A 144,179-nucleotide genomic window follows, 5' to 3' on the forward strand; every position below is an offset into this window, starting at 1 on the left:
GATTTCCCGCTTGGATGCGCCGCTGGATCTCCTTACTAGTGTTGTTGCCCGCGGTCACCAGCGATCCCAAATACACGAACTCCTCTACCACTTCCAGTTCGTCGCCGTCAACGGTTACCGTCCGTGGGAGGCACGCATTTGTTTCCTTTGAGCCTCTTCCTTTCATGTATTTGGTCTTCGACGCATTTATTTTTAGCCCAATTCTCCTAGACTCCGCTTTCAGTCTGGCGTAGATTGCCTCCGCCGTCGCAAAGTTCCTGGCAATGATATCGAAGTCATCTGCAAAGCCTAGAAGTTGGCTACCCTTGGTAAAAATCGTGCCTCTCGTTTCGATGCCCGCTCGTCGGATCACCCCCTCAAGAGCGATGTTGAACAGCATGCAGGATAGACCGTCACCTTGTCTCAACCCTCGTCGCGTCTCGAAGGGACTCGAGAGTGTCCCAGAGATGCGTACGAAACACATCACTCGATCCAATGTAGCTCTGATCAGTCGCGTCAGTTTGTCCGGAAAACCGTATTCGTGCATTATCTGCCATAGCTTGTCTCGATCGACTGTATCGTATGCTGCTTTGAAATCAATAAAGATGTGATGCGTGGGCACGTTGTATTCCCGACATTTCTGCAAAATCTGTCGGATAGTAAAAATTTGGTCCGTAGTTGCGCGAGCCCCCATGAAACCCGCCTGATAATTCCCTACGAAACCTTGTGCTATCGGTGACAGCCGGCGTAACAGGATCTGGAAGAGTACCTTGTAGGCGGCGTTTACCAGCGTTATACCACGATAGTTGCAGCAGTCTAGCCGATCACCCTTTTTGTAGATGGGACAAACCACTCCTTCCATCCATTCCTCCGGTAGCTTTTCCTCCTCCCAAATCCTAGAAATAACCCAGTGTAAAGCCTTTGCTAGCGTTTCTCCGCCATGTTTATAAAGCTCTGCCGGTAGGCGGTCCTTCCCAGCGGCTTTATTGGTCTTCAGCAGCCTGATTTCTCGTTTGACTTCTTGGAGATCAGGTGCTAGGACATCACTATCTTCCATGGGCGCTCCTAGGTTAATTTCCGTTCCGCCTCCTTCTGCGACTTCGCCATTGAGGTGTTCATCGAAGAACTGCTTCCACCTGTCGACCACCTCGCGCTCGTTTGTAATTAGATTCCCTCCCTCGTCCCTACACATGTCAGGTTTCGGTGTGTAGCACTTTCGAGTTTGGTTCACCTTCTCATAAAACTTGCGCGTGTCATTAGCTCGGAATAGTTGCTCTAATTCTTCACGATCTCTGTCCTCCTTTTGGCGCTTTTTTCTCCTCAGGATCGTGGTCAACTGGTTCCTAGCTCGTCGGTACTTGGCCAGGTTCTCTCTAGTGGCAATACTTAGATAATTTCTCCAAGCATTTTTTTTCTCTTCCACCGCTTGTTGGCATTCCCCATCAAACCAATCATTTTGTGTACTCCGAGGCTCAATACCTAGTGCCGCGGTAGCGGCCTCTCCGATGGCCGAGCGTATTCTGCCCCAACCGTCTTCGAGGTTTGAAGCACCTAACTCCTCGGAAGAGGGCAGTGCCTCATTCAGTACTCGCGCGTAGTTCTCGGCAGCTTGTGGGTTGTCTAGCTGCCTGGTGTTCAGCCGAGGAGGGCGGCTTTGACGTGTCCGGTATACGGTGGACAGCTTTGAGCGCACATGTACTGCTACTAGGTAATGGTCAGAATCTATATCCGCACCCCGACGGGAGCGTACGTTCGTGATGTTAGAGAAGAACCGGCCCTCTATGAGAACGTGGTCAATTTGGTTCATTGTACGTTGGTCAGGTGATCTCCAGGTGGCTTTGTGGATATCCTTGCGCGGGAAAAAGGTGCTTCGGATCACCAGGCCTCGGGAAGCTGCGAAGTTTATACATCGTTGGCCGTTATCGTTTGTGTCGGTGTGCAGGCTATGGGGTCCAACCACCGGTCTATACATTTCTTCCCTACCGACCTGGGCGTTCATATCCCCGATGACGATCTTGATGTCCCGTGACGAGCAGCTTTTGTACGTTGCCTCCAGCCTCGCGTAGAACGCTTCTTTCTCATCGTCGGGTCTACCTTCGTGCGGGCAGTGCACGTTAATGATGCTATAATTGAAGAAACGGCCCTTTATCCTCAATACACACATTCTCTCGTTGATCGCCTTCCAATCAATCACGCGATCCTGCATTCCACCCAGCACTACAAAGCCCGTCCCCAGTTCGTTGGTAGCGCCACCGCTCTGGTAAAACTGGGCCTTTCCGCCACGGGTCTTCCATACCTTCTCTCCTTTGCGACAGATTTCCTGCAGAGCTACGATGCCGAGTTTGCGGGGTTCCAGCTGTTCAATCAGCACCCGCTCGCAACCTGCGAAATTTAGCGATCTGCAGTTCCAAGTCCCGAGTCTCCATTCGTCGTCCTTATTCCGTCGCCTAGGTCGATGCCGAATATTCCGCTCCGTAAATGCTTGAATGTTGTTAGTTTGTGTTGTTTAGGTGTGTAGCCGTACTGGGGCAACACTACCGAGTCTCGTGATGGGGCTGCCATCTTATAGTGCCGAGACTCACTACCTCCTTCCCGGTTAGTATACGACCTTAGTTTCCACCGGGGTTGGTTACCCGATCTCCGCTAAGGTTGCTCGTATTCCGGCTGGTACCACGAGGAGGTCGGGATCGGAGTGGCTGGATAAGAGGCTAACGACCACTATGGGGTCTATATTCCGCATTATCCAGCCGTTTACCAAGTTCCATTCCATCGCCAATAAAAACGACCATTTCAAATTTTCACTTAAGCCAAGACTCAAACAACAGTCGCTGCGCGAGAACGCCACTGCCCTGCGCTGGCGCTGTTGTCAGGTAATATACAAGTAAATTTATAGCATTGCTAAATTTATAGCGATCTGCTCTGCGTAGCGCGAAGACTACACCAGGTGATGCTAGTGTTTTGTCCAAGTTTTAGGGATGTCAATGAAACGATGTTTTGTTTGAAAATTTGTTCAAAGTGTTACGTCTGTTAGTCTGTGGTAATAATTTCAATCACAAAGACAATTAGAGTGATTTATATATTTTGGACAAGCGTTACGCCCACTCAATTTTGGACATTTTCCATTTGATTTTGCCGTAAAAGTCCAAAATAGAGTACGCGTAACGCCTGTCCAAAATATATTAATCACCCTACTCCCAGTCAAACCGAAGAAGGCCGAGTCGAGAATTTACGTTCCTCCTTCATTTGCGTTGCAATGCCTTGGCCGTTTTGGTAATTTGTTTTAGTAATTTTCAATAGGAAGGAAGTTCAAAACGCCAATTCATTTTTGATATTTTCAGCTCGTTTAGAGTCGTTGTGAACCGTGTCACCTGATTTAGTTACTTTTATTGTACTATTTTGGTTTGAAATTGCAGTATGGACCAAATCAAGGTGACGTCATCTGGCAGATACTGGCGCCCTTGTTTACAAACAGACCGCAGAGTCCAAAAAAGTGTCAGCTGTTTAAACGGCAAGTTTGTTGTTTAAACCGAGTTTAAACAGCATTAGGACTAAATTTGAAAGCCATTGTGCCTGTAAAATGTTAAAACACGCTACATCCGCTATAAACTGAAAGGAAAGTTTTCCAAAATGTAAACAAGGGCGCGAGTATCTGTCAATTGACGGTATGATGATTTGGTCTATATGTAGAATGTAGAAACATAAATGTTCAAAAGCGAAAGAACCAATCGGCGGAACGTCATTTACCCTGACAACCTCTAGATCGGTTGGGCCAAAGCAAGCGAAAAAATTCGCGATCTAAGACCACGGGCATTGTCAACGGGCAGATCCTGGTAGCCGGCAACAGTGTGAAGAGGTGTTGATCGTCTTCGCCGCGCCGCCGTGGTGACGCTCGCTGGGTGGTATAATCACACATCACACACACGTTCGATCGGTTTCCTTTCGGCATCATCGGCATCGACGGGATTCGCTTCGCTGCACCGGTGACGAACGAAGCCGATGATCGATTACCGCGGCGTCGAGTTTATTATTATTGCCACAATCGAACTCACCGGGCCGTTGAAAAAGCAATAGGGAATGGGATGGAAAGGTGGCGATTATGCAGTGCAATTTGAGGGAAAATTATGCAACTAAGTTGTGTGTGTGTGTTTGTTCTGAAATATTAAATTTCGGAAAAGTGCGAAAGAGTTTTGACGGCGAGACTCAGAGAATAGGTTAGGGAAAATTCAATGACAAGGCAGGATATAAATTTTGTTGCTGAGCACTGGCAATTGCTTGAATCTTGTCGTAATAGAGTTAACTAATCAAAAGAATGTAAGTTTTGCGGCCAACACTGGCTTATGATGAAAACTCAGTTAATATTTAGAATTGAATGGATAAGATTTCAAAGGAAAAATTTGAATAGAACTGAAAAAATAGTCAAATCTCTAAAATTCGTAAGATTTTTAACATTTGTCAAATTTTAAAAATCGCAAAACTGCTAGTACCTTTTCCAAAATTTTTGATAAACTATTTTTAAATAACACTTAAAAAGGTTTTATTAATTTCGTCGAAATTAAATTTCGTTTTTTTCTCGGTGTTAAATATTGCGTTAGATTATTTATGCAACCGACTTTTATCATCTCACTTCTTAAGGGGGCAGTTTTAACAACTCGTTTTTTGCCTCATTACAAATATTTTTGCTTCACGATAACATAAAAGACGAATCGTTTCGGGTTTTTTGCGTTCTAAACATTGCACTTAAGACTTATTTTAACATTTTTGTTTCCATATGGGAATCTCTTCCTCCTTCCCCTACTTATGAAATGAAAAATTTCAGAATGACATGGCGCTGTTACTTTGTCAGTTTTTGTTATTCATCCAAACAACTTCAAACAGATATGGTCAAATAATGCATATGTTATTTTTTCGAAATAATCAATTAAAATAATAATACGATTTTTTAGAACTGGAAAATTACTCTGCCCCCTTAACACAAATTGCTCGAAAGCAATTTGGCAGTACAGAAGAGGTACGCGCATTTCCTGAGTGGCGCCATGACAGCAATCTGTTAGGTCTTTTTTTTTGCTTCGTTTACTGCGCTTTCTTCTGGGCAAATCCATCGACGGCTTCACGACAAGCAGCCCGGCGTTGGACCAATCCCACTTTTCCGATCATCCCACCACCTGGTGCTGCGGTGATCATCGTTGCGCCCTCCCTTTTGCTGGCCGTCCGTTTCGTTTCCCGATTAACTCACTGCACCCATACAGCCAGCCACAGACACACATACGTGCGGAGCCTCAGGCCTAAGCGTTGAATCGCTCTCTGGCGGCTGCACACCTCCGCTGCCACCAGCTGACCAAACTGACAATTAACCCTACCCTCGTTGAGAGAGCAATTTATTTTTTTTCTACTCAGTTTTTTTCCATCCTCTCTTTCTATCATTTTTCGATCCTAACAGACCGAGCAAAGTACTTTTCCAGCGTTCCTCAAATTGGCTTTTAGTTCTTCGTTTTGAAAGTGTGTGATAAGCAGACCCCTCGGTCGCCCTACCCCTCGGACAATCACTCTCAACACTCACAGCGTGCTCGGAGAAACCACCCAAGTGTCGGCATTTTCCCTTTGATGTTATTGTTATAAGCAAAAATAAATACATCATCATATTAATATTATAATTTTCATTCTTCCCGAAGGAGTGTTCTACTGCAGATCCACTGCCTGCCTGTTCGTGGTTTCGTTTCTCGCCTCGTCAGTCGTCGCGGCCCCTCGATGAATCGACTGAGGGACTACGCGCCGTTTTGTTCAATCGAACCGGATCATTGTGGGAAAGTCGGTCAAAATGAGTGATAAATCAAACTTAATTTTTGAATTCCACGTCGGATCCAATAATAGATCAGGTCGATTATTAGTGAAATGTGTCTTTTTACTTACTTTACTTACGTATCAAAATAATTTAAGCTGCTTACATCCATCACATATCCACTGTGCAGTTCTCTCTCAATCTGCCTGGTGCTGGGCTGTGTGCGGCCTTTCGCAAGAAAAACTGCCGACAAACTTGAAAACAAAAAAAAACGTTCTGCGTGCAGATTTGATGTACGAGATAATGGATGAGATCTTGTAAAACAGGGTGGAGATCTTTGTATTTCCTTCCCGATGGATCCTTCCGCGCCTCACGAATTAACGCACACAGCCACACGTAGCGTGCTTGATCATTATTATCGTTGACATTAGCGTGTTCAGGGTTGTGGTACGTCGAGGTGTGTTTCCTACTTGGCTTTATAAATCGGTCTTGTAACATGAAATCTTGTGAAATTTTTAAATTCCACATCATTTTCCGTTTGAAGTACGCTAATGAGGTTTGGCCCCGTATTCATGGCATGCTGTGCATCATATTGCGAAAGAATGTCACATTCGTCAATGAGGCAAAATTTGGCTGGCGCCAAATCATCCTGCCCTGAATGATCGTTCGATCATGTCGTGGAGTAATCCGACCCGGATCAGCGTGTTCTTTCCCGTGAATGATTTATCGATCTCGCCAACGAAATGGTTCTTACTCAGGGAAACAATCAAAGTCACATAAGGCGGTCATAAATTATCGATCAGCGATTGTTTTTCGATTTGGAATAATGCCAGATGAGTGGCAGGTGATGGATGTTCAACGTGCGACCTGTTATAAGCATGGAGAAAGTATATTTATATTTTTAATAACTTTAAAAACTTATAGATCTCTTGATCTAGATCTGGATCTCTTTTTACGTTCATCCATTTTACGTGATTTTTTTACGTCCTAAATTTAAATTAACGTCCTCTTTTTTATTACCGATTTCTTACGCCGCCTCGATAATAGCTGAAAAACGAGACTTGAGTGTACCTTAAAAAATAAGAATTACACATTCCTGAATTTTTTTTATCTTTTTGTTCTCTATAGAAGATTTTCGGATTTCCAGAAAAAGATATATAAAGTAAGGTCTTTCTGTTCTAGAGACAAAACAAGAAATTATTGTTGGGGTTTGTCACCGTAAAATTCTATATGTTACTCTTGTTGACTTTTTCGGTGAGAAATAAGAACTAAAATGTTTTCAGCGGACGTTTCGACTTACTATGCTTCAGTCATTTACTACGCGTTGAACATCTATTCTCACTGCCTCGTCCTTTATAACTATAGTTATAAAGGAGTCAACAAGAGTAACATATAAAACAAGAAATTATTCAATTGTAGTATTATTTATATTACGTTAGGTACGTTACGTTTCGTTTGGCGAATATGCACCCTATTCCGTTCTGCACATATCCCGTCAATCTGGACACACTGACAACTTGCAGAACGCTATACACTGAGAAAACTTTTCGTATAGTTTCTATGTGTTTCACACATAGATTTTTTCCATGTGCCCAGTAAATGAACTTTATGTGCCAAACAGTTGCCATTTATATGTTTTTAAAATTTACCTTTAAAATTTGCACATACTATTCATATGCATATAATTTTCATGTGTACTTCTGGGCGGATTGTGTTTATATGTGGCACATAATAATCACAAGGATTTTCATATGGAAATTTTCCATTAGTTATGTGCGGATTATTTTGAGTGTAGTAAAAAAGCAATTTGACAGTTTTTTTCACTTTTTCATAGTTCGTACCAGAGCTGCCATAAATACAGATATTTGTGCATGCATAAATTTGGGACCCTACCGTTTTCTCCGGAGTATTTTATTTTCTCGATCTAATCTTTTAAATAACATAAATAGTTTATGGAGTACTTTAAAATTTAGGAACATTAGTAGAGCCAGAAATCACAGCAACTGAAATAATTGATGGGTCCCAAATTTATGCATGCACAAATATCTGTATTTGTGGCAGCTCTGGTCCGTACGTATAACGAGTATAATTTTGTAAATCGTCAGAATAGTAAATAGTAAATCCACCGGAATAGTGCAGCGGCAGCAATAGACCGAATGCATAAAGATTTTCTGGTGGAATGGCTTTAGAGGAACCAAATCAAGCTTCCAACGTCAACTACAGTACGACACTTGCGATCATTGATATGAGAGCCGTTGCGAAGTGCTACAGGAGGCAACACAGGACGACGCCTCGGGGCAGAACACCCTTATCGACGGTTCGACGGTTCAGCAAATAGCAAATAGGATTATGGTACAGCAAATAGGACCGAAAACGAAGCAGGTTGCCACGAAGGTAGATTTGACGCTGTGCTACAACTACTGTTCCAGTATCGGCCATCTGTCTGCGAACTGCAAGAAGCTTCGCAGAGCGAAGGGCTCGTGTTTTTGCGCTGCGAATCGACCCAAACAATTAAAGGACTGTTCTCAAGTAGCACCACGCAACAACAGGCAAATTGTTTTGACGGTCGAATTTCGGCGGGACGGAAAATCCGGTGATGAATTAGAAGCAGCGATCTCAAAGCTTAATGTTGTAAGTATTGCTCTTTGAATTGTTAGTGGGACACATTTACGTAGTACTGTACTTTCCATGTTCGATACGGGCAGTCCAATTAGTTTCGTACGACGATCAATTGTACCTTGGATATCTACAGTCCAGTTGACTCGGAATATAAGAGCATAGGCAGCCACTTCCTATGTACCTAGGGAATAGTAAAAGCACTAAAAGAAGCCAAACTTTGGGCTTTAGCGTCTTTATAAGATTTGTTGGATGGATTTAATGCATACTCCAAAAGTGTTAGTGCTGATTTGACTAAAACACACTTACCTTCCAATCCGTGAACTTTGAAATCCCTAAAAAGTGATTATTAAAGCATATTATTGAAATAACGCAACTGACTTTATTTTTTAAACACGTCGTACCGTTTTAAGACCAACCTAACAAAATTTTTCATCGTCCGAACTACAAATCACAACAATGTTTACTAAGCTAACGCGCATGTATTTGTGCAGGACGGCATGACAAATGTTATTCTGTAAAATTTCTACAGGTCAGGTAAATTTTCCTGGCTGTAGAATAACGACATTGCCTTGCGTGAGTTATTTTCATTTATGAATGACTGAAATTAAAACAATTAGTCGACATTTTCTTCTTCGTCGCATGAAAAAACATAGGAAATTTGGCTGGTTGGACTTCTTTAATGATAAAAAGCATTTAAATAGATCTCAGCTCACTTTGATTGATCGCGTATGATAGACAACTAACTAAAATATTAGGGAATAACTAGTTTTGCATTGTGTGTCATAAAAATGCTAATATTTTTAATAATTTGTATTGGATAGGACGGGAATAAGCAATTACGGCGAAGCAGCAACATACCCTAAATTCGATATTTAATGTCAGTGATCGAAACAAAGTGTTGAACATAATTGAAGAGAGTTATTTGGATACTCTGAATATTCCTCCTGGGGAGCATAGTTACGAAATGAGATTGAAGCTTACGTCCGATACGCCCATTAATTATGCTCCACGAAGACTATCGTATTCCGACAACTTGACGTAGTTTGTATTGTTGAGGATTTGTTAGAGGCCGGGACCCGGGATAATACGGCACAGGGATTCTTCTAACGCGTTTCCCCGTGGAATATCGTTCATTAAATAAAATGACTGTCCGGGATAACACGTTGTCGGATTTATCCATTTTTTTTATAAGCACTACCAACTCAACTGTACTTTAACTCGTCTGTCTCCAAACTAACCAAAGTTGATGCACTTCTGATCCTTCTCCGTCATTTTCAGTGTTCTTGACAGTTCTCTCTTTTCTTTCGCTTTACTCTCATACATTTTTTTCATATACAGTCAAATAGTCCATCTCTTTCTATCTTGAATTCAAATGGAAGTATATGTACGCTAAATCGATATTATCAAATTTGGTTATTTATTAAATTAGAATTGTTATTCATTTTTTTTCCTTTTTTTTCTAAAACATAGCAGTGTTAATGCCTTTTTAAATTATTAACATATATTACCTACACACGTTAGAACACGTCGAAGGGAAAAGTGTTTTATGGTGTTAGATCTTTCGAATGGGTTTCATCAGATGAAGGTAGTCGAAGACACCATTCCGTGCACTGGTTTATGGACACCCAGCGGACAGTACGAGAAGTTAAAGATGCCATTTTGATTACGCAACGCTCCGACAGTGGTTCAGAGGTTTATCAATTTTGTGTTAGTACCGTTTATAAGGAAAGGCAGGGTTACTGTGTACTTGAATGACATTTAGAATTCTCCGGAGTCACGTTACCACAGCTTTGATCTCGAGATATTAGTGATCATCTACCCGTAAAGGAAATTCCGCATCTAGCTGGAAGGTATTCTGTTCCGTATCATAACGGACTGTAATTCGCATGCTATGACATTAAGTAAATAGAACGTCAATGCTAGAATTGCTCGATGGACTTTCAAGTTGGAAACATTACACAATTCAGCATCGCAACTGGTAAACTTATGAACCATATAGACGCATTGATCCCCGTATTAGCATCGCAACTCGAGTTCGAGTCGATGTTAGCTAAGCTTACGGAACCTATTGAGCTGTCAGGCTGGAGAAAGATGTTGGGGAAAGCGGAACACGCTATGAATAATTCCGTTCATTTCGTTCTGTTCTGTCGTCAGACACCTAGCATGCTATTGTACGAAATTCACTAGTGTGGTCGTGAAGTAGATGTCTGAGTTTCTTGACAACAAATTGAATTCCTATGATTCCGAAGCATTGTGAGATTTAGATCAACTACGACGGTCTTCCGCCGATTGCATAGTGCACTCACAGAACCGTGATTCTGAATTGTATGAACGACGAACGTAAGCCGTAAGCGTAAGCCTCCCGTTGTGTATTCCGAAGGTGATTACGTAGTGGTACGGAACATTGATACTACTGTCGGAACGAACAATAAATCCGTTTCTAGGTTTAGAGGACCTTATCGTATCCATAAAGTGCTTTCGAATGATAAGTACGTTGTTAGAGACACGAAAAACGGACAAATCTCTCAGTTGGCAACTTGCGGAACTCCCAACCAAGGCTAATAAAGACAACACGTTTCTTCATTATGTCGACCACTCCGAGTCAGACGCTGTCATGTGTCACTCCTACCGCATGTGCTTACTAGATTGAAGAAACATTGTTCTGCCCCTGACGTGGCTGGCAAGAATATTCCTCGTGGCAACACTCAGCATTAGCATGCGAGTGCCCCTTATCCTATCAGCATACGTCCATGGTTTCCACCGGGGCTGGTCACCAGATCTTCACTAACTTTACTTGTATGCTGGCCCTCGGGTTATACAATTACAGCTAAAAACTTAGTAGACCGTACTCGAAAAAATACAACAAACAAAAATGATCACAAATAATTTATTTTAGGTCGGATATTTATGAAACTCTCAGGGAATAAATAAACACATATTAGCTATGTTTTCGTAAAGCTGATTTATTCAACCTCTTCTCGTACGCAAAATGCCCGCACCGTGGATTTAATGCTACACATCAAATCCTGTGAACACATGCGCCATCTTTCTTACACACTTTCAACCACTCTTTCAAATCCTCGTCGTTTTTGAAGACCTTTCCTGTTTTTCGGAGCCTGTCCTTCATAATCGCCCAGAATTCTATTGGACAAAGTTCTGGCGGATTTGCTTCCTTCGGCACAAAAACAGTATCGTTCGCTTCGTACTACTCCATCACCGGTTTTGCGTAATGGCACGATACCAGATCCAGTCAAAACAGAGTATCACCTTCGTGGGACCGAAGGAAAGACCGCACGCGCTTCTAAAGGCATTCTTCTTTATACAGCCGTTGATGGAGCCGGTCGTTATGTACGACTTGACGAATTTGCCACACCAAGTACTTCTTGGTAAATTTGTCGACCTTCTTCTACCAGAATTTCTCCGGAAGATACAGGCGGCGCGGGACTTGGAAACGAAAAACTCCAGGCTTTCTGACGCGGGATTTGGCCACCGTACTCTGTTTGTCGGTTCAGTTAGGAGCCTTCCTTACCTTGAAGTCATGAAGTCCGGTCCGCTTCTTTGTCTGCTGGACGAACCAGACAGAAAAATTGACCGTCCCGGCCACGTCCCGAATCGTAAGGTTCGGATTGTGCTAGAAGTAATCTCTCACCTTCCTTGCCTTCACGGGGTTGCTCATCTTCGTATTTCTTCCCCGCTAGCACACGCCGCTGCGCTGAGTCTCTTTGAACGATTTTACCACACGGGATACAGTCGAGTGGTCGATTCTCAACTGTTCCACGATCCAGGTGTGGGATTGGCCTGGATTTTCCACGATCGCACCCATATTTTTTTGTCGAAGCACTTCTTGCTCGGAAGCCAATACAAAGTTTTGCACATGTAAACATTACACTCTAAACTTGTTTTACCCAAAATTTCATAATTTTTTACCCATGCAGTAAAAAGTTATACACATGCATTTTTGCGTGTACAATCTTTATTTAAAAACTTATCGAAAAATTAATTTGCAAAGCTTGTTTGGAACCAAATTATAGCGAAATTAATGATCAACTAATAAAAATGACTGTGTATTAGACGCCTAGACACCATTCTTGATGATCACATTTTATTATTTAGTTTCCCGCACCGTTGTTTTCAAAATCGAAAGAGAATAGATTAAATCAACAAATCCGTCGCTTCGTGAGAACCAGCTTCCGATTAGGTGGTCTCTTTTCCAATTTACGTAGCACAACAATCAATTCCTCAAATTACCGAGCCCGACCGTGCTACCGAATCTCTGGGCATCCAGTGGCAGCGTCGAGTTCGTCTAATTACCCATCCATCGTAACGTCTTATGTTTATCGTTGGAAAATAGGTCAAAATTAACACCTCAGTTCGAAATAAATTAACTCATTAGATATGCCGAAAAAACGGGAGGTAAAACAGCGCACACCAGAGCGTCTCAAAAGTCGGCTAGTAGCAGTAGTATTGCGCACTTCACGACCAAGAGAGAGAGAGACGCAAATCGATGGCCGCACAGGAGCTCGCATTATTATGGCTCCCAGAAAAAGCACCGAAACTTCAAACAAATCAAACCGATTGCTTTGCTCCTTTCTGCTGTTCCATTCGTTGGACAGCCCGGCGAATGGTCTAATTCGAAATCAAAACAGGTACGCAATGCGGCTTTGTTTGAACTTCCGACGGCTGAAGGATGTAACAATTTGATACAAACTCGGTAAAAGCTCTATAAAAGGGGCCGCACATAAAGGGTCCGATTTGTGGAAACAATTCGAGCCTCATTGCTACCGCATTTACCGGACTCATTCTCTTTTCTGGGCTGCTGTTTTCGTTCAATTAAATTTTAGAAACACGGCAATGGAACAATTTTTATGGTCTTTGTTGGGATTTGTTTGTTCCTGCCTCCGTGGTTCGACGGCGAAATATTGAGCTCTGCTGCTGTTGATTGATCTCAGTCAGTCAAACGAGTTTCGATAAACCGCCAAATCGGTGACAAGCCATCATTTGAAAACCGTGACAAAAAACGAAAGGAACAACTTCATTATAGGCGCACAGTTTGGCAGCATTGCCTGCAGCTTCGCACGACAAAGCTCGCATTAGACATGCATGCAGTTGGCAAAACGCACTCACATCACATATCATAGGGGAACCGACAACTGAGCGTGACCAATCGGGTGGTCGGAAGCGGCCTTAATTAAGGCCACATTCAATTCTCATTTTGGGCACTGCTTTGAAACGACATGGGTGACAAAATTGGATTGGAGATTCACGCACAGTCATCATTCATTATCAAGATGATGCTGGCAGCCTGGGACGCAGCAACCACAGAACCGACGACGGAACCACACTCAGTAATGACGGATGATAAGCCTACTACTAGATGACACAATAAATACAAAATCATTACCCAACCGTTGGTTGTTGTCGTCATCCCGCCATTCCGCCATCCTCGTCGTCCGCACGCTCTGCGCACTGCAGAGTGGCAATTAATTTACAATCACCCCACGACAGTTGCGCTTCCTTCGGTTTGTCGCCTTTCACGCGACGCTGCGCTGCTGCGGCCCAGCTTTCGGTGTACCAATCTATGTAAGTATGTATGTAGTACACACCTAATAATTGTTAGTTTTTGGAAGCGAAACCGAGCACCGCTAGAGCGGAGTGATTTATGACTTGACAGTTTTGCGGTCGTGCAGCCATCTTGGCTGGCGTAGTCGTTCCGGTGTGAGCTGTGTTTTCCCCTTGTTGCTTTCGTCGAAGGTTTTTATGATTGAGCACACTGACGGATTGACTTACGACGTTGGCCGGGGAAAAGAAAAACGGCACAACTATGTATAGTGTGGTAGCTGATTGACGAGTCGGATTGGTTTGCAGGACTTGAAGGTTGATCGATGAGTGCGACTGCAGTAAACTGCTGGGTTTGTCACGTACTTTGCTCGCTGGACGTGTGGAGGGATAACCATCGGCGTGGAGTAATGAGAACGTTTATCACAACAACCGATTTTAGACCGACGATGTATTTTCAAGCTCGTTGGAAGAAAGTCCGCTTAAAATCAACGTTGCTGCACTCAGTTACACTCACTAAGGGCTAAACCAGGTCACTGACATTCCTATATTTATGCGCATGACTTGTTTGTAACATAAATTTTGAGACCCTTCTAGTTTCAAGCCCAGAACAAACCCTACCTCGGATATGAAAGTATTCGAGAAACTGTGCCATGCAATCCGAAACCGACAGTATTATTCGAAAAAAAATCAACTCATGAGCAAACGAATGTACGTACAGGAGATGACATAGATGCATCCAGGTTGTTTATGAAAATATTGGTCCGAGTACGCTTCCTTGGGATACGCCGTAAGGAATAAGAAACTTTTGACAGCGAGCGGAATTCAGATCCGTAAGATATGAACTGGTCCATTCTGTAATGCAATCCGGAAGGCTCATGTGCTCCAACTTGACGATAAGCAGAATGTGTGGTACAGTATCGATAGCTTTTACAAAATCAATGTATTTGTTGTAACCTAACCCAGGTCTTTGTTGTCAGTGTCCAGGTCTTTAAGAGCGCCCATGATATCATTTTTGGATATTTGGATAGCGGAGAGATGGAACACGTTTGCTTGTATATGGGCAAAACAGTTTGAGTTCATTTTAGCTCTCAGTACTTTGCTACCTGATGGTGAATCCACCTATGCATTGCCAATCGTTGCCACCCTGTTGTTTACAGAAAAAAATGACAGTGGTATCAGTTGATTTGCAATTACAATGGCAAAAATTATAAAGCGTCTAAGCTCGATACTTTGTTCGTACTGCTAGCTCCACCCCGGAGCTAAGAAGTGGGATATCGTAAGGCACTTCATGTCCGCCAAATATAATTGATCCAACATTTACAACATCCCCTCCTTTTTGGAGCAACGCGAGAGCGTTCCACGGAAGTCTGATTCCGGCCACCCAACGGTGAAGTGCAGCCATAAAGTGCAACCGAAGCTTAAGAGGAAGATCGAGAGCAAAGTGGCCTTCCGCGTCTTAAACCGGGAAGTCTGAGCTAGTCGCCAAATGGTGAAGTAATGCCTGACCATAACGCATTTTTATGCGGAAACGTCAGTCAAGACCGGCCGTTTCTGAGCAGCAAGCAATCACCCAAGAGATGCGACATAAGTGGCAAATATCTCCGGCAACGCGTCATAATGGGCCACGGGTAGTTTACGCCCACCAATAAGGTAGGCGATGTCGTCAAATATTCAATTTATTTATTGTAATTTAATTCATCCGACTAAACTAATAGTCGAATTAAAAGAATATAAAAATGAATGGCGAAAATGGCGAATGGCGATCAGCGAAAAATTCGAAAACGATTTGAAGTCATTCTCGAAAAGACACAAAACCCGTTATCTTTTAAACTAGCGTTCAACAATATAGAAAACTTACAATGGTGGTCAATAATAATTAACAAAATAACACAATTACAAATTTACAAAATGAAAGTAAATCGACGATGAGTAAAATTGAACATATAATAATAACACTAGCTGACAGTTGTGTTAAATAGTTGAACCAGTTTTCGTTAGAATATCGATGACGACTCGTTGAACTCGAACAGGTGGAAGAACTCGTAGGAGATTGCGCAAACCGATTGAATAGGAGAATTCTTCGTGAGATCAAAACGGCTGAACGGCATCCGCTAAAATCAGCTACGTTGACAACAGCTACGTCCCTGGGCATCACACTTGCTTGCAAGTGTTCTAGTAAGATTGGACTATCCACTTCAGAGTTGAGAAGTTTTGCTGCCATGACTGCCTTGGACACTTTTCTTCTGTTTTCAAGAGTTGTCAGTGCCAGCAACTGACAGCGAGCTTCATATGGTGGGAGATTCTGCGGATTGATCCACCATAAATGCCTAAAGGCATACCACACAAACTTGCGTTGGATAGAGGGTACCCGATCCGATTGATCCAGTTTCCACGATAAGCGCCAGATAACTGAAGCACTGACGAACTGACATGACACATAGAAGGAAATCTTTTTAAAACCATCGTCCTACGCATTTTGCTTGCACACCAGCACCCTCTGTTATGCAAGTTGCGGAGTAGCTTGCATTTGCTTGGTTGTATGCTGTAGGTTTTTTACATTTGTATGGTTTTATACTGAAAACTCAAAGCAACATCCGCGCGCCGCGGTGTGGCCATGTTGCGAAACATGGTTTTTTGAAAAATGAGTGGTCTCGTCTGTTTGTCTGTGACTGACGAGTTTTCCAGATGAGACAAGTGCGCAGTACAATGAATGAAAGCAGTGTGCGTCGTCGAGCTCTATAACCAAGGATATAGTAGAAAGAGACGCAACGGAAGTTAACCTTGGAGTGCCTACAAACGACAACAGCGTGCCGGTTCCCGATCTCGAAGAGATCCGGCGAGAAATCGGTCTGCTGAAAAATAATAGAGCCGCCGGAAAGGACGGACTCCCGGCAGAACTCTACAAAAATGGCCAAGAACCGCTAGCAACGGCACTTCACTGGCTGATTTCATGGATTTTGGATGAAGAGAAACTACCGAAGGAGTGGATAGAAGGTGTAGTCGACTGGGCGACCGGTAAGACTGCTATAACTACCGCGGCATTACGCTGGTCAACGCCGCCTACAAGGTGCTCTTCCATATTTTGTTGCGTCGTCTATCCCCAATAGCAAGAGAATTCGTAGGGCAGTATCAGGCGGGCTTTATAGGGGCTCGTGCTACTACGGATCAAATTTTTACTTTCCGACAAATCCTCCAGAAATGTCGAGAGTACAACATGCCCACGCATCATATTTTCGTGGATTTCAGAGCAGCATACGATACCGTTGAACGCGAACAGCTATGGCAGATAATGCACGAAGATAATGCAGATAATGCACGGCAGATAATGTCGAGGCTGATCAAAGCTACTCTGGAACGAGTGATGTGCTACGTTCGCGTTTCGGGGACACTCTCAAGTCCTTTCGAATTGCGCAGAGGGCTGCAGCAAGGGGATGGAGTGTCCTGTATGGTATTCAATATCGCTATTGAAGGTGTGATCTGGCGAGCGGACATCGAAATGAGAGGAACGATCTTCAGTAAGAGTAGCCAACTCCTAGCCTTTGCAGACGACCTCGACAACATCACTAGAAACCGTGGGACGGCGGAGGAAATCTACGCCAGTCTAAAAACGGAGGCTAGAAGGATAAGTTTACAAATCAATGCGTTGAAAACCAAATATATGGCAGGAAGAGGTTCCCGAGAAAGTAACGTTTGCCTCCCACGGACAGTGACTATTAACGGCGATGAACTGGAAGTGGTTGATGAGTTCGTATATTTGGGATCTCTGGTCACCGCCGACAATAATACGAGTCAGGAGATCCAACGACGCATTCAAGCTGGAAATCGAGCTTACTTTTCCCTTCGCAAGACGTTTCAATCAAGGAGTATACGCCGCCGCACAAAGCTGACGATGTACAAAACGCTAATCAGACCGGTAGTCCTCTATGGACTTGAGACCAGAGATGCCAGGTGATTTTTTGAAAAGTCTTCACGAATCAAGGAAAAATATCTTCAATTGTCTGCTTTCGGCTTTCCGCCCATTTAAATTGAATGGTGAATGGTGAATTGAAGACATGTCACTTCTGGCATCTCTGCTTGAGACAGTAACTTTACTTACGGAAGACATACGTGCACTTGCCGTTTTTGAACGAAAGGTGTTGCGGACTATTTTTGGCGGAGTACAAACGGAAAGCGGAGAGTGGCGGAGACGTATGAATCACGAGCTACAGGCACTGCTTGGAGAGATTCCCATCGTACACCTGGCGAAAGTTGGGAGACTGTGGTGGGCCAGCCACGTCGCAAGGATGCCGGACGACTGTGTAGTGAAATCCGTTCTCTTCAAGAACCCCACCGGCACCAGGAATAGAGGGGCTCAACGTGCTAGGTGGCTCGAGGTTGAAGGCGACTTGCGAAAAAAAAGTGCACCCTGTACAAGACGCTTATTAGACTGGTTGTTCTCTACCAGCATGAAGCATAGACAACGCTCGAGTAGGACCTACGAGTGCTCGGATTTTTCGCACGATGAGTGCTAAGAATGATATTTGGTGGTGTACAGGAGAACGGAGTATGGAGGCGGAGGATGAATTATTGAATTGACATTCAAGGCATGCATTTCGTTTATTTTGGTTATTTTAAATTCCAATTTGTTCTTTATTTATTGATTTTTTTTTTGTTCCAATTTTGGTAACTCATTCTACTTGCATTAATTTTAAGTAAGTTAAGTACTCACCCTAAATTCACCACCTAGCTAATTAGTCACCCAGCCCAAAATAAGTTATGTAAGACTACGCACGGAGTCGACCTTAACAAATTCAAATTGTACAGACCAGAAAACACCCAGATAACACAAAATCGTAATAGAAAGTTCACATTAAATCGTTTTCATGTCAATTTCACATTGGAATTGCATAATGATTAGAGTATGTCGAATCGAAGTGAACAATAAGTTGTTTTGCAGTCGTGCGTGCCTTCATATACAATTCATGACTGTGAATTATAAAGCAGTATAGACGATTGCAATATTTGATTATATCTTAATCATATATTCAGCAGTATTTAGTTGCGTGTTATAAAAACTACGCAAAATAGAATTACAAATAATTGTCAAAGCTTTCGCACGTATATCGCCTCCACTTTGGTACATATATGTTCTTATATGGTGTGAAATATAACTTTTTCGTTTTGATATGATTTCGTATATCTCAGTTGCAATCGAGATATACAAACCAAATGGTTTACTGGGCAGACGGTAAAGAATCGCATTAAAGTATTCAACCATGAAATCACGACTAACATCTCTTCGGCGAGTTTCAGATCAGGGTGAATTCGACGCAACACCACTGTGTCCGGTGTTCGAGAGAGAAAGAGAGTGTGACTCGGGGGATTGAGTGTGATGACAGTAATGTTGTTGCCTGTTCTCAAGTAAAACCCAACAAATTATTCTTTAATTCGAGTCTACCAGTGAAAAGTTCTATCGCCGCGTGCAAAAGTCGATTCCGCGGTAGTGGAGCCGTTACGAAAGGAAAAACGGCCTACCTAGAAGGTTTCGACGGAGGATTTGGTATTGTAGTTGATCGGTTCACGTGTGATATTTCGTCCGGAAGAACAGCTTGCTTCTGACCGGGCTAGTGCTAACGAACGCATGCGGAAGCAAGAGGAAAACCGAATTCATCTTGTAACACGTCTTTAGTCGCCGTCGTGAATTCATCATTTGGGTTCGCTCGCAAAGTGTGGATTGAAGCATCTCGGAAAACATCTTCGGGTGAAGCCCGATTCCTGAAAGGTTTTGTCATCAACGCGGCCGACACCGGTCGGTTTCTTTATACCTGCAACCAACACGGAAATCTCGTTTCGGCCGAGTAAGAAGCTGTTTTAACCACGTGTCACCGGTGGCAGAGGAGGTGCTGGTGACCGACGAGCTACGCCATCGTCGAGTCACACGTGTTCGTCGGAAGGGACGAACGTTTCGGAGGGGAAGGCCCGAGGAGGTCTGGTTGAGGTCCCTGCTCTTCGACGCCAGAACCGATGAGTCTCTACATCGTTCACGAGCGCCGTGGATAGAGCGACCGTCAGCACCCTAGAAACTCGATCCACATTATCGTTCCAGCCCCAGGTACGTCACACTCTCTCCCCCTCTACGTCTGCATGTTCCTGTCATCAGGGCCCCAACAGTTCCAGTCGGCCGCACCTGAACGGTGATGCATGATTACATATAAATATAAGTATTAAAATGATTTGCTCTGTATAACTTTTTCCTATACTGAGCCCTATGTCTGTCTTGCATGTGTATTTGGTGTTTTGTTCGCTTAATATTCCGAGGTAAGTTTCTGGGAAGTGAGTCTCCTCCAGTATAATGATGGGTAGCCGACCCAGTAACCAAGAGTCCGACCGAGCTAGTCGTAAGTTACAATTATGAACTCGCGCAACTCTATGGCGAACCTAGTATCTGAAAGGTGGCTAGAGCTGGACGAATACGAAGGGCAGGGCATATTGCAAGAATGCTGGACAACTACCCTGCAAAGATGGTGTTTGCCTCGAATCTGGTAGGGACAAGACGATCAGGAGCGCAACGAGCAAGATGCTTAGACCAGGTGGATCGTGGTCTGGTGGAGAGTACTCGGTGTCCAAGGAATGGGAGAGCGGTTACCCAGAAATCTTGTTTAACAGGCTTTGTCTTAGGACGGCAAGCCAGATAGTATCAAAAGATAGTATAAGAAAACTACAGAGTGGGTAGTAATAACTGTCCGTAAGGTAAATGGTCGCAAAAATAAGTTGCTTGCATAAATTTCAATTTTGAGTGTATTTCATGCAAAGTACATCCATAACATTTGTCTTAAATTGGTCCAATTCAAATCATTCTCCCTCTGGTTTGATTACTATTCGCAGTCGTTGTTGAAAAGCTTTACAGCTGGGGCACGCACAATATCCTGAGGTATTTCATCCCAAATCTTCTACAAGCGTTGCTTGAAAGTGTCCACAAACAATCCTTTAGTGCTCCCTAGTTTTCGTTAGGTACATGTAACTCCATGCATAGAAGTCGAAAAGTTTTAAATTCAGGTGAACAGGCAGGCAACTCTTTCAAAGAAATAAATTCCGGAAAGTGGACCTAACATCATGCCTGTGTTGCTTTCGCCTGGTGAGATGGTGCAGAATCTTGTAACCTTCTGCTTTTCAGTTGTTTTTTATCTTCAACCGAGGAACATCTCTCAAAATATTCTACATGGTTGACTGCGAAAATCCAAGCTCCTTGGCAATCTTACGTCCAGACTGATCTGGTTTCCGTCGAATTCGCTCTCTTAATCTGTCCTTACAACAGTGAGTTTACGGCAAGGTTTGGGGACTGTTCTCTAAGAACCGGTTTCCTTGTATCGGTTAACGGTACGAAATATGAATCTTTGGTTTGGTTCCGAGTAGCTTCTGAGCAGAAACACTTCTTTTAAATATCGCGCGGTCGAAAATTTTCCAAAAACAGACTTTTCACAAGTTCTCTGATTTTGCGTCCATGAGTACAACGACTCTTAGGCGAATGAAAATTCAAAACAAACTTGCAAACTTTGTTGACATTTGAATACACTCTAAATGAAAAATGTGCAGATGCATTTGTGATTAACCCATTTTTAATTAAACAGGTCCAAAAAATACTGACAGTTATTAATGTATCACGTAAATGTAGTGTACAGGCGAGAAGAGTAGAATTAAGTACTAGTTTCAGATATAATTCCTTTAAAAACTCGAAGTTAGGTACGAATCGTATTGAGCTATGACGAAGAGGGTCAACTACCATCATATATGTGAAAGTAAAGTGTAATATTACAAAGTGTTTTCATTACTCATGTGCAACCATGAGCTAAATTAATTGAGAGTCGATTTGTTTCACGAACAAATTACACTAATATCCTGTGGTACATGGGATAGAAAGATAAATGCTAGCTTTCAGAGCAGGGATGGCACCTCCTCAGAAGAAAAAAAGAGAAGAGAACAATTCAAACTGTGCTCAGTCTTCAACGCGATTTATTCTGCTCCGTTTCATTTTAACTGTGCTCTTTCTTGCTGAACGCAGTTGTATGAGCAGCCGCACACTGTGCTACTCATTGAGGAGAATGTTAATACACTTTGAATACGTTGATGCGATGCGCTGACGTATGACAACTACGGGTAGTTTTAACATGGGTAGTGCGTTGAGAAAAAACGACGATTGTCAGTAGCGATCATTGCCATCAGAAAAATATTAATCCATTAATGCAGTTGAATCATGATTCTTACATTTAGTATATTCAGTTGAGTTTGGCTGCCGTGAACGCAACTGCATCATATGGTTAGGCATGTCACAACGGCAACAGTGCGAAAAATGTTATTTAGATATGGCAACATTTGAATTCCCATACATTTGCTTCTTGACGCGTACCAACAGGAAAGTCCCATTATAAACAAAGGCAATTCTCCGCTAAGATTCAAAATATAACGACTTTTGATTGTCTTGACGCCTCTGAGTCTATAGTTGCTGTACGCGCACCGGTTGTTTTGTTTCCACGTTTACTGCTGTAGCTACCGAGAGGGCCGGGAGCAAAACCGAAAGTTGCTCATCTAAAGAGCGCATTAAGAAATTTTTCTGCACGTCAGTTTTTCTCATTGTGTTTAGTCTGTTTCTCATTGTGTGGATTTACTTCTCATTTCTGAAAGCAGTTCTGCTCATTGTGTTGAACAAAAAAAGTTGCACTTTTTGCACAATGAGTGAGGAAATAACAAGCCTGTTTCAGAGGCACAAAGTGCTTTCCGAGGCGGGGTAGGTTACTCGTATCGATAATTTTGATCTTGATGCATGCGTAGGCACCGCACCAGTCAGTCAGTGAGTGCAGTGCAGTGTAGGTAATCAGTCATTCGCCGATGCCTAACGCATGATAACGCAAACTGACAGCTGTCAAAAATGGCGCTGCTTTGGGCGACTCCAAATTTAACCACCTACCAGCATCGTATCCACTCATTTGACTAAATGAGACGAATTAATTCGAATATAATTGCCTGCCGGTCAGAACGAGTAATTTTTGTTTTATTCTGGAACCTCCGGAAAGTCATACTCTACACAAACGCGACAACAGCAAACGAAATGTTTACCGAAACAGTGTGCAGCATCTGTCAAAACACCGCGCGTGAAATGATTGGGCCGTAAACCCGAAACACCTTTCAACCGACCCGACCCGACTGGCTGGCGGAGGAAAGTGTTTTTCCGAGTATCACCGGATAATTTTTACGACAGCCATTAAACCTATTCGATATGTGCGCGCATTCGGTGATGCCGGAATCGGCCCCCGGTTCCCACTGTGCGACCTTTTTCGGGCAACGGCAGCCGCGCCGCGGTCGGAGTAGCATTTGAAAACAAATATAGGTAGTGACTTGTGTACATATTCGAACCATTCGCTTAGCGTTTAGCCATTCATGCCATCACCGAATGTCGGTAATCAAAATAAATATGTTTATAAAGTTATTATAAAGTAATTTCCTTTCCGTTTCTCCTTTCCAATCACATGCCTGTAATTCTCGGTAGTGCCTAGTGAGTGGTATGGTTTCCAAGCCCATTCCAAATTGCTGCTAAAGGTTGGGCAGCTGAGCTGAGTGGGGAAGCATAATGTCCATTAAATAGATGGATTTCGGCGTGGAAATCGAAAACTGAAAGTCATCACAGCGAATCGATCGCGAGGGCAAAATGGTTCTCACCAACTTTTGATCCGCTGCTAAATTGGCTTCCTTAATTTGCCAGAAAACGTTTTAATCGATTCCGTCAGTATTTTCTGATGATTTTCTTATTTCTCTATTCAACTCTATTTAATTTTATTTGTGTGCAATTTTCATTGCATTGCGAGACAATCGAGTAATGGCCGTTTGCGTCATTATTTTGTTATGAAAATTACCCGTTGACACATGCCGTAATGACATTTTGAAATGATGCACAATAACGAATGGAAATGGTCTGCGGATGGTTGCCTTGGTGGCTATTTATTTTGCATTTGAAGATTATTTTGATTGCATGCGATTTGCTGTGACCCATCAGCTTTTCAGGTCTGGTTGACGAACATTCGAACGAAAATTACATCACCACCCGCTCGGTTCTTGAACGGTCCGGTCAGTATGTGCTGCACTGAAAATGCCGGAAAATTTCTATGTAGTTGATGAAGTCAACGACAGTGGCTGGCAGCAGTGTGATTCAGTTACTACATTGAATGAATGCATTTGCTAGATGAGTCCATGATGCGGCGATTAAAATCGCAAAACGGTGAAATGAATTATTTTAAATGGCGCTTCAGTGTTACAATTTAATATACGTAAGCGTTTTGTCATAGTAATTTATAAAATGTCTTATAACTGACATGGCTTCAATGCATGACGTGATAGTTTCAATTTTCCATTATTCAGGTAGTTGATATTTTGCCATTATCGTAGAAATAATTCAGCATGTGGAATGTTTTGTGCTTCAACAGCTTTTTCTCAAATGGAAAATTGTGAATTGTGACGTTTTCCTATAAATTTTCAATGTCACTTAAGAAAATTTGGTACAAAATCATTATTCTGACGTTTTAAAATTATCCTCGAAAATGCATGACTATTTCTCGAGCAACATGCGAAAAAGTCTTATGTAGAAATGAGAGCTTCTGTTCATGTCTTTTCTCTTTCGTGTAGTACGGCCAAGCAAAATGCACCTTATAGGATTAATTTTGCATTAAGCGATTGCTGGCGATATTAGTTAGCTCTATTGATTAAGAAAAATTGCATTGGTTGGGGTCAATGCCGGCGTAGTGGTTAGCATTCACTCCTCTCACGCCGAGGACCCGGAATTAAATCGCAACCCCGCAGAAGTCACGAATGACCTAAGCTGTTAAAGTGACTATGATCAAAAAAATTGTATATTTTTTAGCTGTGATAATCTAGATACACTATAACGGAGATAACCGGAATATATGACCAAAATGCCTAAATGTAGACTACTCGAAAAAAATGCAGCAGACAAAAATGACCACCAAAAATTCAGTTTAGGTCGAATATATGTGAAACTTGCAGTGAATAAATAAACACATATTAGCTATGTTTTTGTAGTTTGTTTATTCAACCTCCTCTCTCGGGCTAAATGCCCGTACCTTGGCCTTAACGCTTAACGACTTAATGATCCCGCTGGTGCGGGATTCGGCCACCATATTCTGTTAATCAGTTCGGTTAGGAGCCTTTCTTACCTTGAAGATATCAAGTCTGGCCCGCTTGATTGTCTGTTGGATGAACCAGACGGAAAAATTGACCTTCTTGGCCAGGTCTCGAATTGAAACCTTTCTTATTGTGCTTGAAGTTATCTCCTACCTTCCTTGCCTTGCCACCGGGTCGGTCATTTTTACTTTTCTTCCGCTGCCAGCTCGCATCTGGGTCGTCTGAGTCTCGTTGAACGATTTTACCACACGAGATACGGTCGAATGGTCGATTCCCAACTGTTTCGCGATCCAACCGTGGGACTGGCCTGGATTTTCCACGACAGTATCCAGAGTTTTTTATCGAAGCACTTCTTGCTTGAAAGTCATCACGATAACCACTTGACCAGGGCTTCGACTGATCCTTTTTTCTACCGCAGTCACACCAACGCGCATTCAAGTTCACACCGTACGTTTAGAGGTGGAATACGAACGCTATGCATAACACAACTGGCAGTTTGCTCAGTCAAACGCCGATCGCACGCAGCAGAACGACCGCGCTCTAAAATTTGTTGACATTTTTGCTTCGATCAAGTTGCCTTTACCGTTTGGAGCAGCGAATGACTGCAAAACAGTCAAATGATTGGCAATCACCACGCTAACGAAAAGCAACCGCACAATCGTATGATTCAATACTACAAAAAAACAACCACTACATGTGCATGGAAGAAGTCGGTCGGACTCCGTCCAATACAAACGAATATTTTGCTTGCGTCGGACCGACGTCCGGGTGACAAACTATTACTGTGAGCAGCCGATTTGGAGACAAAAAGAGAAACGAAAAAATACGTCACCGTATGCTTCCAGTCAGTTTGCAGTTTATATTCTCAAAGCGCAAAGCAAAACGGGAGATCGACTGGTTGCTTTTGCTGAGATGCCGCATGAATTGTAAGACGGCAGCAGCGCAAGCGGGAGATTGACTGGATTCAAAAAACAGTCAAATGATCGTTCAAAAAGCGGAGTTTGAATGCGGAAAGTTCGCATTCACGGCAGTCACATTCAACTTGCGATCCCTTTTCAAGCCCTGCACTTGACAGATTGTGACGAAATTTTGAACATATAAGCATTACACTCTAAACTAGTTTTACCCAAAATTTCAGCAATTTTTACTTATGCAATAAAATATTATATACAAAGAAAGTTTTGCTTTTGACGAAGGACCACGTCTTTCAGGAAGGTAGCTGGTAGAGGAGGTTGGTCAATCCAAAATATCAAAAAATACGGGCGTCACGAAAAAACAACAGGGTATACAGCCCTAAAGGTTGTACGAAAGGGTGACGTAGGACTATATCAGTTCATTAGATCAAAGACTAATGTAACCTGCATTTCTAGCATATGTATGTTTATAAAAATCTGTGAGTGCCATTGTTTAAGTGGATGTTTAACAGAGAAGAGCGAAATATTCAGATTCAATTCTTCATTGAATTCAATGGTGGCTATGGAACGCCAACAACCTTTGAGACATAGAGATTTCTTTTAAAATCAACTGTGTGCATCATAAAGGTTGAAATAGTAATGAATGACCAGTCCACAGATTATTGTATTAAATATGATTATGCGTGCGTAGACATCCCAAGTAAGAATTTCGGTTTTATAACATTCTCATGATGGCATTTAAGACCAAAATTGGTCATGAAAACCGCCAGAAGAGTACAATAAAACTCACATTGTTGCTTGGGATGTTCCAACAATCTTACTTTAACTCGCTTGAGGCCTTTAAAAGCGCCATTGGTTACAAATAACCAATTAGAGCCAAAGCACGTTCATCGCAAATATGACGTGCCATTCGAAAGTCCTTCTCTTTTGACATGAATGGCAACAGGAACGTAAGTTAGCGGTGTCGATTCACTGTCTTTTTCTCCGAGTAGGTTTTACTACCCAGGTAACCAATAAGCATTAAAATAAGCAGTAAATCAGTCGTTTATTAGCATCCCTGGCGTTTTATACTGCAGGTTGTTGTTTATCAGCTTTTTGACTGCATAACTGTTGTAAATTGGCATCCACAATTCTATTTAAATTCTTCTTGTTGGTAACTAGCTGCAAATAAGCATTGTCAGCACTATAAGAGGGCTAGCAGTAAAGTAGCCGTATATTTTGCCAAAATAGCATTTAAGTAGCATTTAAGGCAACTTAAATGCTTATTGGCTTGCTTTTAAATTGCATTGGAAATGCTTATTGGTTACCTGGGTAGTTTACTTTCACAGCTTACCGCTAGTTTCATAGCAGAAAATATGGCATATACGCAAAAATTTCTGTTTTATTTGTATGAGAGTCCTTATCCTCCTACCACAGGTGTGAGGAATCTCAAACCATCATAAAATAAATTCATGCTTCCAAAAACGCCTACATGTTAAATTTGGTCCCATTTGCTTGATTATTTCTAAAGTTATGAGAAAATTTGCATTCCATTTGCATGGGAGCCCCCCCCCCCCCTCTCCTCCTAAAAGGGGAAGGGATCTCAGAACACAATAGAAAAAAATCCTGCGTTCTGAAACCCAAAAATGACAAATTTAGTTCCATTTGCTTGAATAGTTCTCGAGTTTTGATAAAATTTGTGTTTCATTTCTATGGGACCCCCCCTGTTACGCCCTCCTTCAAATTACTCTGTTACCCCTCCATAAAATTGCTGGTCATTTTATCTATCCAACGACCTATAAATTGTTCAGTTTCGTTCAGTAGTTTACTAGTTATTAGCATTTGAAATCTTTCATTCAAACGTTACACTTCTGTTTTCTTTTTCACAAGGTGCTACCCAGTCCCAGTATAGTAAACAAAGACATAGCCCTACGTCAAAATGAAAGATTTTGAGCGCTAATTGCTTAGCGGTTTTCAGATCAATTTTCAATATTTTTGCGTCGATCGATCGGAAACTCTACTGCGCATCAACCCCAATAAAGAAACCTATTGATTTTAAAGTACGCACTATTGGAAAATTGAAGATAATGCAGCGTTGTCCAACTGGAAATCCTCGCTTCGAGATTGGTTGGAAAACGCGCCATTATAGTTTTAACGCGTTTTTAGAAAAAAAATTGACAAAATCTCCCCGTCCCAACAGGTCGAAGATTTCTTGCGACGATTGAGTCACACTAAATTAAACAGTAAATAAATTTTCATAATCTGTTTCTACGTTGAACAGTGCTTTTCTTCTGGTAATCAGTAAACGGTACGCGCGAGTTTTTTAAAAACTTAAAATTTTGCGCAAAACTTTTCTGCGGCTGCGGCAAAAGAACACTGATAATAAAGCATTTACAAGCTGCAGACGTTTTAGAAGTGGCAGAAAATGCCACTCGTGACCAGACAACTTCTTCCCGCCATTTGTTGGTCGTCCGCAATGGCCAAAAATTCAATTTTTCCCTCGTTACCTGTGATATTATGGTATTAACTGGACAAGAAAATATGTTAAACACTTCAATCGTTGTGTGGCCCTTAAAAGGACCGATTGTTTGATTATCATAACTCCAGCTTGCAATAAACTTGCATTAACGCACTTAGCGCAATTTTTTTTCGCTAAATTGGAGTACCGATAACCGCAAACCAGGCACGGTTTGTTACAACGAACGAAGCGCAAAGCCTCAGCAACTATGCGATCTATAATATCATCAACGAAGTCGTTCGTAACGACTCGAGGATGACTTTGACTTGCCCTTGGTTTTTCCTCCATTGCCGCGTCCAGATATGGCGATGAGATGTATACAGTAACTCAGCTAGCGTTTGAATAATGTTATTCGCCGGCTTACCTCTTGTGATATATCAGAGCAAGTGACAAGAATCGACTGTGCTAGGTAGATAATAGATTTGCACAATTTGAAAAATAAATGTCCGTCCTATTTTTAATGGTCCGTCATTCCATCACCTACGTTGTACAAACTGGAGGATCTCAATTCCAGTTCGGGCAAAGGAGGCAAACTTATCTATTTTAATTTGTTTGTTCCCAGTGATTCGTTCACCTTTTGCTGCCAAAGAAAAACAACCCTACGCATTACTGTAGCTGTTACTCGTTAATTTAGCATTGGTGATGCTGAGAAAACTGAGAGGAATGGAAGAGTCTCGCTGGTCTGCATTTCCTGGTAGGCATTGTTTGCTTAGTAAGCAAAATTACGTACGCCCATAAACCAGCAGCAGTGATTTCGCAGCTGAAATTTTGGATTTATCCGCAGGCAACATAGATTGTGTGACGATCTTCCGCAGCTGGTTGTCCGTATCGATGGAGAAATGAACAAACTATTCTTCGGAGTTACTAGAGGTGTTCTATCAAACATTCAAGCTGTTGTATTGCTCAAGAAAAGTGAGAAGAATACCGATATTTCTAACAGTTGTATCAATTTTCGTCCTTTTAAGGATGAAAACATGTTTATATAAAGATATACAAGATTGTTGTTTTCCGCTGATCACAATACAGTTTATTGGACCAGCAGTATTTATTAAACAAAAGATTGGGTTCAGCTTTAATGCGCATTTGTTGCGGTGAATTAGTGTTTAATTTGATGTTAACTTAATTTAAATCGCTATCACTTGTTCACGGCAGACAATAAGTCGTATGAATAAAAAAGTTGCAAATGCTCCCATACGATTTAAACGGGAAAACCAAAGAAAACTGTTTTATTCATACGACCTAATGTTTCAGTGTCATGATCATTGAAATTAAAATATCTGCGGCACCGTTCGTGTGGCCGTTGCAGCTACATCACAATAAGGAATTATCAAAGCAATTAGCAATCAACGAGAAAGGATAGGATTCCAACTAATTATCTTGTAACTTTGTTATAGCAGAAATAAATGGAACTTTCCTTCAACTTTCTCGTTGATTCCGAAATTGTACCAAGACTTGTTCGAAAATAATTGGAAATTGTTCCAACCAATCACAATGCGACAATTTCCGACAATGTTCCGATTTTGTCAGCTCCCGATTTTGTCTACCCCCGATTTTATAAGCTTTACATTCCGATTTTGTCAGCCTATAAATTTTGTTTACTTTTGTGTTTTTAAACATGATTTATAAAACTTTTCAGCCTGCTTGAAACTATTCTGATTCTCTGGGAAGAGTTTATCAATAAAATGATGCCTTCTTGCGAGTAATTCGGGGTCAAAATTAGGGTACTTTTATAGTAAAAGTTCTATTCTTCCCAAACAAGCAAAGTTTGAGGTATACTATATTCAGCAATGTTGTGTATTTTTACTATTTGTACAACTTTGTAGAACTAAAAAGTCTTACAACAACTACAAAAACAGCTAAAATAGAAACACTGATTTTAACGGTTTTTCATTTATGAGAAATAGGATTTTTCCATCTTTGCAGAAGAGATAGAAGGTTACTGTCTTCAGCAAAATTTTTTGTAATAATATGTTGTAAAACTTTGCAGAACACATCAATCAAACACATCGTGATATATTGAAACTGAAGAAAAATAAATTTTTTATTGCACTTTCAGTAGGATTAATCAAAATTTGAATTAAGCTGGACGATAGACCTTTTAATTTTGAGAAACTTTTCCAAAGATTCCATAAACCTAAAACCAAGTTTTCCCGCTCAAAGCTAATGCGCACCAAAAAAGGTTCTGGACCAGTTTGCTGTACCCAGTTCATTGAGCTTTCGGTTGAACAATTGAGGGTTAAAATTAAATTTTTAGTAGTAGTCTTCGATATTGCAAGGACGCAAGTCTTTAATTTTGAAAGAATCTTCGAAAAAAAAAAAAAATTTCCCGATTTTGTCAGTTTCCCCATTTTGACAGCCCAAAATTCAACATGGGGCTGACAAAATCGGAACATTACTGTATCATGGAAATCTATTGAAAATTGCCTGCATAATAAGCCGAAGCGTGAATTACTACTTTGATGACTTCATTTCCAACAACCAATCACGAAGCGAGGGTTTCTAGGCGGACAATGCTCTATTATATCTAATTTTTCAATAGTGCGCACTTAAAAATCAATAGTTTTCTTTATTAATGTGGTTGCGTAGAATATTTTCCGATCTATTGGTGCAAAAATATTGAAAATCGATCGGAAAACCGCTAAGCTATTAGCGCTCAAAACCTATCATTTTTTCGTGACGCTCGCATTTTTCGATTTTTTGGAATGACACCCTATCATTACCTTACAAACGTAAGACGTAGTCCTGCGTCAAAACACGAAAAATGATGCTATAACCTGAAGTAATAGGCATGAGCTAATTTTTTGAGTTCTATTTGTGTGCTTTTGAAAATCGAAATGTACGTTATATCGAAGTTCCTCTGTAATCGTATTCGGAGTAGGGCAAATACCGTCGGCATGATATAATCTTTATACTGTTTTATGCGTACATATTCCACTACAATTTCAATGCATTGTCAATTCTTCCAGTTATGCAACATTCAGTGATGGAACACATAAATCGCAGCCTGCTTGATGAGTTGATGCTGCCTCACGAAGATAATTCGAATAGATGAAAGACTGGCGTATGTAAATGTCGCCGCTTGCGGCGGCACAATTGATCTAAATTACACGATAATTAATTAATACCTTTCTTGAATCCTACACACACTCACGCACTAGCGTAGGTCATAATCGGTTAGAAGCGTCAAACTAATTTCAATTCCGCTGAACTGACTGTCGTCGTGGTTTGTCAGGGAGCGACGGAGGGCGGCGTGGACGAAAGAACAAAACGGAACCATCGAATGATCAGCAGAAAAAAAAAATTAAAAATAAGAACTCGACGGCTCGTTCAACCATTGCTAATTCATGTTCGTGCTTTTTAAAGTGAGTGACACCCACCTTGATTTATGGTAATGGCAAACCGACGGAACCGTCGGGTGGGTGCCGAAAGCTGAAGGTGTAGGAGGCGAAATATCGGCGACCGACGCACACTATTGCACCAGCCAGCAGCAGCGGCGGCGGCGGCGGCGAAAAGATTACACGGCCGTCGCGAGCAGGACGGCGGCAACCGCGGTCGGAGCCGCGACAGCGAAATGTGTTAATGGAGAAACAAGAAACGACGGCTCCACCGGCAATAAATAATACATTTAACTCTAAATACTTTTACACTTAGCCTAACTATATGCGCTCAAAAGTCAATTAACTAACCTAACAAATTAGCCTTCTCCTGGCGAAGTGCGAGAAGCGCGCTCGCATGCATAGCAAACCCGCTCCGGAGATGTGTTAGTGCGCCGACATTTTTAGTGTGGTCTTTGATGTTGCCGCTGCTGCCGCCGGCAGCACCGTTACTAAGCATCCGATTGGTCGGAAACCTGCTCAAGCTCCGCCCCATTCTATCGCACTGCTTTTGCGTCCATCTTCCACGCTCTGGCCAAGCGAACGCGCACACTCACACAAACGGGGCCCCGTGGCTTGCGTATCAAGTCGGCAGGGTTGGAGAGTAGGAGAGCTTTCGAGCTGCTGTCAGTTTGTCAGTGCCCGCCGTCTTCGTGTGCCGCGTGTGCGTGATTTTTCCCGAAGCACAGTGAAAAAGCGATTGGAACCCGGTTTTTCGAAACCTGCCCTCAACTGCACGGCGAACCAGAACGCGGAGCCCAGTGTAGGTCCATCCATGCCAGTGAGTGAACACAGAGGCGAATACGTGCGGGTGAACAGCAAGAAGAAAAAGAAATAGTAGACGTAGAGGTGGCTGACTTGCCATTAGCGGCTTGATTGATTGATTGATTTGAACACAGTGAACCGCCGCGGACGGACGCCGTCTGAGTGCATTCAAGGGAGAAGGTGTTGGAACGGTTCAGTCACGAACGGTGCGTTTTGTTCGGTGCGTTTCCGCGCACGGTTTTTGATAAGTGCAGACACCTGGATTTTCTAGTTTCGAAATGATGGAACAAACTCGTTTCCGACAAAGGATTATTAGCAGTGCCGTAGTATGAACGAGTGATGAAACGTGAAGAAGCTCCGTTTCTGCTTTGACAACAAGCGATTAGCGCGTGGTACTGGTGTGTACTTAACAGTGAGATAAGAAAAGAAAACGTTTTGTCTGTGATTAGGTAGTAAATATTCAGTTAAGAGCGAACATGTTATGCAGAAGCCCGCCGCCAGCGAGTCCGGCAGTGTCGGAAATCTCGGTTGGTTCTCCAAGTCCACCACCGGTGGTGGACCATCATCTCCACCGTCTGCAGGCTCATCACAACAGCAGTCGAGGCGATGACTATTTTAGCCCACTGAAGCGACTACGAGGAGTTGAACATAGTAGTATAAGTCCACCCAAGGATGAACCGGTGAGCCCACCCCGGGAGCGGCCAAGTCCTCCAACTTCGGCTGCCTCCTCTGCCGCCACTGTGAAGTCCTTCTCTATAGCGGACATCCTTGGCCGGGACACGGACACCAGCAATCGTGATAGTGCGTTAGCCTTGCACCACCACCATACGCTTCATAGTACGCACCACAGTACGCTTCAGGCGGCTGCCACCAAAATAGTGCGACCGTGGGATCACCTCCGGGGACCGATTCCGGTGCGACCATTTCTGCCTCCTGCCCTGCTACACTACGAACACCGATTAGCACTAGACTATCACCAGCAGCTTCAGGAGCACTTCCGAGCACAAGCACAGCTTCTGCGGCACATGAGCATGGACATTATTCCTTCGGAGAGCGGCTCGGAACGGTCCAGCTCGGCAGCTAGCGGCGACTGCTGCTCGCCGGAGATCGGCCGAACCTCCGATCACCATCAATCCTCGCAGTCGTCGTCCTCCGGATCGCACAACAACAATAATAACAACAACAACGGAAGTGGTGCCGGCATCGGCAGTGGGAAAGCCGGTGTGAAGACGGGTCCAAACGGCACCCCGCTGGATGCGTTATTTCAGATGACCAACAAAAACTTCGACGAAGCAAACGAGGATGGGGGTAAGTGTTGTGAAGGGGGTTTCTTTGGTTTATTTCTGCTCGGTTGTGATAACTGTTCGGGAATGAGGTTCAAACGAGGACCAAAGAAGGAATCGGTTCGGTTGTTGTGAACATTTTCTGTTGTATTTTTTTGAAGCAAAACCGAATACTGATGTTAAGCACCTCCTCTTAAAGTATCGAAAAAGCGATTTAGTATGGACCCATTCAATGATTCATAAAGTTTTGATAAATTCATGTTGAAATTGAGAATTTCGAAATTTTCAAAGTTTCAACAAAAATAAAAATTTGTTGTTATTATTACAATTTTTTCAATAATAGATATTACTATTCAAGGTTATCCGTCTATGTTGGACAGTGCGTTCGGCGTAGTTTATTTTGAATACTTCAATTTGATTGCCAGGTAAATGTCCAAAATGGAGTACGCGTAAGATACTGTCCTGTCCGAAATAGATGAATTATTTTTTTTGCTGCATAAAGATTTTTGTGATTTGATTAAGTAAATTTCATATTCTGAAAATGGAATTGACAGCATTGCGAAAATAGTTTGTCAAAATATAATACTAAGATAAAATGTGAAAATCGTGCATTAAGCGCACAGACAAACAGACACAACTCTTTAAAGAAAATGTCACAAAAATATCATCACGCATATATTGCCTGAACACTAGCACTATCTATGATCGACATTCCCAAATATTAACACACAGCAGGAATATCTCTCAGACAAGCATGTCTTGGTTAATTTGCTTTTCCGTCCTTTCGTGACACGTTTTTGCACTGTCAAAACTATGATAGCAAAAAGCACAGACAAACAGACGAGACACACACATTAACTTCATTGTCCTTGTAAAAACCACTCAGTTTTCAAAAAAGCATGTTTCGCCGCGTGTTACTGTTACCGCAGCACTCGTGTGTTACTTCGAGTTTTCAGCATAAAACCTTATAAATGTAAAAACTCTGCAGTATAAAACCCTACAAATGTTAGTAACTTCGCAACATGCGTAACAGAGAGTGCTAGTGTGCAAGCAAATGTGCAGGACGATGGTTTTTAAAGGATTTTCTTCTATGTGTCATGTCAGTTCGTTAGTGCAAAAAATGTTACTAAAAATATTTGCATTCCAGTTACAGTTTATAATATGAAACCACTTGTCCTGTCCTGTATTGGTCCAATCACGCTGAATTTTACCATCTTCAGAAAATTGACGCTTTATACATGATTTTAGCTGGCTCTATATCAACACGCTATAAATAAACCTATAGCAAAGCAAAGCCTAGGTGTTACATTCCGTTATCGAAACTTGACCTTCTGTTTATATACGACAGACTTCGCAGCCAGCTGTTAGAGTACAGGACAATTGCAGGGCTAGTTGCTACTGTCCTATTGACTTTAACAGCCTCTCCCAGCCGAGACATCGGTGTAACACCGGAAGTAAGGTATAGTGATTTTCACTAGAACAACATTTAAGCTATCACAACCAACACAATCACAATCACAATAAGTGACATAGGGTAAAGTGGTGCAGCACGCACCCTTTAAGCAAAACATCTTTTTGCAGAGCTATGGTGTTTTTTCTGCGTTTTTGAGCATCTACAAGACTTGCAGACAAATGTGTTTTACACATATTCGAACGAAAATTTCAATAATAAAAGTAACTATTTTTGGTCGATTTTGACGATTTTTAGCAAGAGTCAGAGAAAATCAAAATGCCAAAACCCGTGGACAAAACGCACCAAATTTTGACAGGTATGCGTTAAACACAACATACAGATTTACATATAATTTCATGCTGGAAGTATGCGATTCGCACATCAAAAGCTGCTTAAACATGGCTAGAAAATGGCTGGAGTGTTTGCTAAATTGTTGGGATTTAATGGGTTCATATGGCAAAATAATTGGTAATAAAATTTGTTTATTTATTTTTGTCTAACTGTTGTGTATTGAATGATTGTAATTTAAACAGTCAAAATCGGAGCACTTCTGCATTTGCTCCTTTTACTGTCAATACATTCAATTAATAAATTTCAGATTTCAGTACAGCTTGTAGGGTAAAACAAGGAAAAACATTTCCTTACACGACATTTCAGTGAAAAACTTGATCGTCGTTCGATCTTCTGAGTTTTCAACTTGCACAACAGGCATGCCTTCTTGAAAATCTCCAGTAGAAGTATCGAATTGGCATTTTGCCTGTAGTACAAAATCTTTGTGTACAATGGGGCAAATCAGATTTCTAGATTATGTTGTATGATAATAAAATTGTTCATATACTTACCATATGAATATGAATATCATTACAATAATTACATCAGATACCCCTGTAAATATCTTTAACCTATCTCCCTACCAGGGATTTCCGCTGGCTAGCCCGAGGTTACAAGGGGGTCCTAACAGAGTTAAAGTGACTATAATCTAAACAAAAAAAAATATTTTTATATCTTTTTCATAAACTTCTACTTTCCTTACCGTAGAATCTCAAATAAGAGAGAGTTTGTACATGATTCTTTCAAAACTATTAGAAAATAGGGCTGAATGGGGTAAAATTGGCTACTTCTTTTTATTTCCACGAGTTGAGACTATCACCAATCGATTTATCGTGATTTTTACATAAGAAAAGTAACTCTTTACCCTTTAAAAACAGCGGCAACAAAAAATACCGTTTTTTTCGGTCGATTCTGTACGCTGGTGCGTTCTGTACAGTGCTCCCCTATACGCATGCTGTTTTTTCTTTTATTCGTAAACCTTCCAAAAGAAAGACTAAATCGAAAGAGACCATTTTTGATTGTCGCATTGTTCGAACTTCTGTTCTGTTCTGTTTTGTTCTGTGTTCACAAAAAAGATGTCTACACAATTGTCACACAAGGGGAAAGCCGCACGCCTGTACGCCGCACATAAGAAAATCGCCATAGAAATTAGCGGCCAAAATTGCCAGATAAAAATTTCACACATTGACATACGCTTAGATGGGTGCTTAGACCATAGATGTTTTGTAATTTATCAAAATTTTCAAGTAACTCTTGAAAGTTACGCAATTCAGAAATTTGAATATCAATCTGTTAATGGAATCTGTGTCGTTCTGTTCTAACATCTTCGTCCAACAGCGCTCATCCAACGCTTACGGGGTCTACCTCTGCCAGGGTTTCTGCTGAATATTCTTTTCTCTGGTCTCTTATTTGGCATCTTTGCTGCGTGGCCAGCCCACTGACTGTGTTTTATTCGCTTCACAATAGCCGCATTTTTGTCTACTTGGTAAATTTCGAGGTTCATGCGCCTGCATCACACTCCTTCTTCTAATAAGTCGCTAAGAATTAATCGTGAGATCTCACGCTTAAAAACACCAAGAGCTTGTCGCTCGCTCTCTTTCAACGTCCACGGCTCGTGGTCAGAGAGTACCACCGGGAGAGTTAGCGTCTTATAGAGCGAGAGTTTCGTACGGAGTTGCAGACTACGGGGACTCAGCTGGCTACGGAATCCGTGAAAGGGGCTGTTGAACAGAATAATTCTTGCTAGAATGATGTTACACATTAAAGAAAATTCAACAATTTGGTGTTCGACATGGGTATTCCACTACTAATATGATACGCGCTAATGAAGTCGACGGCTATTCTACTGGATTTCGAGTTCTAGACACAGAAAAATCAGTGTTTGACAAAAAGGTTCAATCACGATATTGATAAATTTTAATTTACCAATTTACATTGTAAACATTCTACAAAATTATTTTACTAATCTATATTTACAGGATGTTTATCAGAATTTTAAATTTGATAAATATCTCATCAAAGCAAGTGTGCCTTAAGGCTCGATCCTAGGACCTAGGCCTAATCCTGTACAACATATAGAGTAGGGCGGGGCATAAGTGCGATGTTTGAAGTTGTCATCCATTTTCGTGAGAAATAAAGAAGGACAACAACATAATATATTTTATAGTGATGAAGTAACTCAATGTCTTCACATTCAACTATAAATCATCTGCGGTAATAGTGCGGTAATTTTGCAAAATAAATTCTTCTTTCTTCTGATCCAGTGCCGATTCGCACTTTTACCCCACTAGCGGGGCAAAAGTGCGAATACCGCGGGGCAAAAATGCGAAGCTCGAATCCATGAGTTTAGCACAACAGTAGCTAACAAAACCATATTATCTTTAATCTGCGTTGTGTTTCGGTAAGGAATATTCTCAATTTGCACCTTTTCTATTTTGCGCTGGTGTATTGCAGCCTCCGTTAGATCAAAACTTTCCAAACGTTTGTTTTTTGTTTCATCAGCGGAAAAACATTGTTTTCCTCCGGTCAACATCTGTAGAGCACACAGTTTTCTGCAGATCTTCCATTTCTAGTATCTGTAATATGGTACCGAAAGCTGTCTATAATTAGCTATACATTTTTGCTTCGTCCATGAATCGCACTTTTGCCCCGTCCGTGAATCGCACTTTTACCCCGCTAGGCGCTTGACGGGGTTAGATTAAATTGCGGAAAAGCGAAATATATTTTATAAATTCTTTTCACCGTATTTTCAAAACAGATAAGTGAGTAATGTAAAACGCTGCTACAAATGTTCAACAAGTAATATCCTCCTGTTGATATTGTATTTGCCGTATAATGAAAAATTACATCAAAACCGCCCTAAAATAACATTTGCACATAACTCAGCAACTATGCTTCGTAAGCAACCAAAGTTTATGTTAGATTCAAGCTGTCAAAGTAGTCACCCATCCATGCCAATGTCGTCAACTTACTCGGAATATGCACCGATAAATCATTGAATCGCACTTTTACCCCTCCTTACTCTACACATCTGATCTTCCTGAGCTGGAGCTGCCTCCATTAGATCACTATTCTGCGACGATACAAGCATTTCCGCAAGAGGAAAAAGTCTTCGTGTTATATGTAGTCGACTGCAGAATAGTTTGGATATCTTCTCCTATTACGTGCAAAAGTGGAAAATTTCTCCCAATGTTTCTGAAACTCAATTCATTTATTTCCGTTATAAGCCAAGAGCTTCGTCCCTCAAGTCAAATAATAATCGTATTATCAAGATAAATGGAGTTGATGAGTTGGAGTGTCCATACAAGCAAAATATAATAAATATATGAGATGTTATAAGATATCTTCTCATAACCAGAAATTCTAGATTTTGTTTGAAAAATAAACTATTGATTTACAAACCAATTTCTAGATCGGCAATCTGTATGCCGTTTCGATTTGGTCAACTAGTTGTAGGGTACGGGAGGGTATTCCCATCACGCTACTAATTTCGGCATACATTACCTTTTTTGGCTACACTTTCCCAAATAAAAACTTTGCCGCTATATAACAATACTGAAACGAATGTAGCACTCATAGGCTTTAATGTGTTATAACTATTTTCATAAAAATGTAAGTAATTCGCTAAATTTTATTCAATAAACATCAAAACCATTGTTTTTCCACTAGCACGTAACCAGGCTGAAAGAACCAGCAGCAATCGCTTACGCGTATCCGCTCTTGATGATGGTTTGGAAAACACACAATTATCATCACGTTTACTTATTCTAGAAACTAAACATCTGTGAATATGCTATCACAGAACAACTCTACTTCTTTTTATCACGGAACAACACAAAAATTCCCCTCTGATATGAAAATATAAATCAATTTTCATTCACTAGCCATTAGCAGCATTTTGTTTTTAATTCCAGCATATGGTGCGTTATTTACACTACTGCCAATATATGAGGCCTGACACGCCTGAAATGCTTCTATCGTGTTGACATAGCTGGTATTTGAGTGACAACTGGCGCTAATATATATGAACGATTCAATGATACACTAGCGCCAGCAGCAAGCTGTTGTCACTGTAAAACTAATTATCTTCAATGAGCTCGGAATGTAGGTAATAGCGACAAGTTATCCAACGGTCTCTCTTTTCTTGTCTCTTTTGATCTGTTTTTGAAAAGCATTTAATCGCTGTGCTGGCTATTTCGGCCTGTCGGGTTTAAAAAACACAAACAGCACTATAGAAATTGGGCTCAATTTAGCCGCAGCGACTTCATCATTTCTCGCGACTATAACTCAAATTCAGTAGCGTTTTATTAAGACCAAAATACACGCCGATATTCAGTCAATATTATTCTATCAACTGGTATAAGAATCTTGTCTCGAATAAATATAGTTTCAACGTAATTCCTGAATATTGTTCAGGCTACCGCTTAATGGGCTGGAAATACCCTCCCGTATCCTATTACAAAATAGAAGAGGATTCAGAATAAAATTTTAGAAATGATTTTAAAACGTCCTCATTAGAAACATTAGCATCACATAGACTGGACTACTAGCAACTCCATTTATCACCACCGCAGGTCCAACACCCGAAGGGCTACCACGCTCTTGGCAGAGTTTATGATAAGCCCTATCCTGATAGTTTCATCCTTAAGATCCGTGTACGTCTCTTCCACACCGGTCAACAGCGATGATATCGAAGTCATCCACGAACCCTAGCAGCATGTGAGTTTTCGTTATGATGGTACCGCTTCTCTGCACGTCTGCCCTTCAGGTAGCACCTCCCAATGCAATGTTGAGCAGCAAATTCGATAGCCCGACATCTTGCTTAAAACGGTTTAACGTCGCAATAACTCACCCGTTAAACTGTTTAAACAAGCATAATCCGCCACAGGTCCTTTCGTTTGACTGAATCGTACGCGGCCTTGAAGTCTACAAACAAATGGTGAGTCTGCAAGCTGAATCCCCGGAATGTATCAAGAATTTGTCAAGAATGCACTGGTTCGCCTATAAAGGTTTCCTGCAGCGGTTATGCCTTGATAGTTGCCGCATTAAAGTCGATAGCCCTTTTTGTAAATAGGGCATATGAGACCTACCAACCAGTTTGTAGCTAGTTCCTCCTTAGTCCATACCTTTAGTATAGTTTAGTACAGTTATTCCATAAACAGCCAGAATATTGTACGCATAATGGTCGTCAAGAAACTTGGTGTTTTATTGGATACCGAACTCACATTCCAGGTCCACCACAGGAGTGTCATTTTCAAAGCAAACAAGAACCTAGGATTCAGAATGAGAATTGCAAAAGACTTTCGTGATCCATACTGCCTGAGAGTTTTGTGTTATGGATACATTGAAAAAAAAAAAGTGCGAACGGCATGCTTGCCGTATATGTTGAAAAGATTATCCCTTGAATTCTAGCAAAGATCAATGTCAACGCGCCCTGGAGAGTTCTTCGATCAACTGACTTTCCCTGAATTCCGTTTTATCGGACAGTATAAGGTCAAAACAGACCTGTTACTTATGGTTTTTAATTCTGTGTTCTACTTGTTTGATTTTAATATCAACTGTGAAACGTTCAAGGGCAGATTGCACAATGCAGTCATTTGCTCTCGACTTTCAAAACTTCGGCGGGATGCGGTCCTATCATGCCTTTGCTGTTTTTCAGCTCTAAATGTTTTTTTTTAACCTCATCCAAAATTGATTCCTGATTTCGTTGATCATTTTAAAGAAGAATCTATACACCCAAACTATTTTAATTGTTGATGCACTAGGTTATGCATTTTATGACTCAGAGCTTATCGCAAAGTGTAATTTCATTACACATCATTCGTTCGAAATTCAAAGCCAATTTTTCGGCAAAATTTGTCTCGAAATTCATCAAATACAGTGGACAATCAAAAAATTGATTCTCAGAAAAGTTCATTGTTCGGAAAAGTTAAGCGAATGTTAGCACTCATGCGACGCCTTAAAACGTTGCCTTAAATTTTTCTAAATTCTGAGTTTGAATTGAATTCATTGGTTGTGAGGGCATTTGTTCATACACGTGTGTTTTCTTTCTATGTTTATTTTTCAATGTTTTGGTTCATCGTCGCCTTTTCAACCACTTTCATACAGAACTGCAACATAGGCAGGGCTATAAGCAGGGATTAAATTTTATCCTTTCAGCAGCTGGTTCCAAGTACAGTTTAATACAGTTTGAGACAGATAGTTATTTCAGGATTTTTGATAACATGATGAAAACGCACAACTTAAACTCACTGAAAAAAACTAAAGTTATGGTATAAAAAAGATTATTTCTTTTCATTGAAATTTTCACATACATTAACGGGAAATTAGCAATCATTGACTTTTCGTCGGAGAGCCCAATTTCGGAAGCAGTTTTTAGACCCAAAAGCGGGGTTTTGTTTGTAAAAATGTAAAAACTGAATTCTTCTTGCCAATCTGAACACAGCGAAAATATTTTTATAAGCAGAATTTTTGTTTCAAACAAAAAAACTGCTTTTAAAATTGGCAGAATCGATGACTGCTAATTTCACCTTAAAATGTGTACCTTATACAGTATGATTCCAATTATATCAGCTCCCGATTATATCTACTGCCGATTATATCAGCTTTTTTCCGATTATATCAGTCCCCAATTTGTTTTTTTGTTTGTTCTTTTTAAGTTATTTAATCATTTCTTTGAGGTCATATGAACAGCCAAATGAGTGTTTCAGGAGCTATAACCCTTTATAGACCAGGCTGCAAAGTGTTCTTAACAGCGAAATACGTTATCGCGTCATATCGCGCCTTTGTTAATATTTCTTGGTATGAAAAACGCCTAAGCTTGACAGGAACCATTATGTGATTAATCCCATCAAAAGTGAAATACGAAATTTATTTTCTCACATATTTGAAACAAAGATTTGGTGACACCCCAATTTAAGACATTATAGATGTATCTCTTGATAGAAATTAGCTATGAAGCGTTATTTGTGGACAAACCCTTAAAAACAGTTTTATGTTTCGAAATCAGTCAAGTCAATTTGTATGTGTTCATAGTGTTATAGAACGTTATTTATCTTACTAAAATCCACGTTTTGGTGAAACATTGTTATTCGTTATTTTCTAAATTTTCCGAGATATTGAGCTTTTTCGGTGAAAATAAATATTTCTTTGAACTCAAATATTGCGGAAGGTGGAAAATGCTGGCAGATCAAACAACTCACATATAAACAAAAACCTGTAAAAGCAAGTGTCACTTGTCTGTATCTGATTCTGTCCTTAACAGTTATTGATTATTGACACAAATAGATTTTTAAGTACTTTTTACAAACAAATCATTATATTTCGACAACCATTAGAGATAGATAGTTACTATATTCGATAAAGTTACTTATTTTAGTATGTTCTATAACTTTCACAAAGACATTGTATTTTTGGTAAGCATTTCAGACTTTTGTTTTTTGAATCACCCTAGTCTGTGGAAACATGACCACCCCAATAATTCAGAAACAGAAAATAATTCGAATTTTTTTTTTGCAATTTTATCAGTTTTCCTATATTAGCCCAATATTCATGAAGGGCCTGAAAATAATCGGAACAATACTGTACTCAGAAAAGTTGATATCTCGAAAAATTTAATCGACCCAATCTCGATTGCCAATCCCGAATCGATTAACTTTTTCTAGATTCCGCTGTATTACTGAACTACATAGTTTCGAAGCTTGCTCGACTCGAGCACAGACCGGTCTTTCAACGCTCGAGCAGCTAGTAGTTTGGCAGCCCTGCCACACCGTGCATGTCTGTTGTTGTTGTTGTTGTTGTTGTTGTTGGCTCAGCCGGCCCATCGAATGTGTCTGCCCTGTCAGTCGGAAGAAATGAACGAATACCCGCCCCCTCCCGGTCCGAAATTTACGGCTGGCGTTCATGCAAGTTTCACCACGCGATAAGGCAAAACCGAAGGCTTCAAACGCTTGCATTTAAATTGGATTAGTGATTTACAAATGAGATATGATTATCGCGCCTTTTTCTTTCCTTATTGCGAATGAACAATGGAGTCTACTATGGAGTGGTGAGCCGGGTCGGGTGGTTGGTTGGTGAAGCTAAAAACAGTTAGTAATTACAAATGTTAACTCGACTGCACGAGCAAGTCAAATCGACCACCTACTATTGCCTCTGTTATTACCATTCGACCCTGTCTGATATTAAAATCTCATTAGCAAATCTGCATTGCTTTGCTGGTAGTGGTTAATGATTTCCATCTTAGCGCTAAGATTGTTAGTGGCAAGCCTTAACAAGATTCTAGTTAAACTACTTTTGCATTTTGCAGATAAATAATCAGCAGTTACGTACGCAAGTATACGGACTGGAGTACAGAAAAACGTCAACATAGCTGAACAGGTTGTGGCAAAAGTGTTGTTGGGTGGCTGATTTCCTTGGAACGCAGACAACAACTGCAGTGCAGACTGGGAAAGTCCCAGCTGCCGACCGCCAGTTGTCTTTATTAGTACGCGCCGGGCGTAGATGTAAACAAAGAATGTCATTTCGGCTTGTTTGCAGATTCGTCGAATCAACAACGACGACAGTGACTAGTCAAGCAGGGCGATAAAATCTCTTTCACTTCATTTGCCTCCCTTTTTGCATACGAACAAGAGTCATAATTGCGACTTCCCGTGTGTTCACGTTCCATGTCGCACTGTTTGTCGCTGTCCCGTCCCAATCCCAACCCAACGCGAAGAACAGAAACAGCACCAAACCGAGGGGTTGCACACTGGTCAGATTAAGATAAAAGAAGCGTGTTTGATCTTACGCGCCATTCTGACTAGTCGACGCGGCCTTTCCTTTCTGCGTTTGCGTTTTGTAGTTTTCTGCGTCTCTTTTGGCTGGCGTGCATAAATATGACTGCTTTAATAAGGTAATTACCGGGCGATCGCTTTCCATGCCCCCCTTGTGCGGAGCCCACCACTCGCAAGCTTACATGAATATTAACACCAGGTCTGTGTGTTCCCTTTGTATTATTTCTCATTTCGGCAGGCCGAATCCTTTTGATCTTTTGCGCTGTTTTTAGCCAACCGCCGCGGTGCGGCAGCGGCGGCGGCTTCGAACAAAAATGAAATGCGCACACACTTACGTATCGAAATTGGACGATAAACATGACAGGCGTGAAACGGTTGGTTTTTCAGTTCTGGCTCCGCCGCTCGGTGGGCCCTCGGCGAACTTTTTGACAGTCACACTTAAGCCTTGTGACAGCGAAGGCCGAAATGATTATCACCTGTCATAAACGGTCGGGTACAAATACTTCAGTACGGGCGGGCGCATCCTGTCACCCACCACACTGTGCCACTGCTGGCGTGGCCATAAAAGATGCCGCAATAATTTTCTGCTGCTTTGTACTGGGTGCTAAAAGTTCATCCAAGCAGCAATCCGTGTGAGCCAGGCTAAGCAACAGCGGCAGCGGCAACCAGTGGCCCTAATTGGCTTGCCACGGTGAGGTGCAATAAATCATCGTAATTTCTGACTAATAATCTTCTCTGGTCCTCCACCTCTCGCGGCGCGGTGCGTTGCTGCAGACTCCGATTATGAGTCAGACGGTTGCGAAGCCCCTTACGTTAGAGAGGTCACCTCGTAGAGTGGAGACAAATTTCCCCCCTACAGATGTTAGCAAATCAATCCGCTAAACCCAAATAATTCCAATGGGAATCGCTGGTCTTGTTTTCTCCACACTTCACCAGCCCAATTACGGCGATGAGATAGAACCGAAAGCGAAAACAGGCGGTCCAATTTGAGGAAACGGACTGGACGGCCTTCAATCTTGTTCACCGATAATGAGAATCTCTTTTTCGGTCGGTGAAATACAATCCTTTTCCTTCGATCGTTACCATGACTACGACCCAGGAAAACCAGGAGCAAAATCACGTACAAACCGCACGGATCATTATCGAAGTTGGCGGTGGCTGCAGTTCTCACTGCAACCGTCACGTCTTTTAATCGAGATTAAATTTCCACTTCCAGAAGCCAAAGGAAAATTTACATTTCGCACCCTTGACTGGGAAAAATTGCTACCTGCAATGGGGGAACGGCGAACCGCTGCCGGTCAGCGGGAGGTAATAAATCAAAATCCAATTACCGAAAATATGATGCTATACGGTCTCCGTTCGATCATAAGCCGCGGCAGCGGCAAGGTCGAACGGTTGTTGCCAAATTTATTTTAGCTTTTTTGATCAGAGAGCTGACCGCATGATTGCAAATTGGGCGGCGGTGGCGTCTGGTTCTGGTCTTGGAAGCGATGGATGCGGTTATTCAGTCGTGTGAGAAATACAACAATCGTCGAACACATAAATTTGCGATTTCCCATGCAAACGGTTGACAGCCGCCGTGGCGGCTAAGCCGGTTAGTTATTGATCGGGTGCATGGATCTAACGCCGAATTCCGAAGCGGCTTCCTTGCGGTGCGCTGGCCTGGCATGGGCATCGCATTGAAGTCGGCGAAGAAAGACGATGTGTGTGAACAGAGAACAGGAAAATAACACCTTATAGCCGATTTGATACAGCCGATTTAGATTGATCCAACAATTATGTTATTGTCGGTTTCGGTCGGTCGGTGAGCTCTCGCTCACCTTCGACTGACACTTGCAATCGTGTTTGGGCTTTGCATTGATCCGTTTCAGACCGGAGGTTCTGCAACTGGCTGTGACGAATGCGCGGACTGCATTCGTTACACCTTCGCAGGTTAGAAGCAATAGTGAGTGGAGGAAACCGAGCTTGAGCTAGCAGCTTTCCGCAGCGAATCGCAAACCGATGCATAGTTTGCAGCACTGCTGTCAGAGCAAGTCACTCACGCGGGAAGGTACCTTCAAATTAGCACGTTACGCACGTCACTGCCAAAGCCCGAGCGAGCATCTTTCAGACTGTTCGCTTAATGAGCGCATCACTGACACTAATGTCGGTCGAGTTTTTATTTTCGCCGTTTCGCGCAGAGATTGTTACAATTGTTTTCTGACGGCAGAAAAGAGGAACAAAAAAAAAACGCTGATCGCAAACTCGTCGAGTTGCAAATTTGCAACGCTCGCCCCAGCACACACAGAGCCTGTTATAATCGACAGCTGCCGGTGGAACATGGTTTTAAACATGGTGACGTGCCGCTTTACAGACGACCAATTAGCCACAGTTAGTCGCAACTAAGTGGGGCCGGTTTTAATGCAATTAAGGCCTCAAAATGGAAATTAAAAAGGTGCGAAAAAGAGAAAGAGAGATCAATAGGCTTTAACCGATTGTTAGGTTTTTCAGCGGTTTTTGCTCTAACGCACTTTACTGTTTGCAGCATCGATCAATCCGCGAAGCGTGGCTTACTGCGAGTGACACTTACCTGCCAGCTGTCAAAATAAAACACCAACATTTCACTGTTCCAACATCAGGCCGAAACCGCGTCAACGCAACGGCGGAAACTTTGCAGCAAAATTCATAACCTCAATGCGTGAACGAGAACGTTTAGTTCTGTTCTCGCCTTTGCACGATTTTCTTCCTGGCGGGCAGCCGGGTAAAACCGGCCTGCAGTATAATCAACCGGTACTAAAGTGATTAAGTCAATCAATGAAAAATTGATGATCTGTCGGTGAGGCTCTTTGAAGTCTCCACATCTTCGCCGCTTCCTTCCCGATCTTTGGCTGTGGTTCGAACGAATTTTTTTTTTCGTTTATCGAGGGGCCTGCTAATAAGCCTTGATAGGGTTGTAAAGCCTTTTCCTGGTTTCTCACCGTATCAAATCGAGATCGGGTTAATTATGATGATATATTTTAATATTTCTCTTTTCGTCTAGCAGCCTCCCAACCGGGCCCATATTATCACTTTCAATCTTGTTCGATATCCGCACGGTTTCGGTGAATGCAAACTAGAGCTTTCGGCTTCCTTTGCTCGTTTTCGGGTAATCCACAAGTTTATTGCTCCCCGATTGAAGTGGCCTGACCGGCAGAAAGCCGGTGTAATTTTCCTGAATAGAGGCTGATCCTAATCGGGCTTCGGATTGGGTTCTAAATTGCCAATTCGGCAAAAGCTCACCGATGATAACCAACTTTCTTCTAGTTTCGCACTCATAAATTACGATGGCTTCCGGACTCCGGACCGCCATCCACGACTAGAAGCATCTAATTCGCATGAATCATCGTTCGCAGCAACGGCGTCGGTTCTACAGAAAACTAATTAGCGGCAGCAACAAATTAGATTTGAAAGCGAAGGTTTCCTCCTTCTCTCGGCTTATGGCGGGCAGCCAAATGGGTTTATAATTTGCCCGCACAGTGGGACCACCCCGAAGAGCGGGTTCGTGCAGTCGTCATCATCGTTGCACGAAACCCCCGGAAGCCGTCCAGAGAGTACTTGCGCTCGCTTTAAATAGAAAATTAATTGATATCGGGCCGCGAGGTGACCGAAAATATGCCAGGTCACCTCACCGACCGTCCACTAACTTCGCCGACCGACACCCGGCGAGTAGGCTCGACTGTGTGCAGGCCTCCCAAGCGGCCAGAAGAAATCGGCACGATAGAGTTATTACTCCTGCATTGATCTTCAACCCGCGCCGCCGTAACGACCACGATGATGATGGTAGTGATGACGACGACGACGATGATGATGATGATGAAAAAGCAAAAAAAAAAAACAGCGTCTCACACATACTGACTGGCTCGGAAACCTGCTTCGGAAAACGGACGGAGGCGAATCGACCTGCAACGGCAAACCGGGAGGAAGCCCAAGTGGAAGAAGCCTCGAATGAGGCTCGTTTTGCGTTATATGGTGTGGCGGTCTTCTTTGATCTCCTTCCAATTAGCTCAGCCGACACCTTAGGCTCGGGCGGCACCGGCCTTTGATCACCTCTCGCAGTAGACATACACTCACACGTACACACACACGTATGCGCGTTGGAATACAAGTACGCTGGACCACACTCGGAGGCTGCTCATTTCTGGAGCCCATTCGAAACGCTTTTGCGCCTCCGCTTTGTGCCTTCAATCATAATACTCATTCTTTTATGCTGGGGCTGGCTGTGCGCGTCTTCGTCGGCGAGCGAGCATGAAGCCGATTGAACGAGGTATCCAGCAGCCGCCGCCGCCGCGCACAGCCGATAATCATCAAACCGAGCCGAAATCCTTTTTCTGCGCTCGCGCTTCGCCTGGGCGAACCTCAACGGCAACAACAACAAGACACACTACTACTGCGGCCACCAACACCACCACTCCGGCAACGATGACGACGGCTGGTGGTTGTAAGAACTGGAACCAGCGGCTCTTTGTACTGCTATTATGACGTTTATTGTTTGGTGTCTAATAGATGAATGAGTTATTGAGGGGGAGGAACGGACGCGGAGGAATGCTGTGGTCACGCGGGACTTTGTCCACCGAAAAAAAAACGAAGTGATTCTCATGGTTGGAACCCGCCGACACCGACGACTGGGCTTGCGCTAGAAAACAGGCGATGATTTAGATTTCAATGGAATTATCAATGGGCTAATAGCTATTAACAGGTTTTCATCTTCTGGCATTCGTCGCCGTCGTCGTCGTCGCGGTCGAAAATAGCGAAGAAGTTTGGAAGTCTTTTGTGCTTCGATTTTCCTTGCCAGACCAAGCCTAGCCTGGGGAGCCTAATGTGAATGTAAATTCGTTAATTGTGGTGCTAAAAGAGCGTTGAATTGGCGGCAACCTCAAAGAGGTTCGAAGCGTCCATGGACAGATGACCGATGAGAAGTTTTGTTTTTGATCTGAAGACTGAAGGGATGAACCGTTTCCGTTTTCAGGCAGTTTTCAATTAGCTAGGCTGTTTCCCGGTAGACGGGAGATGCTACGAGCTGCATGACTAAAGTGACACATTCTCTGAAAACCTTGTTTGTCAATTGACTCCACTCCAGCGGACAGATAGCCATCACAACAGTGCAGATCTGTCGGTGAGCTGTGATTATCCGACAGGCAAGACTCTTCATACTTTAATAAGATTACGAAGATACACCACTCACCTGTCACCATGATCATCGCCGTTGTCTGTTCAACCGGTTTCAAAGCCTCTAGTCGGCAGTTCCTTCCCGCTAGTGATTCCGCCGCCGGCGGAAGAGTATGTTTTCTTTCCTACCGCCTCCGCACTTCTGGCTCTTATTATAGGAAAGAGGCGGCTGAGGCACTGTAATCCCCTTATTCCGTTCAGACTCCTCAGGTAGGCTTTGTTTTTCACACCCGCGTCGGACTTGACCGAAATGACCGTTGCGCTTATGAATGAACATCAATTATTGATCTGTTAATTGATTTCTTTCTTAGCACACACACACACACACACTCGCATCGTTGGCAGCCCTGAGCGGGCGGCTTCGAAAGCCTCTGTTCCCGTTTATGGCGCAGGATTAATTTCAAACAACGGCAAGAATCACGGCAAGCTTGACCTGAAGTATTGTTATTATCACTCTCGGAAGAAGACGGCCTGTTCCTTTGATCTGCTCAGTGAGAGCTGCGCGAACCAAACCGGGAGCTGCTCCGCAGAACCTTAACCGGGCCCGGTCCTGGCTGTAATGATATGCGTTTATCATTCCTCTTTCGAGTTACAAAAAAAAAGGAAAAAAGATGTTCGAAGTTGCTCGCTTAGCACACATGAAAAATATGAGCGGCGCTTTCCGTAGCAACTTTTTCTCGGCGGTTCGCTCTTTTTTCGGGTGTCGGAAAGATTGTTATAAATCCATTTAATACGATAGCGGCTCAGACGGGGCCTATAATTACCGGGCCGGCCGCGGATTGTATTCTAACACCAAGGCCCTGGGGTCGCTTCTCTTTTTTTTCGCGCTGGACAAATCGGCCGCTCGGTTTTCTTTCAAATTAAATAACACGCTAATTACCTGACCGTTGGCGGTCAGGTAAGAGGGTGGTGAATAGTGGCTTCCCCGTGGTGAGTAGCGGCTCCGTTGGCGAGGATTCTGCTCGCGCGGCTCGTAGCAAGATTGAAAGGCACACTAAAACCTACTCGTGTTGACGTTTATGACGATAATTGAAGCCCATGTCGAGCCGCTTCAAGTGGTTTTTGTTGTTGTTGCCTCACTATCTCCCTGCGCGTCAAATTAGAGCAATTTGCGCTGCCCGAAAAAATCGCATTCCGTTCGTTCGAAGCCGGCTCGGAAACCAACAATTGAACGCTTTTGCGCCTTCTTCCGCTTGTTTCCATTCGGTTGTTTCCCTTCGCTGCCAGTCCACCGTCCGGCGTACGGTTGTGAATGAGTTGTAGAGAAGAAAGAAACCGAAGCGTAATTATGTTTATTTATGAGCACTTACCATTAACATTGTTATGTAAATAAGCTTCGTAAACACAGCGCACAGTAAGCGGGCGGACAATACACTTTTATTGACGTTTCGCGCGCATAAGCCACCACCACGAACGGTAGCCGCGTAGCGGCTTTGCAAGTAAACATAGCCGCGAAAGATGCTCGGCCTCCAGAGGACGCACGGCCTACTACGACGGCTTCCGTACGCGATTCTTCGCAATCGCTGGCTTAAATGGTGACAGTACTTTGTTGTGTTCACTCGGTGCGTGTGTGTGTGTGTCCCCGTGAATATGTGTGCACGCGGTTTGATGTTTGCTTTACGTTCCATGGTGTTTGACAGTTCGAGCGTGTAAACAGTAATATTACTCTCTTGGGAAATTACACGGAATAATCGACGACGGTTGGAGAGTGCGAGAGACACCGAGATGTCAGTCGCTCGGGTAAAATGAGTATCCGATGACAGATTAAGTGGGTGTTAAACGATTACTCAACCGACGGAACGGGCGAGTCCGATGAGCCGCACGGTGGGAATTGGTTTGCTTCGATGGACCTGTTGATAGATGTGGGTTATGAGCAAGTGGTGCAGCATTAATATACGCCGGTCGAGGACGATGTTCCAATTTCGGTGATAGCTTTTTGGGTGTGATTTTCTCATGTTTGGGTCGAATTAAAAAGTCTTACATCATCATTTAGCGCTGCACGAATCAGTAGGTCAGTCAGTAGAAAAACCAATAAAATTGGCACCCAAAACAACCATAAACGGTAAATTTATGATCGAGCCAGCGGCAATAGAGGGGTGGTCGCCTTCGAACAGTCGTCGTTTGCCACGTCGTGGCAAAACCTGTTTACCGACTGGCTAGCCTGCAAGTAGCGTCCATCACTGGTTGAAGGAAAATTATGCTTCTATTAATATACATACCAACAACATTCGACGGGTCGAGCTCATTCATCAATTGCGAACCGCACGGCAGATATTTATTGTTTTTCATTGGCTGTGTACATCCGAAGTTCCGCTCGGGCTGGCGTACCGGACTTCAAAAAGTGCCGAATGTTCTCCTTCACCCTCGGTCGGTATGCGTAAGAGCAACTGGAGGTCGCTGGCTTTCATTAGCTGCTAGCATTATTGCATCATTATTGCCGGTACGAATGTTACTGGAGGACGCAGAAACTGCATCTCCTCCGGTCGTAATTAGAATCGACCCGGGTGAGGTTGCTGCACGTTACTTCTCTCGGCGATCAAACGGTTGCAGCACTAAGCAACAGACTGGTGGCTGTATTTTTCCGTATTCGAACTTACCTCGCGTAATCCTCCGACTCGTCCCGATAAAACACGGCTCCAACGGCACATTTCACAGTTCGTAAAACAAACAGCAAGCAATTATTGCCGCTCAGCTACAAACTTTATTGTCCCCACAGCAGCGGCAGCCATACACACAAAGTGTCAACAAGCTGCGAGGCAATGAAGAATAATCACCACGGACATAAATCACCACTCCATCTAGTGCTCCTCGGGCTGACTGAGACTGACTAGTGAGGTTTGCTCGTGCTGGCTCGCTACCGCGAATGTGTCACCAATACAGCCGTAAGCTCTGCTCGCCGAGGCTTGAAATTGATTGCTTTCTAACGCTGTGTCATGTTTACATTGGGGATTTATTAAATGGAAACAAATACGCACTCGCACAGGATGATGAGAGGATGCAAGAACGGCGGCGGATGGTAAAGGGACTGTGGTGTGGTGGAGACCAGCAGCAGCTTTTCCGCCTGACTAGCGGACAACCGAACGATCGCCACAGCTAGGGTAAGAAAGTGGGAAGATTGATTTATGGTTGTTGGCGCAACCGTAGGGGGTTTTCGGGATCGATTACCGAGGCCGGCTTGAGGTGGCAGACAAGAAATTAATTGGCCAATAATCGAACGGCATTAAATCATTGACTTTTCGCAACGGACGGATGAACGCTAGGCGGGTGATAAATGAAAATATATAGCACCGGTATTACGTGGCAACGGTAGCGCAGTGGATCGCCGCCGCCCCAGGTCCCGAAAGACGACAGAGGCAGGAAATTAAATTCCTTCAACCGAAACCGGTTAACAATGGGTCACGGCAATGGCGATGACATTTCGGTCGTATCACGCAGAAGAAGACAAATTTTCAGTTTACTTTTCCTCCACCTGCGTAAGAGAGAGAGAGCCACACAGAGGACCGACAGCGAAAACACCATGACAGCTCGTCCGGTAGGTAGCCATCATTTCGGAGTGTCCGCTAAAGCGACAAAGAAAGGGAACGGGAATGAGAAAAACAAACAAATGCCATTAATAAAATTAATGAAAAGCAAGATACCGCGGGTGCGATAAGAGCGAATGCCTGCTTGGATGGGAAGTACGAAAAGAACAAATCAAGATGGCGGCTCGATATGCGGTGCAGAAGCAGAAGCGTTCGCGAAGCGTGACGGTTCGGCAATAAATCAGTCAATGGATTGGAAGATGTATTTCAGATCTCAAATCAACCGCCGCGGCCGGACCACACATATACACATACGAACACTCCCACATCCGTGCCGCCGCCACCGGCCGGCCGGCCGTCGGGGTTGCGGACCGGGAAAGCGAAAAATTAGCACTCAACGGCGAAGCACCGTTACTGGTCCGTTTAGTGGATTGATTGGTATTTTCAGCCATTAATAGCCATGTGGTTCATGCGCGATCCGCCGGTACTGTAATTGAGTTAATACGGGAAGGATTACTGTAGCCGCTGCGGTAGGTCGGTCCAACCGGCATCGAAGCGCCCCGAGCAGCTTGCGCAAGCTTTTCGGTAAATTTTCCGGGCGGAAATACCGTTGCTCCGACTTGTGACATTTGGTGTTTGACAGGCTCGTTCCGTGTTTTTCCCCTACGGAAAAAATGCCTCCGTCCATATTCGAACCATGATTCAAAACTGTACCGATTTCGAACCATCAATTGACTGTCGTTTAAAACTCGTAAAATTAATAAAAGACATCAAACATCTTTGCCTCGAAGCTACGCTTCGAGCGGTAATTGCTCCTACTTAAGTGGTCTGCTTGTTGTTGCTGTTCATCTCGGCCTAACCCCGGGCCGGAATCTCCTTGATCTACATGGCCGACAAAAGCGCTGCTTTATCGACCGAATTGGCATGTGAAATATGTTTATTTTCCTCCACAACAGAACAGAACGCAGAGCCGCTTCCGAATTGGATGGATTGGAGCACATTCCGTTTCGTTTCCGACAAAGGCAAAACACACACGGCGGCGGGAGTAATTCCCCCAGCAGGTCGGTTGAGAAACTCCCTTCTCCCTTCTAGTGTTACCGTCTAACACACTCAAAGTAATGCCCGCGCGCGCGGTTTCAGATACTGCCGCTCCGATAAGCAGCTGTAATTATGATATTTTCAAAGCATAAACAGTGGCTTAGTTCTATACCACGGCTCTGCACCGGAATGGACGCAAGGACGGCGGTTTCAGCCCTGGAGGCTCAAGTGGTTCAGCTATTGACTGCCAAGACTGACTGCCGTCAGCAGCGTTGAGTCTTTCCAGGTGGCACAAGTGCGTGTCCGAGCACGCAGGCAACGAGCGAGCGGTGGCCAGGCTCTGGCCAGGAAAAATGTGATTAATTTTCTCCTTCTCGCGCAATGTGCAGGCACTTTTCGACGACTAACAATCATTTTTGTCGGTCATTATTGCACGATTGTGCCGCTGCTGCTGCGGCTGCTCTAAAACGGGGGAAAAACAGGGTTTATTAATTTAAAAATCATTTGCTTTGGACAAAAGTGTTGCGGCTCCTCTCCGTCGGTCCTGTCTTTCTATCGGTATTCGCAGGCTCTATCTATCTCTCGCTCGGACGAGGAAAGATGGTGATGATGATGATCAAGCTTTTATAGATGAGCTGCTCGTTCATTATTGTTATTATGATGATTATACGATGATAATGACGAAACACCGCACACTCTGCCGGTGGGATATATTAGCTTTCAATTTCAAGGATGAGCAGGCTCCTTTGATGTTTGCCGATTGTTTCCATGGAGAGTGCATCGGAGGCAGCGCAGCAAACGGTCCGTGAGAATGTGCAAAACGAGCCCAAATTTGCCTGCTTTTATTAGGCCTCGACAACAAGTCCAACTTCAGATGCCTCTGATCTGACGCGCTTGTCAGTCAGCTCGGATTAGTGTAGTTGTTGATTCCGCGTACCGGGATGGACAGGTGACTGACGGCCGCCGCCGTCTGCTGCAGCCATCTGCCGGTGGGTACTTGCGGCGGCAGATAAACCATTTCAGTAATATCAATTAGGGTAAATGGCGGCACTTTACAGCCGTTGATAAGCCTCCTATTTTTTGAAAATAAACAGTTAAAAGCGCCGCTCTTTACGACAATCTAGACTCACAACAAACGTTCGCAAGTACATTTCTTTTTATTTTCTTTCGGTTCGGTTCAAGACCGGTCGTAATTTATTACTCTCATTTTTTCCCAAATTATGGTAATTGCTTTCCGCATGGAATCTCAAGTGTCTCCTGCGTCTTTAGCCTAAGAAGTAGACAAACTGCTGCCATATGTGACTCAAGTTCGGTTCTACTTGGGCGTTTTGTTTGTACAGATAAATGTTCTTAGATCAGCAGGGAGTTTGGTTACAGTTTTCTCCGTTGTGTTTGACACAATATTATGACCGGGGAAATGTGAAAGATCCTGAGGCTGCCTCCTGGTAGGTCGCCCACCCACTCGTCCGGCCGACCGTGCACCGCTAGTGACCGCTCTAAATCACTCCCAGACACGGAAAGCAGCCATAAAGTCACGCTGCAAATCCGAACGAAAAAGGAGCTATTTATTTACACTTCGTAATTACGGCTAACGAGATTTCGCCTTGCTGAGTGGAGTGGAGTGCCTGGTGTGGGTCGGACTGTCGTCATCTGTCCGCGCGCATTCCTTTCACTGCGTGTGAAACGGTTTCTCGCCATCGCCATCGCCATCGGTTCACCCCGGTGGTCCTTCGTCGGGCGAACGGGCTTACGACCAGGCTTGCGTGCAAATTTAATGAACTTTGCTGCTGCGGAAGCAGCGAAATTGCCATGGAAGCTTGTACATGCAGTAACCGATCTAGTCACAACGGCCCATGACACTTTCTATAGACATGTATTCAAGCGAGATAGTTTGAAGTTTTATTCAAACGAATTTTACTGATTGGATGAGTAATTATTTTACTAATTTATTATAAAAGTACTATACTAGTATAGATGCGCTTAATTGCCTTGCCATCCTAAGACATAGCCTGATGAACAAAATTGCTCCAATTTCTCAGTTGTGGACAACCGATCTCCAGTTCCTTGGACATCGTGCACTCTCTGCCAGATCTTGCTCCACCTGATCTAACCATCTTACTCACCGCGCCTCTAGCCGTATTGTTCCTACCGAATTTGAAACAAACAATATTTTTGCCGGGTAGTTGTTCGGCATTCTTGCAGCATACCTTGCCCATCGTATCCCTCCAGCTTTAGCAACCTTTCGAACGCTGAGTTCGCCATAGATCTGTATGAATTGATGGTCTATCATCCGTATCCATACCCCGTTCTCCTAACGCTGCCAAAGATTGTTCTTAGCACTAGCCTTTCGAATACTCCGCAGATCTTTCTCGGACATTGCCCACGTTTCATGCCTGTAGAGAGCAACCGGTCTATAGTGTCTTGTACATGGTGCACTTTGTACGGGGGTTTAGCCTGTTCGACTGCAATTACTTGTAAAGCCCGTAGTAAGCACGACTTTCACTGATAATACGCCTCCGAATCTTTACATGCACTGTTTGGAGAGATTTCCATCGTCATCTGGTGAAAGTCGGTAGGCTACGGTGGGTTCGGACTCGTTGTAAGGATGCCGGACAACAGCGCGACTTAAACACTTCTGTTCAACAACTCCACCGGCACCAGGAACAGGAGGGCTCAACGTGCAAGATGATTTGACCAGGCTGGGAGTATTGTACGACTTCTGAGCCGACTGGGAAATTGGTGACGAGTGGCCCAAGATCGAGTTTATCGGAGGCGACTGCCTGAAACAGCATGAGCCAACCCTGCTCTAGGCTGCTGACGACGACGACGAAGTTGTGCAGTATTTGAAACGTTTGATTGATGAGATGGCCGCAGACCGCGACTGTTACCAGAGACCCTTCGTCGGAAGCATCGGCCACTGCAAAGCGCACATCAGAAAGTATAACGGAAATCCTCAGTCCGCCCGGCACAGTCGCGCGTCGCTGTTTCGTCGATCGTACAATTAGTTCCTATGATCAGAGCCTACGAAAAAGATATTTTTTTATTTTCATTGTAGTAAGCGATGACTAACTTTTGAGAGTTTTAGATTAAGGGGGATATTCATACGAACAAAATTGCTGAAGACCTTAAATGATAAAATGAAAAAAGTTCCACTATTCGCCGTTTTGGACTACTGTGCGTTGTGATAACTCATCTTCGCTTCCCGAATTGTTTTTTTCTGTCCGTGGGAATGGCCTATATAGCGATATCCTTTGGCGTCGAGCCTTTGATCCTACCGCTCTCACATGCTGCTATCTACCGGGTACTTGAACTTAAGAGTTGAACAGTGAAGTTGTTGCAACCAACAATGTAGAAGATAATCATCCATTCTTTTTGGTTGCTAGCGAGTGCGACAACGTTGTTATTGTGTTGTCTAGTCTTCAAAATCTTGTGAAAACAGCAAAAAGTTTTATCTGTCGTATTTTCTTATTGGATCCGTATTTTGAAATTGCTTGGATAAAAAATTATTGGTAATATGTATTTCTAATTGATGTAATTAAAATTTTACGGGAAATAACTCTTACGACTTACGTATGCACACTGTTTCTCATACCTACACAATTGTGTAGGTTCGGCCTTATTGTATACCTACTTTAACCTTTACGTTCATGCCGGGGCTTCATAAATTAGTGTACTTGCCGTTACACTTTTGGCTCTATCTTTACTATTTTTTGACCGATTTTTATACAATTTGCCTTCCAAGAACCGCCTTAGATTGACCTTCAATGAAAAAATATATTAGCAAATTTTGGATCCATTTTGCCGGAGATATTCCAGATCGCAGTGAGAAATCTGCTGCTGCCATTTAATTTTGTGTCAGTAGGAAGGAATACATTATACTGTAGAGCACTCGTTCATGCTCCACACTAAGGAACTTCCGTTTAGAGGACTACCAAAAGTTAAAACTGGTCATTTTAAATTATAAAATAATGTAGAAGTGTGGCAAATGGTGTATTCAACTATGGGATTTTCTTAGACAAATTCTTCGATCAACATTTGGATGTTTTTAAGTCAATCTGGACATTCCGGTATATCTGATGTATTAAGGTTAACTTAACTTGCAAAAAGTTACGTCTTGCGTGTATTTCCATAGCTACGTAACGACCATCCCGCTGCTTCAGGAGCTGAAATCTATGAGCCTCGAAGCGATGATCTCACTCTGAACTAAACGGGGTCAACCCTATTCAATTCTGTGGACTTCTTTACACAAAATAGCTTGGTTTTTAAGTTTTCTTTTCTTGAAGTCTGGCTTGGTATAGTCCAAAAAGGGTAAAAAATGTTTAAAATAGGGGAAAATGAGCAAAATGGGGCACTTCTCGATGACAAACAGGATTCTCCGGAAAATTTTACATACAGCAGCCTGCAGGCCATACCTTAATTGCGTCCGTTTTTTCGACTCGTTTTTGCCCATAGTGCAATGGTATAAGATAAGGCCGAACCTACGCAATTGTGTAGGTTGCTAAATTTAGCAAATATTTATTACAATGTGTAGAATACACTGGTTTTGGTATCTCGAGAGATAAAAAAAATGTCTGTTGATCCGAAAACTAAAAATATTGTAACTAAACCCTCCGTGCTTAAAGGGATAACTGAGGAGATCCCAACAAACATTCTTGTTTAAGAGTAGCTTATTCAACTATTGTATTCAGCTTTTTACAAGCCATACTATTTGACGTTTCTGCAATACATCACACGTTTTATTTATGCACGTACACGGCAAAATTAACCTTCCTAATGCATTAGAAAAAAGTTACATATTATGCATTAAGGGTCGAAAACGACCCAAGTTTTGAAATTGCTCTCATTCATCCATTTTCAATCCGAATTTCGTTTTCTTTACCTCGTTTGAAAGCTATGGCCAAAAACTAGCACCCAAGGTATGTTGGGGAATATTTGTTGACTGATGGCCACTTCTGCGTCGGTTCCGGAACACCCACTACCAGGTCCCGGGGAACATTTTTATATTTTGAGATAATTCATTTTGCGGCACATCAAATCACATTGGCTTGATAAAATAAGACTAGTGGAAGTACAATGGGGACATTTTGGACCCGAATGGCCACTTCCCCATCGGTTACGGAACATCCGGTACCTGGTTTTTGAGTCCATTTTTGAATTTTAGGATGATTTATCTTGCGACACGTCAAATTACATCAGCTTGATAACGTAAGACTATTGAAAGTATAATAAAGACATTTTGAAGGCAAATGGCTACATCAGCATTGGTCCCGGAACATCCGGTACCCAGGTTTTGGGGCCATTTTTGTATTTTAGGATAACCCATCTTGCGACACATCAAATAACATCGGCTTGATTAAATAAGACTGATGAAAATAAAATAAGGTCATTTAGAAGCCAAATGGCCATTTTACCATCGGTTCCGCAACATCCGGTACCTGGTTCCGCGGGATATTTTTGGATTATGAAATAATTCATCTTGCGGCACATCAAATCACAACGCCTTGATCAAATAAAACAGTTACAAGAGTTATGGGGACCATTTGAAGACAAATGGCCATTTCATCATCGGTTCCGGAACATCGGGTGCACGGTTTGAGAACATTTTTGGATAGGATAATTCATCATGCGCCACATCAAATCACATTGGCTTGATGAAATAACACTAATGGAAGTACAATGGAAAAATTTTGGAGCCAAAATTACCATTTCACCATCGGTTATGGACTATCCGGTATCCGGGTTTCGGGGACATTTTTGAATTACAGGGTAATTCATCTGCCCCGAGTTACCCCGTTTTACTGTTCATTACAAATACCGGGTACCGGATTATATGCGACTGACGCCCCATTATACTTCCATTGTTGTTATTTTATCAACGCGATGTGATTTGAGGTGCCGCATGGTGAATTATCTCAAAAGCCAAAAATGTCCCCCGAAACTGGTACCGGATGACCCAATACCGATGGTAAAGTGGCCATTTGGCTTCTAAATGACATTGTTTTACTTCCATCAGTCTTATTTTATCAAGCCGATGTGATTTGATATGTCGCATTATGAGTTATCCTAAAATACAAAAATGTCCCCAAAAACCGGGTATCGGATGTTCCAGGACCGATGCTGATGTGGCCATTTGCCTTCAACATGTGTTTATTATACTTTCAATAGTCTTATGTTATCAATGAGATGAAATTTGACGTGCCGCAATAGAAATCATCCTAAAATTCAAAAATGGACTCAAAAACCAGGTACCGGATGTTCCGTAACCGATGAGGAAGTGGCCATTCGGGTCCAAAATGTCCCCATTGTACTTCCACTAGTCTTATTTTATCAAGCCAATGTGATTTGATGTGCCGCAAAATGAATTATCTCAAAATATAAAAATGTTCCCCGGGACCTGGTAGTGGGTGATCCGGAACCGACGCAGAAGTGGCCATCAGTCAACAAATATTCCCCAACATACCTTGGGTGCTAGTTTTTGGCCATATCTTTCAAACGAGGTAAAGAAAACGAAATTCGGATTGAAAATGGATGAATGAGAGCAATTTCAAAACTTGGGTCGTTTTCGACCCTTAATGCATAATATGTAACTTTTTTTGCTGTGGCTCTCCTAGATGTCGCTGAAAGCTGAAACTCCCCCACAATGCTAATTTTTCAAAGTTAGGAAAAGTTAGAAAATTTCAAGTCTCTAGCTCGTACCGTTACTGAGTATCAAGCTTTGTAAGTATGCCGATGGGTCGAAAACGACCCCAATGCACTAGGAAGGTTAAAGAAATGTACGGAAAGAAAACGTGCGATGTATTGCAGAAACGTCAAATATTATGTTACGAGCCATAGCTAAAATCTGGAGCTGGATAGCTAAAATCAGTGGAACAAGCGCTTGATAAGCTGCTATACAACACAAATGTTCCTTGGGATTGTCGAGACTGCCATCGGAAAACTGAAATATTCATTAGAGGTCTGACCTGACGGTATTCCATTTTGCTTCATGAACAAATTTTCTACCACTGACGAATAGAAGAAAATCCTTTAAAAATCATCGTCCTACACGTAAAATATTCTGCACATAACTAATAGTAAATTTCCATATGAAATTCCATATGATTATCATGTGCCGCATATAAACACAATCCTCCCAGAAATACACATAAAAATTATACGCATAGGAATAGTATGTGCAATTATACACATAAAAATTACATACATATGAATAGTATGTGAACATTTTTCGCGTGCACATAAATGATAACTGTTTGGCACATAAAGATCATTTAGTGGGCACATTGCAAAAATCTATATGTGGGACACATAGAAACTATACGAAAAGTTTTCTCAGTGTACACATTTTGCTTGCATAGGGTGTTATACTGAAGGGTTTTTACATTTGTATGGTTTTATACTGAAAACTTGAGCGCCGCGGCGTGGCTATGTTGCGGAACATGATTTTTTGAAAAGTGAGTGCTTTTTCAATGGACGATGAAATTCACGCGAGTGTCTCGTCTGTTTGTCTGTGGTTCTTCGCTAGACCTCTTTCACTTTTGTTCAATGCTTCAACCCAGCAGTGCAAGTTCCCTATCCTATGGAAAGATGCAGTTATGTTCCCTGTACACAAGAAGGGTGACATAACGTCAAAAACTATGGAGGGATTACATCGTTGTACTCCAGCTCTAAAGTGCTCGAAATCATTGCGAACGACGCTTTGTTTGCTAGCTGTCAACGCTACATTTCTTCAAACCATCAAAGGTTTTTCCCAGTCTTTACGAATCTCGTTGACTTCGTCTCGTTCTGCCAACGCAATATGCATGAAGGAGTGCAAATTAACGCAGTGTACAAGGACCTGAAGGCAGCGTATGATCGGGCGGATTACGGTAACCTCCTTGGAAGGCTTGAGAAATTGAGAGTTTCCGCGCTGTTCTGCAAGTGGCTTTATCGCCGTACCCAACACACCGTAGGCTGAGTGCGAAGATCGGATCCGAGTTTTTCGATTCGTTCAGCAACAGCTATGGCGTACCACAGAGGAGTAACCTTGGACCCCTACTCTTTTCTCTTTTTATAAATGAACTATCAGCTCTCCTGCCTGCCGGTCTTTCATGCCAACGATGTAAAAATCTTTAAGACAATCAATACAGATTCCGACTGCATTGGATTGCAATGCCTAGTGGACATGCTTACCGTCAGCATCACAAAGTGCTTCACCATTCTCTTTTCACCGTAAAAATAAACCTATAGCGTTTAGCTACAACATGGTAGAACATTTGTTACAACACGTCTATCATATTCGTGAGCTTGGTGTCGTCCTAGATAGCGCACTAACTTTCCGTATACACTATAACGGCACTCTATCTCTATCTCTAGAGCCAATAAACAACTTAGATTTATTTTTAAAATCGCTGAGAAGCTCCGTGAGTCGTATTGTTTTTGATCATTGTACTATTCACTTGTAAGGCCAGTTTTGGATTTCGAATCCGTGTTCTGGTGTCCTTTACAATAAATTTGGAAAGTCCACCCAAGTTACAATGTAAGATCGATGCAGAAAAAAATTTAGGATATGCTTTGCGCAGTCTTCCATGGCGTGAATTTATCGAATACAACTCATCAAAAAAATTCGCATTATGCAGACCCATTATGTTCTATAACAGATGAAAATAATATTCAAGCCTAATAATTTTGAAGTGAAAAAATTTTGAGCATAGTATCAATTATGCCACAAAATGTTGGAACAGTAGTTAGTACTAACATTATATAAAATAAAATATTACATGGGTGTATATTGCCACTCCATTTCATTGTTAAAGGTTATTATATTTAGGAGCTCTGCTCGGATGGCAAGCGAACTTTATTTTAAGAGCAGCCTTCTATTTTGCAGCTTAAAACAACGATAAATTGTTTATATAATTTCTCATATTGAATCGCAATCTTTCTAACATGAGTAGTTTTTTCACAATAAATCTTCTACCGAACACGACGCGTAATTTTGTTTCACCTGCTAATGTTAAACCTTCTGGTACACGCTTAGGCCATTACAAACATTTAAAAAAATTTTTGTCCCCCCGGCACCTCCTCGACATCGCTATCTTGGTCTACAGAGTTTGACTGTACCCCCATTAAGTTGGACCCCTCACTATTGTACCCCAAACAACAATGGCCGTCGCATTGATTTTCTACACTCTTAAATGATTCTACCTGTAATTAGGTCGGATTTAGTGAAAGCTAGGTTGAAACTACTCAAAATGCCCTTAAAGTGTACAAACTCAAACTTTGGGTAAAAATTTCAACCAATTTTGGCTACTTGCTACCGATAATTGAATTATTCTCTATGACAAATAACGCAATTTTAAGTTCCTTCTACCAATTTTTTGGTTGAAAAACTACTCAAAATCTGAGTTTGTACACTTTAAGAGCATTTTGAGTAGTTTCAACCTAACTTTAACTAAATCCGACCAATTTACAGGTAGAATCATTTAAGAGTGTATGAAGTGATTTCCCGCCCAGTGTTTTCGACGTTTCAGTTTCAGTCACAGAAAAATGGCGACGTGCCGGGGAGTCGCCCTCCGGTGTTGGGCCCAGGGGGCTGATATGACGTCACATTTTCGTTGCTCACATGAAAAAGGCGGCAAACGCAAAACGAATTTAACTAACCATTTTCACAGTTTCATATATTTCGCATTAATTGCCTGCCTGGTATTGGCTACACACTTAAAAAACTCAGCAAAATTTGCCGAGATTTGGACAGCCGAGCGTTTGGTAAAAATTTCAGTTTTGCAAATCGACGTTTACGGATCTTTACTAACGTTTGGCATCATAAAAAATTTTACCGAACGCTCGGCTGTCCAAATCTCGGCAAAATTTTGCTGTCTTCGGTACTTCTTTTTAAGTGTGTATGTGATGCTAAAACCTAGGCTAAAATCAAACTAAATTTAACAAAATTTAACAATTTACACATCCGACTCGGTTGTCAGCTAGAGCCCATTTATGAAGCTGTCAGCTTGGGCCCGCTCTATGTTGGCTACGTTTTTTTGTACAGATGGTATTGGAAGTTTCATTCCCGTGGTTGGACCACTGGAGGGGGGGGGGGGGGGAGGGGGGTGGTCGAAAAAAAAACAAAGAGAATTTTTTATTCGAGCAAAAAAATATGGATTTTAGGCATTTTTACTTAAAGTTTAAACGTGAAAACTAAATCTATTCTTGCTTTTAATAAATACGTTGTTATTTTTCATGCTAAAATCTACGAACAAAGAGACAAAAACGAGAGAAAATTTTTTTGCCCGAGTTTCGGAAATTCCACTGTTTGAACTTCCATTTCTATTTCGTGCTAGAAGCATTAACTCAACTCCTACACTCATTTTTCGAGTTTTCAGGCTGTAGAGCCCGCAGACAATTGATTTTATAAAAAAAAAATTTAATCAAATTATTTTTCTGCCCCCCGCCTTATTTGTTATAATCAATCAATTAGCTGTCTTTGAGTCCTACTACAACGTCAAGAACGGTTGACTCCAAGTTGTCTCCTTATTAGCTTAGAAACTTGTGTCTCTTTTGTCGGTTACGGTGGCTGAATTTTCTGTATAAATTTAATTAGTTTACCATTGATTCGTAATACACATCATTTGTGTTACTCACTCTAGTTCTGTAACGTACAATAATCGGCTTTCTTAGCACTTTCCAACCTAGGCAGAGCTAATGCACAGCTATTCAATATTTATTTCATCAAACGATTATAATTTTCAATTTATCACCTGTACGAACTAAGTTTGTTTTGATTTCATGTGCGAACCAAGGTTTGTGATATCCAGGTTGCGGTTATTCTATCCTATGATTGTGGTGACGTTTGTTCAACAATGAGCTATACGGCAGGTGCACTGCACTGAGTTTAGTGCCTGAATAAGCTTTGAACGTGTTCTAAAGACAGTTTTTTAAGCAAAATTAGAATTGATAATGTTATAAATATACAGTCAGTTTTCGATTTAGGCATGCCTCGATTTTAGCAACAAAAGTATCCGTTTTTGCCAACACAAAATATTTTACTTCCAAAAATATGCTTATCAGTTAGTTTCCTCATACATGCTTTAAATGAAGAAAAAAATGATGCCCTGAGTGTGTTCACGAAAAAAGTTTGCGGTTATAGAATGTTTCGAACAATATTTTGATTGCCGTAGGACTACGTCTTACCGCGTCTTACCAATAACTTACTTGCGCCGGGCGGACAGCTCATGGCAGACTTTTTAAACATAGAATGGTTACAATCGTTGATTAATAATATTTAGTCACTTTCTAACGCATTTACATTCAATTTTTTCATATCAAAAAAGGGTCTCAATTTTGTCACGTTTTCGATATTAGCAACATAGGCGACACGCGTTTGTTGCCAAATTAGAAATCCTACTGTACAGTATTTTTACGACAAATAATACGCATCTCACGAGCGGTAACATTTAGTTTCAAAATTCGACTTTTCACTTTAGAATTACTTACGGGAGCAGCAATTTATTTACACAACAGTTGAAACCCAATTCCGTTCATAGTTTTTTTTTCAAAGCTGCTTGCTGTAATTGCAAGCGTGACAGCATTTTATCCGCGTGTCCGTATGTCATGCATGCGCCCCATCGCCATTCATCACATCAAAAATTGTCGTTCAAAAGCTCCGTTTGACGGCAACCCCAAATTAATTCCAGTAGGCTACGAAAAAAAATCCGTTTTTTATTTTCTAACACCATCAAGTCGCTTTTTCGATTATTATTATTATTGGAAATTTGTCTCCGACCGCCTTGTTGCTCTCTAAACCGTCGGGTGATGTTCGAATCGAGCCTGTTAAAAACACGCTACGGTACAATATTTCAACGCTCAACCGCGCGTCACCCCGCCGGTAACGGGATCAACTAATTACACGGAAAACTGAAAGTACCCAGTATTAAGTTCCTTCTACCCAATCCGTAACATGCGTGCAGGAAGCCAATTTTGAGTATTTTCAATAAACCTAAGATTAGGTAAAAGGTATTAAACACAATTTTCGGTTAAAATTACTTAATGTTGAGTTTGTTCATCTGAACTATCTATTGAGTAAAATTTACTTTATGTTAGGTTAAAAATACTTACCATTGAGTTAATGCTTATAAACCATTTATTAGGTTAAATTTACTTACTGTCCGGTTAAAGTTACCCAAAATAATGTAATGCTTTTGATCCCGCCATTGCGTAAAATCTACTTAATGCTCGATTAAAAGTACCCAACATTGAGTTTATGCTTAAAACTATATAATGAGTAAAAAATTACTCAAAAATACGTAAAATGGGCCCGATTTCGTCTATTTAAGGTCTTATTGATTTCTGCGATTTTAAAAGCAGTTTTTATACTTAAAACAAAAGATAAGTTCACGAAAATTTATCATTGTGTTCTTTACGTCTGTCAGAGCACAATGATAAATTTTCATGAAGGGGTCAGTCTCGGCGGAGTGGTCAGCATTCACGCCTCTCACGCCGAAGACCCGGGTTCAAATCCCAACCCCGCAGAAGTCACGAATGACATAAGCTGTTAAAGTGACTATAATCTAACAAAAAAATTTTTTTTTCGTGGATGTCTTTTGTTTTAAGCATAATAACTGCATTAAAAATCTCAGAAATCAATTACTCGTGTTTAAACTTTAAGCCGTATTTAAACGTTTTTTTGTTCATTTTCTTCTATTAGATAAAATAGGATGAATTCTGGTTATTCGCTATTACATTATTTTTAATTATACTGATACGCAAGAACTCATGTTTGAGTAGATGGAATGAACCAATGTTGAAGAACTGATGATAAAGATAACAAAAAGGTCGAACTTATCCGAAAAGCAACAATCGTAAGATAGTTAAATTTATTTTGTAAATGTGACTATATATAGTTTTGAGTAACGAGTGATCTTTTGAACGATAAATTTCGACAGTGAAATTTGATGCTGATCAACGCTGTACAAGCGAATCGTTTATGTTCGAGTTAATCCAAGGTAATCTGATCTAAGATGCTATTAAACATTGTTCACCATCACCTGCACTACATTGGAGTGGTTGTAAACCCGAAACAGATGCAACCGGCTGTGACAAGCTTGATTGCATCGGAATAGTTCTGTTCTGAATACCCAAGGAATATTTCTGTTGTATAATAGCCTATCAAGCACTTGTTCCCAGGCTTCGGTGGTGCTCTTCAAAATATCTCAATTCTCGGCGTTTTATTGTCAAAGCACAGAAGCCGAATAGATTTGCTCTCTCCCAGTCGGATGTTACCTTCTCCGATGCGACGAGTTTTGTTTTGCTTTTGCAGTGTTTGCTGCTTTGCTCTGCCGGCGAGTGAGCATCAGTTTGGTTTCATCTTTCTTTTTCTGCCGGAGCGCTATCGAATGCATGCTCTCAAGGTCACGGAGCAAATCGTTCCAGTCCATATAATTGCCTATCGCATATTCTCTTTGTGACACGGAGCGAATAGTCTCGTGTCTCCATTGTGCGAAGAAAATATTAGCTCTGCTTGTCAATGTGCTCCTTCTGCGCAAGATGAGTGGTCGTAAGAGAAAACAGTATGTAGGCATTGTTCGGAGGGAGAGGAAACGGTTGAACAGAAAGCGAAAGCAACTTGATTGTTGTGAGAAGCAGATTGCTCTGCCTCTGTATGCAAAAGATGCGTAAAATGAAGCCTGCTTGTTCCATGGGTATTAGCTGTAAAATAAATGTATATGCTATTCTTAAACAAAAATGTTTGTTGGGTATCTCTCATGTTATCGATCGTCCAGCTGATCTAGCAAACAGGGAGTGACCTAGTGACGATCGGAAGCGTTGTACACAAGCAAGTGATGCTGGAAGGCATCGGACTTCTGGAAGTGAAAAGAAAAATCAGTAGATTAGTCGTCATGTATTTTTTTCCTTTTAGATTCTACTGATAAAACCTAAATTAATCCACCTAGCGGTGTTACCTGGCCTTTGTATTACAATAATTGTTTTATAATTTCCCAGTATACAGGAATACCTCGATATAAGACAATTTATAATTTCAAAAAGCTTTCTTATATCGAAATTATCTTATATCGAAATATGATTTTTTCAAAAAAAATGCATTAGCGGTCTCCAATTTTGCTCCGTCTTGTGTGTTTACGTTTTTTGAACTATTTATTATTGCTGGAGTTATTAGTTTTTTACAACTTTTAGGGTTATTTTGAAATAATGAACATCATGGCGCCGATTTTGGAATGGAAAATTAGCTCTGGTTGCGTTACCAGCTATGTTAAAGAGTTTTGTCTTATATCAATGTGACAATTATCTTATATCGAATTGTCTTATTGCACCTGGCAGCAATTTTACGCAAAGTCCTACGCAAATTCGTTTTTTAATAATAACTATCTTGTACTTACTAAATACATTGAAAATATGCTTGTCTAGCAAGGAGGGGTGCAGTGAGGAGGCAATAACGAAACATTGCTGGTTCAAATTGCTAAATTGCAAACATGTGTGTTAAACGCAGAAAATAACCACGCTAATAATTTTCGAGTAGGACTCTAAACAGGTGGAAACTCCGCAATATATCGAAGTTGTTTTATGACGAGGTTGTCTTATATCGAGGTATCCCTATATGAATATCTAGAATTCAGTTAACTGATTTTTCAAACAGTTATCAAAATCTTTTTAATGCGTGGTAGTTAAATATGGATTATTGTTCCTAATGCTCATGTATATAACAGAACGAAACAGCAACATTGTCGTTGTTGCCCTTTTTCTTTCTTACCACAGTGATTTCAGTATATCGCAGTTTGATCGCGGTTCTGAGCAGTCGCACTTTCAAACTTGTCAAACTGAACAGATAAGCATTACAAGTTTGACGTGATTAGCACTTTATCGGCACAATAAGGCACACTGATAAAAATTGCATGAATGAGAGTGTTCTAAGCGAATTACTTTTGTATCCCAAGTAATAACGGAAGCTAAATTGCAAGAGATGCTGGTTGGTAAATGGTTGAGTAATGCGTAAAACAGACCCTATAGTGGTGCTTAGCCTCTTATCCAGCAACTCCTACCCCTACCTCCTCGTGGTACCAATCGGAAAATGAGCAACCTTAGCGGAGATCGGGTAACCAACCCCGATGGAAACTAAGGTCGTATACCAACAGGGAAGGAGACACAGTGTGTCTCGACAGTACAAGATGATAGCCCCATCCCGAGACTCGGTAGCGTAGGCCTTGGTACGGCTACCTATCTAAACCCTAAAGGTAAAAAGAATCAAGGAAATCTTACTCGGAACATTCAGCATGGGCCTTGGCATGGACTAAGGCGATGAAATAAAAACATAGAATGGAAACTTGGTACCTGGAACTGCAAATCGCTAAATTTCGCTGGTGGCGATAGGGTGCTGCTCGATCAGTTAGAGCCCCGAAACTTTGGCATCGTGGCACTGCAGGAGATCTGTCGCACAGGCGAGATAGTGTGGAGGATCCGTGGCGATAAAGCCCAATTTTTCCAGAGCGGTGGAGCGACCAACGAGCTAAGAAAGGGCTTCCTAGTGTTGGGCAAAATTCAGGTTCGCGCCTACGATCTCGCAACGCCAGAATCATTCAATTAACCCGCTATTTCGCCTTTTTGGCATTATCAGAGTTCTATAGAAGTATATAAAGAATAATAAACTTTAAATCATGGTTCTGCATGCTTATACAATGTTGCCAGAGGACTAATGTTTAGTGCTTACTGGTTACTTGGGATATTCTTCTTATGCAAGTGTTTTCTGTTACACTCAAGTAAATAATTCAGTTTTATTAGATTTATTTGACGCTGATTCATCAAACTTGGCTCGTTCCCTAGAGAAATACGTGCCGTGGATCCCCGTTTGTTTCACTACTCTTATTCTGAACACTTTAATTTGAATCCCGTTAGTTTACACGACGTGCAAATTGAAAATGGTTCAAATGTCATAATGAACATGACATCATTTGCTTATGAAAACAATGCACATAAACCTGATTTGTTTTTACTGATCTAGCATCTGAAATTAAATAAAAAGAAAACTATTCCAATTATATTGTACTACAGTATGGCTCCCCAATATCTAACATTCAACCGTTCTACTACAGTATGGCTCCGGGCTGACCCCCGGAGTTTTTGGTGGTCTTATTATTGACTAATGTTTTAAAAGAGTCTAAAATTTCTCGAGTTCAATTAGTTTTTGGGTTACGCAAAAATTTCTGTTTTATTTGCATGAGAGTCCTTATCCCCCTACACGCCATCGGCAGGCAACTATGTTTTCGACGCCAACATCTCGTGTGTGCGAAAATGAGATAGCATGTCAGCACTGCGTTTCGCTCAACTGCCAGCAGTCTGATTTGGGCCCGCTGTCAAATTTTGAGCCCAGGACATGCTGTCGCTGAAGTTCACTGCAGCTCGATATAGAGATGTCGATGGGGTGTCCCCCTACCATAGGGGTGAGGGGTCTTAAACCATCGTAAAAAAATTCCTGCCTCTAAAACTCGCCACATGCCATATTTGGTTCCATTTGCTTGATTAGTTCTCTAGTTATGAGGATATTTGTATTTCATTTGTATAAGAGCCCCCACCCCACTATTGAAGGGGAAGGTGCTAAATTTGGTTCCCACATGCTAAATTTGGTTCCATTCGCTTGATTAGTTCTGGAGTTATGAGGAAATTTATATTTCATTTGTATGGGAGCCCCCCCTCCTAAAAAGCTAAGGGGTCCTAATTCAGCATAGAGCAAATTCTTTCCTCCAAAAACGCCCACATGCCAAATATGGTTCCATTTGATTGATTAGTTCTCGAACTAAGAGGAACTTTGTGTTTCATTTATATAGGAGCGCCCCCTCCTAACGTGGGGAGGGGTCCTAATTCACCATAGAAAAAAATCTTGCCTCCAAAAACGTTCACATGCCAAATTTGGTCCCTCTTATTGGGGGGAGGGGTCTCTAACCATCATAAGAAACTTCCCTGGCCCAAAAACCTCTACCTGCAAATTTTCACCCCGATTGGATCAGTAGTTTTCGATTCTATAAGGAACATCCCGACAGACAGACAGAAATCCATTTTTATAGGTATAGTTTTGCAATGGCCTTATTCTGGTCAATTTTTACGTGTTCATAGTATTCTAGAAAGCTATTTATCTTACTATAATCCACGTTTTAGTGGAACATTGTTATATACGTTGTTTTCTAAATTTTCTGTTGTTGAGCTTTTTCGGTGAAAAATAGTACTTCTTTGAGCTCAAAGTTTTCTCAAGGTGGCCATTAAGACATAGAGATTTCTTTTACCTTGTGTGCATCATAAAGGTTGAAATTAGCGTAGCGTAGCTTGCCATGTTTCAATAATCTTACTTTAACTCGCTTGTGGCCTTTAAAAGAGCCATAGGTTACAAATAACATGAAAGCCAAAGCACGTTCATCGCAAATATGACGTTATTTGAATGTCTTCTTTTGACATGAATGGCAACAGGCACGTAAACGACGTCGATTCACTGTCTCTTGCCGCGAGAAGGTTTTACTAGTTTACTTCAACAGCTTACCGCTTGTTACATAGCAGAAAATACGGTATACCGTGGACCCCCGTTCGTTTGACCGTTTTTAATCTGAACACTTTTTAATTTGAACCCCGCTGGTTTGCACGATGTGCAAATTAAAAATGGTTCAAATGTCATTCTCAATATGGTATCATTTGCCTTCGCAGACAATGCACATAAACACGATTTGTTTGTACTGATCTAGCGTGTTTAATTCTAGTTTAATCAGTTTCACATTTCGTTTCCCAACGATTACGATAGAAATCCGATCGGAGAATAACATATTCGCTGTTTGCAATTACCAACTAAACGAGACTAAATCAAACCACCAAAACAATAACAAAGAGCAGGGCGACCAGTTCATATAAGTTTCAGCATATTTAGGGTTGCTAGTTGTTCAAATTAAAAACGAACCCCGTTAGTTTGCATGAGGAATCGTTCAAACGAACGGGGGTCCACTGTATACGCAAAAATTTCTCTTTTATTTGTATAATAGTCCTTATCCTCTTACCATAAGGGTGAGGGGTCTCAAACCATTATAAAATAAATTCATGCCTCCAAAAACCACCACATGCCAAATTTGGTTCCATTTGCTTGATGAGCACTAGAGTTTGGAAATTTGTATTTCTTTTGTATGGGAGCCCCCTCTCTTAGAAGTGGAAGGGGTCTCAGTACACCATAGAAAACAATTCTGTCTTCTAAACCCCATCATGGCAAATTTGGTTCCATTTGCATGATTAGTTCACAGAGAACAGACTACCAGGTAATTGACAAAAAGTGTGTAAAAGGTTTTTATGTGATCTACGAGAAATCCTTCAATAGAGCACCCCTCGAGCAGTAAGTGGCAAACTAAATCTTGATGTCGCTGCCGTCGCTGCTATGTAACTCCAACACAAAGAAATATTGATAAAGGTACATGGATATTTTTTGATGCGTTTAGCAAACTATTTCTGGAGGGCGCTACCGACAGATTTTACACACAAAAAATCGATTACTTCCTTCGAGCCTGTTAATCTGTTCTCTGTGATTAGTTCTCGAGTTTTGAGAAAATTTGTGTTTCATTTGTATAGGAGCCCTCCCTCTTACGCCCTCCTTAAAATTGCTCTCTTATCCCCTCCATAAAATTACTGGTCATGTTATCTATCCAACGACATACAAATTGTTCAATTTCGTTCAGTAGTTGAGTAGTTATGGGACGATTGAATTATGACGTCCACCAAATTTCTGCTCCTCTCCCTCCTCTGTCCGATTGCGTCGCAAAACTCAACCAAGTGCTTGCTTGAAAGATTCTGTTCAGCAGATGAAACAAGTCGTTTCTAGAGTGAAGCAAAGGTAGCAGAGAATCAGTTTTATTTATTTGTTTTGACGATGTCGGGCTCTGCAGCGATCTTCTGAAGTAAGATAAATTCGAAGATCGAAATAAATCGCTGAGTGATGAATGACTGAGAAACATATTTTTGCAGCCTTTTGATGAAAGTCTATTTGCCTCCCCCCCTTTGTCACAACCTGTCCCAAAATTGACACTTCCCCCCACAGTGGACGTTATTATTGAATGATCCCTATTACCATTTGAAACCTTTTATTCAAACGTTACACTTCTATTTTCGTTTTAACAAAGTGCTACCCAGTCCCAGTATAGTAAACAAAGACGTAGTCCTACGTCAAAAAAGCTATCTTCTGGTTGAGTTGGCGTGAAACCCAGTGTAGTAAACTAGCACGTAGTCCTATGTCAAAAATATTGTGGGTGCGGATGCCATTAGATTCGAACCCGGCTGCGGCTGCATTCCAGCCTGGGAAGCGGTAAAATCATATAAAGAGACATGTTTTGTTTTAAAAGAATTTCCAACATAACTACTCTATGCCCAAGGAACATTTTTGTTGTATAGTAGCTTATCAAGGGCTTGTTTCATTGGTTTTAGTTACACAATTGTTAGACAAGCTACTCTTAAACAAAAATGTTTGTTGGGTGTACTTCGTGTTACTATTATAAACATTTATCCGAAAATGCTTTGTTTTTAAGAATTCACGCTTATTTCCATAAAAATAGCCTAATTAAACTACAGTATTTTGAAACTATAGCTTACCTCGGGATTCGATCCGCAGTAGTCCCACAGTTTGGCATACTATTGAGCTTCCTGATTAGCTATCACGGGTCGGTACGAAAATGTCTGGTAGTCTCGATGATCCATCTAAGTCATAAGAAGATTGATGCTGTTGTTCCATTTTCTGCTGTTTATACGTAACACTGCAGCCCTTCAAAAATAAAATTTCAAAATCGACTGCTTTAGACACAAATTACTTACTTACCAATTTCGAACATTCGACATCGAACAGTCAATGGTTCATAAACGAAACCGCGAACGAAATGCCACCGCGGAAAAAACTAATCACGAAGTAAATAAAACGAGCAAAACCACCATCAACAAAGCTCGCTATAGGGTTCAATTATTTTCATCCAACGTTAGGTACAAACTACTCAACGTTAAGTTGGAGAATAGTACCCAACATTGCATATGCGCACATTACCGTTTTATTAAGTAAATATGACTCAATGTATATATTTAAAAACTACCCAACACTGAAGATGAATCAATAGTACCCAATTTTAGGTTACTTAAACATAGTTGTTGGGTACTTTTGGTTTTCCGTGTAGGGTCGGGGTGCACAACAGAGCAGTATGGGAAATAAGTGCGAAACCTAGCTTTTTTGCCTAGTTTAGTTTGAACGTGTTTTAATCGATCAACTCGTTTGCAAGTGTACACGGCATGCAAGCTCGCGCTCGCTGCTAAGCACGCACGCTCTGCTTGGTACTACGGCGAAGTGCACGACGAGACGAATCACGCGATGACTCTTTAGTAGTAAACTAGATGGAGAAAAAAGGAAAAAACAAAGAAAAATAGCAACGTGACAGTTGCCTGAGTTTTCCCGATCAAACAAAAGCTAGTATAATAGCAGTAATAATGGAAGGATGTTATTTTTTCCATGTGGTGTTGTCGTTCGTAGGTCGTAAAAAATAATATATTTTTGACGTCGTCTTAGCGGGTTCGTCTTTTCGGCGGGGAAGAAGCAGTACGCGGAGTGAGCCACTTTAATTACAGTGTTAATTGATCGTGGGGTTTTCGTGTTTGGAGGATGTGTGCTTTTCGCTAGATCGCGTCAAGGATGTGTGTCGGTGTTTCGGTCGCCCACGTATGCACAATCCGGTAATTAATTAGAGATACGGAATGGGTTATGAAAATAAAACTGAACTGGTGAATGTTGTTACTAGGAGGAGGGAATCAATCAACTGAAGTAAACTATATGTATAGCCGTCGCAGCCAGACACGAATCAAAGCACTCCGAACTGAATCGGTCGAGCCGTCGGCCCGCTGACGCTGTCGCAGGGGCTGGTAGTAGCCGGTAACTGTCACATCAATGTCAGCTGTCAGTTGATCGAATCGAATCGAGCATTTCGATTGCGGTTTGGGTTGAAACTTGTTAGTAATCAGTAGCGATGGGTTTACTCGATGCAAATATTTATTAAGCGACGCGAACGCATACATTAATGGGCCCGGTAGCCGTCATCAATCATTACCACTAATGCGAGAACACCTTTGCTGCATGCAAGTGATGCATAATTAATTATTCCATCTGATACCAGCGCGACTGGTGGTGTGCATTTGCTTGAAAGAGCAGCACCGCACCTATTTTGTTCAGTGTAAATTACGCAACGTGACACTAATTACCGCTCGCGCCCAATGTCTAACTGCACGTTCAAAGTTGAAGCATCATAAATAACGCTTTTACCACGAGATCGTTCGGTGCGCTCCGTCGAGCCTGTGTACAACACGTACCAGAAAACGAAAAAATATTGCTAATTTAATTCCGTTCAATTAATTCGCCTCCTCGCTGGTTGTAGGTTTTGCTGGCAGTTGATGTTGTTTCGAACCTTTTTCCGCCGGGGTGTGCACACAGGCACGAACCCGTAGAAGAACGAGAGAAATTCAATTGGGAACGATCCAAAAATAAATAAAACCGAACGTCGCAAACGAAAACAAAACCGGGACCAGTACAAAGTCAAAGCGCCATCTCGCGTGGGGCGTGGCAATGCTCGCACCTTACGCGCATGCAACGAACCTCGCAAACACTCACGCACACTCGGTTGGTCGGTCGGTTTGTCGGTCGGTTTGTCGGTCGGAACGTGACAGATCAAAGCAGGCCGACGGGTTCGGTCGGTCCCCCATCATGTTCCAATGTTTACTTTAGTGCTTCTTCTGCTCTGGAAGAGCACCAATACACACGCAGTACGCGGCAGATGCGAGACACGTAGGACGCGCGAGAGTCAATGAATTTTTATTCGGCTCTATGCAAAGTAAGACTGTCATTTCAATTATAGTTAAATTCTTTCGCATACTATTCCAAATTTGTTACCCCTACTACTACACTTTCGAGTATCCGATACTCCTCCTGATTCTACATTTTGTTTTATGGAAGTTCAAAACTCAAACTTTTTCGAAACTAATTAAGACAAACCATAAAAATAGGCTATCCAAGGATGAATCCTAGAACGTCAACAGCTGCACGTTTGGCTGGCAGCTAATTGGCGGGGAACGTTGGCTCGGCAACTAACCAGTGATTCCAGCTACAATAGTTCCCAAGTTGGCAACCGCCTCGGTAACAGAGCGGTCTGTCATCAAAGCCGCACACACCACACACTACTTGACAGATCAAAGCAAGGCGCGCGCAGGCTGAACGCAGTTATGCGCATCATTTAGCAGCCTCCGTCGCGAATTTTTTTTTGTACCGATTGCTTCGCGTATTTTTTTTTTAATTTTTCTCAGAAGTGACGATTTCGACTGCTGGGCTAATTAGCCGCCTCTCACTTTGCGGCCCATTTGCGCCGAAGCAGATTAAAAATCTCCGCTTTGCGTCTGCGCCGTCCAGGACCACCGAATCTTAATTCTACCCAGCAAGCAGTCCGGGCGGCTCCGAAGAAATTTGATTGTATTTTTGCACAGAGATGGCGACGGCGGCTTCTGATCGTATAGTTTTTTTTCCGTGAAACTTTAATAATTTTATAACTTCTTCTAAGCCAAAACTTTTGTCGGTGCGGCTGAGAAGGAAACAAGGAAAAGTCTAATATATTATCGTTTAATTTAATATTTCCTCTGTCGGTCGGTCGGTTTCAAACGACAGTCAAATTTTTCCAAGAGAAACATAATTAGGTTTTTTTTCTTTCCCGTTGGCAGTTGCCATCGTTTGGCAGAAATCGCCCCGTACATTGACAATCGCCGCTTGCTGCGACAACGACAATCATGACGGTGATAACGAGTTCGACAACAAAGCAATGTCGAACCCGGCCGGAGTGGGATGGGGCCGAGAGGTGGTTGGTAATTCCGCGATTGTCACTAATGAGATTGCACCTGAACACGATATGTTGATGGCAACAAGGCAGACAATGGCGGCCGATCCGCGGCCAGGTTGTTCCATTTTGTTTTGTTTTTATATTTTTTTATTTCTCTGCTTATTCCTCTCCCTCTTTGGAGCCACAAAAAAATCCGACAACACGAATTAAAATGCAAATGCGGGTCTCGTTTTCTGTTTTGTTGGCCCAAAAAAAATAAAAAATAAAAAAACGCTGCAACTAATAAGTACTCGTACCGTTTTTCGCCGACGGCGACCAGTTCGTCTTTTACGAGGCGAAAATGTTAAATTAAATTAAATGAGCAAAATTTACTGCGCGCTCGTAAATTCGTTAATTTTATGAAAATTTATCACCCTTCTTTTGAAGCTCAAAACTTTGGCATTTGCGATCGGAGCTACGAGCTAGCTAGTAGGTAGGCAGGCGCAATTCAAACGATATAACCCGACCAAAAGTAACAACGTCCACTTAGACCTGCCAGGATTGTAATCGGATTTCATAAATACAGACACTGAAAGTTCACGCTCATCAGTGAAAAATATGAATTAATGTTAATTTATCCGCACCGCTTTCCGGCGGCTGAACCTTTTTATGGCCCAGCGCGCGGTCGGGCAGCCACCGACCGGTGGAAACCAACAACCGTCGGAAATTATCGACCCGTCAAGCGCGGAACAGTAGTAGACCTTTGTTGTGTATTGCAACTTCCAAAACCGAAAGAATTAAATCACCATAAAACTTTATGGCTTTATGAGAACGGTCAGTGCTTCTGTCAGGTTAGCCGATGCCGACGGCGGCGGCTTTCTTTTTCGACCGAACCGTAGAAAGCCCTTAGCGGCATGTTCAATTTTTAGCGAGCTAATTAACAAATTGTCCCAAACTGATCGCCCCAATCGTTGTTTTGTATCGACTTTTCCCACAGAGCAATCCCATCTGAACCTATTCGCCAACCGGCCCCAACCAAAGAAGAAGAGGAAATCGCGGACGGCATTCACCAACCACCAGATCTTCGAGCTGGAGAAACGGTTCCTGTACCAAAAATACCTCTCGCCCTCGGATCGGGACGAGATTGCCGCTGCCCTCGGATTGTCCAATGCACAGGTAAGATGGCCGGTTTGTTACGTTAAAGTTGAAGGTACAATCAGTTCGCGAGTGATAACTGACTTAAATTGCTAGAGTGGCATCACATGTTTTTCAAGGCAGAATTTTGAAGCCATTTACTGGTATAGACTGGGGACCAAATGTTATTTTGTTCAATAGTTTCAGTGTCATTCTATGATTTCATATCGGTCTTTCCGCGCGAAGTCATACGCGGATTTGAATCAAATTTTGTCAGATTGTTCGTTTTAGGTCAGAAAATAATTATTCTAAAATTTGGTTGGACCCCCTCGATTAATGGATGCACCTCCAATGATGTTGGCGGCAGTAAAAGAGATTTCGTAGGCTGCTCGCACTTACAGAAAACTTCATACCGAACTGTCACGCGTTGAGAGCTCGTGATGACAAAAGCAAAAATACTTTGATGTCTTTTTTTCTGACGCAAAACCCTCAATAATTTCAACAACGCCATTATCGCGAATTTTTAAAGAAAATGCCCGTTTTTGTCAAACCCTCTTATTTTCTTTCGCTTATTTTTCCCAAAATATTAGGTTTAGACAGACACTATTTTCACAATCTCAAAGAAAATTACCTTAGGAACTTGAAAAGGATATTATTTTTGAGCAGCAGTGCTGTCAAATATTTTTGAACTTGATTTGAAAACTAAATTTACATTTAACTCTCAATGAGTGCAGTTCATGGACATTCCAGAGGAAGAATTTTGGGGGTTCAAATCGTCTAAATCTATAATCAGCAAAGTCAAACTTTTTTGCAATTGATTTTCTCAAATATTACCAATCTATTGCATTACATGTTAATGTAAATGCAACAAGAGTTGACGTGCAAAAACATTTATGATACAAACATGATATTTCGGCAAGAATGGAACATTCTGGATTTGACATTCACCGAAGACGGTCTGTGATATCTTCTCATCTCGTCGTCAATCGTTTCTCCTCGATCAAAGTAAGACCCTTCCAGTGGGAATCCGGCTTAGAGACTGTTGCTTGGAAGACATTTGTACCAGCTACCTGTTTGATTGTGCTAGATTACATACCTGGCGAGTAGGATGCAGACTATTCATTAATCGCATGATCGTAGTGTTACCCACGTTTAAATCTACGTCAAAAGCTAAATTCATGTTCAAGTTGAAGTCTAATTTTGAGCTCTAGCCCTAGCCCAACTTCTAGTCCAAGCCCTGGTGCAGATCAAGTTCAAGTCCAAATCTAAGTCTTGTAGGGCCCAATCCAAGCTCAAGTTCAAACCCAAATCCAAAACTAAATCTAAGTCCAAATACCCGAGCCCAAGACCAAGTCCTAACCCATAGCTCAAGTCCATTCCCAGCCCTGGTCCAACTCCAAAACCAAGCCCAAGATCAGGCCCAAGCCTCAGCCTAATCTCAGAAAGCCCACGCCCAAGTCCAAGTACAAACCCAAGTTGAAATCCAAATCCAAATTTAAGCCTGCTGTATTACCTGACTCACTGCGAATATACGTTGTGTTCGTGGGATCGTGTTGGTTCCAAAGGTTTCGAAAAATATCGCGCTTGTATCGAAAATGTCGTTAATTTTGATCATTGAAAATAACGTACTTAAATCCCAAGCAACGATATGAGTTTTATTGTACTTTTATGGCGGTTTTCATGACCAATTTTGGTCTTAAATGCCGTCATAAGAGTGTTATAAAACCCAAATTGTTACTTGGGATGTTACATTTCAAGTGCTAGCAGTACGCAATAATTTTATTGTAAAACTGAATTGTTATTTGTGCAACTTTTTGCAAGTTAAATGCAATTACAAAAGCACAACTTGCAAAAAATCGTTCGTTATCGATATTAGCCGCATGTACGTTATAAGCGAATAAATCAGGAGGTTACCGTTTTATTGCAGTAACACGTATATTCGCTGTAAGTCAGGTAAGACAGTAAGCCTGAGCTTAATCCCAAAAGCTGTAAGTACAAGCCCATGTCCAAATCCAAATCCAAGTCCAAACTTCGAAAAATCCCAAGTACAAATCCAGGTTCAAGTTCAAATCCAAGACCAAACCCAAGCCGAGACCCAAACGGTCGAAACCCAAGCCAAAATCCATGTCGGAATCTAAATTCAAGACCAATAAAAGCCCAAGTTCGGTTCTAAATCCAAATTTTAAATTCATTGCCCGTCTCGACACATGCAAGCCGGCTTCAACCTGGTCGAGCCATCTAGCACATATTCCTGCTCTATCCCTGGTGCCGGCGGGGTTCTTGAAGACAATGGATTTCATCGTATAGCCGTCCGGCATCCTTGCGTTGTGGTTAGCCCACCGTAGTTTCTCGAATTTTGCCAGGTGTGCGATAGGAATCTCTCCAAATAATGCCTGTAAGTCGTGGTTCATACGCCTACGCTGCTCTCCGCATTCCGTTTGTAATCCGCCAAATATCGTCTACAGCACCTTTCGTTCAAATACGGCAAGGGCACGTATGTCTTCCGTAAGAAAAGTTATGTCTCAAGTCCGTAGAGGACTCTCGGTCTGATTAGCGTTTTGTACATCGTCAGCTTTGTGCAGCGGTGTATGCTCCTTTAGTGAAGCATCTTGCGGAGGAAAAAGCAGGGTCGACTTTCAGCTTGAATGTGTCGTTAAACCTCCTTAATCGTATTATTGTCGGCGGTGACCAGAGATCCCACATATATGAACTCATCAATCACTTCCAGTGCATCGCTGTCAGTAGTCACTGTCCGTGGGAGACGAACGCTATTTTCTCTGGAGTCTTTGAGTCTCTGACGCATTGATTTGTAACCCAATCCTCCAAGCCTTCGTGTTCCGTCTGGCGTAGATTGTCCCCTGCCGTCGTTTTTAGTAATGATGTCGATGTCATCTGCGTCTTACTAAAGATAGTTCATCTTGTTTCGATGCCCGCTCGCCGGATAACACCTTTAATAGCGATGTTGAATAACATACAAGACAGTCTATCCTCTTACCGCAACCCTTTGGCGATTCGAAAAGCCTCAAAAGTGCCCGCGAAACACACACGCGTCAGTTTGTACGAAAACCCGTGCTCGTGTATTATATGTATGCCATAGCTATTCGTGCTCGGCTGTATCGTATACTGCCCTGAACTCTACGGAAATATCATACGTTGGCACTTTGTACTCCCGACCTTTCTGGAGGATTTGTCGGATAGTGAAAATTTAATCCGTTGTAGCACGGATCTCCATAAAACCCGCCTGGTACTGCAGACTACGATTTCTCTCGCTATTGGGGATAGATTACGTAACAAAATCTGAGAGAGCACCTTGTAGGCGACGTTGATCAGCGTAATGCCGCTATAATTACAGCAGCCTAGTCAACTGCCCTTTTTGTAGATAGTACAAACCACAGCTTTCATCCACTTAAACCCTTGAAATTATCCAGTAAAGTTCCGTTGCTAGCAGTAATACCCCGTGTACCTGATCTAGCTTATAAAGTATCCGAATGCCCATCCGGTTTCAGGCAGGCAGGGCAAATCGTTATGTCCGTTTCCGTAGTTTTTATTTTATTTTGATATAAGATAAATCATCTGACTTAATAGTAGTCTTAATGATAAATAGTACGAGCACTATGCAACTAACAGTACAAGCAATATGAAAACATACAAAGAACATAGTTAACTACGAAGCCGTTGTTTGAACGTTGTTACGGTTAAGTTAAAATCAAATATATCGGCTACGGCATTAAAACTTGCCGACATAGTTCAGAATTCGGCAAACAAATTTTGGCTTTACTTATCACGCATTCGTCTGGATGTTATAATGCAAATTCGTCCGTATGGTACGAGCAAATCTCGAGGTGGATGTCTCAAGAACCTAAAGTTGTTAAGCTAGTCGAAAAAGGCGCAGCCTTTAGTAGCATGACCTTCTTTTGCTTCAAAGTCGGTCTTGATCCCGCTCTAAAGTCTCGACCTGGCTAGAAGGTATTGAATTCCACGACTTTGAGGATTATTCTTTCAAAAAATTTACTCCACTGGAAGTTAGCCAGCAATAAATAGAGATGCTACCGATGACGCCATCTGGTTTTATTATCAGAATGTAAGAGGATTGAGGATCAAACTTGACGATATTTTTTTGGCAACTGTTGACTGTAGCTACGACGGAATTATGCTAACGGAGACTAGATTTAATGCCAGCATATGTAATATTTACATCCCTCCCGACAAAAGCCGGTCAGTTAATATTAAATTCCGAGATATTTATTATGTTTATACTGTCCAACAGACATATTGTTGTCCTGATGATAATTTAATCTAACTAGTACGAAAAATGTTTAAAAAGTTCTCACGAATATTCTTGCAAATTAGATGAAAATCGAACCAGCCGATACTTAGCCGAAAACTTGTTGTAGCTCGACGACGACGTTTGCTGCATAATTTGTCCTTCGAAACGGTACTTGGAGGATCATTTTGCTGCCAAAAAAACTCGTGATTGAGCTCGTAGACTAATAGGGTAGAGAAGCCATGAACAATCGGTCCTTGCCATCAGAATATCAGCTGCAAAGATTGCACGGCATAGATTTCACCCTAGCAACCAGTGCTCAGTCCAATTAGTATCTGACGCATTCCGTATGTTGGTGGCTAGAGTGGGTTGTTCCAAAGCAGGCGACGGAGGGCGAATCTAATGAATATGCGTTGTATTTTCTCTAACCGATCAACACCGTTGAGATAATGGAGGATTCCAGACCGCCGAGCAATATTCCAGCGTCGAACGAACAAGCGCGCAGTACAAATTCTTGAACCAAAATATATCGATGAACCTTTTCGCAGTTCTCCTGATTACGCCAAGACTGCGGAACGCTTTAGTAACGATGTAGCTGCTTGTAGGTCAGCTGTAAGTCAAGGAGGACTCCCAGGTGCCTTATTCAGGACTCTCTTTTCATCAGTTCACCACCCAGATGATAGTTGAAAAGGATTGGCCGTTTTTCCTGGAGAACGACACAACTGAACATTTGCTAATGTTGAGCACCATTCTATTTTCGTTACACCATCACCATCTAGAAAAGCTCTCCAGTTGCTGTTGCAGAAACATGGCGTCTTCTACTTTTTTAACCTCGAAATTGATCTTAAGATCATCAGCAAAGGAAAGCCTGGGTCCTTGTAGCGAAAAGTGTACATCGTTGAAATATAGCACGATGATGCGCGGACCTAGACGGCTGCCTTGTGAAATACCGGACGTGGCAATAAACTCGCTGGATAATGATTCTCCGATTTTAACAGCCAGACACCGATCACCCAAGTAGGACTTTAGCGGTGATCTAATTTAAGTACACACCGTCGCACCGTCCGAGAACTCTGGCAATAGTGCCTCTCAAGGTGACAACTACGTTGCTACTTGTTCGACGGCTATGGAAGGCAGACCGTAAGCTATACTGATATACTGATCTGAAGGCGGGTTTCGACAAAATTGACCATAAAGTATTGTTCCGTAATTTGTTGCAAAAGAGAGCATCGAGCAGATTGGTGTCGTGGTTTTCGTCCTATCTGACTGGAAGAGCGCTGCACATCAAGCACGGTAATTGCGTGTCTTCACCATCTGTTAATATATCTGGCGTTTCGCAAGGAGGCGATTTGGGACCACTTTTGTTCGTCATTTTTTTAAGACGATGATTTGAAAATCTACGCGGTGGTACACTGTATCGAGGACTGCCTTCATTTGCAAATGTTGCTAGAAGTGTTCGACAATTGGTGTCTCCTTGAGGTAGATCTACCCGTTTACAATCCCGGTAGTCACGAACGGCGCACAGCGTTCGCCACATGAGCAGACCAAATGCCAAATCATGTATTTCTTAGCAAACTTTAAAATTTTCTCCTTCCTTACTACCTCCGGAACATCAAACTTTTGCTGGGCGGTGAAGAACAGTAGCCCCGAAAGGTAGTGGAAGTCTCATCATCCATGAGAATCTGGGTGTACAGTTTCCGGGCCCGTGACCTTCCCACCGTATTTTGCCGTTCGTCACGATTTGGAGCTTTCTGCACTTTGTACGTGTGCAATCCCTCCCGGTCCTTAGCTCTCTGAACGAAAGACTTGAACCGATTCAACTTTTTGGCCACAATCCTGACCGAAGCATTGGGATTCCGCTTAAACGCTTTCACGACACACTTGTAATTCTGATCACTTATATCACCTGATCACACTTAAGCTCTCAGAGTTTCGTAGTAAAGTAAAATCATACGGCTCACTGTTTACTGCACGATTCCGAGTTGTTTTCCGATGTCCCGATGAGAGTGTTGAGGATTTTCCAGGTGCTTGCGTAAAATCGATTCGCGACGGTGCTTTTCGGGTGACGCAATTTTTGCAATTTTCAAAAACAACTGACAGCGATAAACATAACAGTGTCAACAATACATTCTAAACTACTTCCACCCAAAACTTTCAAGCGAAAATACTCAGTGGATAATTTTCTGCAGCGTTTTTTTTTCGTGATGAAATTTGTTGTGGGACACCCTTCATTCCCTGTCAAATGTTGTTTAGTCCTACTTTGCTTGTTCGCATGATGACATATATTTTTATATATTTTTATTCGACTAACTAGTATTTGTAAGACTTTTTCAATATCTTACGCTTATTTGCTCAATTGATGCAAGTTTCCTCCAAAATCTGAATTGAAATATATTGGGTCTAAGGTACGATGCTGCTAGGACAATTACGATTGTCGCATGTTCCATTCCCGGCAATTACCGTGTCACTAACAACCAAGGTAGCATAGTCTGTCAAAAACAAAGCGTCCTTGAAGTCTTTCAATCTCTACAAACGCAAAACGATGAGCCACACCGCCTACTATCGGCGCAATTTTCGTAGAAATAACCTGCAAATACACACTTTTTTTCAAAACCAACCTTTCTCCCTTGCCCGTTCCAGGTCATCACCTGGTTCCAGAATCGCCGGGCGAAGCAGAAACGGGACATCGAGGAACTGACCAAGAGTTACTGATTGAGTATCGGTGGCAATTCGTGTTACGCGTTACCCGACGACCACCCATACATCAATATAGAGATACACACACAAAAAATACACTCACAAAATTGAAGTGGTTCCTAACCTATCGAAACAACTTAAAATTTTCAATCCTAAAACTCTTTTCCTTTGGCACGACAATGCCGCACGGGCATGTCGTCGCGGTTTTTCGCAATTCCAGTCGGAGAAGCTCACACAGAAGGGTAATTGTTTTCCTCATTTATATTTTTCCTATTAATCAGATTACAAATTGTGTCACTTGTGTCATGTTAAAATTATCTACCTGAACGATTCAATGTGATGACCTTTTTAATTTGAATCACTCGCTTGAAATCTGATTGTAGCTCCTTAAAAACTAATCACGCTAGACTACAACACATCAACTAACCGCGTTCCCTTCTCTACTTCTTCCTCTACTTTTCCCGACAGGTCATCACCTGGTTCCAGAACCGACGGGCGAAGCTGAAGCGCGACATGGAGGAGCTGAAGAAGGACGTCGAAACCGTGAAAATCATGTCCGCACAGAAGACGTTCCTCGAGAGCGTCAACGATATGAACATCCTGAAGAAGAAGATCGTCACGGCCCACGACGAGCAGGGCGGCAGCCCGCACAAATAATATTGGGCCCCGGGTGGCGGCGGTAACGGTGCTGTCTTCGGCCACCGGCTCGGACCCACCGACGACAGTAGCCTCAGCACCGTGATTGGACCGTGCCCGAAAACGCCGGCCGAGCAGCAGGCAGCCACCAAAACGCTGATAAATCTCACCACCTACGGTCGGCTGCTGCAGACGCTGGCCAGCGCCGATAAGACTTGAATCCGACTGATGGGATGATGCAGCCGTGGAGCGAATGCGATGAGATGAGATGAGAGTGAGAGAGAGTGAATGACGAACGAGATTATGTTTAGAGCAGTTTATGTCCTATTGTTTATTTGTTAGTTTGAAGTTTTATCAATTAAATAGATAATTTATTTGATTAGAAGAGGTTCCTCCTTCGGTCTCAGAAACCTTGTAAAACGTAAGTCAATACAAGTGCACCTGGTTGCAACTTTCCTTTCTCACTCGCTGTAAGAACTCTGTACAAGTCTATGTAAATATTGTCGAACGGAAGCAGAAAAACACAAATCGAGAGACTAATAATTACTGAAACAGTGTAACTAATTTAGTAGCTGCTTTAAATATTTGTACATAGTATTGTTAACCCATTCGGGAGGGAGCGGTAAGAAATGATTCTGCTGCATACGCGCCTTTTTCATTCCGCTTTTTTTTACACGACGTTAAATTATTCTAACGACTTTGCTAGAATGTGACAAACAGACCTACAACGTCCGATTTAATTGGGCGACCTCAAGAGTGCAAGAAGGAAAAAATTAAATGCGTGGCGGCTGTAAATAAAAGCTAATAAATTGGTCACTTTTCTCGGGTGGAAGGTGTCTCACACACTCGCCGTCCCGGCTTTAGAGTTCAGTCAGAAACCGGGTCCGGGAGTGAGGGCTGAGGAGGGTAACTGTTAAATTGTGTGGCCTACGCGTGAGCGAAACGATTCGTCCCAGCTCAGGCGCGCGGTTGGTGTGAGGTTATAAGATTTTTGCTGGGGGACTGCCGTTACCGCCGCTACCGCCAGACACCGCCAATCCCTGCTTGGCAAGAGAAGAAAAGAGTATTAATTGAAAAATGAAATGTTAAATAATGTTCCCTATAGTGTAATTAAAAGAGCAGCGCGCAAAAGTGTAGTTTAATTAACGGTGATTACTGGTGCGCGGTAGCGGACGCAGAACCTCTATAACAGTAGAGGCGTCCGACGGCGGGCGGGCGGTGGCGATTGTGAGAAAAATCGGATAGAAGCAATGTTTCGAAAAATCACACACATAAAAGGCTCGATGCTCTGTGGTGCACTGCCAGAGTCAGAAGAGTGAGAGATGAAAAATTGTACATATATTATAAATGTTGAAATTAAAAGCAGAAACGTTTTCTCCTCGTTCCCTTCGCTAGCTGGTATGATTTAAAATATGTAACGCAAAGTACTAAGCTAAATTAATTAAGTGGAAATATGATCCTACTGAATCATCCGTACGCGAACTGTCATGATAGCTATTGATAGATTATAATGATGATGATCTGTACTAAATTGGAATGTGTAAAACAATCCGGAAGCGAGCTCTGTTATGAGAGGAAAAAATATAAACCCTATAAATCAATTATATCGTTTTTCGTACTAGTTTCTAACAATAGAAGAAAATTGAGAAATCCTACCCGTATGGTTACAGCAGCCTTGCTCCCATCGTCTGGTTCAGACTGACTGCTTGGTTGTGGAAAAGTTTCTTCCTTCGCAAACTGTTGTTCTTTTATCCTTAAGTCAGTCAGTACACAATCTTGGGTCACATACAATTATTGATCATTTTAACTTGAATTGCTGATTTATGCGTGAATATTAGACTAATTGATTGATAACATTGTTACTCATAAATAGCACTGATAATAAAAAAAAGCAGCTAAAGCAAAAATGACCCACACTGTGTGACTCATGATTGTAAATTGACTGTATCTTTTATTTAAAAATGGATTTCTGTCTGTCTGTCGGGATGTTCCTTATAGAATCGAAAACTACTGAACCAATCGGCGTGAAAGTTTGCATGTAGAGGAACCAAATTTGGCATGTGGGTGTTTTTGGAGGCAGGAATTTTTTTTATGATGGCTTGAGACCCCTCACCCCTGTGGTATCGTCGGGGATAAAGACAAATAAAACAGAAATTTTTGCGTAACTCAAAAACTAATCGAACTCGAGGGATTTTAGACTGTTTCATAAAACATTAATCAATAACAAGATCACCAAAAACTGTCAATACTAACATTAGATAATTCAGCCCGAGACGGCCACAGGCCGCGAGTGTTGCCGGCGACCTGCCGTCGGATTCGCCGGCCACTGCGGGGAGACAGCCCCCCGTAGAGATCACCTCTATCTAGGTTTATTTATTTTCCTAGATCTACTGACCTCTATTACCTTCCTTCAGTTGGGTCACCCTTGCGAAATGGTACTTTCTACGAAAAGATTTTCCGTGATACATCCCGCGTAAGGTTTTTCGCGAAATAATATTCTGCGAAAGTCTATATTCCGCGTTATGGTCAACCGAGAATTAGTGTTCCGCAAAATATTCGGTATTCGGCGAAATGGTTTGTAATGATGGCGAATATTTAAATGCTATCCGCTTTATTTTATCAGGCAAAGCAATGGGGGAAGTAGTTTCCTACTTTACTGTGAGGAAAATTTGTATATTAAAACACCCGTGAACTCCTCAGAAACTCGCAAAACTCGAGGTTGTGACAAAGGTCACCCAAGATTCACGACAACACAGTTTAATTTGTGGCAATACGAAGTTTATCGGGTCAGCTAGTTAACACTAAAACTGATTTTTGGCATATTGTTGGGGCTTATCAAGCGCTTATCGTGTACCGAAAACCAGCAATATCTATTTGAAGAAACCTGAGAAATTGCTATGCGCAAACAGCGCCAACCAGGAGCTTATTCGGTGGATTACTTTCATTCAAAAACAGATCAAAAGAGAGTCAGATGGTAACGTGACGGTGTTGCCTACATAGCGGCTCATTGAAGATAACTAGTTTTGCAGTGACAAAAGCTTGCTTCTGGCGCTAGTGTACATTAAATCGTACATATATACTAGCCCCAGAAACAAGTGGTTTTCACTCAAAAGCTAACTATTTAAATATGATAGAAGAGTTTCAAGAGTTATTGGCTGAGAAAACGTAGCGCGGGCACAAATGCTGCGTAGAGCCACCCGTCAGAATGTGGAGCGATACAAACAGAAGCGGAGACAGCAAACCCGACTCTCCAAAGAGAAGAAGCACCACCAAGAGGAGAAGGAGTGCGAAGAACTCGAGCAGCTGTACCGCTTTCACGACACACGGAAGTTCTATCAGAGACTCAAGGAATCTCGCAAAGGCTTTGTGTCGCGGGCCGAAATGTGCAGAGATAAAGATGGAGGTATCTTGACTGCCGACCGTGCGGTGATCGAAAGGTGGAAGCAGCACCACGACGAACACCTGAATGGCGTACAGGTGGAAGACCCTGATAGTGGAGGAAGTGACCACATTGGTGTAGCAAGCAATGAAGATGTGCCACCACCGTCCATGGGGGAAGTTAAAGAAGCCATCCACCGGCTGAAGAACAACAAAGCAGCGGGAAAGGATGACATTGGAGCGGAACTTAATACAATGGGCCCGGATAAGTTGGCCGGCTGTCTGCATCAACTGATTGTCAAAATCTGGGATACGGAACGACTACCGGAGGAGTGGAAAGACGGTGTTATCTGCCCTATCTACAAGTAAGGCGATAAGCTGAATTGTGAGAGCTACCGAGCGATCACTATTCTGAATGCCGCCAACAAAGTGCTATCCCAGATCATCTTCCATCGACTATCGCGAATAGCCAATAGATTTGTGAGAAGTTACCAAACCAGTTTCATGGAGGGCCTGTCTACAACGGACCAAACCTTCACCCTGCGGTAGATCCTCCAGAAGTGCCGCGAATTCCGAGTTCCCACGCACCACCTGTTCGTCGATTTCAAAGCCGCATATGATAGCGTAAACCGACAAGAGCTATGAAAAAATCAGAGGAGTTGTGTACAAGACACTACCGCATATATAGGTGACGCAGGACTACGTAAGTCTCTTTATAGTGATGGTAGCATGTATTCATGCTTGTAATCATTCGATTCTTCATGTATACATGCTGTATACCTCTGCGTTGTATGTAACATTTATCAAAGTAGTAACATTGCACGCGTTCAATTCTCAAAAGCTTGTGCATTTGAATTTTTTTTAACAAAATCAAGAACACAAACTATTGCTTCCCTGCTACCTTACTGAAATTAAAGATTGTTTTTATTCCCCATGGTTCCCCACGTTATCAACAGCACATCTTTTCACTACACTTCTAATGCAACGGCAAGCATGCGTATTCATACAGAGTCGTATTATAACCGAACACTACAGCTGTGGCACATTTTTCCAACACAGATATCAAGTTCGCCGAGGTATAATCGTCACGCAGTAAAGAATTTGCGATCTTTTGGGTCAACGAACTTGCGTCATTTTTTCTGGCACACTTCCCTAACACAGACATCAAATTGGACTAGGTTTAATACCGCATTCGTAAGAAATCTACTGGCACGAGGGCGGCTTTGTCAGTCTTTCTGGCATACTTCCCAAGCAAGGACATCAAAATGGTCTAGGTTTAATCGCGATGTAAAGAAATCTTGTTGAAATGAGGAATCTTTGTCACTTGTTTTGGCTTACTTCCCAATAGTGATGGGCAAAACGGATCACTAGACTGATAGGATCAGAGCCGGTTCATTTAGTCAAGGATCCGGATCTTCGGAACGGTTCCTCGGATCTTTAGTTACACTAAACATATTTAGTTACACTGGGGTTTTCTCTACTCTTCAGGCAGAATTTTAGAAAAAGAGTCAATGTTACTCCATAGAGAGAAAGACATAACTCTGTAGAAGATTCTACGGAGATTGCGTGGCCATGCATGCTTCACGTGTACGCGTTTCTCGTACAAGCTAGTGATTTCAAACGGGTTTTCTCCACATCCCTGGCACGAACGTCATTCTCATACATTTTTCTTGAAGCCGTTTGAGCCAGGCTTGCTGGCTCGATTTTACGTCAAATTTGACAGCAGCTATAAGAATTACGCAATCATATGCGGTTTTATGCTTCAGAAAATTTGTTGCATGTGGGATGTAGATAATGAAACATGTTCGTTTTGTTTATTATCGGCAACGTAAGAAAGGAAAAATTCTGACTTTTGATAGTTTTATTTTTTACGATAAACGAAAGAAGAGAAAGAACACGCTGCATTCGTTATACTGCGCAGCATTAAATACATGCGTTGTCTCGTATAAATTTTGTTTAAAAGTTTGTTGTCTCGTATAAATTTTGTTTAAAAGTTTGTTGTCTACCTCTATTACCACCACTATCGGAAGCGGCTTCAGCTGGCAACTGTCGTGACAGGGATATGGTTTTCTCTCATTTTGTTAAAATGCATTATGGCTACGGAGACATTTCCATTCAAATACAAATTTGAATTTATTATTAAAGCGCGCGAAGAATAGAGTCATTAGGCCGTATGAATAAAACAGGTTGCTTTGCTTTTCCCGTTTAAATCGTATGGGAGCATTTGCTCTAACTCTTTTATTCATACAGCCTGTTGTCTCTGATCTTGTTTTATCCAGTCTTGTCAGTAGACTGCCTTCATGACAGCAACCTGAAATAGAGTGAAGAGAACGAAGAACTACTAGATAAGACATAAAATGAAATTCTAGGTAGAACTGTCATCAGTGAAATAAAACCTAATGAAGTTCACTTCAAACTAAAAGTCGCGCGGGAAAGATCCGTGTCTTAAAAGAGAAGATTCACGGATCAGCCATTCTTTTTACGGATCCGGATCTTTTACATGGATCAGGAGCGGATTGCTCATCGCTACTTCCCAAGCACAGATATCAAATTGGTATAGGTTTAGATCATCGTAAAGAATCTTCCAACCAATCACAAAGCGAGAATTCTGGTAAAACATAAGTTCATTATTTTCAATTTTTCAATAGTTTAACATCAAGAATCCATACTTTTCTTTATTTGGGCCAATTCTTCGAAGATTTTCCGATCGATTGGTGTAAGAATATTGAAAATCGATCGAAAAACCGCTGAGCTATTAGCGCTCAAAACCTATCATTTTTCGTGACGCTCGCATTTTTCGATTTTTTGGAATGACACCCTATCTCAAAACTTGTTTATACGTAGTCGTTACGTTTATACTCAAGTTTATACGTAGTCCTACGTCAAAACTTTCATTACTTTCCCCTTCCGTCCTTTTATGAATTGTAGAACCACCGTTTCAAACCATTACCCTTCTTTATCGACAGACTCCCTAGCCGGCTGTACAGGAAAATTACGGGGCCAGACCACGATCCTGCTGACTCTATCTAGCGAGCACCGCCTAGCCGAGATTCGAACATAGAACGTCTGGGTTGTTGGACCATCATCGTACCTCGAAGCCAACTGGGCGGTCAATATTGTATTTGCATTGGTCAAAAATAATGTCTCATAAGACTAAACGTGATCAATAACAAGTTTGCAAGCGGTTGAATCACCAAAAATATAGTATTACTGTCTGGTGAATGACAGTGAGAGTAACATGATGTACAGTCAGATCATGGGTCACACCAATTATGGGTCATTTTAGTTTTATCTGCCAATTAATGCGTGAATGTTATACTAATTAATAGTTAAAATTGTTACTTATAAGTAGCACTAATAAATTGAATAGTCATTAGGTGATTTTGAATTGCCTGCTGCTCAGATATGGCCGACCACGACTGACGCATTTACATAAAAATGTCCACTTTGCCGAGGTACTTCTTTACTGTTCGGCTCCGACAGTTCAGCTTCTGCTGCACCGTACCTTCCTCTAGAAGGAAAAGATGTTGTATATACCAGATCGGCTATATCCGGTGGACACGAAGTCCCTCACGATGTCCAACTACTTCACTCTGAGCTGCAGCTGGCAGTACGAACAAAGCGTCGAGTGTAGTTGCTTAACTGTCTTCGTCGCAGCTGCTAAAAATCAATTGATAACGCTGTCAAATCATTTTCGTACACAATTGGATTGCTACGACTGGCGGTACGTAAGCAAATTCATTACCACTTGGTAATCGCATGAAAAATCGCTAAAATCAGTTAATTTTTTATGTCCAAAAATGAACAATTGCGATTAGCGAAATTTTGGCTAATCTGAGTTTGTCGATTAGCGTTTAGCGGTTAGCGACGGTAAATTTTCGGTTAGTGGTGCCCACCACTGGTCTCTGGACATTTCAGTGTAACAGTGTTGCCAGAAAATCATGAATTTTTGACATCCAGAAAAATCTGTAAGTCCTTTATGACAATAATCTGTAATCCGTACAGTACAGAAACAGTACCAACGGATTCGGAAAAAATTGTAGCTTTCCAGATAAATCTGTACATGTAGCATGTAGGGGAGAACTGTCCAGAACGCACCGGGGGGGTAGAATGGCCCATGCTATTAATTGTTTAAAAACGCGGAAACTATTTTGTAAAATTATGAATGAGCATTTTATTTTGGTGTAAAACAAGCTAATTCATAATTGTGTAACATGTAAAAGCATCAAACATAGCCACATCCAATAAAATAAAGATTATTCGCGATCTCATTCCACATGTAAGAAATCACGGTTTTCTCTTAAACTTTTACCACTAATCGGTATGCAAATTTCATAATAAATACAGTCTATCTAATTGATATACTGTCACACTCGATGATTCATCACAAAAACGGCATTAACTAGGCTTGTTTTTCACATAAAATGCAAAATACAAAACAGGGGTAGAATGCATCACAGCGGGATCGAACAGTTACAAAATATTTTGAATTTGCAGTACATCTTTTGTTTCGGATTATTTATTAAAAAGGTAGCAATATTATGTATTGTATAAGACTTAGAATTTGCTTTAAACCTAATTGTACTTTGTTTAACTTACAATATTTTATCACACATCAGTTGGAGAAAAATAAATGAATAAATTTTATTGCCAATTATGTTGAGATATGAACCCATTATATCCCAGCAAACAAACGCATCGACGAACGCTATAACAAACGCAGTAACAAACGCTTTCACCATTTTGGAATCCTAGTTATAGGAGTTTATACAACACGTGATTATATGTAAATTTGCTGGTTGCGTTTGACGCCTGGCTGGGCAAACTTGGTGCGTTTTGTTCACGGGTTTTGGCATTCTGCCCCACATAATGATTTTGACTCTTGCTAAAAATCGTCAAAAATAACAAAAATACCTGTTTTTGTTAGGAAATTTCATCAGGAGTAAGTGTAAAAAGATCCCAAAGTCTTCTAAAGGTTGAAAAACGTGGAACAAACACACCGTTGCTCTGCAAAATGATGTTTTGCTTAAGCGGTGCATTCTGCACCACTTTACCCTACTTGTAGCTCGTTTTCCTTTTGTAGTTTGAGGATCTATTGATACACTTTGTCGATTGTAAAATTAAATACATATTTTCATTTCTGTAGGCTATTAGTCTTTAAAAAATCAGATCGAATTTTATAATCTAAATTATGGAAGAGACGGCAATTAAAAACACTGTTGAATTTTGTATGTTTCATTTGTCACTTGCTGCTTGTGAGTTTATTAATCCTTATTTGAAGTATTATGTTACTAAACATATTCCACTGGCCTGCTAATCTGAAAAACTGAACACCTATCCGCACGATTCACAATTTAAAAAGCGTGAAATTTTCAATCTGTCAACTGAAAGTTTCAAGTACATATCATTTGCTTCACGTGTTCAAAGATAAGATTAATGAACCTTAGATTGAACTTCGTTAACTGTACTGTACGTTCACCCAATTATTGCAGTTGTAAAATAGCATGAAATCGGGAGTGTTTTTCGTCAACAGTACGCAACGGGTTGAAGAAAAAAAAACTGATAAATATTCTTATCTTTTCAGATTTCCACGTGGTCCGTGCAGTGTGACCAAGCGGGAACCATTAAATGGTTCCATTATCTGTGCCGGCTGCGCTCGCTCGTAGAATCGTCATCGGTTGTAGACAGCAACAGAGAGGAGGCTGGGACCAGTTCCAATTCGATTGGTCACGGACACTTGTACTACTTGATGTACACACGTTACCCAAGCTATTCGCTTCCCGGTGAAGACGGTACAATAGAATTTGGCACCTTTTAACCGAGAACTGATTGTCCTTCTCCAGTCACTGAACGCCGGCTGCGGCCAGTGATTAGGGTTTGATTGTTTCCCTTTCCGGACGGTTCCTGGTCTCCGGCTTCGGGTTCGTAACTAATCACATTCGTAACAGTATCATTTATTGGTTTTGCCTCTGCACGCTGTTACTGGAAGGGGATAGACAGACACGGTGAGAAGTGATTTATTTTCCCATTTGCGCTGGAACTGACTTTAATGAAGTCGGTTGGAAATCACTTCCCTTTGACGGTACGTGATAGTGATACGCATGTTTGCCGGTTCCGATTGTTCGCCCTCGAGGAATTTAATTAAGTTGTTGTTTGGGAAGAAAAGAATAGAAATTTGAAGTGCTATTCAAAGTTTGCTGAGCTGTGCTGCTTTCGCCTGTTTTGGTAGAACTAGAAAATATCTTTGGAACGGGTGCTGAGTCTAATGCAAGTTTGACCACCTCAGCGGCCTTCCGTTTGGTGCGATTTGTATCAATTTATATCCAGCTGGGGACAGCTCAGAACCGGATACGATGGGCCCATAAATATCCATCGATAGCAATCCGTCTTCCTTACGGTCTCAGAGTAAACATCGATACAGTGCAGACAAACTATCTTTTAAACGTTCTTAGTCACACCAGCATTCGACACGGCAGATTTGCAACTTCGCATTTGTAGGACACCATATTTGCACGAAGGGTGCTCAGTTGAAGCCGATTTTATTGGACTTCGTTTCAAATTAATCACGTCACGTGAGGTTTTTGCTTGTGAGTCGTCAGCTAATCTCGTTTTGGAACTTTCCAGGACAAAACCTACGTTTCGCAAGACGGTCCCGTTCTCAAATACGAAGCAGTCACCGCAAATGCGTCTTGTCACGCAACAATCATAATAAAGCCATTCGTATGCCATCTGCCATCAGCTCACGTTATGTACCCTTTCTTTCCTCATCATCATTATTACCATCAGGAAGCGACGGGAATCCGCTCCCCGGGGATCGACCTTTCAACGTCAAAAATTTGTTAATAATCTCACCACGCAGCTAAACAGAGACATCAAAGTATGCTGCGCCGGGCCACCATCTTGTGCCACACCAAGCAATCTAGAAAACCAACATAATGCAGACGACAGAAAAATTCTGCGGTTACCATCCAGCAGGTTCCGCCAGCCAATCGCTGGCCATATTTATTTGTTGTGTTGTGGCTAATGTTGGATGATGATAGGGTTTCGTTTACCATTAGCAGCAATTATTAGGGAAAAACAGCTCTGAACAGAGCAAAACGATGAACGCATTATACGCACACGTTCGAATTATGTTATGTTTCCCATTTATTTCCGCTCCATGCTGCGATCCTAGCTAACAAACAACCCGCAGAATAAGGATAAAAAAGCAAGCACACACGGAAACAATCATGTGGTTGAAGTTTGATTCACCCTTTCTACCCTACGGTATCGGATTGAAAGCGGATAAACGATTATAAATATATTAAAACAGCACTAAATGTGGCCGTTCTCAGCGGTGCGATGGCACCTGTCACTTTTCCCAGGGATTCGTTACAGAGACTATGACTACAGAGGCGACAAGGCACTCACAAACCATTAAATTTTGAACGAATACGGAGAGTTACCTTTATTTGTGATGGTACTCTCCGTTTTGACTCAAAATTTAGCGGATTTTGAGTGCTTTGTCGCCTCTGTAATCTATAGTCTCTGTAGGATTCGTACCTATATCCGAAAAAAATCCTTTGAAAAGAAGCAAAATTTGCAAAAGTAGTGTATGGGGCATTTGTAGAACAAATAATTGTCTACAATATTACTGAAGAAGAAACCGTTTCAACTTTTGTATTTACTGCAGAACAGGGTTGCAATGCCGTTCTCTTTTAGTTACGAACAGGGTAGCAGCCTGGGTATGAAATGAAGCGAGTTACCTGGAAGGAGCATCAAATATAGCTCTGGCTCTCTCAAGCTCCCACCGAGGCGCCAGGTCTAAGTCAAATGATGACGGTCGATGGCCTTACCCAGAAATGCTTTATGTACTTACCGGAGCAGCTAAGCTAGGAGGTGCGAACTAGAGCGCCTGTTCTCCAGGTGAGGGGCGGCTCACATAGCGTCTGTCTCGGAACGGTCGGCTGAATATGAAATGCTTTATCCCGCAAGTTATACCTAAGATGGCAGACCCATCAGCGGGATGTAGGTATCGCGACCCCGGTGAGGTAGTATACCGAAAAACTCAATTACCACGAACAACGAAGAGAGAAATTCAGGACAAAACAATCGGTATAGGACACGGCAAGGGACAAGGAAACGATTAAGGGATAATGATTGAAAACTTGGTACCTGGAATGTCCGAACTCTCCATGAACCGGCACGGGCTAGCTTGCTTGCTCGAGAGCTGCATCAACTCGGAGTGGAGATCGCTGCTATTCAGGAAGTTCGGTGGCCAAATTTCGGAGAAAGGGAGTTCCATGCAGTAGACCTTATTGCAGGCACTTCTTTTAAGTACCACAGCTACTACAGGGGCGACCAAAAAGTAGAACATGGGGTCGGTTTCGTAGTGTTGGGAAAACAAAAGCAACGAGTTATCCGGTGGAGGCCCCTTGATGACCGTTTATGCGTATTGAGGATTCAGAGCAAATTCTTCAACTACAGCCTAATCAACTTACACGCACCGACAAATGATAAATCCGATGATGCTAAGGACGAGTTTTACGACAGGCTTAAGAGGACCTATGGAGTGTGCCCAAAACACGACGTGAAAATCATCATCGGAGATGCAAACGCGCAGATCGGGAGGGAAGAATTCTTCCGGCCAGTCATTGGAAGACATAGCCTTCATCTGTCGACCAATTATAACGGTCTGAGGCTCTTAAATTTTGCCGCGGCCAGAGGAATGGCCATCTGTAGCACCTACTTTCCACGTTTGAATATTCGAAAACACACCTGGAGGCATCCACACGGAGACTTTAGCCCTCAGATCGATCATGTCTTAATTGACGGTCGACACTTTTCGGATGTTATCGATGTACGGTGTTTTCGGGGACCAAATATCGACTCTGGCCACTATCTCGTAGTGAGTAAGATTCGCGTAAGGCTGTCGAACATGGCGAAAGATCGCACTGAGAGGACGCTGCGTTTCAACATCCAGCGGTTAACGGCAGACGGCGTGGCAGTGGAGTACGCCAGGAAGCTTTACCAACGAATCGCAGAACAGCGGGTAGATGGAGATGATATAAATGGGGTTTGGGGGAACATCCATGGTACCAACAAAACAGCTGCGAGAGAGGTAGTAGACACGACGCTTGGAAGACAGCGTAACAGCTGGTTTGATGCCGAATGCCAGAGGGTGACAGATGAAAAAAACCAGGCCAGGAGTCGCATGCTCACTGCGGCAACGCGTCAAAACAGGGAGAGGTACAGAGAGGCTAGAGCTGAGGAAAAAAGAATCCATCGTCTAAAGAAATGCCAGTATGAGGAGCTCGCCGGCGCAGAGGAACGATACGCCAGCAACGACACACGGAGTTTCTATAAAACGATGAGATGCAGGAATTTTGCCATACCTGTGATGTGCAATGAAAGTGCTGGCAGCCTGCTTACCGCCAAACGGCGGTAGCAGCCAGGTGGAAGGAGCACTTTCAGACACTATTCAATGGAGAGGTAAACTCGGAGATCAGCAGGGACAGGATAGAACACAGGAGGAGGTTAAGAAGGCAATCAGTGAGCTGAAAAACGGCAAGGCTGCTAGGAAGGACGGTATCCCGGCTGAACTTCTAAAAGCGGGGAGCGAGCGGCTATACGAATCAATCCACCGGATCATTGCCGGGATCTGGGAGGAAGAACAAATGCCGGAGGAGTGGTTGGATAGCCTCATTTGCCCAATTTTCAAAAAGGGACATCGACTGGAGTGTAGAAACTATCGAGGAATTACATTGCTCAATTCTGCCTACAAGGTGTTTTCCCGTATCCTGTTCTGCAGATTGAGACCGTTAGCGCAGTCCTTCGTCGGCGAGTACCAAGCTGGTTTTCGTGAGGGTCGCTCGCGGCGGATGAGATGTTTACCATACGTCAGTTGCTAGACAAGTTCCGCGAGTACAACTAGCAGACATGCCATCTGTTTGTAGACTTTAAGGCGGCGTACGATTCAGTTGAACGTAATTAGCTGTGGCAGGTAATGCTAGAACATGGTTCTCCGATGAAACTAGTTACGCTGATTCGCTGATTACGCGACGCGGAATGGATCCAAATCATGCGTTAGAATAGCAGGTGAGACCTCAGCTGCTTTCGTAACATTGGATGGACTGAAGCAAGGGCATGCACTCTCTAACCTGCTATTCAACATTGCCTTGGAAGGTGCATTACGAAGGGCAAACGTGGAAAGGAATGGAACTATCATCACGAAAGCTCACATGCTTCTTGGCTTTGCGGATGACGTCGATATCATCGGAATCAGCCGTAGAGCAGTGGAAGAGGCCTTCAGGCCTTTTAAAGAGGAAGCAGCGAAATTGGGGCTTACCATTAACACCGCCAAAACGAAGTATATGATTGCTGGCATGGGACGTGGAAGACCAGGTGGTGTTGGTTCCGAAGTGGAATTAGATGGGGAACGATATGAAGTAGTAGAGGAATTTATATGCCTTGGTACACTCGTGACATGTGACAACGATGTAAGCCGCGAAATAAAACGACGAGTTGCAGCCGCGAATCGGGCTTTCTATGGATTACGTAGCCAGCTGAAGCCCCGTAGTCTGCAAATTCGCACTCTACAAAAACTTGCAAAACTGGCACTCTACAGAACACTAATCCTCCCGGTGGCCCTTTACGGACACGAATCATGGACGCTAAAGGAAGCTGATCGGCGAGTGCTTGGGGTTTTTGAGCGTAAAATTCTGCGATCTATACTTGGCGGCAAAATGGAAAATGGAGTGTGGCGCAGACGCATGAATCACGAGCTGTACCAAGTATACAAATATGTTGATATAGCGAAAGTAGTGCAATGTGGCAGGCTGTGGTGGGCTGGACACGTGGCCAGAATGCCCAACGAAAGAGTAGCCAAAACTATTTTCAACAGAGAATCAGGAAGAGGCCGTACACTCCGAGGCAGACCCCGCACCCGGTGGGTGTGTGCTGTCGAAAACGATGCACGTTCAGCTGATGTTCGTGGGGATTGGAGAACGGCAGCCCAGGACCAACGGTACTGGAGCACCATGATTCGTTCGGCGCAGGACCGGTAACGGACCGTTGCACTAAAAAAAATTATGGATATACTTTACATGAAATACTCTCAATATTGAAATTTATTCAAGCGTCTTGTTTTTGTGACCATTTACTTTACTGATCACTCGACAGTACCGTCTCAGCCGAGCAAAATTTGAAAAAAGTTACATACGGGACATCTGCAGATCTGGACATCTAGATTTTGGATCAACGCCCTGCGGTCCTACGTCAAAACAAATGCTCGGCTCTGTTCAATCTAACAACTCAGGTGACCGAGTCAAACATTGTTTAAAATTAAACGGGCCTTTCGTGACCGAGTCCACTAACTCACTGCTCACGTTTCAGGCTAAATCTACCGGCGACAGTCACGAGACTGTCATCTCTCGCGTGACATCAACGGCGACCAACCAGGTTGAGCGAAACGCGTGTGTGCAATGAACTCTTGCCCAAGCAGCACTGACTGGGGAGAACGAAATGGTTGGCGTTTCAGGTAAGTAAACAATCGTTAGGTTCTTTTTCGAAAGCACCCAAGAAACCGAAGAGCTTCGTTAAATATGTAAAATATTGGGTGAATACATGAGATATCGGTATTAATTTGATGTTTATTCATACGGTATCGGTGCTAACGATAGGAAGGAGGGTCGGTGGATTAGCGAAGGACGCAAAGCTATCTGCGAACGCCGTCGTTCGTCGTGTGCCACGGCTTGCTTCGTTCTAATGGGTAATGATGGGGTTTCCTCCCTTTCCTTCTGTACCACGGCGCTGTGCACAGTTACCTACCTACTAGCACGCTAGGTTCGATTTAAATATTCAGTTCCAATTAGTAAATCGATATTTTTTCCACCCGGTCGGTATCGCTACCCGACGATCGTATGCAAAAAGGGAATGTTTATTCTCGATAATGATATCGTGTGTGTGCGCGCTGAAGTAGAAAGGATAGAGAGGCGAGGTAATTTTATTAGGTTAATTCTAGAAGTGAACAGGATCAAGCCGAAGGCCAACAGCTAAACTAATAGTAAGTGGATAGTGTCTTAATAATTGAGACGAAGCAAACCATCATGGTATCCCCCATATACCACAGTGAGCCACAGTTTCAATGTTGTAATACTATTGCATCCTCTAGCTGCAGAACTGGAAATAATTGACATGAACATATGGTTGCTGAATCGAAAAACTCAATTCAAATTACACAAGTGCTAATGAGAGAATGAGATGTGTAAATAATACCAACGAAAGCAAAACATTTATTCACTTCAATTCCTAATAACATCCCACTGAATTGAGTAATGGCTTCTCATATATTTCACGCCAGCTTAAGCCAACCACAACACAGCAATCCATGAAGTTTGAAAGGAAATATTTTCCTCCGAAGCGTCGAAATCCGAAATTAAAATACCCCCCAATGGCGTTCATTAGCCAGCTGACAGCCAGGCGTCAGGACACTACTATAGCAGCGTGGCTCGTGAGAAGACCACGGAACAAGTTCGTCATCGATCCCTTCACGGCGTGACACACTGGGAAGCAATTATTACTGGAAGGTTAGTCTCGCACGTAAAAAAAATGAAGATACCGAAGAGATTATGATGACTCTATCCGCAAGGCGGCGGCGGTGCGGCCAGGTCATGGTGGTCTTCGCACGATCTGACTCGGACCGGGGGGAAAATTGGCGGCAACGGGTTGAGTGAGAAGTCCAACTGTTTCAATCAACGAGAAGGACCCCACACAAAGGAGAGAACCCAGCAACAACGGACGGCAAAAGCGGAGTGAACAGAGAATGGCGAAGGGTTTTCCTTCCTGCCGCCGTGCCGTCCCGTCCCGGATCGGATGGTGTGAAGGGCCGTTTATTATTGAAGGGCAGAAATTATCAAATTTAATAACGATTCGTTACACGTTATTTACCTGGTTGCTTTGTTTGTTTCGTTTCGTTCAGAGGAACAACCTTTTATGCTCATGCTAGAATTTTTCTTCGATGAGGTCTGTGAGATGGGGTTGGGACCCTTTCGTACATATCTAAGGTCTTGTAATCTTGTATATAGCTTTATTGTCATTTTTTCATCAGTAATCCGGGTGCAAATTAATCATATTTTTTAGAAAATTTTCAATATTTTCGTTATATTACGTTTATTTTGCTCTCAATAATTGGGTTAGGTTGTGTTTTTTATCGACTTGATTCAATTAATATTAATATTTGGCAGGGCAGTCCAGAGAAATTTGTCAAGAGTAGTTTAATGTTTTCCCGACGTTTCGACACTTTGTTGGTGGCTTTTTCAAGGGGTGCTGTGCTAAAATATATTTATAACTGTGGAACCTGCTCCTACCTTCTGAGGTCAGTTCTTCTTCAGTCTTTCCACAATCCTGCTGGTAGAACTGCTTGTATGTAGACTGTATCGCTGCTGTTCGAGATTGAATGCTCCAATTTTCCAAAAACCAACCTGCGGTACTTTTGTTGTCGTCGTAGTTATGTGTCGTGTTATTAACGTCGTATTCGTGCTGTGTGGATCGTTGTTATGTGTTGTGTTGTTAACATCGGTGTTGTTTTATTGACGTCGTTGTCGTGGGTCATCCAACACACTCATTGACTACTATGAAATCAATGACCCGCATCCCACATCTTCCCTCTTCTCTGGAAATAATAAATTTTGTTTGATTTTTTTTTAAATTTATTTAGATTCATAACGGCCCAAATCTTCGCGCTTACAGACTTGAATATTTTTTTTATTTATTGTATAAAATTCATCTGAGAAAATAAAATGTCTTAATGAAAAAAAAACGAACACAGGATCATGATAGTCTTCTCATAAAAACATCCATGGGCTCATTTGTCCGTAATGTCGAATAAGCACAGCGGGTCGCGAAAGTCTTCGGACATTTTGAATATAAAGCCAAGTTGTCCTTTAACTTTCTTCAGAATGTCGTTGTAGTGAGGTTTGAAAGTCGGCTCGAAGTCAAGAGTAACTCCTAAGTCATTGTTATTGTTATTTGTTATTTATTGATTATTTCATCCGACATAGGTTGTCTTAATGAATATTAAAATCTGGCAGGGAAAAGCCACCTTGAAATGCACAAATGACAGTTTCAAGCCGGCATAAAAACCCTGCATCTTTTCACAGAAGGTTATAAAGTAATAAAACTTATCAGCTAATCAAAACTTTACAATAACTTAAATGGATAAGAATAACAAATTACAATAATTTAAAATAAACGAAAAACAGCAGTATACACATATTAAAAGTTAAAACTAATATCACTTTGATTGTAAGCCACTGCCAGACGATGGATGGGTTCATGTTGGCCGTAATTCGTACGATAAACGTTTAAGCGTAGAAGATGTTGATGACGTTGCGGGCGCAAAGGACAATGCATTTGCAACATAGCAAGGATATTAGGACAGTCGTAGCCACCGGTTAGAATTTTGTGGGCCATTTGAGACATGATATGCTTTCGTCGCTGTTCGAGGGGTTTGATTCCTATTAGCAAGCAGAGGTCTTCATATGATGGCAAGCTCTCAGGATTTCTCCATGGCAGTGTACGACAGATACGTCTGATGAAATGTTTTTGTACACGCTCAATACGCTGCACCCAAATGTCATAATACGGGTCCCATACAACACAGGCAGACTCTAGAATAGAGCGTACCAGCGAGCAATAGAGGGCCCGCAAGGTCCCAGGATCGTCAAACTCCTTGCCGATTCTGAAAATTAAACCTAGCTGACGATTTGCCTTGCTAATGATCATGGAGTAATGCTGCCTAAATGTCAGTTGAGCGTCCAAAATTACTCCAAGATCAGTTACGACTTCCTTGCGTTGAAGAGATATCCCATCAATACGGTAGTCAAATAACAAAGGCTGTTTTTTGCGGTGAAAGCTCGTCGCAGTGCATTTTGAAATGCTTAATGTCATGTAGTTACGTCGGCACCAGTCAGCGAACAGATTAGTTAAAGCTTGAAGTCTGGAGCAATCATCACGAGTTTGAATAACCTGATAGAGTTTAGTGACGTCCGCATACAATAATCGTGTACCGCGAGGTAACAGCTTTGTGATATCATTGATAAATAACGAAAACAGTAGGGGTCCCAGAATGCTGCCCTGTGGAACCCCTGAATTGTTATTAAACCAACTGGATTGTGACGTACCCAATTTCACAGCAATTTTGCGATTCCGCAGGTACGATTCCAACCATTCTACCATCGCGACAGATACTCCGAGTTTGTTGCACTTAGCACACAGTATTCCATGATCGACACGATCAAATGCCGCCTTCAGGTCTGTATAGACAGCGTCAACCTGAAGTCCTCGATCCATACTACGCAAGCAGAAAGAAGTAAATTCTAATAAGTTGGTAGCTACGGATCTGCCAGGGAAAAATCCGTGCTGAGCCGTAGAAATGTAGTTTTTTATGCTGAACATTAGACGATCGTAGACAATTGCTTCAAAAACTTTTGAGCAGGCGCACAAACAGGAAATCCCTCGATACTGTTCTACATTACGTTTATCGCCCTTCTTGAACACCGGGAACATAAACGCCTCCTTCCAGCTACAAGGAAATTAATGACTTTGCAACGAAAGATTGAAGATAGAAGTTAGCGGTAACTTCAAAGCATCGTAACAATTCTTTAGCAAAGCAGCAGGAATGCCATCGGGGCCAGGGCGATAGGACTGCTTCATATTACGAACGGCCTTAGCGACTTCTTCTTCAGTAGCAGCGAATAATTCTGCGGTGACCACATTGTCAGGAATAAGTACCATGGCTGCTGCAATATCGTCCAACGAAGCACGTCTGGTATTAAAGACGCTAGCAAAATGCTCAGCAAACAATTCGCATTTGCTGCTATCTGTCGACGCCTCGCTGTGAGACAAAAACATGCTAGAGGGAAGCCCGTCCTCATTTCGTTTTGAATTAATAAACCTCTAAAAACTTTTCGGATTCAACCGTAAGTTGCGTTCAGTTTTACGTACATAACTTTTATACAGATTTCTGTTCAGTGCTTTATATGTTCTGCTTGCCGAGGTAAAACGATATCGATTAACAGGGTTTCGATTTCTCTGATAGGCTCGAAGAGCGGATTTCCGTAAGCGATTAAGCCTAGTAAGAAGCCTGTTTCCCCAGATAGGCTTAGGACGCGGACGAACTCTGGGAACATGCTGCAGAATAAGATCTTGTATTTTTACGGTGAACCTAGAGACTGCTTCATCCGGATCTAACAATGTTAAGAAATTCATAGCAGCGAAAAACTCAATGAGATTTCAAGCACATGAAATTTTAACCTTGATCACAAGCGCGAAACTCACATATGAATTTCTCTCGCTCTTATACGCGATGTCTCTGTTGCTATGTGCGATGTGAACCAAGTTCAGCTGTGAGCATTTTGCTTAACACTTCCACAGCTGACATTTCATACAACGAACCAGAAAGCGAAAGAGAATCTACCGTCAGAGAAAACATCAGCAGCGAAAAATGCCGCACACATCCATGAATTAAGATGGCAAACATGTTGGCGGAATTTAAATTTTTCCTTCGCGAGAATCGCGAGAAAGTAAAAAGTCTAATAATAATTAGATAAACATGTAATTTAAATGTGTGTTTTAGTTTAACTTTGTGATTTATTTAAAGATTCATTCCTTCACGCTCACTCACAGTTACGTATCGCACGATATAATGCCTATGCTGTTCGACAACGAATTTGTATGTACATGTGCATAGCTCCGGGTAGCAGTTGAAGCAAAGCAGAATGTGATCAAGCGGGAAGAAATATGTGTAAGTTTTGTGCTTCTTGCTATGAAAACAGAAAAACTTACGCGTGAGTTTTTTCTGCATAGGATCAAGTTGACATGATTCACAGTTGATTTTGATTTTTGATGAGTTTTGAGATTTCGAGTTTTTACCATTACTGGTCTCTAATTTGGTAAACCCGTTCAAGCCTGTGTCCAGCAATAAGTAAACATGATCGGTTTCTGTCTGCGGTGAAAGGTTATCACATTGCATTTGTTGCCGGGAGCACCAACTCTGCATACGATTTACACTTAGTTGCAAGTAGCCGCAATCATTAATACTGCTGATGATGTTATATATTTTGACGTCGTCGGCGTAAAACAGGCGGCATACAGATGGTAGTATGACAGAAAGTTCGTTAATAATTAACAAAAACAAACGGGGCCCAAGATTACTACCCTGGGGGACACCCGAAATATTCGTAAACACTTCGATCAAATGCTGCCTTGAGATCAGTGTAGACAGCATCAACTTGGCCACTGTTGTCCATTATGTGAACGTATAGTGATGCAAATTCGGTCAAATTGGTCGCAACAGACCGCTTCGCATAGAATCCATTCTGAGCAGTTGAAATGTAATTCTTAGAAGAGTAGAAAAGCGCCTCCTTAATAATCATCTCCTTTTGAACAGCAGCATAAGGAGATGATGCCTCTGTAATTCCGAACGTCTCTCTTATCACCTTTCTTGTGAACAGGGAACATAAATGAGGATTTCCACAGTTCACGAAATCGGCTCTCTTGCAGTGACCTGTTAAACAGTTTTGTAAGTGGAGTAATTAACAATTAACAACCGAGGACAACTTTAGAATGGACGCTATCGGGACCAGCAGCATAAGGAAGCTTGTACTTTTGGAGTCCAGACATGACGATTTGTTCACTAATGTGAAATGGACGGAACTCAAAAGCATCACTAGAACAGTCGTTGAAATCTGTTGAATTTCTTGTAGTCATTACTAGCACGGTTGTACGTTTGTTTGAAGTGCCTTAAATTTGATAGTAGATAAACGATAAATTATTCTCATTACTTGCCAGTGCCATTATCGCTATGCTTGACTTTACATACAAATTTGTCTTGGAACAAGCTGACATTTCTTCAGTATACGCATTTCGGTCGCTTACAGCTTGAACACATTTAAGTGATTGATCAAATGTGTGTGAACATCTCAATCGTACATTACATATAAGAAACTATTGTTTCCTGCTAGGCGGTTATCCAAACCCGCACTCGTGGTCATCCCGAACGCATTTTAAAACTTTTACGTACACTCATACTCGACGTACACTCGAATCTTACCTTTTTTTTTTGAAAAAAAGAGGTTTTCTGCCGTTCAGAGGATTCCAAACTAATTCTAATGGCAGGATCGCCAAATGTGAAACCTGCTCCTACCTGTTGGGGTCAGTTCTTCTACAGTCTTCCCACAATCCCGCTGGTAGAACTGCTTGTAGACTGTATCACTGTTCGAGACTGAATGCTCCAATTTTCCAAAATCAACCTGCAGTACCTTTGTTGAAACCGATTTGTTGTCCAAATGTACTGACCGCTATAATATTAAGTCATGTCCAATCGAGGCACTTAATCCACTACCCCGCTCAAGTGCACTATGATTTCAGAGCGCTATAAACGCCAATAGCATCATGATTTATTACCAAAATGGCAGAGGACTCCGATCGAAGGCCGACAAGCTGTTCTTTTCCACGAACCTAGGTAAATGATTAACAAATAACGTACTTTTGGATACCTCCTACTAATTTTTTGGTTAAAAAACTATTCAGAATGTGAAGATTTACACTATAAGGGGCCTTTTTTAGCAGTTTTAACCAAGTTGTAGCCGAAATTATCCTATTTCCAGGTAAACTCGTTTAAAAGTGTGAACTGAAATAACGCAAACGTTTTGAGTAAACAAAAAACTAAAATAATATCATTTTTGTTAACGTTGGCTCATTTTTTGTTGACTCATAAACTCAGAACCCCTCTTATTTGTTGATACATACCGAGCTTCCCCATCAAACATTATGGTGCGGAACTCCGTGTCAGTTCGGTTGGCTTTTTAGCGTCGTCCTGCGGTGCGGGCGCCTATTCTGTGGGCTGACAGACACTCCTTTTGTGGTGCGGTAGGGCACACACAAGAGGAGAAAACAAACATAAATCCCGACAAAGAGCAGATTTATATGGATAACACGTCGTCGTGTTGGAGTAGATAGGTAGGTACTGGAAAAAGGGCGCTACCGAGGATCTCCATTGTCAGAATGTTTGATGTTGTTTTTGCGCCACTCACTGAGGCAGCGGAGGAGGCAGTGAAACGGTAAATCAAGGCGACAAAAGTGCCACATTCGGGTGTCGGTTGTCGGTCGTCGAGCAGAGCAGAGAATAGCGGCAGGAAGCTCTAGGAGCGCCTGTAGGCGGCGAGCCATGAGGTGTCGTATTTTACCGAATTCAGGTGCAACCGTGCGTGTCGCGCACGGGTCGCTTTGCTGCTGGCTGGCGGGATCCAGAGTAGAAACTTTTGTAACGTGGAGGCTGCGGCATGAAAACGGCAACCGGTTTTGCTGCCGGTTGGAAAGGGAACGATGCGATAATTTGTTTGCTTTTAATTTAGCTTAACGACGCGAAAGTTGATTAATTTTTCCGTGATTCTTTCCCTTCTCGTACGGAAAGGGAATAGGGGAAGTTGACAACATTTTAAAAAATCGGTAGATGTTTACAGAACAAGACTCCCCAGGAGAAAACGGAATTCGCTGTCCAGCAACGGTGGCTTTTATGTGGAATGAAATTTCATGGCAATTTAGGCTTCATGAAATAATCCTAATTTAACCTGAGATTTAGATGCAATAATCTCCGTAGTACATCTGAAATAACAGGAATGCAGTTTCACCATCTAATAATTTTGCTTCTTTGCATGTCTTAATTATAATGACAACTAAATTGTTTGAAAATTAACATAATCCAAAGCGTAAAGATGTTGGCCACACAGTGGTAAATTAAATCCCCTATTTAGCGCCAAGCGATGTGTTGTACCTATACTGATTGGATGCATGTTTCCAGTTTCCATTTTCCAGGGGCATCTGTTAGCCTTAGACAAAGTGTTTTCTTGTATCGATAAACACTTCCATTTTGCTTCCACTTTCTTAGACCGATCGATTAATTCGTTTTGTTACGGTAAACATTCCACCTGAACCGATCCAGTAAATCGCGCAGCTGCTTCTATCGGTGCTTAATCACATGCTGTTCAAGCTGCGTTTCGTGGTCGAGTCTGGAAGAGGAAACTTATTTTCCATTTTTAAGAAACGTTAATTAAAGATTTCTATCTTAATTATTTGTTAATAATGGTCGCTTTGGGATGCCGCATTGAAGCGAATTACCGAACAGTTTTTTTCCTCCTGTTTTGACAGCAGTTCGGTTAGTTGTTTTTTTTTCCTCTCGCACAAACGCTTAAGCCATTAAAACCACTCATGGTTTGTAATTGTGCGATCTTTTGTCATATTAACTAATAGGAATCCTAATTGCTTTAATTAAACTCGATCTGCTTCAAATGAGACTTCCGAAGGAATCAGCAAAAGCGACACAGAGGGAGGTGCGATCTTATTTGTCATGGTGCGCGAAATGAGAATAAATTGAAAATTATAAATCACGACCTGCATACCAAGCTGACAGCGTGGCAGTGTGGATATTAAGCCTTGGTTGTTACGTAGTGAATTTAACACAATGCGTTATTCTGATATCAACTGCAGGGTTCGCCGAAGCTGTTTATAATACAAATAGTATAAGGATTTCGAAGACCCTTTTTCGATTGGTAAAATTTTAATAAAAATGGAGCGAAAATGGGCTAAAATTAATAATTGATACTCAAAACTCATACTCAAGAAGGCTTTTTGAAACAGCCCGACAAGAACTATCAGGCCTACGCAAGCGACTTTTTGACACCCTGCGGTAAGACGTAGTCCTACGTCAATAAAAATCTTACCTTTCGAAAAGTTCTACATTTACAAATGTTTTTTCATGTTATGTGCACATACTGGCGTCATCATTTTGGGTTCTTTTGAATATGTAAGCGAAAATTGATTGATGTTTAAGCATATTTTTGGAAGCGAAAGAACTTCGTGTTGCCAGAAACGAATGCTTTTGTAAATATCATCCCATGAGTTTAAAAAAAACTAGGTTGACCCGTCGTGGCTAGCCACGATACCATTTAGATATAAAGGTTTAGATATAAAGTGTAGAAAACTACGAATTGTGAGGAACGACAGCAACGACAAATACCCGTCCGGTTTACTAAACGGACATACTCTTGGATTAGTTATTTGCTTGAAATCGAGTCAACGCAACAGAAAGTCTTTGGATGATGTAGATTTCGACGGCCTTTTTCGCGACCAAGTCTTTTAAAAAAGTTAGTACACTTCTGAAACACTTTAAATATAAACACTTTAAAGCTACTTTTACTAAATTCTTAAGATTAAAACCTAAATTTTCAATTATTTATGTTACTTTATAATGAGATATTTCAGGTCGCGTTCGTAACTTAGCAACAAAGTCATGTAAAAACATTCCACATAAACCACATTTCGATTTCTTTGCTTCTGGCTTTAGCTTTAGGCTTTAGCTATCATTCTCGTAAGGAACACCGGAAGAAGTAAATGTAGGTACCTATAAAGATACTCAACGGGGTATATTAAGGTTTTCGCGCTTTATATTGACACACGATTAGAATGTTCCATCAATCTCAAATAGTTGACGTTTGTAATCAAATTTTTTGTTCAACCGTAGAAATAGTTGGAATCAACATTGCATTATGTGGCAGCCCATCAAATTGCCTATTTCACCCACCCACCCACTGCTGAAATCATTGTTACCCTCACTACGCGTCTTGGACTCTAGAAAAAAAAATTATTTATCGGCTTGCTAGGATCTAGCGTTACAGTCAGACACAAGGAAACTATATAGAGTAAGGAGGGGTAAAAGTGCGATTCAATGATTTATCGGTGCAGATTCCGAGTAAATTTTCTACATTGGCATGGATGGGTGACTACTTTGACAGCTTGAATCTAGCGTAAACTTTGGTTGCTGACGAAGCATAGTTGCTGAGTTATGTGCAAATGTTATGTAAGGGCGATTTTGATGTAAATTTTGGTTATACGGCGAATATGATATCAACAGGAGGATATTACTTGTTGAAAATTTGTAGCAGCGTTTTACATCACTCACATATCTGTTTTGAAAATACGGTGAAAAGAATTTACAAAATATATTTTGCTTTTCCGTAATTTAATCTAACTCCGTCAAGCGCCTAGCGGGGTAAAAGTTCGATTCACGGACGGGGCAAAAGTGCGAATCATGGACGAGGCAAAAATGTATAGCTAATTATATACAGCTTTAGGCACTATATTACAGATACTAGAAATGGAAGATCTGCAGAAAACTGTGTGCTCCACAGATGTTGGCCGAAGAAAAACAATGTTTTTCCGCTGATGAAACAAAAAACAAACGTTTGGAAAAGTTTCGATCTAACGGAGGCTGCAATACACCTGCGCAATATAGAATAGGTGCAAATTGAGAATATTCCTTACCGAATCATAATATAGGTTGAAGATAATATGGTTTTGTCAGCTACTGTAGTGCTAATTTCATGGATTCGAGCTTCGCACTTTTGTCCCGCGCTATTCGAACTTTTGCCCCGCTAGTGGGGTAAAAGTGCGAATCTGCACTTGATCAGAAAAAAGAAGAATTTATTTTGCAAAACACTATTACCGCAGATGATTTATAGTTGAATGTGAAGACATTGAGTTACTGCATCACTATAAAATATATTATGTTGTTGTCCTTCTTTATATCTCACGAAAATTGATGACAACTTCATACATCGCACTTACGTCCCGCCCTACTCTATAGTAATAACTAAGCGTACGAGAAACAGTCTAGGCAGCTTAATGTTACATGGCGACCGTGACAGGGCCAACTTTCGATGCCGTCAAGAGAAGTTAAACAAACACTAAAATGCAAATTTTAACAACTTTCAGTGATAAAAATGGGGAAAAATAAGTTGTTCCCGTTTTCATCAAAGATTTATTTATTATTTGTTTATGTCCATCGGATCTGTCTGGTCTTAATAGGTTAAATGGTGAAAAGCCTAGTAGAGGCCATCCTCTTGGAGGCATACACCTTCACCATCTTTTACAATTTATCACAGAGCAAATTACATCATTTTAAGTAAATGTTTCATGGTCAATCACTTAGCTCTAACTAAACTAAATACAAAAATTACAGTCTCATTATAAAATACGACAATCAATAATTTTTTGATAAAATATGTTTGAGGATTCACCAAATTCATAAAAATTTTACACCGAAGAAAACGCACGGATGTAAGGTTCATTGGATTCAATTCGTATTCAGCTCGAAAGGAAGGTTATAATCTGACACTTAGCCAAGCTAATGGTGAGTTAGTTCTTGCGACGCCAATGGACGAAAATGTCAAAAAGCTTTTGCAAATTTCGGCAATCCTCAATGGATCGAACAGCGAGATATAATTTCAAATCATCCGCGTATATCAACTTACATCTATCACTCAAAAGTAAAGCAACGTCATTATAGTATAACGAGAAAAGCAATTGGACCATATTGCTGCCTTGCCCGCCCCCGTTCTATTTGTAAATGGGAGGGAAATATATGAATAGAGCTGCACGCTCACTGAAATAACAATATATTTATAGCGGTCATAATAAAATATTCAAAAGAAAATTTAATAATATATCAGCCGTTTCCCTAGTTGTACCGTATATGCGCATTAAATTTTATCGTGTATATTAGAATGTTAAAATTACCGCGCCATCAAAATTAAAATCAAAAAATCAAAATTAAACAAAATAAACATATTCATTTAAACAATCTCAATTTCTAGCAACAACATTCTAGTTCCTTCCTGTCGCATAAAAACTTAATGATAATAATATTCTTTCTACAATTCGCAGTGTTATTAATAACACTATAAAAATAACAGGTATATTGCAGATTGACAAGTAACCGCAATAAGATCAACTTTATCTTAGTACGTCATATTGTATTGCTGTTAAAACCACATTAAAATAAAAAATTACAAGGTATACAGCGCTAAGGGTTGCACGAAAGGGTGACGTAGGACTATATCAGATCATAAGATCAAAGACTAATGTAAACTGCATTTCTGGCACATGTATGTTCATATGAATCTGTGAGTGCCATTGTTTAAATGAATGTTTACAAGGGAAGAGGGAAATATTCAGATTCAAATTTTCATTGAATGCAATGGTGGCTTTGAAAATACGTGGACGGAGGTTCATAAGTACAACGCCTGCAACCATTGAGACAAGGAGATTTCTTTTAAAAATCACTTGTGTACATCATAAAGGTTGAAATAGTAACGAATGACCAGCCCACAGATTATTTCAATTTTTCAAATTCAAATTTGGGCTTAGTTGGGAATGTCTCCGTTTTCGTCAAAGTGGCGCTTTTTAACGAGAGAAGGGGAATGCACCATAAAAAATACTTGCTAGTTCGAGGGATACTCCTGTTGCTATTTGATGTTTGGGTATGTCGATCATAGATGGTGCTAGTGTTCTGGCAAAATGTGTGGTACGATGATTGTTGTTGATTTTTCTTCCAAGTGTTATGTCTGTTTGTCTGTGGTAAAATTTTGCCGAGATTTGGACAGCCGAGCATTCGGTGAAAATTTCGATAGTCCATATCGACGTTTACGGATCTTTACTAACGTTTGGTTTTATAAAAAAAATTGCCGAACGCTCGGCTGTCCAAATCATGGCAAAATTTTACCGAAGTCGGCGCTTTTTTGGGTGTGTTCCAAACGCACCCCTTTTCCAATTTGAACCTTCCTCCCCCTTGTAAAAGACCGTCTCCCTCTTTGGCAACCTTCCTGCGCTGATTCTTTTATGTCAAAAACATGTGTTTGACAAACGACGTTTGATGAAGAACCGTCTAGACGTACCGGAGTTTTGGTGGAACATACTTCACTACAAAGTCACGTTCTGTGAGCCCCCCTTGTCGGTTTCTACCTAGTCAGCTCCCCCTTCGGTCATGTAGCTAATTATGCTTCGGTTACTCTATGAAAATTCCTATGACGGAAACGAAACAAAGCTTGTTTTCATATTTCCCTCCTCGGTGGAACCCACCTCTTATCTCACAATCACTTGCACAACTGCAATCGGTAAATGCAACAGAAACGCAACCCCAACTACTTATTTGGACCTCTTCCCTTCTTGGGGACACCCCTTTTGTCAACGTCAAGGAACATGTGTGCCAGGATTCGGCGTTATGGTCTCACCCGTTTTTGTCAAACTCCCAGTGCTGACCCTTATGTCGAGGAATATGTGTGCCAAGAGAACGATCCAGATGTTCTGGAGTTATGGCGACCATACAAACATACTCACGCTCACTTTTATATGTACTAGTTATAGATAGTTAGATCTTAGTCACTGACGCGCCCAGACTGCGTCACGTGCCCCACCTTCTTTGTAAAATTTAATGTTAATCAAAATAATATGTGTAACCCAGAAGTCTACGGTATTTAATTTAATCGGCCACTATTTGTCCCATCAGCAAAATTAATTGCGTAAAAATAGTTCCAGTTTCAAATCCAGTTCTAAACTAAATTTTAAGTTTAGTTTCAAGACTAATCTAAACTCAATTTCAAGTTCAAATTAAATTCCGACTCATACCCAATTTCAATACCGGTTTCCAGTCAAGTTTTATGTTTATTTTTAAGTCCAATTTAAAACCAATTCACTTCCATTTTTAAGTCCAATTTTAAGTGAAGTTATGGTGCAACACCCCCAAAAAAAGGTGAAAAATTCTGTCACGTGGAAATTTTTCTTGTTAATTTTCTTAGCCTATCCACATCGAATTGCCGATGAATCTAGTCCGTCTCATGAGATAGAAAAAGTGGAAACACGCGCGAGAGAAAGAGAATAAAATCTGGCATTGAAAAACGAGAAACGAAAGAAAAAATGTGACAGAATGTGAAGAGGAAATCCGAGATATAAAAAGAAAGAAAAAGTGAAAAAAGTAGAAAAAGGGAGAGAAAAAGAGAGAAATTGGGGTATAAGCGAGGACGCTTTTGTCGTAGAATTACATATCCTTGTCCTGTTCCAGAACAGCACATAAGCATTGTTCTGTCACGGTCGCCATGTGGTTTGTAGCTTATAGTTACTCGGGCTTCGGATGTAACTGATTCACTTGAACGAATGGAGAACTATGAATACGTTTATGGAATCTACGATGGTTTCACTAAAGTTACAACTTATGTTTGGATATAAGCGTTTGTGTTAGAGTACGTTAGCAAAGTTAGTTTAAGAAGTAAAAAGTAAAAAGTAAAAAGTAAAAAGTAAAAAGTAAAAAGTAAAAAGTAAAAAGTAAAAAGTAAAAAGTAAAAAGTAAAAAGTAAAAAGTAAAAAGTAAAAAGTAAAAAGTAAAAAGTAAAAAGTAAAAAGTAAAAAGTAAAAAGTAAAAAGTAAAAAGTAAAAAGTAAAAAGTAAAAAGTAAAAAGTAAAAAGTAAAAAGTAAAAAGTAAAAAGTAAAAAGTAAAAAGTAAAAAGTAAAAAGTAAAAAGTAAAAAGTAAAAAGTAAAAAGTAAAAAGTAAAAAGTAAAAAGTAAAAAATGAAAAGCAAAAAGTGAAAATTAATTCAGTAAAAATACGATTAATTTAATGTTTAAACCGCTTACTTACAAATTACGAAATGATGAATTTATTAAAACAATTTGTACAATCTTTTTTTTAACTGTTTAACAATGCAAATGCATCGATCCAACCTCAGAAGACCAGACGACGATGCAGGATGATAATTTTTTCAGCTAGACATGAAACAAGCTACCAAGCAAACTAGCTACGTGTGTAGTCACATAATTTCACCAGAACAAACGACCGGTAATTCATTCCGGATTCGAGTATAATTTAGTTCGGATCTCGGCCGGCTGATAATCAGAGTTGCAGCAGTGTAACACTAACTCCCAGCGCATCGCACGCACTGCGGAATGACAGCTGATTTCGAAGTGTTGAACGGGTCCAGCCAGGGCAAGTTTGTTGGCCGACAAGAAAGCCTGAGAGCCCGTGGTTAAATCGAATTACTGTTATTATGGTCCATTAAGGTGCGAGTTTGCGGACTGTCCTTACGTTCTTCCGTTGGGTTCGTCAAATTCTTAAAGTGTAATAAAATTATGACAATGAATATTATCTGTGCCTGGGGTCCTGTATGCGATCCGTCATCTCAAGCAAGTCATAGAGCCTCTATGATAGAGGCAACAGAGCTTATTTAGTAATTGTACAGATTAGGACGTCCTCTATCGTAACGGCTCACAACAACGGCTACCTGATTGAAGGTGTTATCTTCGAAACAAGTTCCTAGATCATTTCCACAGGTCAGCAAAACTCGCCGCTCTACCTGTGTAATGAAGTCGACAAATTCAATTAACAGCTTTATACATTGCATTGAACCAGCGGCGAAGATTTCGATCGTATAACGGGGGCAAATGACTGAGCGGCTCACTGACCGATTTTCCTCTCATTTTCGTGTAGGGTTAAGTCTGCCTTCAACCCGTCGGCCAGCTCACTTGCATATTCTCGCACCCACACACACATTCACACACACACACACACGCGCACGCAGCATAAATAGATAATTAAAGAGCGGCTTCGATGCGTGTGATTAGTTTTTTCGCAACTTGCGGTGATTTAATGAAAGGGCACATTCACAAGTCATAATTTGAAGAAACAGTCGGCAGACGCAAGTGGTGGGTGAAAATGGTGCACAAATTAATTGCACTAATTTGTCGGATTGCGGCCCAGTTCAAAAGAAAGTGGCAGAGGTTGTGTAATGCCGACGATGCCTGGCGGCGGCGGCTGCGGCGGCATTGCGAAGAAACCACACAACCGAAAGGAAACCGGTTCGTAATTTTCCCCTTGGGAGCACCACCATCGTTCCGTTTTCTTCAACCACAAGTTTTATCACCTAAATTCAATTTTCCTCTTAACGTCAGATGACAATCAATTTTCAGCATGACAAACATCCCTTCCTTTGCCTATTATGTCGCAACGGCTTCGAGCCCACCCACTCCACTACACACACCCGGGCACATCACATGCACCCACACTAACGAACTGCTCTCCTCAAGCATGCAATAATGTTTACGACGAGTCGCAAGTGACTTCAGTAAAAAGCGTCAAATCATCACTCGATTTAATGACACTCGACCGGGAAAGGAGGGCTGTCAGTTTTGTTGTGGGTCGTAAAACTGTCGCATCACAGCTCGAATACAGACACAGTCGCAGTAGGCTCTTCCTGTGCCGTGCAGTCCTTTCTAATAGTGAACCTGTGTGAAAAATGGTTAGTCCTAAATGGGACAGAAAGTTACTCACTCGGAAAATCAACTTTTGGTTTGGCTGGCTTTCTGCCCTGCCTACCGACGGAATTACTACTGGCTGTGGCCATCAGCAGGGCAGAACGAAATGGGTAAGGAGACATAATTTCCTAGATTGATAAATTCCTTCCGTTTTGTTCTGCATCTAGGCTTTGGACGGATCGAAGGGTGTGAAACGAAAGCTGTCTAGATAATGGCACCAGGAAACCCCTGATGCTCTCTTTGTGGCAACGAAAATCTGATCCTGTTTTATGGGGTGCGAATGACACCGACAATGCGATGTTGCTAGGATGTGGTTTGCGGAAGTCAGCTAAACTTATTTCAGGCAGCTTCAGTCGCTGCGTTAAAAAGTATGTTTCATCAATGAGGTCAACACGTGTTTGTGTAACCGCATAATTACAACGGTACTTGCAGACACGTGAATTCATCTCTCTCAATATGTCGGGAAGAAATCTGCTTCCCATTAACGCAATTACCTCCCCTACCTGAGTTCGATCCAGAAGAATTCAATTAAACCTGGTCTTGTTTAAGGCAACCGAGCGGAAGCGCTCACATACTTCGTGGAATTAATAATATCTAATTAGATTCTCTAGCCACCATCATCCAGCACCGCCAAGCCCTAATTGGTTCGTGCTGCGTTGGCGGTGGCGGTGGTAGCTAGTGACCCCGTAGCCCCGTCGGAACACAGCACACGTGTTACTATTACACACGTGTAGCGGTGCGGTGATGTTACCTACCCCGCTGCAAACAAATCGATTTTTCCATTCGCAAACGCGTCACGCTCATCAGCGCAGTGCGAAGACCACTCTTTAATGTAGCGTATTTCAATTTCTTTTGACTTTAATTTCCATTAGACGAAGTGCGCAATGTTCCGCTGAATCACGGTGGGTTCCCACCACCTACGACCTCTGCCTCGCCTGGTTTGCATCCAGCACTCTTCCACCGAGTGGTCGAACCAGCCAGCCATGTGCTGTCCAGCCGTTCACTCTTCTCGCATTGAACTCTTGCATCGCGGTCGGCTGGAAAAGTGCTAACAATTCATTAACAGTGGAGTCCACCCACACTGGGGGCGCCTCTACGTTATGAAGTTCCTCACTATCAAAGTGAACAATTATACATGGGGAACATCGAATATATGGGATGCTTATATTATCTCATTTGTTTGCAGTATTAGAATTTGTTAACTAAACTAATTGTTGATTTTCAAATTAATTTTTAGAGCGGGAGTCTACTATGTAAGAGAGGGATCCAAAAGATTCAGATTTTAAAATGATCGGTTTAGTACAGTAAAATTACACAGACTTAATCATGTCGATGGACGGAATGAAATGCTAATGGAAGCTGAATTACAGTATACCTAGATATAAAGAATTTGGTAGCATAAATATAGAATCTGCTAGATTTGCTGTTGGTCGAGGGTTCGAATCTTAGTGGAATCATACTATTTCATATCAGGGAACGGAATCATGGTCTTATTTTATTGGCCCGCTGCTCTTCTTTTTGCTGAATTTTTTCAACTAACGAGATTGTATATGTAATGCCGGAGTTGGGACTCATTTAGTCAAATAGGTTTAACAAGGTTTAAAAAGGACATGGTCATTTTGTCATTTCTGAATTTTGAGGTCACTTTAACCCTAAGGTACTGGCAACGTAAGTTTTTTTTTGTACAGACAGGAGCTTAAGCGCGCTACAAACGGAACAACAAGCGACGAGTGACATAGCTATATATACCGTGAAACCTCAGTAATATGAATAATAACTCGTTGTAATTTTTGAATATTTGGTAACTCTATTCATTTTCATATAAGAGCAAGTTTCACATCCTATGAATTTGTTGTTTTGATGTGACGAAAACAAACGTTTGGAAAACGTATCAACTTACTTCTTACTTTTAACAGTATAGAGTCGGGGCGCAAGAGCCGTATGAAGAATTTCTCTCCACTGTATTCGATCCTGGTCTACTCGTCGCCAATTCGTTGAGCGTCCTGACACACGCAAGTCGACCTCAATCTTGCCTAGCACGTTGGGCCCCTCTATTCCTAGTACGGTTGGGGTTTTGGGCGAGAACGGATACCATACTGTATCAAGTCTGTATAGGACTACCGGTATGATTGGTGTTTTGTAGCTCTTCTGCTGTGTCTTGCGGATGAAGTAGGCTCGACTTCCAGCTTGAGAGCGTCGTTTGATCTCCTTTCTTGTATCATTGTCGGCAGTGACCAAAGATCCCAAATATATGAACTCACCGACCAGTTCCAGTACATCGCTGTCCGTAGGAAGTGCACGTTATTTTCTGTGGAGCCTCCTCCTACCATACATTACGGTTTCTACGCATTGATATGTAACTCAGTCCTCCTAGCCTCCGTTTTTAGTCTGGCGTTGATTGCCTCCGCCGTACCAAGGTTTCTAGTGATGATACCGTGGTCGTCTGCAAAGGATAGAAGTTGGTTAGTTTTGTTGAAGCTCGTTCCTCTCGTTTCGATGCCCGCTCGTCGGATCACACCTTCAAACGCGACGTCGAATACCATACAGAACAGTCCATCTTCTTGTTGCAACCCTCTGCGCGAGAGGCTCGAGAGTACCCTTATTCCGAACGGCATCGAGCAGAAGTTGTCAGCGGGACCGAAAGGGTTGAATACGCTACAGGTGACCGAGCACTAGTAGTAATCGTCGGTAAGCCTATTCGGATCAGCCAACAATACAGAAATGAATTTATTGCTACGTCAAACAGACTACACTCACATACAAATAAAATACAATAAAATTTCTTTGATTAAAAAGCACACAAATCACGCTAAAATTATATCTAAAAATTATATTAAAATTGTTATTATTAGTAAAAGTTGGACAGTACGAACATAAATTGTAGGACTAAAAATGTGAGTAATTGTAAAATTAAAAATAGTTTGCTAAAACTTACAACTAAATGCGAAATAAATAATTACAGCTTAAAAGCGACTCAAACATAACCTCACCACCGAGTTGACTATATAGAGGTACGAAGTCATCTATCTACTGTGCCAACAACCCTCAAAGCACGCACGTAGCGCATCACTCGCTACAGGGTAGTTTTGATCAGCCACGCCAGTTTGTCCGGAAACCCGTTTTCGTGCATATTTGCCATAGATATTCACGCTCGAATGTATCGTATGCTGCCCTGAAATCCACGAAAATATGATGTGAGGGCACGTGTACTCCCAGAATTTTTGGAGGATTTGTCGGAGGGTGAAAATTTGATTCGTAGTAGCTGAGGCCCCCATAAAGCCCACCTGGTACTGTTCTACGAATTTTCTTGGTATTGGTGATAGAAAACGTAAAAAAATCTGGAAGAGCATATTGAAGGCGGCATTAACCAAGGTAAAGCCGTGGTAATTACAATAATCTAGCCGATCGCCATTTATGTAGAGGGGACAAACCACACCTTCCATCCACTTGCTAGCGGTTCTTGGTAATTTTTGCAGAATTCTGCCGGAAACCGATCCTTTCTGGCGGCTCTGTTGTTCTTTAATTAATGGATTTCTCCCCGGATCTCTTCGAGATCGAGAGCCAGCACACTGTTATCGTTTGTAGGCATTCCTAGGTTAACTTCCGTTCCGTCTCTTTCTGTTATATCACCGTTGAGATGCTCATCGAAGAACTGCTTCCACCTTTCGACCACCTCGCGTTCGTTTGTGACCAGGTCTTCCCCTCGTCGCTACACCTATCAGGCTTTGATGTGTATGCTTTACGATATTAGTTAACCTTCTCATAGAACTTGCGCATATTATTGGCCCGGAATAAAGTTTCTAGCTCTTCGCGATCTCTATCCTCTTCCTGGCATATTTTTCTCCACAGGAACATGGTCAACTCGTTTCGCGCTCGTCGATACTAGGCCAAATTCTTTCTTGAGCCAAAACATAGACAGTTTTTCAAATCCCTTTTATCCCTTTCCATCGCTTGTTGGAATTCCTCATGAAACCAAGCAAAAACGTATCAATTATGCGCGATTCCTCAACATTAAATTGTACGCTCAAGTCTATTTTAACACGGGGGATACGTAGAATAAAACTGTTTAAAAAAACCGCGTCAATTCAAAAATTGTAAGAATAGACCGTGTAAAAAGAGACTTGAGTGTAGACAATAGGATACACCGAAAAAACTATACACGTGCGTTCAATGTGCAGATCACATAGACATTCTCTTGATGCTAATCACTACTGTTTCATAGGAAAAACACATGAATCATATTCAATGGTAAAACCATGGGTAAACACTTCTTCCTGATATTCACATCAACTCATCGTGAAAGCAACGTGAATTTAAAATAGAATGACATTTCATGAGAGTTACCCTTTGATTAAACGTGTAAAACCAGTGAAATATTTATAAAAACTTACACCTTAATTTCATGTGGATTGCAACGGATACGATCTATTGGAATCCTTGTTCCATATGTAATAATGTTCAATATGATCTCTTTTTCGATAAATAAAAACTGTTTGTCATTTAAACCTTCAGGAAGCGATGAAATGATGACTAAAATACATAGAAAATACGACGAAGAGACTGCGAAGGCAGCGGAATTTTGACGAAAATGTGATTCAAAGTCAAAGCCACAGTGATAGAAAGATGGCAAAAATACGATAAAAAGACGACGAAAAGACTGTCAAAACTGCGACAAAAACACAACAAAAATGGGAAAGAGACAGTTAAAAACTATTTAACAGGCAAAAAAAAGCAAAAAGGACAACGAAGAGATGGCGAATACACCTCGTTAAAAAGATGATGACAGAACACCGGAAAGACAAGAAAAAGACAATATTTAAGTTGTCTTGGTAACAAACAGGGCGAAAGATGATGAAAAGATGACAATAAAAACGAAAAAAGGCAGCAAAATCAGAATCAAATCAAAAAACCAAGATACGGTGGAAAGATAGGAAAAGGGCCACGGGAAGTCAATAAAAATACAACAGAGAAATGACCATGAGACAATGTATCCGGAGAAACGGCAGCAAAGAGATGGCAAAAAGACGACGAAAAGGTTCCGAAAAAGCAACGATAATAGGCCGTATGAATAAAACAGTTTACTTTGCTTTTCCCCTTTAAATCGTATGGGAGCATTTGCTCTAACTCTTTTATTCATACGGCCTAATATGCCAAACAGACAACGATAAGGTGATAAAAAGACGATGAAACGACAGCTAATAAATGACGAACAAGTAGTGAAATATCAGCGAAAAGATATGACGGAGAATTGAAGACAAGTAGGAAAGACGACAAAATACGGTTAAAAGACGCCAAAAAAGGCCAAATAAACAGAAATACAAAGCGACGAAAAGATTATAAACAGATGTAGCCTCTGGCTGAAGCTTTTGAAGAGACAATTAAATGTCAGTAAAACAGTGACTGATTATACCAAAAAAGATACTAATGACGACGCCATCAAACCAAAAACTCAGATTCAAATTCCAGTCCCACAGAAGTCACGAATGACCCAAACTTTTAAAGTGACTAACTATAATCAAATTAAAACAAAACAGCTCGAGAAGAAGATGACAAGGCAAAACAAAATAAATGAAAAATTAAAGACAAGATACGAAATAACCACTCGATGAAAAATGAAAGATGAAATCCGGAAAATAAAGGCAAAAGACGAATGATGAAAGTCAAGAGTCTGCGTTCTTGAACAATATTGAGAAAATTTGAAATGTATCATGTACTAATTTGATTCAAAAAAATATAATATTTTTTTCAAATACAATCAAGAACAATACCTATACGATAAAAAATGTCACTTTTTAGCTAAATTGAGAAACACTTTATACTAACAAACCTCTGAATGAAGAACAAAGGTCAGTGAAAGATCAAATCTAAAGTTTGATTTGAAATTTGATTAAGTTTTATAATCTATGACCACAGACAAACAGACGAGACACTCGCGTTAATTCCATCGTCCATTCAAAAACCACTTATTTTTCAAAAAATCCACACTGCGGCGCTCGAATGTTGCTTCGAGTTTCCAGTACAAAACCCTGCAAATGTAAAAAACCTACATGCAAGCAAAATGTGTAGGACGATGGTTTTTGAAGAATTTTCTTCTATGTGTCATGTCAGTTCGTCAGTGCTATGACCCTTTCCCCTGTGATAAAAGTACTGACGGTAAAACTACGGATTTTTCTTCAGCAAAACCTGACATCACTGCCGTGCACACTGGTCACGATACGAAACCTTTCGTTCCCAGAGATTGTCATCACGACCGGCGGCCAGTGTTAAGCTGAATCAGAATCACCAAGAACCATTACCTACGGTGGCTGAGTTTCTGGCAACCATACCTGCAGGACATTGCCGAGTGTGGCGTACAGCAGTTCCGTTCGATGTAGACCCAACAAACCACAAACTTAGTACACCAGTATAAAATTATCAATGCGAAAGTAAAACCTAGGTTAAGAAATACGAAATTGTTGGGATCAGGGAACAATTGAGCAGAAATTATTATTGTAATGTTAGTTTTCCGCCTTAATAATATCCGCAATTTAACCTTTCTACTTATCGCTAACCGAACTTTAAAGAAGTTGCCAGCCATCGTCGTTTGAGTTTGGTATGAATATTGTTCTTTATCTAGGCTTTTCACAGCATTCGAAGAACTGGTAACATTTTCAGGTTAGTAAGCTACGTTATTGGTTGATTCTGCAATTCTGTGTCCGAGCGAGTCGTGTGGTGAATTTTAAATTTGTTTTGATTGCATTTGCTTGAGCAACATAATTCCTTCCCAAAACCCCCACTGAACAGTTAGAGGCTTACAACGCGTACAGTAGAGCTTTGCAGTGGATTTATATAACACAGTCAAAAAACACATCTGATTCAGTTTTGTAAAAGTATAAAAATGCGTCTACATTGCATTCCCGCAACTTCATTTCTTTAAAATATAAAAAGGCTACGCCTCTGTCGGAGCAGCTTTCTTGACAGACATTTATTATATTCGATAGATTCGGTTTAACTAGCATCAAGATTAAAGTATCCAAAAACGTTCTTCATATTGGCATACAACTTTTTCCCAAGGTGCCCCCATTGTCGCAGCCTCTACTGTGCAGCACATTTCAGCGGAGCTCCAACAACAGCACTCATTCACTCACGCACCATCGGTCGGCCTGAGTGTAGTGACTAGCACCGCTGCACTGTCTCTTTCCCGCTACTAGCAGTAAACGGTCGAGGCCTCCCATATTGCCGATAGAGTTATTACAAGCATTGATCTCGGCGGGCCAATCTTTTTCCTCCCGGTTCACTCACTGAAGCGCAATTTCCTGCAGCAACAGCAGCAGCATCAGCAGCAACAACAACAACAACAACAGCACCAGCAGCCTTTATCACCACCACTACTGACCAGCCAGCATCACCTCCGATCCCACATCCATGCATACTTGTGCTCTCTTAAACACATTGGCGGCACCTTTGATCTTCTACCAATTAGCTTAACCGACACCTAAGGCTGCGCGGCTTCTTTTGACCACTTAAAAAACCAACCGCGCTGGACGCTCCCCGGATCGGCCAAATTACTCCGCGCTCTCGCCGACGGACGACGTGGGCTTCGGCTAGGAGAACTAACCGTCCGGGAAGGTAGCAACCGCGAGGTTCGCTGTGCTCGCTGGGCTTTAATTTGATCGCTTTCTTCCTCTTCCAGTTCCAAATGGTCAACCTTGTCTTGGGGTTCATGGTTCGATTCTTCTCCGGTGATTGGATGATTGGCGAGAGGTTGGGGGAGGTCGTTCGCGTATGGAAGTTTTCCCTCACCTGCTGCACCTCGCACGCCTCCTCAACCGCTTCCGCTGGCCTGTGGTTAGGAAGCGCGAGGGACAGCTTTTTATCGCGTCGCGCCTGGCCGGTTGGGCTGATGGTAGTGATGAGTACTTTAAACGTTGATGCAGGTAATCCTGAGTTGAAGATTGTAACACGCTGGCCGTGCCATTTTGATGAACTGATGATGATAGCCTGGCTCGCTGGCTGGCTGGCTGGCCGATCTACACTCACAAGTTCATTGAATTAAACGAGCAGCGTGGAGATCGTTGCCGGGTGGAAAAATGGTCTTATTATTTCGAAAGGCGCAGGTACATTTATTTCAAATTATCTGTAGAATTAAATTCAATTCATGAATCACGAAAGTTATTTGATTTATCAGATGAAACTGAGGGATACTATGAAGTGAGATAGAAGTAATTATTTTTAAGTTTCATATTATAATACGGTATTTTGGTTTTTATTGCTTCCTTTAATTATGAGAAATTGGGTACATTGAAAACTGAGTAATTAAAGTTTTGCCACGTAAGAGTATTCATGCACCTATTTCCGCTTTAGTTTTATGAACTATACTTTTGGATTAAGGGTAATTTGATTTATTTGTCTCTGTCTATGAGTAATCTGACGTCGTTTATGTGAAACCCCTATTATTTAGTCCATGGGGTAATTGCGTCACCTGAAAAGCAACGTCGCGAATTGATTTTGCGCAAGCACCTGGAAAATCCTTAGTTCGCTCATCGGTATACCGGAAAACAACTCGCAATCGTGTTGTCAATGGTGAGTCGTGTGATTAAATATTACTACACTTTCGTACCCAAGCACATGAACTCCCCCAACGCTCCTGAACTAAGGCAGGTTTCCGCACAGAAGAAGCTGCAGCCAGAGCGTAAGGTGTGAGTATACGACTATGGTATTGAAGTTGAACGAAATAAATATTTCAAAAGCTTACTAATGGGTTATATTTTATTATCTGAAAGTTTTAAAAGGATCGGTCGACTAGGTAATTTTCTACAGCGTTTTTTGTGATGCAATTTGATGTGGGACACCCTTTAGGAAATAAATTATACTTGAATTGGACTTGTAGTTACATTTGAAATTAGACTGGAAATTGAAATACAAATTGTATTTAATATTAGAATTTAAATCTGACTTAAAATGCAATTGAACTTGAAATTTTACTCCAAACCGAACATGAACACGAAATTAAATACGAAGTTTTACTTGAAATTAAAATTGACATTGTTCGTCTAATTTTCTTATACATTTCTCTCTTTCCTGTTTCGTTTTTCCTCAATTCCAGTCCTGTTTTTTCACTTTTTGATCCGATTTCTTGATTTTTGCTCTCCCTTTCCATTTGTTTTTCCTATTTTTCTCTCGTTTTCCTTTTCTCTGGCTCATGTTTCCGGTTTTTTAACTCTTTTTATCTGCATTTCTTCTTCGTTTTCGTCACCGTCTGTGCCGTTTTTCTCTTTTTCACTGCCCGGTTTTTCGCGGTTTTGGTTTTCAATTCTGTTGTTAGCTGTTAGCTCTCCGCGTTTTTTTTATCTCTTGTTTTTCGTTCTTTTCTGATTCCCGTTTTTCTTTAGCCCATATTTCTCCTTTTAAGTCCCGTTTAACCTCTTTTTGCAGATTTTTTCGGTTTCACTATTGGTCTTTTTTGTCCTTGTCTCGTTATTATTCTTTTCCGTTTTAGTTTCTCTTCCTTTAAGTTTTTTTTATTTCCTCTCTTGTCGCATTTTCCGTCTTATTCATATTTTTCTATTTTCTGTCCGCTGTTTCTTCCTGTTATCCTTTTTCCCTGTCCCATTTTTCGTCATTCTTCTTCCGTCTTCGTTTTCAGGCCCATTTCTACACTTCCCCTATTATTTTTGTCATTTTCTGTCCCTTTTCACCTCTTTTGCGGTCCCGATTTTCGTATATTTTCGTTTTTTGACTACTTTTCTATTCCATTTTTCGTTCGTTCGTCGTTCATTTATTCCGTTCTTCCACTTATTATGTAAGCGGTTCTTTTACATGAATTTCGGAATTTTACATTAGCGTAAAATTTTAGAATTACGTGGAATGAATCCTTCGCATAAAAAGCGACTTGAGTATTTTGTCCTATTGTAACACATTCTGTTTTTCCTTTCCACTTTATTTCTTTTGTCTTCATGATTCTCTTTCTATTTTATTTTCATTTTTGTACCGTTTTTTCCTCATTCTCGGTCCTCCTTCTCCGTTTCCTTTTCTTCTTCTCTTTTTTCGTAGGGCGAAGTGGATCGAACACTCCTCAAAGAAACGACTGAAGGTAGAGCTCGAGTTCGAAAACAGATACTGAGGAAGCCTGCAAGTCGTCGGCGAAATACGTTTCTGTCAAGAATAAAACATACATAGTAGAATTAAATTGGATAAGTTTTCGCTCCAGGTTTCGTATTCTACTAAGACGCTCCAAAAACTTCAGATGCAGCTTAGCTAACGACATCCGGGCTGTTGACGAGAACCTGTCATGGCGACAGGCGAAAATCATGGCAGATAACCATCGGTGAAGATCTCTGATTTCATCCTTTTGTTCTGCCGGATCGACGTACATGAGCTAATAAGTAAGTATTCCTCCTGTTCTTTTCACCCTTTTCTATCCCAGTTTTTCTCCTTTTTTGTCCCATTTTCTCTATTACTTGTTAGTTTCTGTCTCGTTTTCTTTCTTTTATTTAGACTTCTTTTCTCTTTGTCTGATTTTTCGTCTTTTCTCTTTCGTTCCACGTCTTTTCCTGTTCATTTGCTTCGTTTTTTCCTCCCTTTCCTTCTTTCATCTTTTCATGCCAATTTTTTAATCTTTTCTCTTACGATTTTCTTCATTTCCTAATCCGTTTTAACAGTTTTTATCCTTTTTTTCTCCTCCTGTTTCATTTTTTCCTTCTTTTTCTGTGCAGCTACGGGGGATACGGACTACCTCTATATCCATCAGTACACTATTGAAAATTTACCAACATTTTAAAAAAGAAACAGTTTTCTCTGCGTTGCACAGGGGGACCATTCTGGAAAAAGGCGGTCAAAAGTCTGTTCTCAATTTTCCTGACGTGTCTGAGCTTAGGTGTCTTCAGAGAAAATCCTTAAAAAAGAATTCTGCATCTGTTAGCATTTTCATACAATTAGCTATTAAGGGGGTAACACATTTGAAAAAATTAAATTTTTATAGGAACTAGACAGAATGTTTATGTGTTCGGCAAAGTTATAGATCTTTGAATTTCATAAAACTTTGTCGAAGATACTAAGTATCTGCAGCATACGGTTTGCGAGATATAATTGACTTTCTGTCGTGACCCCCTTAAAATAAGTTTATTACACATTTTTTGTACACAAAACCTCATCTAACAGGTTTGACATGTTCTACAAACTTTTTGATACTATCAAAATACGTAACTTTCTAGAAGGTTTAAATATCGTATGTTGCTTTATTTGCTTAAAACATTGATTTGAAGAATAAATTTTACCGTTTTTACAAGTATTTTTTTACCAAACTCGTGTTTTAGTCTTTGACCTTGAAATGCGGTCAGGCATTAATATTAATATTTTTTTGAAACGATGGTTTTTACAATTGATGGAGGGACGGTAGGGAAAAGTAATGAATTTTTTTGGGAAAGGAGGGGAAAGAGTGGAAAGGAAGGGGGGGGGGTAATAGGTAGTTAGTCCATGCACCTTCCAACATTAGACAAAAGATAGGAGTCACAACGACAACTTGTTAATCGTAGCTACCTATGTATGGAGGGACGCATCAATTGTAAAAACCATCGTTTCAAAAAAATATTAAGTATTTTTTCCGTAAATAGGCACCTACTGGCAGCTTAAGTTAGCATCGCTTGAACCGCCATAGAATATAATATAAGTGTGCTAAAGACTTTTAACCGCCTTTTTCCAGAATGGTCCCACTGTTCGCTGTTTCGTTCCTTAGATATGTATTTTTGAATTAAGTAAATATTCAGGAAAATCGATTTTTTCAGCTATTACTCAGAAACTACAAAAAATGTTATCATGAACATTGTACCATTATTAGATTAGAAATTGACAACCATGAATAAAGTTCTGTAGTGAACGTACATAATTTTTCGACTTGTTTTCGGAGTTTTTCACCACTACTTAATTCAAAATTGGACCTAAAATAAAAATAAATCGGTTGTAAATTGTAATTGGGACTAGACTTGAAAGCATAGCAGCATAGTTTGACCGCCCGTATGTTGCCCGCGATTGATCTAGATCAGCTGAAATTGCACAAAGAACCATCAGAATGATGCTTGAGAGTAGCATGTCATTCTCAGTGTTCATTTTCTGGTGATCCAATTCTTTGTTATGATCACTAGCAAAGCTGGCCTCGTCCAATGCAGGTCAATTTGGGAGAGAAAGGAACGTTAATCCGACACTTGCTACTTCTAAAAACCGAGGAATCCTCTGCATCATCCACAAGTGTCACAGGAAAAAGTTGTTGATAGTGGAAAGGAATTGATCTGGATGCACCGAGGTAGGTGATGCGATCACTATCATTCGAGCTTGGGTACGATTTGAGGACTTGTTTGGTTACTTGGCCATTGAGAAACAGGTAGTGGAAATCCGAGATATCGATATCAGAAAAACCACGACAAATTAGTTTACCTACACTGTTATGAAGTTTATGAAGTTGATAGCACATACAACTTATTCGATCCATTCGAAATCGCGCGCAGTTATTAGATAAAACATACTTAAAAATTATTAGATAAAACATACTTAAAAACCTTGACTACTTTATCAGAGAGATGTACAAAAGCTATTCAGTTTTTGATATTCGATGATCATATAAAGGAAATTGCGCGCGCGATGTTCCTAGGTAACCGATTTCACGACTCGAACGCTCGAGATACATCGTTTATAACGCAGCAGTTTATAAACCGGTTTATAAACGCGTCATTACTAAGTGAGCCCTAGTGAATTCAAAATGACCTTCAAAAACAACCGCTTTCGGAAGAATGCAACTAGCGAGGCACGAAAACAAACGATGCTAAATTGCCATTCGAAAAGAAGGAAATGGGACTAGATTTGAAATTGAGTTTAAAATCGGACATGAAACTAAATTTGAAGTTGGACTAAAAATCGAAGTTCAAATATTACTTGGCAATGGACCTAAAATGAAACTTGAAATTGAACTTAAATTAGGTTCCAATTCAAAATTCTAATTCAATTGGATATAAATTGAATTTAAATTAGGCTTGAAACTAAACTTGAATTCAATTAAGCTGGAATTGAAATTAGACGTGAAACTCTAAACTTTTAAACAATTAATTCACTTATCGCAAAAATAGTGACTAAAATCTGTGTACTGCAAAGAAAAATTACAGAAAAGGTAGGGCACGTGCCCCAGCCTGGGCACATCAGTGAAAACCATCGCTTTTAAAACACCGATCTGCTATTTGCATCAGGTTAGTAAAATCTGTTTTTAAATATGCCATTTGTTAAAGTTTTGATTTATAAAAAGATGGACAGAAATCTCCGATTCGTCAAAATTTCAAAATGGCGCCGCTCCACACCAATAAGGTGGCAAAATCCAAACTCAGGTAGGTGTGATTATGTATGGTTGTATGCAAGTAGAATTACTGCAGAATCGAATTTATCTACCTAACAACTTTCATGTCAATGCTGTTCTTGAAGGACCAAAAGGGGTTGGGTGGATCTATAAGCAATGTCGCTTATATGATTCCACGGGAATATAAGACACTCCTTCCAGCATAGTCTTCCGGTTTCTAGATCCATAACTTCGCCGTGCAAACTTATCTTGCGTGATGATTTGTGTGCTAGAAGGGCGCGTCAAATTCCTCTCCGACCTTATATGACCTGGGCTGGTTTCTGGTTACCACATCCCTCATCCAGTCTTCGATTCATTCGATACCCTGATACTCCTTCCCCCCGATAATGATGGTATATGGTAATGTAATAAATATGTAGACTAATCTCAAGTTTTTAGTCTTGACCTTGAAATGCGGTCATACACATATATTAATATTTTTTTGAAACAATGGTTCTACAATCGATGAAGGGACGGTAGAGGAAAGAAATGAACGGAAAGGTGAGGAAAGGGGGGTGCTATGATTAACAAGTAGTCGTTTTGACTCCTACCTTTTGTTCAATGCTGGAAGGTGCATGAGTCGAACCAAGCTATAATCTGAGATTATAACCGGATTCGAACCCACAACACCCGCCAGGGCATATGGGGCATAAAATATGTGTTATATGAATATACATTATAAGAAAATATATGAACAAAAATAGAACAATCTCACCAGCAGTCCTTCGAATGGAGTGCTTTCATTATTAATTTAATACTTTCTTCTGATATTCATGAGCATTATTTAAACTTTCTTCTGTCCGAGTTTTCACTGTACAGTAGGAGGTGCTTGCTTCATGAGCTAAAACGAAACAAATAATTAAAATAACTTATGTTAAGCTTACCTACTAACAAGGTCGTGTGGCTCAGCCGTCATCCAAATCCGTAGTTTTGAGATCAGGCGGCCGGGAACCACCCATCATCGCACCTCCTAGCTTGGCTACTCAATAGAGCATTACCGGGTAAGGCCACGTGGAGGCGCTAGGTAGGGACTTGGGATGGCTGAAACTCAGACAAGTGTGATTATGGACCAATACTAATAAAAAAAAAATCATGAAGAGAAGCTAGGGCAAAAGAAAAATGTTGAGAACTGGAAGACAATCTAAAAGGTCGCAATAATTTAAAAGAGCTTTGACTTTGTTCAAATTTTGTGTATTTTCTACTTTTTAGACAGCTTTAGACCGCGTTTGCGCTTTATGAGTTGAAATGGTCCGAAAATTGTCTTTTTTGCCAAGAGTAATTCTCGTTGAAACGGGGCCACTACTGATGCGACTGATATTGGAACTTTAGAAACAGCAATTTTTTGATAAAATTCAATATGGCGACCAAATCCAAGATGGTAGCTAAACATTTTTGCACTCCATTGGAAAGCCCTGTTGTTCTTCTTTACAGAGCTATGCCATTTGTTAGTTTTATTTCCAATTTAGAAAATATCACGTAATCTTGAGAACTATTGAGGTTTACTAAAAATTCAACTTTTTTTTAACTGCCGGGCCCCTTGCCGAACGAGGCGTTCACTGCTTCGAAGCATTAAAAGTGTAATTCTCATTTTTTAACCATTTGATTGAACAAAGTACAAAAGTTTCAATAATTGAAGACATTTTACTCCTACCTTTCTTTGTCAAAAAACTCCCTACTTCCCTACCACGGCCCGATTTTAATGATTTTGATGCCAAATCAGGGATGGAAGATCAGTGATTTTGATAAAATCTGTGAGTTATCGCCACACGCACAGATCACGATCCGTACAGATCATGACAAACAGTGAATCTTTAGCGTTGATCACAAGATTTTGTTCTCTAAACAGTCTCAACAGTCGATGCCAGTGTTACATCTTACCTAGCTGCGAGAAAAAGGTCAAACATGTGGTTTGTATTGTGGTTCACACAATGCACACAACCAATCGTCTGTATCTGTTATATTTCTCAACACAATCGTGCAATGAACATGACCTGACATGAGGTTTATCATAATCTGTACGGATCGCGACAAAGTGTTTGTCGCTTACAAGTAGTAATGTCAATGAATCTGAATCTGATCGATCAAGAGATCGCTAGAAGCGATTTTTTTCCATCCCTGTGCCAAATAAAAAGTATTTAATCGTGATTTTAAGAAAAAATCTCCATTTTCACATTCTTTTAACTGGACGCCCTACTTTTTTTATTGCTTCGCTGATATATTTTGTTCTCCGATTAAACATTTATCAGAAAGCAGAATGGGAAACAGATGAAACACGTTAAAAATATCTTGTTATTTGACTAATGATGATTAAAAGGTGGTGTTCTCTGTAGGTCTGTTTATTTCTTAGCCGTAAAATTTCTATTTTTTGAATATATCTCCATTTTACATCACATTTATTTGTTTGGTTTCTCCTTGTTTTATTCATTAGAATGTAAACATAGTCTTCGTAAGCAAATGATAGCATGTTTAATACGACATTTAAACCATTATTATTTGAACATCGGGCAAATTAGCGAGGTTCAAATTGAAAAATATTCAGATAAAAATCGGTTAAACGAACGGGTGTCCAATGGACGCCGTCCATGGAATAATTTTTAGTGTTTGAGATATATAAGTTCAAAGAAATCTTGCTTGAATTTTGAATGCAATTTTTCTTAACGATTAGCTAGTTTCTGATGCCACCCAGCAACCATTTTATTCTAGTTAATCAAATGCGTTCTTCAACTGCATTTGCATCGCCGTGATAAGCGTAAAATAGGAAACACGACGGGAATATCTCATTTGCAGATACGACCTACGCAAAATTAGTCTAGGAATAAAGTTTCGAGAATACTGAGGAGACGCATGGTGTTTTGTTTTTACCTGCAATGAAACGGATTTTTTTTCCACAAAATCGAACCAGTAGCGTGTGTTTCTGTATTAAAATATGCTAAAGCTTCGCTTTAAAAATCTGTTGATCAGTTGGATTTGAACGAAGTGCTATAGTAATTAATGAACGTAAGTCTTACACGTGTTTTAGACACGTCTTAATTTGATGCAAATTTCTTTTCTGCAAATTACTTCTTTGGTAAGAAGGATGATTAATTTATCATGGTATATTCAGCCTAAATATAATAATTATTGTTCAGACTTTTGCAGAGAATTTTGAATTGCCGGTGATATATCAATATACTATCAGCATCATTCATAATATAAGTGTCCCAAGTGTCCCATTTTAATGACTTGCAATAAATATAGCTAGAAGTGTTATCCCTTGGGCACCGCATTTTCCGCCGAAATAGATTACTCTAACTCTAACAGATCAAGCTAATAGTTGAAACAAAAATAGTAAAGTTTTCCTGTATCCAACTTAGCGTGGTTCTACTGTATTACCCACCCCACTGAGTTTTCAGCTCACTCCTACCGTTTACCATCGGACGGTTGCGAGTATGCTGAATGGGTCAGTGTGCGTGTCGATTGTCGGTCCAACATAGTTGATGGGCGTGGCCTGCTCACCATTCGTCTAAAGGTGATTTTGGGTTTCGGTGTGTGGGGAAGTGGACTTTCTCCACTTCACACGACGTTCGGACTCTAGAGGTGAAGACCGCACGGCTCTTTAGCGAAGGCAATTATTACAGAAAGAGAGAGAAAGAGAAGAGGTGAGTGAAAGGGACATCAAATCGGAAAAGACTGCAACGGCGGAACAAATCAAAGGATAATTTCGTTGAAAGTTGATAGTAATTGATGAGGGCGCGCGCTGCTCGCACCAACGACTTGCGCGTTCTCTCTTTCGCATGCCTCGATGTGTAGCTCTCTTTTTTTCTCGTGAAAAAAAACATGAAAATCAAGGGGACCACCGGCTAAGAAAGGTGCCGATTTTCTTTCGTATTCCTTCCCGATGAATTCGCTTATTTTTTCTATGCTTTGTTTCTAAATAGTTACGACGATAAACGGGCACACAGTGGCAGCAAAGTTGACAACATCGAACGCCCCGCCGGGGCGGTGAAAGGGTGAATAAAGCTATTTTTGAAGCGGTTGATCGGCGGTCGACGATTTTGCGTAAATTGATTCGCGCAGAGGAGAATTGGGTTCGATTTGTTGAACTAACGCCGATTACCGTTATCGAGAGTGGGCTGGAAATGAAACAGGAAATTGTTTCCGGCCGGATTACGGACGATGAATTTCATGGGAAAACGAGAGAACCGGATAATCCGGGTGGTTGGTTGAATGATGAAAAAGAAAATGGAAACGGTCGATCACTAGCGGCGGGTAAACGTTGGTGACAGATGACAGTATAATTTGGGTGCTTTATTTTAGGAGCTTTTGAGCTTAATTTATTTATTTGTTTTCATATTAAAATAGTCTGAATAGTCTATAGTCTATTAGCCTAAATAATAAAAATTGATACCTTGGAACAGAGTGTCATTTTTAGACAACCGGTCTTAAGGTTTTATACCAAAATCAAACGTAGATTGCAAGAAGAAATATTTTTCAGTGTCTTTGCAGTTTCCTAACCTTACGTTACACGCGCCAACTTCGATTTATTGGCATGCTAAAACTTAACAGAATTCACTCGAATATTAATGCCACTTCACTTGGTGAAAAACTTATAAAACTTTTTCCACCGTTTGAAAGATGTCGGATCAACGTTACTGAAAACACAAATTTTCTTTATTGCTGGAATCCCGATATAAAGTTAACGATTCACAGGCGCTGTGCAAAATACAACTGCGCGAGTAAAATCCCAAATACAATGCATACGGATTTTATTTATTACGTTGCGGAAATTTGACAGAAAACCCATGGAAAAACTGTCAAAATCTGTATGCATTGTGTCTGGACCTTAACGGACGGTTAAGTTACAAATACCGTGAGAAAAAACCTTTTCAATCCACCTAGTGGTGAAAGGAACCTTTGTTATACCTTATTTGTCATTTGATATAAAAATCAACACGTTTTCGAAACTTAATTCAACTGTTTGTCCAATCCATAATATCCAAAAATGGGTGTAAAGTTATTGAGCAGAATTGATTTTTAAGTGCTTTTATAAAACAAATTATATTCCACAACCAGTAAGAGACAGATACTGACTATATGCAGTAAAGTTGCTTATTTTAGTGTAATTTACATCTTCCCGAAATTTCGAAAGAAATTGCCGAAGAAATTGTTTGCGATAAATTGCTATAGAAATCGCAATTGAAAATCGGTTCTTTCGAGGTAGGTCCTTAAATAAAATACTTGCCGTAGTAAAATAGCTAGTGCATAACCTGTAAATTTAACTGAAAATGTATGGAATGAATAATAATACTTACCTGTCAAACACAGCCAATTAAACTAAAAATAAAATATATTTCAGCTTTGTAGCTGCTACGTAAGCAACTGACAAAACAGAGTTTGACTGTCCGGAACATTCTACAAAAATTTTCATCCGCAGCTGGATGATTCATCGGCCGTTGAAGTATAGGAAATTCAAAATGTTATTGCCGGAGCAACCAGTTTTAACTGCAACCACTGACGAACTGACATGACACATAGAAGAAAAACCTTTAAAAACCATCGTCCTACACATTTTGCTAGCACACTAGCACCCTCTGTTATGCATGTTGGCGCGTAGCTTGCATTTGCAGGGTTTTACCAAAAACATTCCATCAAGAAGACTGGCATCTGTTTCTCGCGCCCATACAAATGACAAGTAACAGAAACAACAGCGCACCCCTCCCGAAAAAAGTTGAAGCTGTGGGTACATGTATTAGTGGGAAAAGATGTGTGCGAGCGTGGCAGTGCATTCCATAGGTGTTTGTGTACATCCATATTCTAATATACACACACTAGATGTCGGCAGAGAACATTGCTGTTACTGTCTCTCGATATTTGGCAGAGTTGCCAGTCTTCTTGATGGAATGTTTTTGGGTTAATGCTGTAGGGTTTTTACATTTGTACGGTTTTATACGGAAAACTCGAAGCAACACTCGCGCGTCGCGGTATGGTCATATTGTGAAGCATGCTTTTTCAAAAAATGAGTGGTTTTTGATTGAACGATAGTGTCCGGTCTGTTTGTCTGTGGTACAACGCTGAGTGCAGCCTGGAGTGGAACTTCAGCAAATAAAGTCGGTATTCGTTTTTATTCTGTCATCGCCATCCGTCACTAGTTGTAGTCGACAATAGTAGCACAGACAAACAGACGAGACACTCGCGTTAATTCCATCGTCCAATAAAAAACTACTCATTTTTCAAAAAAGCATGTTTCGAAACATGGCCACATCGCGGCGCGCGAGTGTTGCATCGAGATTTCAGTATAAAACCATACAACGACTTCGGTTATTCCATAAGAACGACCGTGACTTTAGACATCCGCATATCTCATCGCCCAACGTTATACTAGTACGCACTGTTGATGGAATTATAGATGCCCCCGACCTCTCCGTTGCAGTAGAGCCTTTCCAGCCAGCGCCCAGCAGCCGTCCCGGTCCTGCTGGCGGGTGCAAGGAACGGGGTTTCGAAAATCGCCTTCCAGGCAAGTTTGAAATCGCTGATCCCAGCCCTACTGTTAATCCGTTCTTCGCTTTAAGTTTATCGTCATCGAGCCTCTCAGAACTGCACCCCATTCACGTGTATTACCAGAACGTAGGTGGTATGAACGTGTCTGTTCCCGACTACCTGCTAGCATGCGCCGACAGTCCGTATGAGATAATTGTGCTGACCGAAACTTGGCTTGACAACCGTGCCGGTCGAGCAAGTATGGGTAAATGTCAAACTTTTAGACAGCCGACTATTGTTGTGTGCTATCTATGTGCCTCCTGTTCACATCCGAGACCCTGTTATTCTGAAGGCACATATTAATTCAGTTAACCGGGTAGCATCGATGACATCTGCATCGAATGACATTATTATTCTGGGCGATTTCAATCTACTTAGCATTAAATGGCGTGAACGCGGCAACGGGTACCTGTACGCTGATATGGGTTCGCCAACTTTATCGCCAATCAATATTGATTTGCTCGATTGCTACAGCACTGCAACCGTTCAACAAGTAAACGATATACCCAACGAAAATGGGCGCCTTCTTGATCTATGCTTTGCCAGTGGTCGTAGCCAGGCCCCGGAAGTGACGATGGCACCTTCTTCGCTTGTCAAGCATGTTCTGCTAGCTCTGCTAATTACCTACTACCAGTCAACAAATATTTCGTAACGTAAATTTTGCGCCTCCGGCCGTCTTCTACGACTTCACCCATGCTGATATTGAGGATATTCTAAATGTGTTAAACAGCATCTACTGGAGCACAGTTTTAGATAGACGATATAAACACTGCCTCAACGACCTTCTCTAATATCTTGAACTACGTTATCGATCGTCACGTTCCCAATAGAACTGCTCCCGCTCCGAACCAGATACCCTGGATAAACTTGGGATAAACACTACGTTGCGTCGTCTCAAATCCGAAAGGAAAGCTGCTATAAAGAAATACAGATACAGGACCTTACCCCTCCGCAACACTACTTGTCGATCAACACGAGATACAAACGCCTGAGTCGTTCCTGCTTTCGAAGCTACCTGAGCAAAGACGAGCGAAGGTTGAAACGTAACTCTAAATATTTTTGGGAATATGTCAACGAGCAATGGAAGGATGACGGTCTACCCTCGGTTATATTCCTGGTGATAAAACGGCGAGCAAATTAGTGAACTGTTTTCGATGAAATTCTCCAGTGTATTTACTGATGAACGTTTAACGATTGCAGAAATATCCACAGCGACCGAGTGTGTTCCTATCCTGGGCCATTCATTGAATAACCTCACCGTCGATGAAGTGATGCTTACATCGGCCGCCACGAAGTTGAAACTTTCTCGATCCGTTGGACCGGAAAAAATGCATCCACGCTCTAGCCGCTCCAATAAGCCATCTTTTCAGCTTATCCGGTAACTCAGGTGTCTTTCTAAGGGGGCATGGAAAGCGGCTTACATGTTCCCTGTGCATAAAAAGGGGAATAGGAAAAATGTAGATAACTACCGATGAATCTCTGCTCTTAACTCAATTTCGAAACTGTTTGAGCTCACCCTGTTTGAACCAGTATTTGCATTTTTCAAACAGTACATCTCTGATAATCAACATGGGTTTATGCTCAAACGCTTCACGACTACCAATCTCTTGACTCTCACATCCTACGTGATAAATAGTTTCGATGGTCGGTCGCAAACAGATATCATTTACACTGATCTTTCCGCAGCTTTCGACAAATTGAATCACCAAATCGCCATTACCAAACTGGATATGCTTGGCATAGGTGGTCCGTGGCTGCGTTGGTTCCGTTCGTACTTATCCGATCGCCACTTAAAGGTGAACATTGAGGGCAGTCTCTCAGGATCGTTCACTGCTCATTCTGGAATACCACAAGGCAGCCATCTCGGTCCTTTAATATTCCTTATCTACTTCAATGACGTCAACTACCTGCTTAAAGGTCCGCGACTCTAGTTTGCTGAAGACCTTAAGTTGTACTCAAAAATTGAAAATCTATCCGACGCCGCTGTCCTTCAGGAGGAACTATCGGCCTTTGCCAAATGGTGTGTCGACAACCGCATGCTGGTCAACCCCAACAAGTGTGAAGTCTTCACATTTTCTAGAAAGTTGAGCCCGTTCGCTTTTGACTACAGGCTGTCAAATACACCATTACGTCGCGAAAACTACGTCAAAGATCTGGGGATACTGCTCGACTCTAAACTTGTGCTGTTTGAAAGTACATCGCGTTAACCTTGGGCTCATTATGCGTATCGGCAAGAATTTCAACGATGTTTACTGCTTGAAAGAACTTTATTGTGCATTAGTCCGCTTCAATCTTGAATATTGTGCTCCAGTTTCGAGTCTCTACAATTAAAATGGAGTTAGTCGAATCAAATCAGTGGAGCGGAGATTCAATCGTTTTGCTCTTCGGAGACTTCCGTGGAATAACCCTTTCCAGCTGCTAAGCTATGAACAACGCTGTAGGCTCATCGCGCTAGACCCCTTCATATTCGTCGTGATGTGAATAGAGCAATAATTGTGCCCGACTTATTGACCTCGCGAGTGGATTGCCCGTATATATTGGAAAACCTTGATATTCACGTCCGAAGTCGTACATTGCGACGGAATCGACAGAATAACTGCAGCAGCTTCAGCACGGTTACCGGTCTACAACGCCATTTTAACCGTTTTTACTACAGCTTCGAATTTGACGTCAGCCGTAACGTGCTGAAAAATCGATTTTATCAATTAAGTTAGGTTAGGTTATTATTTGGGCCACAAGGCCTGTTGATGTACAAATAAATAAATAAGCTGTTACATCGACGCCCGGAAGTACCTCAACCACAACCTGTACATAAATGTGATTCTTTACTTTAACAAATATCGCATTGAAAATACACAAAGTGTTATATTCAATCCCCTGCGTTTTCATAACTGAAGACCACAAAGTTTACAACATAACGATATAATCGATCGAAATGAAGCGAGCCAGCGATGCGCAGTTTTAAACACAAAGTAGGGTACGGGTGGGTATTTCCAGCCCATTAAGCGGTAGCCTGAACAATATTCAGGAACTACGTTGAAACTATATTTATTCGAGACAAGATTTTTATACCAGTTGATAGAATAATATGTACTGAATATCGGCGTGTATTTTGGTCTTAATAAAACGTTACTGATTTTGAGTTATAGTCGCGAGAAATGATGAAGTCGCCGCGGCTAAATTGAGCCCATTTTCTATAGTGGTGTCTGTGTTTTTTAAATCCGACAGGCCGAAATAGCTAGCACAGCAATTAAATGCTTTTCAAAAATAGATCAAAAGAGACAAGAAAAGAGAGACCGATTCATAACTTCTGGCTATTGCCTACATTCCGGGCTCATTGAAGATAATTAGTTTTGCAGTGACAACAGCTTGCTGCTGGCGCTAGTGTATCACTGAATCGTTCATATACACTAGCGCCAGTTGTCACTCAAATACCAGATATGTCAGTACATATATTGGTAGTAGTGTAAATAACGCACCATACACTGGAATTAAAAACAAAATGCTGCAAATGGCTAGTGAATGAAAATTGATTTAAATTTTCATATCAGAGGGGATTTTTTGTGTTCTTCCGTGATAAAAAGAAGTAGAATTGTTCTGTGATAACATATTCACAGCTGTTTAGTTTCTAGATAAGTAAACGTGATTATAATTGTGTGTTTTCCAAACCATCATCAAGAGCGGATACGCGTAAGCGATTGCTGCTAGTTTTTTCAGCCTGGTTACGTGCCAGTGGAAAAACAGTGGTTTTGATGTTTATTGAATAAAATTAAGCAAACTACTTACATTTTTATGAAAATAGTTATAACACATTAAAGCCTATGAGTGCTACATTCGTTTCAGTATTGTTATATAGCGGCAAAGTTTTTATTTGTGAAAGTGTAGCCAAAAAAGGTAATGTATACCGAAATTAGTAGCGTGATGGGAATACCCTCCCGTACCCTATAACAAACTCTGACGCAGTCCTCCGTCGAAACAAACGGTGCAACTTTTCGTCAAACATTGACCACCAGTTCCCCGCTTTATCTTATCAACCGGTCGGAACCCCGAAATTATCCGTCCGAAAACAATGTTCCTTTCCTAAGCCAAACCAATTTCAATTTATTGCACCACCGGCCGTCCGGCCTAACTTGGTTTAGAATGAACTCAATTCTCAGTCGGCACCAGCACCAGCACCAGGCCGAATATACGATGAGTGTGACCAATCAAAAATGGCAAACCAAGTACTGATGGGGGAACTCGCCACAACATGGCGGTAGAAAGGGCATTACACCACCAAGGAAGCAAAGGAAAGTTAATTTAACACCCCTATTGTGCCCCGATCGGCTGTGCTGTATCGGTTGAGTGGTTCTTCGATTTTTTGGCCGACCGGAATCTCCTTCTACACATAGGTGATGAAGCTTACTGTGTTTGTTCAGCCTGCGAAATGCAAGCCGGCAAAGTCCGATGTGGTTTTTCGCAAATGTCGTAAAGACGGAACTTTCGGGCGCGCAGAGTGAACTAATAAAATTCAATTTATTGTGCAAATAAACTTCAAATTCAATCACCATTACTTGGTTTGGCTGACCGCCTTCCTTCGGACGAGGGATAAGTTTGATGGAGAACCTGGTTGTTGCGTTACAATGTTTCCTTTGCCCCGCAAGAAGCGGCTGAAGATGCCGGTAAACCATACCGACCGAATGCGATGGCTGGGCTGTAGCAGCAAAATATACATGGATGAGTAATTGAGTGAGCGAGCGAGCTTCAAAGGAGTGAGAAATTTATGCGAATCACCACATCGTAAACATTCCGTCCATTCGTTCAACATCAGTCTCGCAAGCGACGATGAAGGAAAAATAATTACTATCTTTTGACTGTTAAGTTGGGGTAAAAATTAACCACTGAATATACGGAATCTAAATTTGTGGAAAAAAACAAAGCAAATATACCGTAGATTCAATTCGGCAGCAACTTTTCAAAAGGGCCATCTGCAAAATGTACACAAACAGAGTGAGGGTTGAAAATCGGCTCAGTTGTTCAAAAGTTGTGATTTTGAAAAACAGAAACTGGCAAAACGACGATTTTTGGGGTCACCAAAAGCAAAACCATGTAAACCATATAAACGTGCTTCAGAACTTGACCTTTTTTATCGACAGACTTCGCAGCCGGTTATTAGAGTACAGGAAAATTACGGGGTTAGTGCAAAGATGCTATTAGTCCTATTTGGGGTCACCCTAACTGCCAAATAAAAAAACACGGGTCTAAAATTTTCTGAAAATAAATAAGTTTACAAAATTTAAACAAATTTCATGCACTTTTAAAGTTTGATAGGGTAGATGAACCATTAGTTGCGCCACTAAGCATAACATAACTTCATTTTGCTTGTTTATTGAGGTATATGCTTCAATTAATGCTTGTGGGATATAAATTTATCAATTACAAGGTAATTGTCACAAGGCAAGACAATTGCTTTCGTTGTACGAGAAGCTTTATAAAGAAAAAATAAATTTTCCGATTCAATTATATTGTACCAACAGTTGCGCTAATGTTTCCTTAATTAAGTTTGATGTTCCTTTAATTGTGTTATTCCATATACATTGCTAGGTTGCTAAGTGAAAAAACATCGTAGCAAAACTATAGATGAGCGCCTATAGTTGTGCGCTCCAACTGCGCGTTAGATTTTGGAAAATTGGCATTTTAGCAAATAATGCTTTAATTTTAAATGGTGTAGTCTAACTAGCAATACTTCTAAAAACCTGTTTTATATAATGAACTAGCTGACCCGACAAACTTCGTATTGCCACGAATTAACCTGTGTTGTACATAAATCATGAATCTCGGATGATCTTTGTCACTTCTCGAGTTTTGCAAGCCCCCCAGTGGGCGGCGCTTCCGACGGCGGGTCACCGGCAACACTCGCGACCGGCTCGTCCTGAATGATCTAGTGTTACTATAGATAGTTTTTGTGGTCTTGTTATTGATTAATGTTTTATGGAAGAGTCTCGAATTTCTCGAGTTGGATTAGTTTTTGAGTTTCGCAAAAATTTCTGTTTTATTTGTATGAGAGTCCATATCCCCCTACCACAGGGGTGAGAGGTCTCTAACTATCATAAAATAAATTCAAGACTCAAAAATCTCCTACATGCTAAATTTGGTTCCATTTGCTTGATTAGTACTCAAATTATAAGGAAATTTGTATTTCATTTGTATGGGAGCCCACCCTCTTAAAAGGGAAAGGGGTTGTAATACACCACAGAAAAAAAATTCTGCCATCTAAAACTCTCACATGCCAAATTTGGTTCCATTTGCTTGATTAGTTCTAAAGTTATGAGCAAATTTGTATTTCGTTTGAATGGGAGCCCCCCCCCCTCCTAAAAAGGTAAGAAGTCCTAATTCATAATGGGAAAAATGGTTGCCTCCAAAAACACCCACATGCCAAATATGGTTCCATTTGCTTGATTAGTTCTCGAATAATGAGGAAATTTGTATTTCATTTGTGTAGAAGCCCCCCCTCTTGAAGTGTGGAAGGATCCTAATTCACCGTAGAAAATATTTTTGCCTCCAAAAACCTCCACATGCCGAATTTGGTTCTATTTGCTTGATTAGTTCTCGAGTTATGGGGAAATTTGTATTTCATTTGTATTGGAGCCCCCCCTCCTAATGTGGGAAGAGGTCCTAATTCATCACAAAAAAAATTCTTGCCTCCAAAAACACCTACACGCCAAATTTGGTTCCATTTGCTGGATTAGTTCTCGAGTTATGAGGAAATTGGTATTTCATTTGTACAGGAGCCCCCCCTCTTAAAGTGAGGTGGGGTCTAAATTCAACATAGAAAATTTTCTTGCCCTCGAAAACCTTCACATGCCAAATTTGGTTCCATTTGCTTGATTAGCTCTCGAGTTATGAGGAAATTTGTATGGAAACCCCCCCTCTTAAAGGGGAGAGGAGTTATAATTCCCCTTATAAAGAGGGGAGGGGTCTCAAATTA

At 41.4% G+C, this 144,179-nt stretch overlaps 1 protein-coding gene across 1 annotated transcript; it reads left to right on the forward strand.

Moving 5' to 3' along the window:
- Positions 1–33,119: 33,119 nt before the first annotated feature.
- Positions 33,120–85,807, forward strand: LOC128745245 (homeobox protein B-H2-like). The gene is made up of 3 exons (XM_053842274.1): positions 33,120–33,957; positions 78,053–78,231; positions 85,619–85,807. Exons 1-3 carry the CDS (start codon positions 33,126–33,128, stop codon positions 85,805–85,807), a joined length of 1,200 nt encoding a protein of 399 aa, XP_053698249.1. The 5' UTR covers positions 33,120–33,125.
- Positions 85,808–144,179: the final 58,372 nt, after the last annotated feature.

This window comes from Sabethes cyaneus, chromosome 1 (genome assembly GCF_943734655.1).
Source record: "Sabethes cyaneus chromosome 1, idSabCyanKW18_F2, whole genome shotgun sequence".
NCBI lineage: Eukaryota > Metazoa > Arthropoda > Insecta > Diptera > Culicidae > Sabethes > Sabethes cyaneus.

Excerpts from the sequence above, each read along its gene's own strand:
- LOC128745245 (XM_053842274.1), top strand. The coding sequence starts at position 33,126 with ATGTTATGCAGAAGCCCGCCGCCAGCGAGTCCGGCAGTGTCGGAAATC. Across the intron at positions 33,958-78,052 it reads CGAAGCAAACGAGGATGGGG|AGCAATCCCATCTGAACCTA; the intron begins GTAAGTGTTGTG and ends CTTTTCCCACAG. Across the intron at positions 78,232-85,618 it reads TCGGATTGTCCAATGCACAG|GTCATCACCTGGTTCCAGAA; the intron begins GTAAGATGGCCG and ends TTTTCCCGACAG.